Genomic DNA, 144,179 nt, shown 5'->3' with positions numbered 1-144,179 from the left:
AAATGAGTGCCAGAAGATTTGCTGTAATTTAAAACAGCCGTTTCATCATTTAAAGTTCTGGAAATTCCCCTCAAAAATTTATCCTAATTCTGCCCAATTTTGAAACAAATCCTTTGATATTAAGCCTGCTTTCAAGCTGAGTCAAGTTGCACACTCAATATATCTTAGCCAGTCCTTTTAACCAGTTCTACCAACAGGTGGAAGTAGATGGAACACTTTAGTTATGGGAGTGATTTTAACAATATCACTGTTTCGTTGGGTTGTCAATGTTTTAATACGATTGCCCACTCAGGATTAAAATTGGGGGGAAAGAGAAATAGCAATATAGAATAAAAGCCTTTCTAAAGTTTAGCACTGAAGCTGAGGAGGATATGATCGTCCTTTTTAAATACCTGAATATTGTATGAGACCAAGACATGTTCCCAAGCATTCTAGATGATAGGGCAGAAAATCAGATTTAAATTACAGGAAGGAGATGCCAAGAGATTATTAGCCAAGCCTCTGTAATATAAGAGCAACTGAAAAGGTGGACCCAGAGAGATTGCATGTGTTCAAAAGGATGTTAGCTGGAATCCAGCACTAAGTTCAAGATTTTCAACAAGACTCAATGGTGTAAAACAGTGGTTCTCAACCTTGGCAACTTTAAGATGTATGGACTGATTCTCAAGGTTCTATACATTTTAAAGTTGCTTATGTTGAGAAATGCTGGTCTAAACAACTCCCCTTCTAGCTCTATGGGGCTATAATTCTGTAGACAATTTCTGTCTACAACTGCGAAGACTGAAGTCAAGGATTTTTTAATAAGATTCACCCTTTGAGTCCATCCCATTCCAAAATACCATCATTGGTTGGGCCAGTATATGAATTCAATTTCATTTACCCTTAAAATTAAATACTGTATACTGTATTTGATAGTTTCCTCTCAAGTGATTAATTGTGTGCCTTTTTTGTCACATGGCAGTTTGATAAGGGCTTCTAGAGATCTGTGGGAGCTACATAGATAGATGTGGTTTAGAAGAAAGACAGAAGGAAAACTTCTAACCATTTCCCCCTGTGTTTTATGCGAGGGCACAATCCACAACACAGCACACATTTTATGAAATCCTAAGTTCATAGGTAAACCACTGGCAGCCTGACTCATCAGCTAAAGGAAATATTGCTAATCACATCTTCATGCAGGAACAACCCACAGTCCTTATACAACAGTCACAGTACACATTTTGGAAAGTCATAAGGATTACGTTGCATTAATGTTACAGCCACAAAATATTTGAAAATATTTGTTTGTTTGTTTTTCTATGCTGCCCAACTCCCTAGGGACTCAGGGCGGCTAGAAATATGATTAACATTTTGTGCTGTCTGAATTGTTTCAATCAGACAAGTTTCAAATGCACACTACAGTTTGCATTGGCCTCCCAAAATTCAAAATCTAGGAACAATACAAAATTAGAATAGTTACAATTTCGTCCCTTTATAGTTCTTATTATATTTCTATTTTTGAAAAGTGAATGGCTACCATCTGCATCCCTAGGTGATTTAATAATGTAAGGGGAAAATGCTTTTTTTAGAAATACAGAAGCTTATAAATAAGAGGGAAATCAAGTGAGAATTGATTAAAACAGAAAGCCAAGACTTCTCTCCTTCAAACTGACCTTTCACTAATCTCTTCCCATCCTTTTCTACTTGGTCTTAGCTTGTATTCTATAAGATTTAGCATTGATTTAAATTGGAATTCCCCAGAGTGGCCAATATCAACAACTGTGGGATTGATAAATGGCTGGAAGTGTCAAGCAGAGTCAGTAATTGTATGATAATTAGTAGCAACAAACTGAATCTAAAGTACAAGAGCATGATGACTACTAAAATACACCAATCTCCATCCCTATGTTAGTACCCTTATTGATGCTCATCAGATGCATCCCACCTAATTATATTAACAACCTCAGTAAAAATTGAATTTTAAATTTAATACTTTCATAAATATTGCCTATTTTTATGGTCATTATTACTGTTTTACAAAAAATACTTAAAGTTGTACTGTGGTACCTTTACTTACAAACTTAATTCGTTCCATGCCCAGGTTCTTAAGTAGAAAAGTTTGTAAGAAGAAGCAATTTTTCCTATAGGAATTCAATGTAAAAGCAAATATGTGTGTGATTGGGGAAACCACAGGGAGGATGGAGGCCCTGTTTCCTCCCAGGAGATACCTAGAGAGGGTCCATGGAGGCTTCTCCCTGCCCTTTCCGGCCCTTTTTCCTCCCAGGAGATACCTAGAGAGGTCCCACGGAGGCTTCTCTCTGCCTTTTCCAGTTACAGTTTCGGAGGCTCGGGTTTGTAAGTGGAAAATGGTACTTTAGAAGAGGCAAAAAATCTTGAACACCCGGTTCTTATCAAGAAAAGTTCGTAAGTAGATGTGTTTTTAGGTAGAGGTACCACTGTATTCATTAAATTATTTTCATATACATTTTCATGGTCATCACATCCCCTATAATAAATATTCAGGAATTGGTGAGCAATCTGGAACTTCATAAAAGGGGTTCATGAGTTGAAGAGTTTGGGGATTCCTGATTTAAAGGGTTAATAATTTAGCATAATAAATTCTGCTTCAGAAATCTCTCCTATTGGAAGTAGAATTTGCTCTGTGCTTTAGGACAAGAATCTTTTTTAGTTTACATGCCAAAAGGATGTGTGTGGGTGTGCTAGCATGTGTGCATGTGCCCACACCCCTTTCCCCTGCATACGCACTCCCCTGTGCTGCCCTCCCACATGCTCACAATCCCCTCCATCCCCGTGCATGCACATAAGCCTCACTAAAGCCTGGGACATGAAAAAAATGGCCAAACAGCCAAACAGGAAGTTTGGAAAAACGTACTTTTGGTTTGCCCATTGTGCTGTTTTTTGTACTTGTGCACTTCAGAAGCTTCCCTGAACTCTCTGGAATGCAAAAAACAGCACAACGGGCAAACCATAATTGTGTTTTCCAAACTCCCAGTTTATCCATTTGGCTATTTTTTACACTCCGGGGCTTCAGGAAGATTCCCTGAATGGAGAGTGCAAAACAACCACACAATGAGCAAACCGGAAGTGTATTTTCCAAACTTCCGCTTTGTCCATTGGGTAGTTTTGTTGCACTCCAGGGCTTCCCTGAAGAATCCAGAGGGTGAAACAGCCTTTCTCAAGGCCATCAGCTGGTCACCCCGCGGATGCACATTGGAGCTGACATAGGACAATGTCTCACATGCCATCCGCATGGCATAGGTTTGCCATCATGGCTCTACTGTTTCATGCTCAAAGTAAAACTTTAAAATAATCATACATGAATTTCCTCTGTAGCTGCTTTTCTGCTCACAGCTGTCAGTTCTGTTATTCATCTCGAAAGCCCCAAAGTGACCAAACTGCTACTGTATATGGCTTTGCCTAGTAATGCTGTGAGAGCAGAACTCTTTGAGGCAGGCTCTTATAGCACTCACTGTCACATCCTTCTAACTCTGGCGCAAGGACATCCTACTAACCACTGTCAGAGAATGTGTCCTTGAGATATTGACTTTATCTTTTTCCCAACCACCGCAGAGTCGAGCTTGCATCGGGCTATGATTGTAGTTTCTCAACAGCATTTGATCTCCTTGACAATTAATCCACAACGCTTTGCCCACAATGTGATCAATCATTTTGCAAAGACTGGGATCACATGCCAAATTGGTCATTTTAAGCTGCCCGCCACCTCCTCTCTGATGGTTTAGTATTGTTCTACATGGCCTTTTGGGGTTGGACTTCAGCAGATTGGATATCTGCTTCCAGAGAGGCGTTGGCCTACTTATACATGTGACCAGGACCTTCCAAAGCAATTATCCAGTCTTATTTGGGTTTCCAATTTTAAAGAAATAGAATTAGTGCACACTTGATCTATCACTAGGCTCTTGGATTTAGGATGAGAACAGGGCTACTGTAGTCATGTGGGACTCACAACAACTCTGCCAATGCTGACATGGATTTCAATGAAATACACTAAATCCTGTTTGCCTAATTTATTTATTTATTATTTATTTATTATTTATTACTTAGATTTGTATGCCGCCCCTCTCCGAAGACTCGGGGCGGCTCACAACATGTAAAAAACAAATCATAAGCAATTAGACAAATTTAAAATATTTAAATATTTAAAAAACCCCATATGCTAACAGTCACACACACAGACATACCATGCATAAATTAAACGTGCCCAGGGGGAGATGTTTCAGTTCCCCCATGCCTGACGGCAAAGGTGGGTTTTAAGGAGTTTGCGGAAGGCAGGAAGAGTAGGGGCAGTTCTAATCTCCGGGGGGAGTTGGTTCCAGAGAGTCGGTGCCGCCACAGAGAAGGCTCTTCCCCTGGGGCCCGCCAACCGACATTGTTTAGTTGACGGGACCCGGAGAAGGCCCACTCTGTGGGACCTAATCGGTCGCTGGGATTCGTGCGGCAGAAGGCGGTCTCGGAGATATTCTGGTCCGATGCCATGAAGGGCTTTAAAGGTCATAACCAACACTTTGAATTGTGACCGGAAATTGGTCGGCAACCAATGCAGACTGCGGAGTGATGGTGAAACATGGGCATACCTAGGTAGGCCCATGACTGCTCTCGCAGCTGCATTTTGCACGATCTGAAGTTTCCGAACACTTTTCAAAGGTAGCCCCATGTAGAGAGCATTACAGTAGTCGAACCTCGAGGTGATGAGGGCATGAGTGACTGTGAGCAATGAGTCCCGGTCCAGATAGGGCCGCAACTGGTGCACCAGGCGAACCTGGGCAAACGCCCCCCTCGCCACAGCTGAGAGATGTTGTTCTAATGTGAGCTGTGGATCGAGGAGGACACCCAAGTTGCGGACCCTCTCTGAGGGGGTCAATAATTACCCCCCCAGGGTGATGGACGGACAGATGGGATTGTCCTTGGGAGGCAGAACCCACAGCCACTCCGTCTTATCCGGGTTGAGCTTGAGTCTGTTGACACCCATCCAGGCCCCAACAGCCTCCAGGCACCGGCACATCACTTCCACCGCTTCGTTGACTGGGCATGGGGTGGAGATGTAAAGCTGGGTATCATCCGCATATTGATGATACCTCACCCCATGTCCTTGGATGATCTCGCCCAGCGGTTTCATGTAGATGTTGAATAGTAGGGGGGAGAGGACCGACCCCTGAGGCACCCCACAAGGGAGAAACCTAGGAGTCGACCTCTGACCCCCCACTAACACCGACTGCGACCGGCCAGAGAGGTAGGAGGAGAACCACTGAAGGACAGTGCCTCCCACTCCCAACCCCTCCAGCCGGTGCAGAAGGATACCATGGTCGATGGTATCGAAAGCCGCTGAGAGGTCAAGGAGCACCAGGACAGAGGATAAACCCCTGTCCCGGGCCCGCCAGAGATCATCCATCAACGCGACCAAAGCGGTTTCCGTGCTGTAACCGGCCCTGAAACCCGACTGCTGGGGACCTAGATAATCGGCTTCTTCCAAGGACCGCTGGAGCTGGAGTGCCACCACCTTCTCGACAACCTTCCCCATAAAGGGAAGGTTGGAGACTGGACGATAGTTGTTAAGTACGGCTGGGTCCAGGGAGGGCTTCTTGAGGAGGGGGCGCACAAGTGCTTCTTTATAGAGTGATGGAAAAACTCCCCTCCCCAAGGAAGCGTTGGTAATCTCCTGGGCCCAGCTCCGTGTCACCTCCCTGCTGGCCGAAACCAACCAGGAGGGACACGGATCCAGTAAACAGGTGGCGGAACTCACAGCTCCGATGGCCTTGTCCACTTCATTGCTTCAGTGTTCCTTCAGGGTCACCTTAGAATTAGCTGATCAATTTTTTAAGTCTCTAAGAGTTTCTTCAGACAGTCACTATTGATCTGCAGTTGATTGCATGGATCCAAGCTTTGCCTGGAAATAGTATTTATATACCATATTTTTCAGAGTAAAAGACACACCTTTTTCTTCCCTAAAAGAGGCTGAAAATTTGGGTGCATCTTATACTCCGAATGTAGCTTTTTTTGAAGCTTTTTATTCCAGCCCTAACTATGTGCTAACAATCTTTCCAGCTTCCTACTCCCTCCAAAGAAGGTTTTTTCCCCCAGCCCTAAATCTTTGCAGGCTTGTTTTCATTCTTACTCCCTCTGAAAAAGGCTTTTTCATCCCTAACCAGAGAATAAAATAAGGTGCTGAAGCTGAACGGACTAAGAGATATTGTAAGGGACACTAGCCAGATGGATACGTGTTAGGTAGATTTTTTCCCCTACTTCCCTCCCCCCAAAGTAAGGTGCGTCTTATACTCTGGTGCCTCTTATACTTTAAAAAATACGATATTTCCCCTGCTTCTTTGTTGTTCACCTGAAAATCCCCATTTCCTTCTAATTTGGATCACACAATTTATTCAATGAGGCAGTCAGCAGTCCTGGAGAAAAGCCAAGTAGTGTAGGTGACTTTAAACTGAGAGACTGATTAATGGCAAAACATTCAACTCCTTTCTTCAAACAGCATGTTACCAGTCTTCCTGCTGGAAACCTTTTCAAATGAAGGCATCACCTGGCAAATGTGACTTCAGTAACCGAGTTGTCGAAGCGTGGAACTCATTACCGGACTCCATAGTGCCATCCCCAAACCCCCAACACTTTACCCTTAGATTATCCACGGTTGACCTATCCAGATTCCTAAGAGGTCAGTAAGGGGCGAGTACAAGTGCACTAGACTGCCTTCCGTCCCCTGTCCTATTGCTCTCCTATATCTCCTATACCTTTCTTCTATTCCTATATCTCTTCTTCTATTCTTTCATTGATACGTTCTATTACTATACCTTCTTTTCTATTATTTCTTAGATATATTTTACTATGAATATCTCCTCTATAACCTTCATCATGTATTTTACTATGTGTATATAGATATATACCCACTAAACACCTCATTGTGTATTGGACAAAATAATAAATAAATAAATAAATACATAAATACATAAATAAATAAATAAATAAAAATAGAATGTAAACTTAGGTTCCATTTTTGCAAAGCTGGGATGATCACATCTCCATTGTACATATGCGCATGATGATTAAGCGAAAGTAAGACACTAGCTTGCCTCAGTAATAAATAAATTCAGATAAATGGCTTTGTTGCTTAAGATAGTTAACCCAGGAGTGCACAACTTTTTTAAAAAAGCAGAAGATATGATAGGATTGGTGAGTATATGCCAAAAAGTAGCAAAAATACCAGGACACCTATTGCATTTAAAGTTAATTAAATGAAATAATTACTAGGCTTGTCAAATAATTTAGCTATCCAGGTGAAAGTGCCTTCTGAGCATGCAGGTGCCTTACCTGGGTGATTTCAGCAGGTCTGAAAGGCACCATGCAGAGCTTTCATCGGTCACTAAAATAAGCTGATACAGAAGAGGTAGTCAAATGATTTGCACAGTGAATAAGATCCCCTTGCCATGTATGAAATCATTTCCCCTTGTCAGATTGAAAATTGACATTTCACAACAAATGTGGGGGGGACCGACTTCAGGGACAGTGCTCAAGGGTTTAGCCACAGCTTATGGTCCCCTATATAAATTGTATCTAAGCAATTTATCGTTAATAAAGTGTGAAAAGAAATCACAAGAACAGCTTTACTGTGTTTATATTTTGTATCTAGTGCCAAATGTCATCATGTATCCCTTTCAATATCTCTTAAACTCATAGATTACCAGGGTAAAACAAATCATAAGACACCATTTGTAATTTCTAAGTTAATCTCTGGTTGTCTTGTAACAGCTAAGAAGCAAAATATGCACCAACTTATTATGACTAAGCACAGAGAACACTGTACATTCTGCATTTAGCTGCAGTACCTGTATTATCTAGTCACTGGATACATCACCCTTATAAGGTATATACTATTAAGTGACACAAAACCTTGTGATTTTCATGCTCACAAGTGCTAGATGCATTACGTAATAAAGCTGATTACACAAATACTAACATGACCTATCCCATTACTGAGCACAAATTCCAAGCATATCTCAGATTCTTTTTTTTTATCCTATACATTTTTTATGATGTATATCTATGTATATTCATGCCCAGGCATATAAAATGCTGAAATGTAAATGTGACAAATTTATAACAAGGAAGAAATGCATGCAAAATTTAAAATGGACCACTCCAAATAATAAAACAATTGATTGCTAGTTCTGACCTAGTGTTTTTTTTAAAAATACGCTCTGATATCTTCCTTACAAATCTTAAAACAAAGTAGGATTTGGAAGAAAGTTCTAAAACCTAAAGTATATTGTTTTTAATACCTTATATTAAAATTTAAAAAATTAAAATAAATTAAACATTAATAAATTAAACCTATTAATTACTACATTAAAAAATTTAACAGCTTTGCTATTGCTCATGAAGAAACTATGTCATATGGTCATTGATTCTTAATGTACTATCAACAGCATCCTATTCTTCCATTCTCCATAAATAAGAGTCACTGGATTCATTGAAGCATAATCCCTAGCAGATTAGTAGTTATATAAAATTAAAATTAGTAGCTGTAATCTAAGTGAGGCCTATCACGTAAGAATAATTATTAAACACACTCCCCACACATTGCATTCCATAAAAACTATTCAAGTTGTATTGTTCTTCAACATATTTTTGTTAAACTTCACAAGAGTAATACCTGCTGTTTTAAATTGCATTTGCCTCAAGTTATATCCCAAACAGGTATCGATAACTGTAACATCTCTCCATCTTTGACAAGATTGATCTTGAAGGGACTTCATTAAGTGGCAAACACTGTAACTTTAATAGATGCTAGTTTGTTTGGGATCGTTCACTTCCTGTCGCAACTTTCTCTTCTGCAGATAGAGCTCTGGACTCAAACAAATGTCTTGGAGGCAGAGTCTTAAAGAATTCTTCCATGTTACAATTCTTAGACTATGCAGTATGCAGTTAACATTTCAATTCCCTCAACTTTTTGCAACTGCATCCTGATACACTAGAGCAAAGTGCTGAACTTTATTTTAAAAAGGTTCTTGAGTATGTGCAAGCCTGTATTTCGTTTTAATCCAAGATTAATTAATCCATTTAATCATTTAATCCAAGGTCTAACACATGGTAACTCCAAATCTCAACTAGCAAATGCTCTGTTCTGCACATCGGCAAAAAGAAGCAGAACTCTAAATACAAACTGAATAATCAAATTATCACAGATAACCCCCACTCAGTTAAGGACATCGGAATACTAATTTCAAAAGATCTAAATGCCAAAGTCCACTGCAACAACATTGCCAAGGAGGCTTCAAGGGTTGTTAATCTAATCCTGCATAGCTTCTGCTCTGGCAATCTCACACTATTTATCAGAGTTTACAAAACTTTCGCCAGACCCATCCTAGAATACAGCTCATCTGTTTAGAACCCATGCCGCATCTCAGACATTAACACCCTCAAAAATGTCCAGAGATACTTCACCAGAAGAGCCCTGCATTCCTCCTCCCGTAACAGAATACTGTACGAAACTAGATTTACAATCCTGGGGCTAGAAAGTTTAGAACTATGCCACCTTACACATGATCTACGTATTGTCTACAAGATCATATGCTGCAACATCCTGCCTGTCAACAACTACTTCAGCTTCAACCACAACAACACAAGAGCACATAACAGATTCAATCTCAAAATTAACTTCTCCAAACTTGACTGTAAAAAATACGACTTTAGGTATAGTGTTGTTGAAGAGTGGAACTCATTACCGGACTCTGTAGTATCATCCCCTAACCCCCAACATTTTACTCTTAGACTATCCATGGTTGACCTCTCCAGATTCCTAAGAGGTCAGTAAGGGGCATGCATAAGTGCACCAGTGTGCCTTCCGACCCTTATCCTATTGTCTCTCCTATATCCCATATATCTTCTCTTCTATCCCTTTATCTTTCTTCTATTCTCTCATTGATTTATTTTATCCTATACTCTCTCTTCTATTCCTTCTCTAATTTTATTTCCTTGAAGGTGTCCTCTACTACCCTCATTGAGTATTATTGTGTATTGGACAAAATAAAATAAATAAATAAAATCAAGCATAATATCAATACAGCTTCTGTTGCCCTAATTCTAAAAACATTTATTTGGGAACCTAGCATTGTTTTGTTGTAGAAAGGAATAAACCCACCCTTAAGGCAAAAACAAAATTAGTATCTGTAACCGTATGTCTGACTGATGACCTAGGTAGAGTCTCAGCCATCCAGGTCATAGTTACCCCAAAGGTGCTTTTTCAAGAAGCAACTGGACTTTCTGGTTTTCGTTTGAAGACGTTTTGCTTCACATCTAAGAAGCTAAAAAAAGCCGAAGAAGTTTCTAGGATGAAAAGTGAAACATCTTCAAACAAAAACAAGAAAGTCCAACTGCCTCTTGAAAAGGCACTTTTGGGTCTGCCTGGCTAGTTGTCCCTTTGCTATCAAGTGGTTTTAAAAATGAGAAGTTAAAAATTATGCTGCCTTGAAGAATTTCATCACCAGGGTGAAAATGTCAGCGTGTCTGTGCCAATCCAGATGACCATACTGGATGGTTTTGTCTCTGAGCAATCACGTGCTATACTATAATTATCCAGGCCAGTGGGGCTCTGGGTCTGAGGTTCTGTCCTAACAGCATTAGAAGTCACACATTTCAGCATCTAGCCTCGCTTATCTCACACAATAGATACTCTCTATTGGAATACTCATCCTTATTCATCTGTGCTTGCCGAACTTCTAAATTTACTTCCTTCTCTTTTTACATGTTCATATCACATTTTTTTCCCCACTGAGTTGAGAGATCTCCTTTGGATCCCTTTATATGCCCTCACCTCCCACCCAAGACCCAGCCCTGTATCTCTTCTCAATACCCTTCTTGCCATTGAAAACATAGAAACATAGAAGATTGACGGCAGAAAAAGACCTCATGGTCCATCTAGTCTGCCCTTATACTGTACTATTTAATGTATTTTATCTTAGGATGGATATATGTTTATCCCAGGCATGTTTAAATTCAGTTACTGTGGATTTACCAACCACATCTGCTGGAAGTTTGTTCCAAGGATCTACTACTCTTTCAGTAAAATAATATTTTCTCATGTTGCTTTTGATCTTTCCCCCAACCAACTATTAACCGGGGATCATTATTTAATTTAACATTGAAGGTGATCTTGGATTATAGTATTCTGGTCTGGCATCTTTGAATGAGTACTTATGAGATATTTTCCAAACCTCCAGAACTAATCAAACTAATCAAGGAGAGAAGCAACTTAAAACTAAGAAGAAAATTCCTGACAGTTAGAACAATTAATCAGTGGAACAACCTGCCTGTAGAAGTTGTGAATGCTCCAACACTGGAAGTTTTAAAAAAGATGTTGGATACCCATTTGTCTGAAGTGGTGTAGGGTCTCCTGCCCAAGCAGGGGGTTGGACTAGAAGACCTCCAATGTCCCTTCTAACTCTGTTGTTATTTTTAGAAAAAGCAAACCAGAAACGTATTAACTGGGGACTATGGGAGAATGAATCTGACACATCTGGTGGGGGACCAGAGGAACTTCCCCTTAACTATTTAGCTCCTGACAATAAAGGAACAAAGTTCATTTTGAATCAGTTTGAGAAAAGGCAGAAATCTTCTCCTAAAACACCCACAGCCCCCGTCCTGGAAATCAAGCAAACACTTACCGAGAAGAGAGCAATTGACTTCCCGCCGGGTCGCTGTCCAGCCAAGACTACGCCGCCTCGTGCAAAAAGCACCTGTCAAGCCTGGGAGTTTCCCCGCGGCGAGTGTTAATCCCCGCCCCTGGCCCCGCCTGCGCGAAGCTCATTGGCTGCTTCGTTTGCCAATTTTTTTTAAAAAAAAAGTGCGTCAGGGATGAGCGATGCTCTGGTACGTATGTGGGGAGGTGATGAGTCTTCATCTTGTGAAGGGAGAGCGGGCGGGTCAAAACTGCCTGGATAAACGGCGGCGGTGCCCGGATCGCTGCCGCGCGGCAAATACCCGAACTCCCCCGTGTTTGGTGATCCGGGGAATTCTAGGCAGGCTCCGCTGAGGCGACATTCGCAGCAAAGGCGTGAACTGAACCCTGGGTTTCAGCATCAGGGCAACCGGGCTACTTCTGTTCCTCTCATCCATCCATCCATCCATCCATCCATCCATCCATCCATCCATCCATCCATCCATCCATCCACTCAGTTTCGCTTTCCAAAAGCTGGACAAAATTACTGCCGGTTATCCGCAGAGAATATATAGAATAGAATAGAATAGAATTCTATAAGGGGTGTGCATAAATGCACCAGTGTGCCTACCGTCCCTGTCCTAATGTTTCCCTCTTATTAGTACCAATATGTATATAAACAATGTTATATCTTTGTATACTACCAATACGTCCTTGACAAATAAAATAAATAAATAAAAATAAATAGAATTCTTTATTGGCCACGTGTGATTGGACACACAAGGAATTTGTCTTTGGTACACATGCTCTCAGTGTACATAAAAGAAAAAGATACATTTGTCAAGAATCATAAGGTACAACACTTAATGATTGTCATAGGGGTCAAATAAGCAATGAGGAAACAATCAATATTAATAAAAATCATAAGGATACAAGCAACAAGTTAACAGTCATACAGTCATAACTGGGAGGAGATGGGTGACAGGAATGATGAGAAAAAACTAGGAAAGATAGACACAAAATGTGTAAAGACTACTTCAATTTGGGTTGGGTTGTTGTTGTTTTTTAAATTTGTGCAGCAAAAAACTCCCTGGGGGACAAAAGTTCATTTTATGGAGTGATTCCATTCTGGAAGACTCCTTGGGCTGGGTAGATGCTCAAGGTGCTTGGAAACAAAGTCTGAATATAAAAGAAAGGTGGGAGAAAGGAGTATTGTGCAGTTTTATAAGAATAGGCACACTGGACATGTATCTCAATCCATTGTTCTTGTTGCAATAATATTTATTAATTTATTAATCACATTTATATGACCACCTATCTCACACAATAACACTGTCAATTATCGAAAAAGTCACAATCAACATTTTTTTGGGAACTTAAGAAGAACTATTTAAAAATCAGAACTGCACATACTAGTTTCTGTTTTGATTTTCCATTTCTCCCTGTTGTTATATTTCCTATAATTGTTAACAATTTAAATGTAGATCACAAGATGAATATATGTGGGAAAGAATTTTTATTAATACATGAGACTACTTATATTTGTTAATAGGTACATGGTTATTTTTCTTCCCTTTTTTTGCCTCTTCTTTGCATCTTTATAACACTTTATATAAATAGTGTGAACTGGAATCAGGTCATCATAAATAGGTATAAACACATTTTAAAAAACATTTAAAATATTTTTTTTTCATTTAATAAGAAGGAACAACTAATATAAATATATGTACAGTATATATGTATGTATTTATGTATGTATGTACACACCCACAAACACACACATATACTTTTATATATAATTCATATACTTTTATATATAATTTCAGATGCTTCTAACCTCAAGATAATGTGCAGTTATTCTATGTTTAGGCCCAGGAGTAATAAAGGTGACAGAGAATGTTGTATATACTACTTGTAAAATTCGACAAAAGAAGTTGAATGAAGTCAGCTAAATTAAAGCTGTTTTTCCTCAAATTCCATAAACAAAACATAATATTTTCTAAAAAATAGATGATATTAGGATCCTAGGCAAGGTTACATTTTGCTTTTCCCGCATTGTACATCCTTATTTCCTAACATATATTGAATAGTACCATAATAGCTCATGTAATGATCAAAAATTGATTGCCATAATTTTTTTTCTACTTTTGATAAGGAGAGTTACATTTTTCCACTGAATAATTATGTGTTAACCTTTTAAAACAGGTGACAAACTCGATTTCATTGAGGACTGCATCAGAGTTGTGTTTGACCTTGGGGACCAGGCTGGGCATGGCCAGCTCAATATCACTTGTGTTGGCGATTCCTGTGGTAGGGTGAGCACTCTGCCAGCGAAAATGGGCTCCTGAGCTCCGTTTTCGGCTGCGGTGGCCTCCTGCAACCCACTGCCACAACCCTCCCGAGCTCCATTTTTGCTGGCAGAAGCACTTCGAGCTAGACCTTCGCTGTTTCCAGGCCATTCCCCTTGGGTCAGATCTAATGATAATCCCATGGGTCAGATCCAGCCCCTGGGCCTTGATTTTGACACCCCTGTTTTAAAATATTCCCAGATGAGTTACTGTATGTATGCTTATGCAATTGGGCGGCCTAGTTATTTGGTCTAGTTATTTCCCAATCAATTTACATTTCTATGTCCATTTATTTAGAGATCATTTTCATTTACAAAGTGTAAGATTTCTGAGTAAATATACCAAGACTTCTTGTGCACATGAAGGGCTCAAGAGTATCAATTTTAGAATCATCATAAACTTGTTTTATTCCATTAAAGGGGTTAGCTAGGGGATCTTTCCAGTTATCATTTTCTTGCTCATATTTAAGAGTCTGTGGATTTTATTTTTACACAGTAGTTAACATATATATTGGCAGTTCTAGGAAATGCAAGGGTTTTTTTTCATTCGGTGGTGGCAAAATTATTCATTTCCTGCAAATGGTATAATGACTGGTGTTTGCTACTCCTTTCACTTTGGCCTTGAACGGACTTCCCTTTTTCTGTGATCTTGCAAACTTTGAAAAACCAGCACAAGCTACCCTTTACAGTTTATAGATTGAAAACTTTGGTTATGTTGGGTTTCCCCTCTGCAAACTTTTATCCTTCTACTGAGTTTACATAATTCTTCTTTGAAATGTCCAGATGGCAGAAAAAATATAACAAATAGATTCCAGGCTTTCATCAGAAACTCAAAAAACTCCCATAGTCCTAATTTAGAAAAAATTAGCTTTGCATATAGGATGAAAACACACAAAAGAAAGCATAGTTAGGAACTGGTCTTAAAAGGACAAATGCTATCTTACAACAAAAGAATGCAGAAATTAAAAATAGGGCTGTGAAAAGAAATATATAAGTGGCAGAGCAGTTCCTTCTGTGAAAGAAGGGCATAAATGGAAACTTGGTAAATGTCCAAGCAGGAATAATGAGGGTTTGACAGGATCAAGTAATCATGGCTTGCTGCTGATTAAGGAATTAATATAAAATAAGTGAGACTGCAGGCTCAAGTTTGATACTTGATCTTACAAAGTTTATCATGCTAAGCCATGAATTCCATAATAACTAGTTAACTGTATTCAATGTTCTAATCATAAACCAGGTTTTCAGACAGCTGTGGCTAGACTGATATGACATGCTAATCGAGATTTGGAGTCTGGCTTCCAGGCTGCTTCTTAGGAAAAACAGGTTTTAAGACCTCAGGGAAAGAAAAATTGATAAATAGTGTGTGGAATAAGACTGTGGAACAGGAGACAGGATGATGAATGTCAGACTTAGCCAAAGCAGACACAAACTAGGCTTTAACTCCACAGAGACTTGGATGAATGCAACAAGAAACTATACCTTAATTGTCATTCTGAACAGCAGCTACAACAGAAAATTGTCTCCATTAACCAGGCAGGAAATGGTACTGACTTGTACTTCAAAGCCTGTATGGTCCGGTGCTTCTCTCTTCTGCTGCAGAGAAAACTTCTAGAAATAAATAAATAAGCTTTTAAATAAAATAAATATAAATAAGAGAAGACGTATCCTAATGGAAGGGTAGGCTAAGGAAAACAGCCCATATATTTCATCTGTTGAAGATAAAATGTTACATTCTCTATATTTTTTATCTATTTGCCAACAATTCGCTTCTGTTATATCAGATTCTCCTACCCTGATAATGGGTTCCAGAAAATAGGTCCCTGAAAAGCAGAGGAGATACACCTTGCCAGATAAGAAAATAAGAATATCTGTTATAACTGGCACTCATTTCAATGAGGAGCCAAATAAATATGTGTTAATTGGAGCCATCATTTATGAAGTGTGTTGTATGTCAGGAGCAAGGATCATGGATGTCACCAGTGAAGGTCTACCAAAATTTTTACTACCACACTGTGGGCGTGGCTTCTGCAGGACCCCCTGCATTTTCTTTCAATATCTTTCAATGCAAATTGGGTGCTCTGGGGTGGAGTTCCATTTTCGCTATCCCACTGCATTTTCACCCCTGGATGTCACCTAAGTATCCAAATGTTGATCACGTGACCAAGGGGATGTTGCAGTCATCATAGGTGTGAAAAACAGCCATAAGTCCCTTTTTCCCAGTGATGTTATAACTTTGAACAGTCACTAAATGAACTTTTGTAAGTAGAGAACTACCTGTGACTTTGTAATTAGATCCACATGATAATACTGCTTTGGTCATATCGTAATCCTATAATCTGCTGCTACACTAATCACCAGCAGTTCATCTCAAGAACTGCAGTTGGCTACACCTGGGGATGAGGATGCTCAACCACAAGTACATGGATAAAAAAATGCCAGAGGCATTGTGGGTTTTGCTTGTGCAGGTTTTGCTATGACAGGTATATATAGTTCTGGCATTATGTAAGAGGCTCTTGTGGGAGAGGTTGAAAAGCTTAACTTTGTTTTCAGAAGTAATTCCCAACAGATAGACCTTGAGTTATGACCACAATTGAACCCCAAATTTATGTTCCTAAGTGGAAAACTTTGCCCCATTTTACAACTTTTCTTGCCACCAGTTGTTAAGTGAATCATTGCATTTTAAGCAAACAAACCCAATCCTCTTATAGCCATGTTGGCAAGAAAAGGGGTCATTTCTAATCCTTTATTCAAATACACATCTCCTTAACTTGCAAATTTAAAAAAAAAATTCCTGCCATTTGTGTGTACTTCATCCCTGCCAATATTTCTTTTTTAGTCCAGGATCCATGAAATAACCCAGATTTAACTGCATCCAATTATCCTGCCTCCATGTATTGTTTATACATTTTAATTTTATGTATCCTTTTGAGTCAGTCTTGATTCTGGGCCTGTACTCAGTCAGTCAATGTTTTGATTTTTTATATATTATGCTATATTGTACTATATTATGATATGATATTAGTATAATATAGTATAGTGTTATATTATGTTAAGTTAGTATTGTATAGTATAAGTATAGTATAGTATAAGCATAGTACAGAATTAGCATAGCATAGCATAAGTATTAGTATAAGTATATTAGTATAGTATAGTGTTATATTATGTTATACTAGTATAGTATAATATAGTATAGTACAGTACAGTAATAGTATAGTATAGTATAGTACACTACACTACAGTACAGAACAGTACAGTACACTATTATAGCATAGCATAGTATAGTATATTATTGTATTGTTATAGGAAAGAATAGAATATTGATTATATTTTTATTTTTTATTTATTTTATATTATATTTTATATTTTATTACAATAACAGAAGCAACAACAACAGCAGCAGCAGCACTGGAAGGGATCTTGGAGGTCTTCTAGTCCAACCCCCTGTTTAGGCAGGAAGCCCTCAGGAATCTGAGCTTCAGGGGGTAATTTGCATACTCCTGGTGCATGCTGGGAAGAAGCTAAAAGCTCACCGTGAGGCAAAAGAACACCGGGTTTGCTGACCAGGGAAGCAGAGGAAATCACCAACCCAGCAACAAGAGCAGACATGTCACCTCTGCACTCTCCCGCACCCACCCTGCAACCTACCACACACATAAAGAACAACACAGAGAGTGAGAGAGAAGATACACCAACCATGCACAGAGAAGTCACTCCCCGAACAAGCATAGATGAAGACGGAACTGAATCCATGGTGTGCTGCAGTTTGTGCTCCATGTACTCACTCCTCCCCTCGAACCTCCAAAACTTTACCTGCAACAAATGCAAACTCATCCAGCTACTTGAGGAAAAAATCGAAAACCTAGAGAAAAACCTAACAACCCTGAAGCACCAACATCACAACGAGAAAATCCATCAGACTCCTAACAAAACCAACACCCCAGAGGAGCTAAGCCGAATCCACGCCCCAGAAGCAGTAAATAGCTGGACACACATCACCCTAAGACGAAAAAACAAGCCTCCACCAACTCCAACCCTCCTCCTCCCAACCCCACTGCCTACAAACAACAAATATTCAGTACTCTCGGAACAAGAAAACCTGCAAACATCTGACAAAGAACCACCAAGAACCAAGCACAACACAACTCCACCAAAAGCCTCAACAACAGAAGCTAACCTCCCTCACCCCAAGCCAGACAAAAAGAAAAGGAGAGTACTGGTAATTGGAGACTCAATCCTCAGGGGAACTGAGCCTCCCATCTGCAGACCAGACAACCAATCTAGAGAGGTGTGCTGCCTCCCTGGAGCTAAAATCTCTGACATAACTGAAAACCTCACCAAAATACTCAAACCCACGAACTACTACCCACTATTGGTGATTCATGCGGGAATCAACAACACAGGGAAAGACATGAACCAAATTATGAAAGACTATGACCACTTGGGCAACACAATCAGAAAAACAGGTGCTCAGGTTGTTTTTTCCTCCATCCTCCCCACTAGAGGACGACACCCCGCCAGAGAACGCAAAATCCCGCAGATAAATCACTGGCTTAAAGGATGGTATCGCCATAAGAACTTCAGCTTCCTCGACCATGGCCTGCACTATCTCCAAGAAGGGCTTCTAGCAAGCGACGGGCTACACCTCACTAGAGCAGGGAAGAACCTCCTAGGCAACCGACTAGCCCAACTCATCAGGAGGGCTTTAAACTAGCTCTGAGAGGGGAGGGTGACCAAACTATACGACAAAACACTGAACAAAACAAGGAAGGGGAACAGGACAAGCCTACAAACAAATCTGAGAATAAAAAATTTCTACCTGCAAACAAACACAAACATCTAAAATGCCTGTACACGAACGCACAAAGCTTGGGAAACAAACAGGACGAACTGGAATTATTAATACACAAGGGCCAATATGATCTAATTGGAATCACAGAAACCTGGTGGGACGAAACACACGCCTGGAACACACAGATAATGGGTTACAACCTCTTCAAGAAGAACAGGTCAAACAAGAAAGGAGGAGGTGTTGCACTATACATCAAAGACCACTACACTGCCACAGAACTACATCCAACCAAAGATGATAACCCCCTAGAAATCATATGGGTCAACATAAAAGAAAAAAAGAGCAACACCACAATTGGAGTATACTACAGACCACCCAATCAAACAGACACAATGGACGACCTCTTCACATGCCAACTAACAGACATATGCAACAAACACAGCACGACAATAATGGGGGACTTCAACTACCCAGACATCAACTGGAAAACTAACTCAGCACCAAGCGGAAAGTCTGCCAAATTTCTTTCCAGTCTAGCTGACAACTTTCTAACCCAAAAAGTTGAAACAGGAACCAGAGGGAATGCTATATTAGACCTAATACTAACAAACAGGGAAGAAACAATAGAGGGAACAGAAGAAGAAGGGAAACTGGGAGAGAGCGACCACGTCATCCTCAAATTCAACATAGTGCAATCACTAGCTACTATACCCAACACCACTACAGTCCCAGACTTTAGAAAAGCGGACTTTAACAAGCTCAGAGCGAACCTTGAACAATGCCCCTGGAACGAACTCTTAGAAGGAAAAACCACTCAGGAAGCCTGGGTGATCCTAAAAAACAGCATCATAGACGCCCAAAACAACGCAATCCCCATGAAAAGGAAAAACAGGAAAACCAAAACTAAACCTGCATGGCTAAACAAAGCCCTCGCAGATGACATAAAAGGAAAAAAAGCTAAGTACAAACAATGGAAAGAAGGACTCATAACCAAAGCGGAATATCAGCAAACAGCCAGTTCCTGCAAACAAAAAATAAAAACAGCAAAGGCACAATATGAACAACACCTTGCAGCGGAAGTCAAAGACAACAAAAAAAGATTCTTCCAACACATCAACAATAAGAAGAAAATCAAAAAAACAATTGTCACACTAAAAAACGAAGAGGGTAGAGAAATCACAGACAGCAATAACCAAGCACAGCTACTCAACGCCTACTTTGCAACAGTCTTCACACAAAAGGGAACCTCCCTCCAACCAATCTGCAATTTAACTGCAACAAACTGCCCCAGAACCGAACTCAACATAGACAAAAGCACAGTGAGGGACTACCTGAGGGAACTCAACGAATACAAATCACCAGGGCCAGACGGACTTCACCCCAAAGTCCTAAAAGAATTGGCAGACACCATAGCGGAACCACTCCTCCTCATCTACCAAATATCCTGGATCACTGGAGACCTACCGGAAGACTGGAAGCGAGCTGACGTAGTCCCCATCCACAAAAAAGGCAAAAAGACCGACCCAGGTAACTACAGACCAATCAGTCTGACCTCTATACCTGGAAAAATACTGGAGAAAATAATCAAAAAACAACTTACCCACTTCCTAGAAACAAACAAGATCATATCCAATAGCCAGCACGGATTCATCAGAAACAAATCATGCCAAACCAATCTCATATCATTTTTCAACACCATAACTAAGTCAGTTGACCAACGCAACTCAGTGGACCTCATATACTTGGACTTCAGTAAGGCTTTCGATAAATTCGACCACAATCTCCTAATCCACAAACTAGAAAAAAATGGAGTAGATTACTACACATGTAGATGGATAAACAGTTGGCTGACCAACCGCACCCAACGAGTTGTCCTCAACGGCACCAAATCCACATGGAAAAAAATAGACAGTGGAGTACCACAGGGCTCTGTCCTGGGTCCTGTACTCTTTAACATCTTCATCAACGACCTGGACGAGGGAATAAAAGGGGAACTAATAAAATTTGCAGTTGACACCAAGCTGGCGGGGGTAGCCAACACCCTTGAGGACAGGCTCAGAGTACAAGAAGACCTAGACAGACTATCACAGTGGGCCCATACCAACAAAATGAGGTTCAACACCGACAAATGCAGAGTCCTCCACCTCGGCAAAAAGAACCCTAGACATACATACAGCCTGGGAGATACCCCACTCAGTCAGCAGTAGTGACTGCGAAAGAGATCTTGGAGTCTTGGTGGACAATCAACTAAACATGAGTCAGCAATGTGCAGCAGCAGCCAAAAAAGCCAACTCAATCCGAAGCTGCATCAACAGAGGAATACGCTCCAAGACCAGGGAAGTACTAATACCACTCTACTATGCCCTGGTCAGACCCCACCTGGAGTACTGCATCCAATTCTGGTCACCTCACTACAAAAAAGACATCGAAACTCTGGAGAAGGTGCAAAAAAGAGCAACCAAAATGATTAGGGGACTCGAAACCAAGACTTACGAAGAGAGATTGAGAGAACTGGGCATGGACAGCCTAGAAAAAAGAAGGTCTAGAGGGGACATGATAGCAGTTTACAGATACTTGAGGGGTTGCCACGGTGAGGAGGGGGTCTCTTTATTCCCCAGGGCACCAGAGGGCCGGACGAGGAACAATGGTTGGAAGCTGACCAAGGAGAGATTCAACCTGGAAATAAGGAAGAACTTCCTGACAGTCAGAGCGATCAACCAATGGAACTGCCTGCCAGGGGAGGTGGTGAACTCCCCAACTCTGGACACCTTCAAGAGGAGATTGGACTTCCATTTGGCTGGGGTGCTGTAGGGTTTCCTGCTCAGGCAGGGGGTTGGACTCGATGACCTAACGGTCCCTTTCAACTCTATTAATAAATAAATTTTTTTAAAAATCACTTCATACAAATGGTTATCCAACATCTTCTTAAAAACTTTCAGTGTTGGAGCATTCACAACTTCTGGAATTTGTTAAGTTTGTTAATTTGTTAAATTAATCTAAATTAATCACTTGTTAAGTGAATCTGGATTCCCCGTTGACTTTGCTCGTCCGAAGTTTGCAAAAGCTGATCACATGACCCCAGGACATTGTAGCCATCCTAAATATGAACCAGTTTGCCAAGCATCTGAATTTTGATCAAGTGACCATAGGAATGCTGCAATGGTCTTAAGTGTGAAAAACTGCCATAAGTCACTTTATTCAGAACCGTTATACTTTAAAAGGTCACTAAATGAACTGTTGTAAGTTGAGGACTACCTGCACAGATGATTCCTGTTTAATGACCACTCATTCAGTGACTGTTCAAAGTTACAATGGCACTAAACAGGTGGGAATTCTGACTAGTCCTCAATAATTTTAGCTGTCACCGAGCCCTTGTGGTCATATGATTGTAATCCAGGTATCAGGAAGCCCACATTTCCAACCATCACATCATCCCAGTCATGTGATTATGATTTCCAGCCTTTCCTGCTGACATCTGACAAGCAAAATCAATCGGGAAACCAGCAGGAACCTAGAAGTTGCAGTCACGTGAGATCCTCACTTAGTGACCTCCATGGTCTCACTTAAAAAGAGCAATTGCAGCTACTTGAATTGCTGTCTCTAGGTTTTTGTAGTTTGCTTATGTAGTTTTGATTATGACTATGTAGTTTTTCAATTTGAGATCTCATTGCTTAATGACAGTTTTCTGTCCAAATTAGTATTGTTAAGCAATGAATACCTGTCACGATCAGAAGATATTTCAAGACTTCAGAAAAGACACTGCATATCTGAATTTTAAAAAACTTTCATTAAGGAATGATGATGAGCTCATGCTGGGTGGAGCTGTCCACTTCTGTTGAAAAGAAGACATCTGCCTTATTTTATGCCCACCTAGAACCTGTAAATACATGCTGTTTTGCTTGGCCTAATTGGATCAGAACAAAGGGAAACCACTGCCTGAGATTTCAAATCAGGATTTATACAAGCAAGTTCAGGCTTTTTAGTCCATGTTGACATCTTTCCTGGTTAAATTGGCTTAGAGATAAAGACTGAGAATCAAAGCCAATTAACATTCCTCAGTCAGATAATTGTTTTCTTCAGTCACACATGCACATTCATGGATCTCCATGGTTTCCTCATACAGATGTATCTGGGCTTGATGAATTTAGAATAAGAGCAGTTTGCCAGTAAAGCATTTCTGGAACCTCAAATCCAGGACTTCCACCATTACAAATGTTGGAACTCCACACCTTTTTACCCATGATTCCTCACTTATATACTGTCTGGGTGTGGTCAACTGTTTCCTAGAACTATAACTGTCTAGACTTTCTTTCATAGACTCACCTTCTGAACCTTTTCACATAAAGATATTCCTGTCCACTTCGTGACCTTCTGATCCTCGCATCTAATAGGGGCTCCTGATCTCCCATGTCTCCCTCCTCCTCTGACTCAGACATTACCATCATTGGGGTTTCTACAGTCTCTGGAGGTTCCTCAGGTTCCAATTCTCCCTCACTCTCACTCTTTGACTTAGTTGTCAAAAACACTGGCTTTGGGTATCAAGACAGACCCAGTTTATCCTCCTCAGAATCTGTGACTAACTGAACTGGTCATGGACCACTTGCAATACATGTCACACTGTGTTAAGATCACCCTTCTGTCCAGCAATGAAAACAGCTTAATGTTTCTTGGAATTCCATCCTGTTCTCCAAATGAAGGGCCTTTATTTTCTCTTCAAGTTGCTACTCCGATTTTCACCCAACAGCAGGACTGACCCATATGTGAAAAATTATTCAAAAGAAATGCCTTTGACATTCTGAGTGCACCAACATTTTTCTCAGTATGGATAATAAGATCCAACATCTTTCTTTGAATTGCTAGGAGAAGCTGGCAAAAATAAAAATTGCAGCTGGCAAATAGTCATTAAATTTACTGTGGTTGTTAAAACAGCCACACCTTATTTTAGGCAGGTGTGAAAGTGCCGAAAAATGAGGGTATTTTAATAATTAGTGGGAGTGTACTGTGCTTTTCAGAAACTTAGGAAGCTTTGGTTAGCTAGGTCATTGTTCTCTGGGTCAATAAAGACACTGTTTACTCAGGCCTCACACATAGTGGGGAATCTATTTATACTTAAATGAAGCCCTATTTTTCCTTCAAAATATGCTGACAAGATTTATTTAAGTTATTCCCACACACATTCCCAATAACTGAATCAATAATTTAGTGGACAAAACACAATGAAGGGGAAAAAATTAAGTCATGTATGATCCAGCAAGGCCAATGTGTTCAAAGGAATATTTTGTGCTTCTGTCCTGCAATCAGAGACTAAAAGGCCTTGGATTCATCAGATCCAAAGGAGAAGCAACCTATTTGGGCAGGAATAATGTGGAGTTCTTTTCATTACATTCCTAATGTAATTCTAGGAAATGGTACAGAGGAGAGGTGGATTCCTCCCGCTTCAGACCAGCTCTCCCGAACCGATAGCAACCTGCTCGTGACATTATGATGACGTCAAGGGACTGTTCAATCGGTGCCAGTCGGTGGATACAGCCATCTTTTTTTTAAAAATTAGGAATTTTTTTTGGGGGGGGGTTGAATATTTTTTCCTTGTACATTTTCTACGCATGCATTTTTGGCACTGCGTATGCATCACCCTCTTGTTTTTGGCTTTTTTAAAAAATGATTTTTATTTTTTGGGGCACTGCGCATGCACAGCCAAAGGTGCAGGAGGAAGCGAACTGGCAATGAAGTAAGTTAGACCCCACCCCTGGTACAGAGTAAGGTATTATTTTAAAATTCTACATCAGGATAAATTGGGAGCTTCCTGTCTATGCTTTTAAGAACAGCAGTGATGTCGAAAAATACTATCTATAATTAACTCCAAGTTAAGTTGCATCTTGTACATATTCTCACAAGCAGATGTTCATGTTCCTACAGGGGAATGTCATAGTAGGGAAATCACTTCCAGCCACTAAAGGCTGTGGTTACTAGATTTCATATTCTTCTTTTATGGTTAATATATTATTATACTATTATACACCCACATGTGCAGCTACACATACATGTACAAATGCCTGCTCATCCATCATATGTGTTTAAGATTTTATTTCATCTGTTGGGATGAAAGACTTAGAAAATGTGGTGGGGGTTACACATATGCACACAAGTTTTTATAAATGAAAGTGAGAGGAACATCCCTTCCCTGCCAAGGAAATATAAACAGGGAAGAATATAAAGAAGAAAAATCACACCATAGTAAGGGTTATCCGAGTCTGCGGAGAGGGGCAGCATACAAATCTAATAAATTATTATTAATTATTATTATTATTATTATTATTATTATTATTATTATTATTATTATCCTCCCATAGAAATTGTGGATTTTTTTTCCTGGAGGTTCTGCCTTTTGTGACTGAGACCACAGCCAAATGTGGTTGCCCACTAAGGCTCCTCCTTGTGATTGTTTCAACTGGGATCCAGTCATTCATCTGTCTTTCTGTATTGGTTATACTGTAATACCATTGTTTAAGCATTCCAGGGATGCATAGACAGCAGGATTACTCACTCTAGGAAGAAATGTTTGTTATCACTTCGTGAGTCATCATTTACCTTTACCTAGCCGCCCTGAGTCTTCGGAGAGGGGCGGCATACAAATCTAATAAATTATTATTAAATTATTATTATTACCTCCTAATCATGAAACAACCAGCCCATTGGATTAGATAATGCTCTCATAGACCATGGCGATATGACCTGGTTGGATTCAAAGCAATTCTCTAGGCCAGTGTTTCTTTGCTTAGGCTGCTCTAAGATGAATTCAATTCCTTAGCTGGCATGGGGAATTCTGGGAGTTGGTCCATCTATCTTAAAACAGCCAAGGGGAAGTAATTCTGCCCTAGGTTCTTTCATTCCACTTGCTTCCTGGTCTCTTTATCAACGGACAGGGGGATTAAATCAGGAGTTTTCGGACAGAGATAGAGGCACTCTGCTAGCAGGGAATTGCGTTTTCGTCTTGTAAAATAAACTCATGCAATAGTTGGAATCAATTTTTTCTTATCCCCAAAATATTAGTGCTTTACAGTTGTAAGGGTAAAGTGTGCATGAGACAACAGAAGTGGAGAAATTCTGACTTGGAATCAGGTCAACTAAGGGGGAAAAAAACCCCAGAATGTGATCATGTGAATTCTGACTTGGAATCTTGTCAACTAAGGAAAGAAGGAAACAAACCAGAATGTAGTAAAGAGGCCAGAGGCAAAAAGAAAAAAGAAAAAGAAGCCACCCACATATCCTGCCACCTTATTTATATTTGTACAGTCCTTAAAAACGAGAACTTGATTTTGGGTTTGCTGCTATTCTGCAGCAAAAATAGATTGCCTCTATTTCTCAGGAAGGATCTGATTATAGGAACTGTGTCTTTTTGTTGTCCTTTTAATTAATCTTCTTCCCTGGATGAATTGCCGGTACTTCTCCTTTTGAAGTTCAACCGAACTAGATTTGAGCCATTTCCCACCCATGCAGGGAAGTTAGCATTTGGTAACTGTATAAACACTAGCTTCCATATAGAGTAAGAATTATTTTTACTTACTAATAATGCTTATTGAGATGTAACAATAAGTTTGTGCGAATAATATGACCCACTAATTCAGAAAGTACAGTATGCTCATATTAGCCACCCTGAGTCCTGCGGGAGTGGGTGGCATATAAGTCTAAATAAATAAGTAAGTAAGTAAGTAAGTAAGTGGGTGGGTAGGTAGGTAGGTAGGTAGGTAGGTAGATAGATAGATAGATAGATAGATAGATAGATAGATAGATAGATACATACATACATACATACATACATAGATACATAGATACATAGATAGATACATAGACAGACAGACAGATAGATAATTTAATTGTGAATTCAAAATATTCACATGGATCTGCACCTATTAAAATGAATAAAGAAACCAGTACTAGAATAGTTTAGTTTAGTATTACCGGTAGTAATAGTGTTCCCTCCCAATTTTCATTTACTTTGGATGATCAATACAGCTTTTTTTGTTTTTTTAACAAAATATTTTGATTTGTACAGAAGGTCTAGAATAAAAAACATACTGTGGTTAAATTGTATACAAATGAGTTGGTCATACAAATAGATCCTTGACATTTCCTGTCTAAACCAGGCATTGTTATCATAAACATGATCACTAAACAGTTGCAGTCCAATATGCACTTCATTTTTTAATCATTTGTCTTCTCTTCCTCACCTGCTGTCATACTATTCTATTTTTTAAAAATGAAACAACTACAAAGGTATTACCAGAATTAGAGACTTTTAAGACCCAATTTTCAATTAAATACCATAGTGCTTCAGTCCAAAAGACAATTGGTATTTTCCCGCAATAATCAGTATTTGTCCCAAACTCCAGAAACAACCTATATATAATAAGAATTCTTGCAGTACCTGCAGGCCTAACAAAACAAGTATTTTTTTTTTGCCCTGGTTAAAACAAAGTTATTCAGTGAAAAAAAGGAATATAACAAAACAGGAGTACATTTTCTGTCATTTGGCCAAGCTCTGGATTTTGAAATGAATGTTATAAGCACTCAAACAATTAGAATTATTTCTCAAGTTAAACTGTCCCTGATTAAACAGAAATAATCCATACAGTTTTCAGAGCTTCTAGAGTCCAATTACTAAATCCTTCATTGAGATTGTAAATAGGTGCGGCAGATTGAAGAATCTTTTCTCACCATCTTCCATTATGAAGTAACATTGAAGAATGTATTAATATTGAAACTGTTGTGGTAAAATATTTTGAGTAAGAACAAGATATTTTTAAAGGGTGTACAGTATATTGTAATTCAATATACTAGAATTAAAACAATAAAAACACTTTAAAACAGTAAAAAGCTATTTAAAAACCCCAACCAAAATAAATATAACATTAGTTGAAAGAGGCCCATTTGTAGTGTAGAATCTATAAAACACAGTTCTGATAGATCTTTTCTGATTCTCAAGGTACAGAAACCATGCACACATGTATTACTGTAACTTCTGTGCAAAGTAGGAAAGTATGACATCCAGTGGCTATTCTTTTTAACTACAGAGACAGACATGCTTGTAATCCAAGCAACATTTTAAAACTTTTAAAAAATATAGTAGTTGTTAAGCGTATGAAGGAAATGAGAATAGTTATCTGTTGCCATCGTTTGTTCTGATGAAAGTTTTGTAAAGTTTTGTTTTGTGGGTCAGGTCCTGTTCTCAAAACACAAGGGGACACAATCTGAGGTTAGTTGGGGGAAAGGTCAGAAGCAACCTGAGAAAATTTTATTTTATTGAAAGAGTAGTAGATGCTTGGAACAAACTTCCAGCAGACCTGGTTGGTAAATCCACAGTAACTGAATTTAAACATGCCTGGGATAAACATATCTATCCTAAGATAAAATACAATAGTATAAGGGCAGACTAGATGGACCATGAGGTCTTTTTCTGCCGTCAATCTCCTATGCTTCTAAAAGAATAGAAAGTACAGTGGTACCTCTACCTAAGAATCTTAATCTAGAAATAATATTAAGAGGTTTTAACTTCCCATAAAGGAAGTTATCTGGAACAATAAGCAAAATTAAAATTAAGGGGCATGCATAAGTGCACCTTTATCTCTACTTTATACTTATATTATGTTAAACATACTACAATACTATATTTGTATGACAAAATAAATAAATAAAATTCCCGTCAGCTAGAAAGTAATTTTAAAAATCCCAGAGGATGGCACAACTAGATCATTTTGTAGCGCTGCCGAGAAAACTACTAACAGTAGATGCTATATAGGCGGATCTCCTGCTTCAGCAGGGGGTTGGACTAGATGACCCACAAGGTCCCTTCCAACTCTGCTATTATATTCGCCGTCGTCTTCAACGTCACATGAGAATTCCTCTCCAAAGACTCCAACCCCCAAGATGCACTTCGACTGTGTTTTTTTTAAACTGAAAAAAAAAGTGTTAAAATTAAAAAGGAAACCAGCCCTTCCATTCGTTTAAAAAAGAAGGCGGGAACAACCGTTACTGGGCTTCTTAGGCTCTAAAGTCCCGCCCCTTCCCACCTGACGAAATTTACAGATCGTAACCATCGAAGGGATGACTAGAAGGGAACATTGGCCGCAAGGCGACCTTGCGGATGGTAAAAAGCCGGAAGCGGAAGTGGCGTTGCCAGGCCGCCTTTTTTTTTTTCCTCCTACCATTCGGTACCATTTTGCCGAGGACCGTTGGCGCGCGCCGGATCCTGTTTTCGAAGTTGGCGTCCTGCTAACCTCCCCGGCGCACTATGACGGACCGTTACACGATCCACAGCCAGTTGGAGCACCTGCAGTCCAAATACATCGGGACCGGCCACGCCGACACCACCAAATGGGAGTGGCTGGTGAACCAGCACCGGGACTCCTACTGCTCCTACATGGGCCATTTCGACCTGCTCAACTACTTCGCCATCGCCGAGGACGAAAGCAAAGCGCGCGTCCGCTTCAACCTCATGGAGAAGATGCTGCAGCCCTGCGGGCCGCCCGCCGACAAGCCGGACGAGTCTTAAAGCTTCGCAGTCGTGCAGTCCACCCCGAGCGAGGAAGGAAGAATGAATGAATGAATGAAAGGAAGGATGAGGATGCTGTGGCGACCCTGAGGAATTCCTGCCCCCCGGGAAACCATTTGCATTCTGCCACCGCCTCTTTCCACCCACCCGGGACTGCTTGTGTGGACTTACGCGGTTAAATTGATCCCGACGTGTTTTCGTACATTCTCCATGGCGGAGAGGGCATTTTTCTGAACTTTTGCCCTCTGTAGCCTTGTGGGGACTTGGGACGGAGCAAGAACGGGGCCCGATGGTTTTACTCAGACAGGCACTCGGGTGGTTTGCTTTGAAGACTTGCAAATGCATCTCCCCTCCCCCCCCCTCACTATGGAGTGTTTGGGGGGCATTTTTCACAATTCGATTTAATAAAAAATTATGCTTTTTAAAAAATAAATAAATGTGTGCGTTAATCAATTGAAATAGCAAACTAATGAGCCCCTGACAGATGGGCTAGTGCAGTGATGGTGAACTTATAGCACGGGTGCCACAGATGGCACACAGAGCCATATCTGCTGGCACATGAGTCCACTGCATTTGTGTGCCAGCCAGTGGATTTTTGGCTCACACAGAGGGTCTGGGTGGGCGTTTTTGGCTTCTAGAGAGCCTCTGGGGGGATGAGGGAAGGGGTTTTATCCTCCCCCCGGCTGCAGGAAAGCCTTTGGAGCCTACTGAGCCCACCAGAAGTTGGGAAACAGGACATTTCCGGCCTCCAGAGGGCTTCTGGCCTCCAGAGGGGGTTGGGGGAAGCTGTCCCCCCCCCCGCATTGAATCATGTGTGCGGGCACTCAATCATGCACGACAGCACACATGCATGCCTTTTTGGCACACGAGGAAAAAATGGTTCACCATCACTGGGCTAATGCAGGGGTAGGCAAAGTTGGCTGTTCTATGATGTGGACTTCAACTCTCAGAATTTATTTACTGGATTTGTATGCCGCCCCTCTCCGAGGACTCAGGGAATTCCTGGAGAACAATTGGCTCTGGAATTCTGGGAGTTGAAGTTCACAAGTCAGATGAGCCAACTTTGCCTACCTCGGGCCTAGTGTTAATGCATTTCCAAAATCATCTCAAATTTGTACCTTGTGACTATGCAACCCTTGAAGCCATCTCTGGTTTAAAAAAATGTTATTGGCCATTTGTGTGATGGTTTCTGTACAAAAATCCCTACGCTTGGTCATCCTGCTTTAAATTAGTTTTAATGACAAAGCCAAATGTTTATATTTGTTAACCAGTGTATTGATTAATAGACTAATGGAGAACTGTTATGCACAATGTATTTTTTGATACCTAACTGGGTGGTGTTGTCCCAGATAAAGCCAGTACAAAATTAGTTTTAATGACAAAGCCAAAGGTTTATATTTGTTAACCAGTGTATCGATTAATAGACTAATGGAGAACTGTTATTCATAATGTATTTTGTGATATCTAACTGGGTGGTGCCTCAGATAAAACCAGTACAAAATTAGAAGGGGGGGACCTCCTAGATTCTGGGCTCATGGTAACTGTGGTCATGAGGACTTTTGAACAGGTCTATTTGATGTGTGAATTATGTCCTTTGCTGATGAGCAGGCCATTCACACAGTTAATCATCCATTAGATATTTTCCATTTGTGCTATTGTAATATTCTCTACAAGACCCAGTTTACTGTTGTTGTTAAAGCAACAGGCAACTGGAGGACTAGGGAGTTCTAGTTTTAAGCTTAAAGGTAGCAGGGTGACTTTGGGTGAGTCAATCCCAGAGCATAGAAGAAAGCAATGGAAAACCTCTTTGGAAAATTTTTGCAAAAGAAATTGCAGGAACCAGTCTCCACAACCACCAGAAATTATGACTGATTCAAAGGCAGCACACCAAAATGTTCTACATGAGGTTACTCTTGAAGATTTCTCTTAACAGCCAAAGTGCAGAGTGAATATACAAAACTGCTGCTCTGTTAAAGGCACTGGCTAGCCCAGTGGGCTTCTGGTTGCAATTCATGGGTGTTAGCAGTTTATGTTTGTTACTTATGAAGCTCTTGTCAGCTCAGTTCTTAGTTAGCTACAGGAATGTTTTTTTTCCTGTGGATATTGCATAAGATGTTGAAAGAATTGACAACTTTTTGTTCCCAGCTATAAAACACCTTGTGATACCCAGAAGACATTTCTTGGGAGCTGTCCTGTCCATTGTCCATGAATTCTTTGTGGCCCAATACTTTGAGGCTTCCATAAAAACCTGGCTCTTGCAGGAGGATAGACTGGTCTGTAACATGAAAAAATATATTTGTGGTATTATTCTTCCCAGTAAATCCTATGTATAGTATTTGATGATACCAGTTCATTGTTTTTAATTGTTATTTACTGGACATTTCAGTGCTGCTGTGCAAAATCTCTAGAGTCACTTTGATTAAGCAGGTAGGAATTGACCAAAGGAAAAATAGAAATCATAGTCCATAAAGCTGGAAACATTCTTACTTACATAAAATTATCATCTGTAAAAACGAATATGACCGTGCTAGTTTTATTATCACTTCATCATACAAGTTTTAGGAGAGATGGGAAGTTAAATGTATGTAAACTGGTTTGCTGAGCTCTTCTAATTCAGATGCTGTAAAAAGTAAAGACTGCTATTCAGAAATTTGGTGGCCATGTTCTCCTCATCTTCTTCCCTGAGTTGAAGTCCTAAGAGCAGGCAAGCATTAATTTAAGTAGTCTGAAATAAAGCAGATGATAACACAACAGCCTGATGCACTGGTCAATTTGAGAAAGTGCAGTATGGTTTCACAGATCCTTAGTATGGTTTCACAGTTTATTACTTGAATGTATTGCAGTCCTTTGGAAGATAGAAAAGCAAGTAGCACAAGAGAAAAAGGAAAAAGAACAAAAGTTGGTTTAAGAGGCTGAGGGAAATAAATTAGTTAAGTATGTACAGGGTGTAAAGTGTGGGAAAAACTTGGAAATAATGTGCTAATTCCAGTTTGATGTAGTGGTGAAAATGCTGGTCTATAAACCAGGAGACTTGAATCCTAGTCCTGTCTTGAGCATGAAAGCTGGCTGAGAGAACAAGCCAGTCATTCTCTCAGCCCAACACTCTCAAAGGGTTATTGTGTGGAGGAAGTATCAGGCATGTTTACCACCTTGAGTTATTTTCTTTTTTTAAAAAAAGGTGGAGTATAAATAAACTGACCAGGGAAACTTTAAGAATTCATAGGAAGTATCAGAATTTTGGAACAATTTTACATGTTTATTTTTACGTGAAAGGACTGCCCTTTGCTTGCAGCGCCACTGTGGCGTCCTTTTTCGTAAAAATATAACAATGCTTATTTTTACGTGAAGACCTCCCTTTGAAGGAGCTGGGGAATCCCTCCCACAAAGATATTCCGGGGGCGGAGCCTTGACATCACCGGCAGGTTGCTAAGGACGCCACGGTGATCAATTCCTGGATTCCATGGAATCCAGGAAGTGAATCACCTTGGCGTCCTTAACAACCTGCCGGTATACGTGATGTCAAAGTTCTGCCCCCGGAATCTCTTGGTGGGATTCCCCGTTCGGGTTCGGCCAAATTTTGCCTAAAGTTCGTCCGAACTTGCCGAACCCGAACACCGTTGGGTTCGCCCATCACTATTTATGACCTTTTTTTTGCCATGTTTGTTAAACGGAGTTATTAAGTGAATCATGCCGTAGTTAAACAAATCTGGCTTCCTCCATTGATTTTGTTGGAAAAGTCACAAGTGACCCAAGGATGCTGCAACTATCATAAATATGTATTGGTTGCCAAATGCCTGAATTTTGATTACATGACTGGAGATGCTATGATGGTTGTAAATGCAAGGGCCAGTTGTAAAACAATTTTTTCAGTGTTGTGTGACTTCAAGTAGTCGCTAAATTAATGTTTCTAAATCAAGGATTACCTCTACTCCATTTGTCTAGGAAATGCCCTAATATGACCAGGGCAGAATCATGGGCCCAGCTCCTTTCATATCAATATGATGGGTTAGATTATAGCCTGTTAATCTGCACAATGTATCTTACCCAGATTCTGTTGCCGAAGAAATAGGGGATATTTTTTTGTATACTGCTCCAGTTGAAATTTCAATACTGTGTCCTTTAAAACAACAATATATCTGTTGGTCTGAAAAATATGTCCTGAGAATGATCAGCAAATTCAAGCAATTTAAAGCAGTGTTGACTCAAATTATAGACCTGGAGTATTAATTCACCCATTTTACATTAAATACCGTGGAATTTAACTGTAGTTCAGTAGTTGTTCATCCTAAATCCTCTTTTGGAATTTTACTCAAAATAATTCATGCTGTTTGTATGATTTCACTTCAAAGTTAAGTCAGACTAAGATAAATCAGCAAAAAGATCTTGAGCATCAATTTTAGCTCACCCAAATGCTATATGCTAATACGAATGTCAGTGTAACTGGGAAAGTAAACAATGAAAACAGTTATATCTCCAATTTATATTACTGTACATGCTTTTGCTAGATTGTCCTAAAATTATTTATTCTTTCTTTTAAGCATCTTAATGTGAATAAAAGTTATAAATCAATCTTTTTTTTGTAAAATAATACTATAGAATAGCAAAAAACCTGAAAACTATACATTAGACTAGATTATGTATTATTCCATTGTATATCAAATTAATATCACAATTATAAATGACTGCAGTTGACGTATAATTAACTAAACTTGGTTTTATAGTATAAGATTACTATAACAATCTTCTAGAGAAGTTTTTTTTAAAGTAGAATTTCTGATAAATTCTGTATAATTCTGACGTAAAATTCTACAGCAGAAGGTTCCAATCTTGGCAACTTTTAAGACCCGTGGACTTCAACTCCCAGAATTCCACAGGTTGAAGTCCACAGGTCTTAGATACTTCTGATATATGGTATTTATGAATATGGCATTACTGGTAAAATATACCAGTAACTGTTGCTGTTCTGATGGGGATGGCTTTAAGCAGTCAATATTTCTAAAGATAATTTCAGATAAGTTGCCTCCTACCTGTTGGAGATGGGCCGGTATTTGCCCCTTGTAATCTATTCTGAAGTAATGTCCCCACAGCATTTGTTAAAGTGGGGTCTTTTTTGGAGACTCCTTGTTTCCCCTAGAAAACAGACTGTAAATAACTAAACAGCATCACTACAGAGTGATTGAGAATGTAATATAATCATTTTTATATTTAAAAACATTTTCAAAGGAGCAAGAATAAAAGAAGATAAGACAGATATCAATTATTTTTACATATTCCCAGTAAACTTCACTTGGGAGGGAAAGTCCTATCTAAATGGTTTTCCTCATTCGCTACTGTCTACCACATAACTGATTCTCATTTATTTACTTATTTATTTATTTTTACTTTGTCAAGTACGTACTGGTAAGCATACAAAGGTATGATAATAGTAAGAGAAACATCAGGGCGGGATGGAAGACACGCTGGTGCACTTATGCACTAGTCTTAAAATGGTCAAGTCTGAAGACTCCTGGGTTAGGGGTTGGGGTGCAAGGGTATTCAAACTTGGCAAGCTTGTGGAATTTTGGGAATTGGTTCACAAGATTTAAGATTTAATTGGATTTGTATGCCATCCCTCTCCGAGGACTCGGGGTGGCTCACAGCATATACAGAAAACAGTAATAAACAATCCAATTATTTGTCTTAAAGTCAAAAGTATTCTGCTTCTGGTACACTGGTATTTTAGTAAATGATATAGTACTACACCATTGGTTCAGAATACCTTTTCCTTGTTTTCCACCTCTAAAATCTAGGTACGTCTTATACAGTGATCCTTCATTTTTCACGGGAGATGTGTTCCAAGACCACCCATGAAAAACGAATTTCCGTGAAGTAGAGGAAAGATTTTTTTTTTAATGTATTTAACGAGTATTTGGACTTTAAAAACCCACCCTTTGCATTAAACAGTCATTCTATAATGTTTCTCAGCTGGAACTACATTTGATATCCTATCAGTTTCTTTAATAGAGTACAGTAGTACTGTAGAAGAATTTTATGAATTTTTAATGAATTTAAATTTTTTAATGGATTTAAGCCCCCTTTGAAAACCCATGAAGTAGCAAATCCGCGAAAGATGAACCGTGAAGTAGAGAGGGATTACTGTACTCCACAAATCTTATACAGTAATACCCCGCTCGTTGCGAGGGTTCCGTTCCAGGACCCCCCGCAACGAGCGGGTTTTCGCAAAGTAGCGCTGCGGAAGTAAAAACACCATCTGCGCATGCGCAGATGGTGTTTTTACTTCCCAGCAGCGAGGAGCCGAAGATTGGGGTTTCCCCGCCGCCCACGCGAACTCCTCGCTGCTGCCGCGCCCACCGCTCGCCCGCCCTGAAAGGGAAAGCCCCCCCAGGCCGGCTCCGATCCCCCAGGCCGTGTCTCCTTCTCCCTCCTCCTCCTCTTCTTCCCCGCTCTTCCATCCTTTGCCGCCGAGGTCGCCAGGAAGGGAGAAGAAGAGTCAATGAACGGCGCCAGCCGCCGCCTCGCCCAACGCAAAGCGCAAGAGCCCAGACCCGGAGGCAACCCGCTCGCTGTCGAGTTTCTCCTCCCGGAGGCGCGCTCGGCGCTCGCTGCAGCGGGGGAAGACCCAGGGAAGGTTCCTTCGTCCGCTGCCCACGGAAAGGGGAAACCCGGATCTTCGGCTGCAGCGAGCGCCGAGCGCGCCTCCAGGAGGAGAAACTCGAAGCACCGCGGACAGCGAGCGGGTTGCCTCCGGGTCCTCGCGCTTTGCGTTGGGCGAGGCGGCGGCTGGCGCCGTTCATTGACTCTTCTCCCTTCCTGGCGACCTTGGCGGCGAAGGATGGAAGAGCGGGGAAGAAGAGGAGGAGGAGGGAGAAGGAGACACGGCCTGGGGGATCGGAGCCGGCCTGGGGGGGCTTTCCAGCAACCCACGAGCCCTGGGTCTTCCCCTGCTGCAGCGAGCGCCGAGCGCGCCTCCGGGAGGAGAAACTCGAAGCGGGTAAGTTTGACAGCATGAACAGCTGCGAGATCTGGAGGCCGATTTTACGTTTTCTCCTCCGGGACTCCAACCTTGGCAACTTTAAGACTTGTGGACTTCAACTCCCAGAATTCCTCAGCTAGCAAAGCATGTAAGGAAACCTTGAGAGTTGAAGTCCACAAGTCTTAAAAGTTTCCAAGGTTGCATACTCCTGTTGGGGAAGAGCAGAGATTGGCAGCCATCAATCTGCGGGGGAGGACGAAGCTTCTGGCTTGCAGTCAAGCGAGAGTGAACGTCGCCTCGCCTCCCTCCCAGCTTCCCGAATAACATGTGTTGCCCGGAGGCAACCCGCTCGCTGTCCCCGGCGCTTCGAGTTTCTCCCGGAGGCGCGCTCGGCGCTCGCTGCAGCAGGGGAAGACCCAGGGCTCGTGGGTTGCTGGAAAGCCCCCCCAGGCCGGCTCCGATCCCCCAGGCCGTGTCTCCTTCTCCCTCCTCCTCCTCTTCTTCCCCGCTCTTCCATCCTTCGCCGCCGAGGTCGCCAGGAAGGGAGAAGAAGAGTCAATGAACGGCGCCAGCCGCCGCCTCGCCCAACGCAAAGCGCGAGAGCCCAGACCCGGAGGCAACCCGCTCGCTGTCCGCGGCGCTTCGAGTTTCTCCTCCCGGAGGCGCGCTCGGCGCTCGCTGCAGCCGAAGATCCGGGTTTCCCCTTTCCGTGGGCAGCGGACGAAGGAACCTTCCCTGGGTCTTCCCCTGCTGCAGCGAGCGCCGAGCGCGCCTCCGGGAGGAGAAACTCGAAGCGCCGCAGACAGCGAGCGGGTTGCCTCCGGGTCCTCGCGCTTTGCGTTGGGCGAGGCGGCGGCTGGCGCCGTTCATTGACTCTTCTCCCTTCCTGGCGACCTCGGCGGCGAAGGATGGAAGAGCGGGGAAGAAGAGGAGGAGGAGGGAGAAGGAGACACGGCCTGGGGGATCGGAGCCGGCCTGGGGGGGCTTTCCAGCAACCCACGAGCCCGGGTTGGGGGCTCGTGGGTTGCTGGAAAGCCCCCCCAGGCCGGCTCCGATCTTTTAAAACAGGCGCGCCGCTTCTCCGCTGACTCCTGGCGAACTTCCCTGCTTTAGGAGTCAGGAGAAGACCCAGGGAAGCCGCCCAGCAGCTGATTTGCCCGACCCATCTACGCATGCGTGCCCATAGAAAAAAAGGGCACACATGCGCAGATGGTGTTTTGACTTCCGGGTTCAAAAATCGCAAATTACCCTGTTCGCAATGGTCGGGGACGCAATAACCGGGGGATCACTGTACTCCAAAAAATACTGTACTTACTGAACCTGATTTGCCTGCCTTCTGGCTTGGGGCAAAGGGTCGTCTGGCAGCTTGTTCTTTGCAAAAGTTGATGTGCCTTTCTGCTGCAGTCTGATTAAACCTTCTCATACAGTAAGGACACTGAATATAATCTGAATACAATAAAGCACCATGATTAACTCAAATGATACTTGGAGGATGAGTGTATGGATGGCAACTTTGTAGAAATGGAGCAAATGAATGAATGAATGATATTTCCATAGTTCTACTCTTATTAAGAATTCTATAGAAAGCTGTTGTTCCTCAAGTCCTAGGCAAGAAGAGAGAAAAGTCCTGCTCACAATAAATGTTTAGTAATTGTCGGAATTATACCAGCTTTTGACTCAGAAAATTTCTACTTTCAGAGAAGACAGATTGAATCGACAAATATATTTGATCATTTTAATCATGTACTCTTGAGTATCTATAACAGCGGTCCCCAAACTACGGCCCGCGGGCCGGATGCGGCCCAACGAGGTCTTTTAACCGGCCCGTGGCAAGCTCACGAGATTTTACTGGTCGATAAAATAAGCTCCCGAATCTCCTGTCAACTCACCGCGGTCGGCTGCTCAGCGAGGAGAAGGTGGAGAGGCAAGGGGGCGGGGAGGAAAGCGGGCCTGCAATTGGCCCCTTCCTTTGTCGCCTTTAGGGAGAGAAACTGTTGCTGCCCTATGGCAGAGCAGCAACAGTTCCTCTCCCTAAAGGCGAGAAAGAAATTGGCCAATTGCAGGGCCGCTTTCCTCCCCGCCCCCTTGCCTCTCCACCTCCTCCTCCCCTCCTCCTCCGCGGTGAGTGAAAAACTGTCCACTGAAAGTCACAGCTAAGTGCACCATGGCTAAGTTTGTGTGTGGGGGGGAGGCGGCTGCTTGAAAACCCCTGACCTCCATCGCCTCCCCCCCACGGCACAAGGCGAGCACACCTCGCCGCTGACACAGGCGGCGGGGACTGCCCTGTCCCCCTGTCCCCCCTGCGCAAAACTACGCAGCCCCAGATCGCTCGCTTCTCCAGCCAGCAAAGCCGATTGCCCGGCTTTGCTGGCTGATGCAGGAAAGGAAAGCCTCACATTTAAAAAGCACGCCACTTTCTGGGACTTCAAGCGCGGCCCTTCGCGGCGCCCCCCACCCGTTCCTGCAGGAAGAGATCGGGCACTTTACCGGGAGGTGGAGGCGGCGTGGGGCCGGACGCTGGGTGCCGGGGAGGGCGAAGGAGTGGACGCGCCTCTCAGCTGCAGAGCGGAACGGGGATGGAGATCCGCGGCGGAGTCCGGCGTTGGGAGCCTGGGGCCATGCGGGACCGCTCATCCAGGCTTGCCGGTCCACGCGCGCCTGGATGAGCGGTCCCGCATGGCCCCAGCGCCGGACTCCGCCGCGGATCTCCATCCCCGTTCCGCTCTGCAGCTGAGAGGCGCGTCCACGCCTTCGCCCTCCCCGGCACCCAGCGTCCGGCCCCACGCCGCCTCCACCTCCCGGTAAAGTGCCCGATCTCTTCCTGCAGGAACGGGTGGGGGGCGCCGCGAAGGGCCGCGCTTGAAGGCCACCACGGCGCCGCAGTCCCAGAAAGTGGCGTGCTTTTTAAATGTGAGGCTTTCCTTTCCTGCATCAGCCAGCAAAGCCGGGCAGTCGGCTTTGCTGGCTGGAGAAGCGAGCGATCTGGGGCTGCGTAGTTTTGCGCAAGGGGGACGGGGACAGGGCAGTCCCCGCCGCCTGTGTCAGTGGCGAGGTGTGCTCGCCTTGTGCCGTGGGGGGGAGGCGATGGAGGTCAGGGGTTTTCAAGCAGCCGCCTCCCCCCCACACACAGAGATAAGAGAGAGAAAGAAAGAGAGGGACAGAGAGAAAGAAAGAGAGGGACAGAGAGAAAGAAAGAGAGGGACAGAGAGAAAGAAAGAGGGACAGAGAGTAAGAAAGAGAGGGACAGAGAGTAAGAAAGAGAGGGACAGAGAGAAAGAAAGAGGGACAGAGAGAAAGAAAGAGACAGAGAGAAAGAAAGAGGGACAGAGAGTAAGAAAGAGAGGGACAGAGAGAAAGAGAGAGGGACAGAGAGAAAGATAGAGAGGGACAGAGAGAAAGAAAGAGAGGGACAGAGAAAAAGAAAGAGGGACAGAGAAAAAGAAAGAGAGGGACAGAGAGAAAGAAAGAGGGACAGAGAAAGGGAGAGAGAGAAAGAGAAAGAAAGGTAGAGAGAAAGAGTGAGAGAAAGAGAAGAGAGAGAGAAAGAAAGAGGGGGGAGAGAAAGAGGGAAAGATAGAGAGGGAGAGAGAAAGGAAGAGGAGAGATAGAAAGGGAGAGAGAGAGAAAGGGAGAGAGAGAGGGGGAGAGAGAAAGAGGGAGAGATATAAAGAGTGAGTGAGAGAAAGAGAGAAGAGAGAGAAAGAAAGAGAGAGAGGACAGAGAGAAAGAGAGAGAACTAGAAAGACAGAAGGACAGAGAGAAAGGGAGAGAGAGAGAAAGGAAGAATAAATATTAAATATTGTATTTGTTCCCATTTTGTTTTTTACTTTAAATAATGTATGTGCAGTGTGCATAGGGATTTGTTCACACGTTTTTTTAATAGTCCGGCCCTCCAACAGTCTGAGGGACAGTGAACTGGCCCCCTGTGTAAAAAGTTTGGGGACCCCTGATCTATAACCTTGATCATTTTAATCATGTACTCTTGAGTATAACCTTTTCTTCTTTTTTAAATTACTTTTGATGGGAAACTAACTGAAAGAATATTTAATGGACCACAGAGATGACCTTGGAGAAAAGGAGAAATGGTTGTCAAAACAAAGGCATACATTGTCCAAGAAATAAAGATGATTAGGGGACTGGAGGTTAAATGTGAAAATCGGTTGCAGCAGGAACTAAATATGTCTAGTTTAATGAAAAGAAGGACTAGGGGAGATATGATAGCAGTTTTCCAATATCTCAGGAGCTACCAGAAAGAAGAGGGAGTCAAATTATTCTTCAAACCACCTGAAGGTAGAACAAGAAGCAATGGATAGAAACTAATCAAGGAGAGAAGCAACTTAGAAGTAAGGAGAAATTTCCTGACAGAACAATCGGTGGGACAGCTTGCCTCCAGAAGTTGTGAATGCTCCAACACTGAAAGTTTTTAAGATGTTAGTTAACCATTTGTCTAAAGTAGTGTAGGGCCTCCTGCCCAAGCAGGGGGTTGGACTAGAAGACCTTCAAGGTCCCTTACAACTCTGTTATTATTATTAGAAAAAAATAGAAACTTGTTAACTGGGGATTATGGGAGAATGAATCTGACACATCTGGTGGGGGACCAGATGAGCTTCCGCTTAATCATTTAGCTCCATACAGAAAAAGAACAAAGTTCATTTTGAATCAGTTTAGGAAAAGGCGGAAAAGTTTTAAAAATGATGTTGGATAACCATTTGTCTGAAGTGGTATAGGGTTTCCTGCCTAAGCAGGAAGACCACAGAGGTCCCTTCCAACTCTGTTATTCTATTCTACTCTATTCTACTCTACTGCAATGTATCCTCTAATTTTTTTTTGGTGTGGGCGGAAAAGTATAGTGTCTGAGCGACAGTCCCTTTGGGACTGGGCGGCATAGAAGAATGAATGAATGAATGAATAAATAAATAAATAAATAAATAAATAAATAAATAAATAAATAAAAAATCCCTTCTTTTTTATTAAAAGAAATTAATAATTTAAAAAAACCAAAATCCATTACTATTAAAACTAAATCAACCAGCAAAACCAAAAACATAACTATTAATAAAAACAGGTGAGGGCTGGGTTTTTTTTCTGTTATTATTTAAGTGCTTTTACCATATGCTTTAAATCAAGAGTCACTTCTCTCTCTGTTTTTCTCTTTCCTGTCATTCTCTGCCTCAATCATTTTCTCATTTCTCTTTTCTCCCCTTTTTTCTATCATTTCTCTCTATCTCTTCCTTCCACTCCTCTCTCTCTCTTCCTTCCTCTCATCTCTCTCTTGCTTTCTCTCTCTCTCTTTCCCTCTCTCCCCCCCTCTTTCTCTCTCTTTTTCTCACTTTCCCTCTCGTTTTCTTTCTCTCTCACTCACTCTTTCTCTCTTGTTTTCTTACACTCTTTCTCTCTCTTGTTCTCTCTCTCTTGCTATCTCTTTCTCTCCCCCCTTTCTCTCTCTCTTTCTCACTTTCTATCTTGCTGTCTGTTGCTCTCATTGTCTCTCATTTTCTCTCCGTTCTTCTCAGCGGAGGCCGGCGAAGGTGATATTCAATGTCAGGGGGGGCGCGGGCGTTTGCGCGCGCTCCAAATCCCCCTGCTAGCCCCCCGGAACATTCAAAATAAGAAAAGCCTTCGCCGGCGAAGGCTTTTCTTATTTTGAATATTCTGAGCGGGCTAGCAGGGAGATAGGGAGCGCGCGCAACCGCTCGCGCCCCCCCGACATTGAATATCACCTTTGCCAGCCTCCGCTGAGAGAATGCCTGCTCCGCCTCTCCTGCAATCCCCTTGCCGAGAGCCCGGGACGAAAGTGTCCTCGGCAAAGGTGAGACGGGCAGGGTGTGTGTTCCGGGTGCGGGAGGAGCCGCGCCGAAAGGCAGGAGGCGGCGGAGGAGCAGAGGGGGCGGGCGGGGGGCAGCGCCGAAAGGCCGAGGGGCCGGAGGAACTGTGGGGAGGCAGGGGCGGCCACGGCTCCCTTCCCTTCTGCTGCCGGCGCCTCCCCGCCCCCCGCCCCCCCGCGGCTGGCATGGGGATGGGGAGCGCGCGGCCGTGAAAAAGGCTGCGCGGGGGTATATTTTGGGGCGCGTGTGTGCGCGTGTGCACAGCTTTCGGGGAACAGTGCTCTACTCTATTCTATTCTAAACAGAAAGTGTGAGAAAAAGATTCAGACAGACTGAATTCTAATTCATTGGGGTGTGAAAAAAAGGGAAAGGCAAACACACTCCAGCTTTCAAAATTTTAATTATAACTATATCAATAAAGGCAAAGTTTCCTGCCCTGCCTCAAACATTGACTGCTGGTTACCTAATATCATAAATTACAGAAACCTTCCAGTTTTGTGATTAGATAGAAACTACAGTATTTGAAAATATGAGGGCCACCACACATTCACTGAAAGAATCGCCATCTGCAGCCATGATATAGTAGGGGGAAAAATTAGGCTGAGAAACCTTTAGAGACTAGTGCTCTCTGCAACCATGAGCAAGGGATCTGCTTTGGTTCTTCCAACAAACTTTTCTGTTTTTAAGCCAACATATAGTTTCAGCACAAGTAAATCACCTGGGTTAATGGACGGAGGGGGTGGCGGTGGAAGAGGACGGCCTTCTTTCATGGCTAGAGTTGCAAGTTTAGCTGCTCTGATGGTCGAAATAAAATCTTCATGCTGCTGTCTCCAATTCGATTTTTTCTCCCGTTCGTTCTGCAAAGGAATTAGATTTTCCTTTCGTCAATCAGAGCAAAAATTAATTTTTTTGAGAGAGTAGGACAAATGGAAGGGAAGGTGAGAAGTAGCCCATTACATCCCACCTTTTCTACAGGAACATAAATCAACATAACTAACACTCCCTCCAATTTTTCCCTTCCACCACAAGCCTGAGATATATTTGGCTGAGGCAGAATGACTGGTCCAAACCCAAATTCATTCATCCAGGTGGAAGAACATGGTTGGATCCTGATAGCAGCTATATGGATGAGGCAAAAATGATGGACAGTTAAAGTTTACATTTTTAGCCTTGAAATACAAATGTCGCCTCTTTGCTAATAAGGAATGGGCCCCTAATGCTGTTAACAACATTTATTTCAAATGAATGTTGGCAGGGCAGCAGAAGACTAATGTTCCCTCCATTTTATATCAGATAACGAAAGGTTGGTATTCCAGGCATTAGCTAAATGTTGTCGATCAAATAATAAATGTTATGGGACCTTCCAAACCTCTATATTAGGACAGCCCCAGCCTAGATAAAGAATCCAGACACCCCCTTCTCCGGCTCTATTGTTGCAAATCATCTCAATGGCAAAACTTTGGTGCTCCTTACAACATATTGATAAAAATATGGTAATGGTATTGACAGGTCTACCTTCACAGGTGGCTTCTTTTTCACCGTTGGGATGTCAGTTCCTTGTATTCGTTGTTTCAAGGAATTGAACGGCTTCCGCTTCTTGTTGAAAATCTTTTTGCATATCGGATTGTGCCTTGCCTAAGGGAAAGGAAAAGTCATATACAATAGTCACATTTCTAAACTAGCACAGTGATATATTATTTTTGATTATACTTCAAACTCTCCCCCCCCCCCCAGGGTTTGAAGAGTTTGAAATTATGATCATTTCAACCTTTTAGTATATTACAGTTATCTTTATGCTTAACTGGGAATAATAATGTGCTTGTGTTTCATAAAAAATTGCAGGTTATTTCTGTCTGTCCCATGTAATCACTGTTTTTGGTAGGCTAATTGGCCAATCTGTTGTGAGTCCAGTTTAACAGTTAGGCAGGATTGTGTATCACAGAGAAAAACTGAGCCACTGGATATTTTTAATTTGTATGTATCAGATTTATATCCTCCTTCATTTATCACTTAATTATAGGTGCCATATGTGGTTAGTGACTCCAAATGTTCTGTTTAATTTTCTCTGAATTGTGATCCTGGTAAGTTTTATAATCCATGACTTAGAACCCCCTCAATTAAACTAGTAAGTAGTGATGGGCGAACCCAACGGTGTTCGGGTTCGGCACGTTCGGACGAACTTTACACAAAATTCAGCCGAACCCGAACCGAACTTGGACCCGAACGGGGAATCCCTCCCGTGAAGAGATTCTGGGGGCAGGGCTTTGAGGTCACCGGCAGGTTGCTAAGGACGCCAAGGTGATCACTTCCTGGATTCCATGGAATCCAGGAAGTGATAACCTTGGCGTCCTTAGCAATCTGCCAGTGACGTCAAAGCTCCGAACGCTGAACACAACCCCGAACTTTGCCCGAAGTTTGAAAAAAAATTGTGTTTGTGTTCGGCATACCGAACACCACAAAATTCGGTACGGACCCGAATTGTGCGGGTTCAGTTCACCCATCACTAATAGTAAGGCTTTGGGTTTTCCCTTCCGTAATAGTTATAGGTAGTCCTTAACTTACAACCACAATTGGGATCAGAATTCCTGTAGCTAAGCAAAACAGTCATTGAGTGAGCCGTGATGGCTTTTATGAGTTTTTTTTTTTAGCCATGATTGTTAAGTGAATCACTGCAGCTGTTAAGTGAATCATAAGATTTTGAATCCTGATTTTGAATCAATAAACATGAATTTTCAGAGTTGGGATATATCACCACTTTCCCATTTAGTAAAGTTATACACTCTTATGAAGAACCCTGTGCTTTACAAAGGCTTTTGTTTTGCTTGCATAAATACAATTATAATCAGTCTTCCTATTAAACACCTTCCCATTTTTACTTCACTTGTTTCTAAGAAGATGTTCACTGAGTGAGTTTGAACAAAACAGGTACTGTTTCTTTTTTATTATCACTGAAATACATTCAGTACAAAATGCTCTTATTTTACCAGTGCTTCCGGTGCAAAATTCCTTCCACAAGTGTTGCATTGAAGCAAATTTGGTGCGCCAGCCTCTGTGTGGAACAGGAAAAATTACTATCTCTAAAGTATAAGCAGTTTTCAAACATCTCTGTAAATATAGTCTTAAGCATCCTTCCCAAGTCTAAAGGAAATAGATCAATATCAGGGGTGAAATCCAGCAGGTTCTTTCAGGTTCTGGATAATCTGTAAGAAACCTAGCAGAAATTTTGAGTAGTTCAGAGGACCGGTAGCAGAAATTCTGAGTAGTCTGGAGAACTGGCAAATACCACCTTGGCTGACCCCAGATTGGGGTGGGAATGGAGTTTTAGCAATATCCTTCTCCCAGGAGTGGGGAGGGAATGGGGATTTTGCAATACCTTTCCCCCGCCACACCCACCAAGCCATACCATGCCCAAGCCACGCCCACAGAACCAGTAGTTTAAAAAATTGGATTTCCCCACTGATTAATATGTAATATCCAGAACTTATTTTATCTTCTATGAAGGAGTAACTAAACCCTATACCTTAGCTGAGTTTAATAAAACCTAATTCTAAATCAGTACACACAGGATTTCCCATTCAGACTGAATATGACGTAATACTATTATGAATTGCAATACAAAAATAGTCCATTTTATATTTCTTAGGTCGTGTCATACAGCTTTAAAAGTGACAGATGTCTTGAACTTTCTGCCTCCAGTGAATTTCTTAATATAACTTTGAGGCAGAGGAGCCAGTTTTAATGAAAATCCTCAGAAGCTTAAGATAAAATCTGACAAAATCAATGGCATCATTTTTCATGGGCTATTTCAGGAATTTTCTTTCAACATACAGATTTAATTGAACACCTTAAAAAATAAAATATTGCAGCAAGTCATTTACATATGTATTGCCTTTAGGATTCTAAAGAAGCCTAACAATGTTGCTTGACATAGCTTGTTAGGGATAGAAGTCTACATGCTGAGTAGATATTTCTTTAAATTACACTACATAAATATTTTGATAGTCGTTCATTTAAAATATTTTAATCTCAGATTTTAATCCAATAGTCTCAAGGTACAACGGTTTACAAAATGGTTTACAAAACCATTGTGGGGCTATCAAAAAAAAAAAGGAATCCATCTAAAATTATCAAAGTATGACAGAGCACATGAAAATGTAAGAGCTTATTTGGCTTTGGCACTGTGGCTTACTCAAAAATTATCAGTTTCTTTAGCATCATTTACAAACCTTGCTAGTCAGGGCATTTATATTAGAGAATCATGGCTACCCAGTCCTATTAAGTGTGGCTAATCATCATAGTTCTGATCAAATAGGTCATAGTACAGGAGTAAATTAAATTCTTGATTGTGCACTTATATTTTAATTCTTTACAATTTTCACATTATGCTGGACTTAAACATATTTGAGGTGTCCTGGTGCCCCTTCAGCTTGGTTGTTTGTTTGCAGGCATTTCATAACCCAAATTAGTGTTATCACTACCAGTGGGATTTGTTTTCAATTCTGCAAGTAAACCACTAAGCTCAGAGAGCACCACCCCGCATTTCAACCCTGAGCTACAGTACATTCTCTTCTATCCTTATTCTATTGCGTTGGTATCCATAAGCAAGAGTGTTAGACAGAGTTAGGCTTGTCCCTCTCCTAAGGAACCATCTGGGGGTGGAAAAGTCATGCCAACAATGGCTATCGATAGTTTTTTTTTAACAGTTACATTACTGCATGGAATTTATCATAAGATAGTAATTGAATAAAAGCTACGGATACTTCTAACACATCATGCAGATACCAGTTTGAAATACTTTTATATCAAAACACTTGACAAATTGTTTCACTGTGAGTTAACCAACATTCAAAATAGCTATGTTGTTGAGTACTTCATACCTGTGGCACCTGCTTTCTTTTCAGAATCCACACTCATTTCATAGCGCAGTGCTTTCAGGTTTTCTTTTAATATTATTTTTTTCAGGGATATAGATGTACCCAATAGCTGACTTTCTGTTGTCTAGTTCTCCTGCTTGCAGGAATCCTAGTGAAATATCATTGGCTGACCAATTAAACAATTATGACACAGTTCACCCATCATGTAATGATGCACAGTGTTATGTATTTTTGCTGCCTTACGTGCAAAATAATAAAGGGAGGATAGAAATTTAATTATAAATATGGAACCTTCAGCCAGTTTCAAAGCTGTTTTTAAAGGCAGCTTTTTTAAAGAGCGGTACCAAAATAGCTCCCATTAATTTACAGATTCCTGTAAAATCTTAAACTTAACTGCTCTAAAGCCCAATACTTTTCCTGGAATTTCTCTCCTGCATACAGCAACCAAGAAATATAAAAATAAATTCATCCTCCAAGCGTTATTCCCAAAGGGGCAGGGTCTGCTTTTTGAATTGATGAATGCCATCTTGTATACCAATTATAGCATCCGGGTCCAACTGGGTAATTTTTATATCTGCATTTCTTGTGTATTGCCATCTTTGCTTCAGTTTCCATTGGATGCTTGCCACCTGTGTTAAAATTAATACAGGCAAAGGTGTGTGGGGCTCCTTATAGGACATGGCCCTACAACTGTAGGTGTTTCTCCTGCATTTTCTCAGGTATTGGCACAATGGCCATTTGCTCCCGTACTATGTCATTGCTGACATGATCAAAAAGAGAAACAGCTAAAGACCAATAAAGCATATGTGCATCTCCACAGAGTGTAAAGAGCACTCAATGAATTTGGTGACTGGCCAGCATTCAGTGCCATAAAAAGCTACCGGAAGTACCATTCTTTTAAAACATAAAAGTGAATTATTTTTATTATAATGAAAGGTGACAGATGAATTTAAAAAGGGGTTTTATTGTTCCTGCAAAAATAGAAATACATTACCCTAATTTTATTGTTGCGGTAACCAAGAACTGTTTACATGTAAGTATAAACACTGGTGGTTAGACATGTTTAAACAACACATTGTCGTTATTTTGTGGTGTGTTAAATCAAAAGTATCTTTTCCAGTTAGAAATCAGAAGGAAATGGCCATCGTCCTTAACAAGAAGCAGTTCTTCCATTATGACAGCTTGAGTCCTTGAAGATTCTGTTTCACATTAAGCAGTTCTTTCTCTTGCCTTGTCTTCTCTTGTTTGAAGGCCAACTTGTTTGCTTTCTTTTCTAACCTGCGTTCCTAATGGGGAAATAATTTACAATATTAGTGTATCATTTCATGAAAGTGTTCTCAAAGCAATCAGCATTGCAGATACAATTTCAGCAATATCTGTCTCAGAACTCTTGACAGAAGAGGCTTAATGCACTGAAAGGATACCTAATTTTTCAGATGTTAACAATTCCCTTCATACTTTTGAAAATAGAGCGCATATCTTCAGTTTTTCTTTTCATTGCAATAACAGTAAAACAAACAAACCGGAATCCCCCCCCCCCCTGCATAGTGTGTGCCATTTAGTGATTATCTAATCAAATCATAAACACCTTTCCAAATCATTCTACTCATATTTGGACTAAGAGGGCAATCCACCAGTGTTAGCATTTTATGTCTCCCTGCTTCTTCCTAAAGAAACATTTTCCACAAGAGACTAAGAGACAAAAATTCTGTCAGCAACCACAAGCCATCCAGGAGGGGTAATCACGAAGTCGACATGCATCGCCAAGTCGACATGCAGCCCTGGATACTGATGGATGATGTCAGCCAAGGCAGCAGCCATTTATCAGCTGGGAATCGGAGACAGATCATGATTGCTAGTGCAGATGGGAGAGTAATTACACTGGGCATTGGCTACAAAAACAAACTGCTACTTTGGATTGGAGGAGGGTTGAACAAATGGGTATTCAATTTTGTATGTTAAATAGGTGCATTTCATATTAATACAATAGAACTTCTTAATCATTATTTTACAAATGTACTTATCTTTATTTAAAAAATTCATATTAGTGGCCTGCGGGACTTAAAATTATGAATTAGGATCTGTGAGATTTAAAATTATGATCTTGATAGTTTTTGAGGTCCAAAGGATAGGGGGTCCCTGCACTAAGCAACAGTACAGTTTTCAGTTAATCTCCTTGATCCAGTCAATTAAAGATTAATAAAGTTAATTAAATATACTTATTTTAAAAAATTCAAATAAAACTTACTTTTCGCTCTTCTTTGATAGCTTGTTTTCTAGCTTTCCGATCCTCCTTACTCTCATCCTTAGATCGTGGCTGTGTGGATATTCTTGGCAAATCAGAGTCATTAATCCTTTGCATCTGTTCAGTCTGTTTAGCTGTAGGTCCTTTCTGAGGCAAAACATCTAGTGGGATTCCTGTCTTCTTAGACACTTTAATTGCTTTCAGCTATAAAAAATACATGGAACTAATGAATTTTTTAGAACAATGGGTTAACAGGGTCAATTAAATGTGGAGAAGCCAAAATATTAAGCCTGGTAATAAACCAAACAAAATGTTTAGGTGCCCCTGGGGTGGGGTGAGGAGAGGGAATGGTACCTATGTTAATTTATGTTTGATATGTGAATTCCTTAACATACAGTATATATTTATTTATTCACTCATTCATTCATGTCCAGCACTAGCTGGATCCAAGTTGGATCCTTCCTTCCTTCCTTCCTTCCTTCCTTCCTTCCTTCCTTCCTTCCTTCCTGAGGTGAGGACTACTAGGAAAGGGCTAACTTTCCAGGACAAGATCACAAACTCTACATTATTTCTACAGTATGTTATTCTTCCTCCCTCCTTGTCTCTGTCTGTCTGTCTGTCTGTCTGTCTGTCTGTCTGTCTGTCTGTCTGTCTCTCTCTCTCTCACACACACACACAGATGCTCAACTCACACAAAATAACTTTGGATGGTGTACAACAATTGAATAAAACAGCAAATGGATAAAAACAATCATTATAAAAGGATAAAAAGAAATAATTACAATAATATTATCAAAATATTTTAAAATCTACAAACCCCATGGAGATAGCAAGAATATCAATCACAACGGAGCCAACTAAAATTGTCTCCAGTTCCCCCAAACCCTGATGACATAACTAGGTCTTGAAAGATTTTCTAAACAAACAGCAGGCAAGGAATAAGCCTAACTTGAGGGTGAGGGTAGGGGCTGGAGAGAAAGGAATGTTCTACAAGGAGAATATCCTGGCAGAAAAAGCCTCTCTCCTGGGATCCATCTAATGCAAATCCCTGGCTGATGGAAATCATAACACATCATTCCTGTTAGATCTAAAGGATAGTCAATTTGTGACACTTTTTTTGCCAATTTCTAGCAAAGTTTTGGGGACAAGGGATTCCCTTAACTGTCATGAAAAAGTTTGTATCTTTGACTCCAGTCACATGATATTCCAGTATACCAATGACTTACAACCATAATTCTGGGCTCAAATATGGTGGTAAGCCTGGACTACCTGTATTTGAAATTAAAAATCCTCGTAGTCAAATTTTTGAATATAGTGTGAATAGTTTTTGGATCCCATTCATTGAAATAATAAGCCTTTAAAGTGTAATGGAAACTTCCACTCACCCTTTTTGGCACCTCAATAAGTTTGGGATGATTGTATAAGTTTGAATAAGTACCTTAAAGGGAAGACATAATATGAAAGGTTAGCTTATTAAGAAACTATTTTTCTCCTGAACTTTTGATTTGAAATGTTATTAATAAAAAAATGTAAACCTCAAAATATCTATGGAGGTCCTTGAGAGTAATGAATGTGTGTGATAATTAAATATGTTGGAAAAAGTAAAAGATGCTTAAACGAAATAAGTAAATTTGACTCTTAGCAAAAGCAGCATTATTCCTATTAAAATATTCATAATTCTGCATGAGGGGTCTTTGGTACTCTTAAGAGCTTGGTTGTTTTCTTGTAAATGTTTCAGTACTCAATACCAACAGCATATTGCTGTTGGTATTAAATGACAGATTAATAAAGCCTTCTTTTATATTTGACCTGATGTGGATTGTTGAGATGTGACTGGGTCTAGAAATTTATCTTGGAAATGTGAGTTCTGGGTGGAGCAATTGTTATATGGGAGACTCTGATGGCATTCAAAGGCACAGCTCTATAAGTTACCGGATGTGAGATTCTGTTCATTAATTTTGGCTCTAAGGATCAGTTGAAATCTCTGCATCCTGCTGCAAAGCACCATTCCTGCCTGAGCTCCTTGACTCCATCTCAGGGCTGACAGTGGAAATCTCCAGGCCTGGGGAATTTCAATCTGCATTGCTTGGGAATGGGCTACGGGGTCCCTTAGGAGTTCATGACCTATCACAGATCATCTAGGGCAGTGGTCATACACTTGACCTGTTGTTTTACTGTTATTGTGGCAGTAGTGGTATAGTGATCTGGAACTGGAAGGCCTCTTTATGGCTCTTCTGTCATGGTAACTTTGAAATTCTCTGGTACTGCTCTCCACCAAAGGAAGGTGTTTGATCACTTTGTCTATGTCACCTGATGGGCTTTGAAGGGTTCCAGAGGGAGATAGGGGTTGTTCTTAAGGGTTTGCAGCATGCTATGGTTTGCCCTGTGACTTGGAATAAGAGGCAAGGTTTCAGACCAGATCATGGCCATGTAACCTCTCCCGGTTCATGGATCCTGTCACTTTCCAGTTTCAAGGAAGAGCTAAGGGAGATGAAATGAGAGATATCTGGAATATTTCTGGAGATCAGCGAGGCATGAACGTGACCTAACATAGATTTTTAATGGTTTTTATACAGTATATTTTTATTACTATGTATATGCCATCTAGAGTCACTATATGAAAAAAGCAGCTAATACAAATATGAATAAATAAATACTTACTTAAAATGGATTCACAATCCCATTTTTCTTGTGGTTTTTCAATTATTAAAGTTATCATTTCTTCACTCTCATCTTCTTCCTCATTCAAGGGCAACTCTGCTTCTTTCTTGGTTTCAATATCTTCAAGTTTCACACAACTTTTAAAGAAAGATACGAAAGGCAAATAAATTAAATTTAAATCTTTTAAAATACTGTGATTTTTAAAAACTTGTCAGCTTTTCTTACTTAAATAAGTATTATTTAGACTAGCTCTTTACCTGACAGTTCTTATCATTAAGTAGATCATCATGGGACTTATTCAATTTTATGACATTTTTAGTGGTGAGTTATTAAGTGGTTATTAAGTTTTGCCAGAAACCGGAAATAAATGCTGTGTTTTGGCAAAAGACATTGTAAATTGCAGTCATGTGACCATGAGACATTGCAAATGACTGTAAATGCAGGGTGGGTTGCTGAGGTCCTAAAATGCATTCATAGTTTGAAACCGTGTCATAAGTATCTTTTGAAAAGGATATTATAATTTAGACTTGTTTCTAAACAAGTGGTTCATAGACCTGTTAACATTGTAATCAGTAATCAATCCACATATAACCTAAGTTTTAACTGGGTTCTTTCTCCAAAATGTACCACAGCCATATGAACTGTTAAAGAAATATGTTTTATCACCAGATGTTTTACTGAACTCATTAGAGATCAATATAAAAAGATTCCCTCCTCTTAGCATTAACAGAAAAGATGAAGCTCATGCCATCTACAATGTTCATTGCTCAACCTCTACAGAGAGAAGAAAGGCTTGGAAGAAGCCTACACTGCTGTTTAGGCATGAAACTATACAGTATTTCCTAGTTAGACATTTTAAGGACTGAGGGTAATTATGCTTTAAACCAATGGTTTGACATTAGTAATATTACTGTTCATTCTATAAACTGTTCATGGTTGAACAGATACGCAGAAATTTTCTAAGAAGCATACTACCCAATAAGAACACTTTACATACTCCTTTGCTTTCTCTCTGAAGTAGTCATTCAAAACTTCCTGTAATCGAGCACTGTCACTTTGGATGAAACCTTCTAATTCAGCATTATCCAGTGGTCCAATTTCATCATCGTCAAATTGTTCAAAAAACTAAATGTGAAAAAAAGTTACATCAATTCCATATGCTTTCAATAACAAATTTAAATCACAACCCTCAAACAAATATAAAATATATTTGAGGACAATTATTTTACATTCCCTCCCCTTTATATAACCAACATTAAAAAACTCATGAAACAAAAGTTACTGTTATCCCAATATAAATTACAGTATCTTTCTCATTTATATAGTCACCTATCTCATAAACAGTGATTCTGAATGGCATACAACAAAACTAAAACAATAAATACTTAAAATCATAATCACTGGCAAATATTAAAGTGTTAAAAACTAACTTCTGTTAGACAAAAAATAAGGTCCAAATCAAGGTAAGTCATAGCTTTAAATGCAGTATTATAAAGCTCCTTAAAATTCTTAAGGAAAAGCACAATAACAGAGCAATAGTTTTACATACAAGGGGTGTTAAAGAGATCAGAATTAAAACTAAGTAATATTTTCCAAATATATGCCAATAATTGCAATAACTGTTGTAAGTTTATTTCACCTTCTCAAATCTTTCATCCAGAAGTGTCAGTTGTTCATTCCTTTTCATGACAGAAGAGCTCATGGAATACTCTGTGAAACGGCTCTTGGTCTCTTCTTCCATAAAGAGAAATTCTTTCATCTTCCCTTTAAAATCACTGTCATCTGACAAAGGACCCTCAGAATCATATTCTTCATCACTTTGAAAATCTTCTCCATCCTCTTCCTCCTCCATATCTTCCCATTCATCTTCATCTTCAGATAAGCTGATAATAGGATATGTGTTAATTGGCTTCCTTACATTTACACTTCATTTTACTAGTATCCTGACTAATAGTTCATGATTTTTCATGTACTATTGTACAGTATACCTAAGAATGAAATTGTAATCAATACCCGATATAGGTATAAAGAGTTGAATAATTTTGATACACCGAGTACTGGGATTATCTCTCCAGTAGAAAACTGAGTAAGGTAATAAAAATATAGTAGTATGTTTTTCATTCCATTACCAAGACAGTTCCTTCTTCTGTTCTAGGCCTCCAGGTTTATTAGCTGTTAAGATGAAATCATCTTCAAGAAGATTATCTGGATTGTCAAAATCAAAGTCATCATCTAGTGCTGCAATAATGTCGGGATCAAGATCCGGTCTAGGCCCTATTGTTAGATAAAAGATCACGTTAAAAAAGCAGTTTTGACAAGATTAAATGATTTCTCAGAACTTTCCGCTTCCCTCAATAAAATCTATTTACAAAACAGAAAAAAATAATTCACTACAACAGCAATTAGTTAGAAAATTACTTATTATCCTCAGACCAAACCTGAGAATTTTTCAGAATTTTTTCAGACTGAAAAAACTGAATGGAAGAGTGAAAAGTGTTGTTTTCTTGCCTTGATGAAAATAATATATGTTGCCTCAGTGGCACAAGGTATACATTCAGGCAAACAACAGTTACCTTACGATTTATCTCTTTTTACAGATTAGGACAGTACAGTGTTCCCTCGATTTTCGCGGGGGATGTGTTCCGAGACCGCCCGCGAAAGTCGAATTTCCGCGAAGTAGAGATGCGGAAGTAAATACACTATTTTTGGCTATGAACAGTATCACAAGCCACCCCTTAACACTTTAAAACCCTAAATTGCAATTTCCCATTCCCTTAGCAACCATTTAGATTATTACTCACCAGGGTTATTTATTAAAGTTTATTAAAAAATATATTTATTAAAGGCGGACAAAAGTTTGGTGATGACATATGATGTCATCGGGGCGGGAAAAACTGTGGTATAGGGGAAAAACACGAAGTATTTTTTAATTAATATTTTTGAAAAACCGTGGTATAGACTTTTTGCGAAGTTCGAACCCGCGAAAATCGAGGGAACACTGTAACAGAATTCCTCAATCACTAATAATGTGAAGGATGGATTAAAAAAAAAATCAGGGAAAAGTTTCACTTTACACATCAAAATATATGTTCACATAAAAAAACGTAGTGTTAAGGAAGTACCTGGAACAGGAGCAGCTTTGTTTAATAGTCCCACATCTTCTTCAAACTCTGATGCAAATACTGAGGAGGGCAGATTAAGGGTGGGAGCCTAAAGAACAAAGAATATGTGTAGTTTGTAGTTGAGTTTCTAGCATATACAGTACTTTTCATTTGACACAATGCATAAACCTGCTCATGTCCCATAATAAACATTTTTGGAATGCTATCAATAATTTATTTATTTGTTTGTTTGTTTGTTTGTTTGTTTGTTTGATTTTTATGCCGCCCTTCTCCTTAGACTCAGAGCAGCTTACAACATGTTAGCAATAGCCCTTTTTAACAGAGCCAGCATATTGCCCCCACAATCCGGGTCCTCATTTTACCCACCTCGGCAGGATGGAAGGCTGAGTCAACCTTGAGCCGGTGATAAGATCTGAACCACTGACATACAGATCTGCAGTCAGCTTCAGTGGCCTGCAGTACAGCACTCTACCTGCTACACTACCCTGGGCTCTCAATTAGCAGCACAAACAAATCAAAATGAGGTCGTTGGGGGAAAGATCAAAAGCAACATGAGAAAATATTATTTTACTGAAAGAGTAGTAGATCCTTGGAACAAACTTCCAGCAGACGTGGTAGATAAATCCACAGTAACTGAATTTAAACATGCCTGGGATAAACATATATCCATCCTAAGATAAAATACAGAAAATAGTATAAGGGCAGACTAGATGGACCAGGAGGTCTTTTTATGCCGTCAGACTTCTATGTTTCTATGTTTAGATCTATCATAAAAGAATTCAATGGGTGGATTGAAAAAGGTATGCGAAAATCCAAAACATTGTTTAAAAATTTAAACTTTAAATTGAAGAACTACTACTAGTTTGATTTGAACATACATAATGGTAATAATAAGAAATACCACCACAGCAGCCAAGAACATTTTTACTTACCGGAATATGTTGAATTTCATCTTCTACATCCCCTTCTGTAGACACTACAATTCTGCCTTGATTTGGGAAGCTTGATGGAACAAGTTCAGAAGGTCCCGAAGCTTCTTTCAAATGTTGCAAGTAATTATAATCATCATCAAAGAACACTCCATATTTCCGCTGTTCTTCTCTTCTTTTTTCATCATTTCTCTAAAGGCATTGAAGAAGGACATTAATGAATTTATCTAATGTTGCTGTCAAACGAAAGGAAAAATTAAAAGCATAATGGTTCCAATTCCTTTCTACACATCTTTGTAACAATGTTGATACGCAGAGAATTCAGAATTCCTCTATTAGAAAGAACATATGGAGAGTCTTGACATTTTTTCTGCAGCATCAGTTCCCCACAATGGTCAACTCAAGTGTCTCCTGAAAGTCCATCCACAGGCAGAATAGCCTTTCCCCATCCTTCCATCTAAAGCAGTGTTTCCCAACCTTGGCAACTTGAAGATATTTGGACTTCAAGTTGCCAAGGTTGAGAAACACTGATCTAAAGTAAGCATTAGCCTGCATTTCTTCAGCTTTGTCATTTCTTATTACCTTTAATGTAGGCAACAGGACTCTCTGAGGTGCACTATCATCCGCCGTCAAAGGGTCCTTCTGACTTCTGTGCACTACGTGAAAAGTTACAGCCTTTTTCTTTTCTATGAAAGGTTTTTTCCGTCTGTGAGGCTACAAAACAAGAGAGACTTCTCTGAAAATGGAACAAAACTGATAAGGGTTTCATTGCTTACCTACCTAAATGGGTTATTCAAATCCTCCCTAGGAATATAATTGTAAAAAAATAAAGATTTTTAATGCACAATAACATTACTCTGATCAGGGAAACCACACAGACCAAATACTGTATTTTGGGGAGTATAAGACACACCTTAGTTTTGGGGGAGGAAAACAAGGAAAAAAGGCCTCTGCCTCCCAGCAATTTGTCAAACAGCAAACAGCACAGATGATATAACTATTTCCTGGGTATTTTTGTGCATGTGAGCCTGACCCGTAGAAATAACAAAGAATTGGAGAAATGTACATTATGGCAGTATATTAATGCCAGAAAGTTTTTAAAAATGTAATCACAATAATATCTCCCAATTATTTAAACATATCTACTCCAAACATGACTAAGTCAGAATTTAAATCAGCTGCTTTATCTTAATACTAAACAGATCACTATTACATTTCAGACTATTCTTGTACAGAGCTGTTTATTTATTTTATTTATTTATTAATTGGATTTGTATACCGCCCCTCCGAGGACTGTTAAAATTAGCTTTCTGGAAGTATACAATACATTATTCTCTGCTTTTTGAAAGAAGATACAATAGCACTGGGCCTATTCATATTAAGCATTTATTTTAAAAAACCTCTTCATTTGTTAAATGAAGTTAAATGAAGAACTTAAATAGAAGTCTAATAAATAAATAAATAGTCTAGACTGAACAATAATAAAGCAGTCTTTAAAAAACAAGTCTAATAATTTAAACATTCTACAGACATTTATAGTTATTGACTTACCCCCTTACATACAGATTCAGCAACTGATTAGCATAAGAAAATAAAATTCTGCCTCTGCCTCTCCTGCCCAATTTGCCTCCTTGCAGCTTTATTTTCACTTTCATTTTAGCACTTGGCTTTCCTGCAGCCTCAAATCAGCTGAGGGCCAGGAAACTGATAATAATTTGCTAGATTTAACAGGCTCTTCCCTGTTTGCAAGGAGGTAAATTCTGGGAGATGGAGGGCAAAAGGTGGGGGTGGCTGGGGTTACATTTGGTGTATAAGATGCACTGAAGTTTTCACCATCATTTTTTTGGGGGAAAGGTGTGTCTTATACTCCAAAAAATACGGTAAATAAACACATCTGTTTCATCTTTATTTAGTCAACTGATTTCAAATTCTTTTAGCTTTTTAAAATGTGTTAAATATAACCAGGATAGATTGACTTGAGTTTTGTTGGGACGGCTTGTCTTCTTCCAGAGTTTCCAAAAAACAGAATAGCTTGTAGTCCTCTTGACATCTTCTGGAACACATACGTTTGGATCATTCCATTGCAGAGAATTTCCATACTTAATGTTTTCCCCATTGATACGGTAAGTTTTATTCTTATATCCTTCAGGAGATCTAGATCAGGGGTCTCCAACCGCCGGTCCGCGGACCGGGACCGGGCCGTTGGGGGTTTTCAGCCGGTCCGCGGCACCAGGGCCCCCTCGGCCTTTCCGCGCTGCCCACCGCCCGCCCGATTTGCCCCCTCTGCTCCTCTGCCACCTCCTACCTTTCACCGCAGCTCCTCCCGCACCCGGAACGCACGCCCTGCCCGCCTCACATTTGCCGAGAGGACTTTCGCCCCGGGCTCTCAGCAAGGGGGCTGCATGAGAGGCGGGGCCGGCGGAAGGTGATATTCAATGTCGGGGGCGCACGGGCGGTTTTGCGCGCGCTCCCTATCTCCCTGCTAGCCCACTCGGAATACTGTATTCAAAATAAGAAAAGCCTTTGCCGGCAAAAGGGGAGAGAGAGAAAGAGAGGGAGAAAGAGAGGGAAAGGGGGGAGAGATAGCAAGAGAGGGAGAGAGAAAGAGAGAGGGAAAGGGGGAGAGAGGGGGGAGAGAAAGAGGAGATAAAGGAAGAGGAGAGAGAGAAAGGAAGAGAAAGAAAGAAAGAGGGATAGAAAGAGAGAGAGTGAGAGATGCTCAGTGAGCCTTTCTTTGAAGTTGCCTTTCTTTCTTTCTTTCTCTTTCTTTCTTTCTTGCTCTTTTTCTTTCTCTCTTTTACCTTTCCTTCCTCTATTTCTTTTCTTTCTCCTTCCTACCTTCTTCCCTCCCTCCCTCCAGTCCTTCCTCTCTTACTCTCCCCTTTCATAAGTTTCCTTGCTTCCTTCCTCTGTTCCTGTCCCTTCCCTCTTTCCTTCTTTCTTCCTTCCTTCCTTCCTTCCTTCCTTTCCTCCCTTCCTTTCCTCCCTCCATTTCTTGCTTTCCTTTTCCTTCCTCCCTTCTTTCCTCCCTCATTCCCTTCTTTCACTCCTTCCTCTCTTACTCTCCCCTTTCACACCTTTCTTTGCTTCTTTGCACCCTTCTTCTGTTCCTGTACCTTCCCTTTTTCCTTCCTTCCCACCCTCCGTCCATTCATTCACCCATTCCTCTCTTGATCGCCCCTTTTACGGCGCCGCTGACAGCTAGCTCCCCCCCCCCACCGGGCCATGGAAAACTGGTGTAGCTGAAAGCCGGTCCCTGGTGCAAAAAAGGTTGGGGACCTCTGATCTAGATGATTCTCAAGTTACTTGACTTTATATACTGCATACTACCAAAATATCTTTTCAGTGTATAATAAAAAGCATAAAACCAAATCAAAGCCCCAGATAGCAAAAATGACAATAATTAAAATAAAAAGGATGTTTCCCTAAAAGTTGTGTTGTAAGGCCTTCCTAAAATATAGACAATGAAATTAAGGTTCCACGGTTCCCCTAAGCTTGATATAGAGAAGACTAAATTTCAGGTGGCCAAGAGGCAACCTTTATAGCAGGTAAATCATCTCAAATAATCCCAGCATATAGAGAGGGGGAACAATAGAAATTTATAAAGAAGACATTTGCTCAGTTAATCCTAACACAAACCATTTTGAAAAGTACTAAATAATTTATATCTCATCAGGAAAAAACCCAGCAATCAACACAATGTCTTCAGTATAAGAATCTGACCACCCTAACAGCACCTAGGAAAGTAATGTGAACAAATACGTCAAAGTATCACTGTTACTCGGAGAGGGGCGGCATACAAATCTAATTAATAATAATAATAATAATAATAATAATAATAATAATAATAATAATAATAATAATATCTTCATGAAAGAAGATAGGAGAGGGGTGGCATACAAATCTAATAAACTATAAACTATAACTATAACTATAAATGATAAGTCATGATTTTCCTGGTTAAGTCCCGTATCTCATGCAATTTATGTACCTCATGCAGATATCCAAGTGGTGACAGATTGTGGAAGCTACACATATTTAATGGCTTCATATAATTTGGAAAAAAATTACCTATTCATAGGAAATTATATCCTGCAAACCTAAAAATAGTTAAGATTTTCAGTGTTGCTATGTGAGGCAATAAAATATGTGTGGCATCCAGGTTCTGTCACCACTTGGATTTCTGTGGGAGTCTTTCTACTGGCAAAATCCTAATTGATCTGGTCTTATAGCCATTTTTTTACTGTGAGTTTTCAAATGGCAAGTTGTTCTTGATATCATGCCATTTTCATTAACTGTCCATTCAGCACAGCTGCATATTTCTTTTTAAAAATATAATTTTAATTAGAATATAAATTTTAAAGAGTATAAACAGAAAAAAATACAAACATTATAAACAAAATACCCCAAAAGACACAAACAAAACATATACTGTATACATACATTAATATATTTTATGATACATTCATCGACTCTTATTCTATGATTATTTACTATTCTATTTCTACTCTCATTATAGATTTTATATTACTAAGGAACTTAATTATAACACCAATTATTAATACATATATTTTTAAATATTCATATAATACAGTTTTGCTTTCATTTGTACTTACTATCGTAGTATTAGTATTCATGCTGTTTAACATATTATCTTATTTCCTTCTTTCAAGCCATTTGTACAACAAATTCCATGTTTTATAGTATTCAAAATCCTCTTTTTCTTATAATTCAATAGTCAATTTGTCTAGTTCTGCACAATCCAAAATCTTTTTTATAATAACGTTTTCGGTAGGTACCCCTCCTGACTCACAGCTGCATATTCCAATTAGCTGAGTTTCGTACAAATGCAGTCCTCAGATTCAATGCCTGCATGGAATCTACAGGACATCGTGTGCAGGTGTCTGAACGTGCTGGTGCCTCTATTTGGGTTTCATCCATCCTGAAATGTCTCCCCCCCTTGAAAGTCAGGGAAAGTTCATAAATGCTCTGCCACTTGTCAGATTTATTTTATGTATTAGATTTATTTATTAGAGTTGGAAGGGACCTTGTAAGGCCATCTATTCCAACCCCGCATCCCCCCTTCCCGGCCAGGCAGAAGATTCTACCATTTTGATCAATGTCAATGGGAAGAATGCCTTAACATTTCCCTCCATTTAATTTATTAATTTATTTTATTAAATTAAATTTATTTTAAATTTATTTTATTAAATTTATAAGCCACATTATCCATCTTCCTCCATAAAGGGTGGGAGAATTGACAATAGCAGCCCAAGCCAAAACTTCACGCGCCGCTCACCATTGTGCGACCCTCCGACGCCAATGACCGTCAAACGCCGAACGACCCACTGAAGTCGCGAGCCACGTTCCCAAACGGACAACTCCGCACCTAACGAGCTTTACTACTCGCCGTTTGGGATGGGTTTTCCGAAGTTGCCGCTCTTCGTTTCCGATCTCGTTGATTCACTTCTCGCCATCTTGGAATATACCAATTATTGTTGAGCTAGGGTGGCAAGCAAATAAATCGGCTGCTTCGTATCCAGCAGCGCTAAAAAAAAATCGTCAACAGAGAATGGAGCGTACAGTTTTCTTTCCCATGCAATAATAACGTGTTCGTGCCGAGAATGAGCCCAATAAAACCATAAGCCTCAACAATGCGCTCTTCCTTTTCCTGCGGAAGTATTGGTTAGGAAAGAAAAACGCTTAGAAAGGGCTAGAGCGGCATAGTTGATGTCACAGAGTGATGTCTCTTTATAGAGAAAAACCCTGTTATACCGGAAGTGCCCATAAAGAGCCGCCCTGAGTCCCTAGGGAGTTGGATGGAATATACACTGCTCAAAAAAAATAAAGGGAACACTTAAACCACACAATATAGCTCCAAGTAAATCAAACCTCTGTGATATCAAACTGTCCACTTAGGAACCAACACTGATTGACAATCAATTTCACATGCCGTTGTGCACATTCAACTTTATTTATTTATTTATTTATTTATTTATTTTATTTATTCCAATACAAAATGAAGGTTGGAGATATAAAATATATAGAAGAGACAATTGGACAGTATTCAATGAGAATCTTTCATTCATTCAGATCTAGGATATGTTATTTGAGTGTTCCCTTTATTTTGGGGAGGCAGTGTATATAACTATAAATGTTTAAATAAGAGATGTGTTGTTTGCTTCACGTGCTCTTTTGTTGATTACAGCTTGCCTGCTCTGAGTGATGTTCCTCGCTATGTGAAAGAGTATTAAAGCACTATAAATCATGGTTTGTAATCAGTAATGGGCAGCCAAAATTTTTACTGTCACTGTGGGTGTGGCTTATTTTGTGGGTGTGGCTTAATGGTCACGTGACCAGGTGGGAGTGGCTTGCTGGCCATGCGACCAGGTGGGAGTGGCTTGAACGATCATCGTTCACGTGAACTGTTAAGTCATCGACTTACAACCTTATCAGTGTTGCTCGCTGGGGTGACAATTTGCTTCGCATTTCCCGCACTCTCCTTCCTGGATTGTCCCCCCCGACCAAAGGATGGGTAGCTAGGTGAACGGGCGCTGCCAGAAGCATAAATGCTGCCAGCACCACTTCCACCCACACCTGCTTGCACCTCAGGCGGGAGGGGGCCGCGTGAGGCTGGAGGGGAGCCGGGCAGGAGAGAGGGAAGCTCGTGCAAGGTCAGGAAGGAGGAAAGAGGAAAAAAGCAAGGAGCGCAGATGCAGCCTCAGCAGCAGGGGGAAAAAGTAGAGCCAAGCCAAGACCACTAATCCAGGAAGTGACAGCCACCAATCAGCTGGAGCTACGCACACATCTTCATTTCCACGGTGGAACTGCATTCCACCCTGTCCTGCCTGCTGGCCACCCCTGTTTGTAACACTGAATTACAGAATAACAGGGTTGCAAGGAACCTTATTCTAGTCCAACCCCTTGGTGAAGCAGGAGAGACTTCTCATCCAAGAAGCTTCTTCAGCTCTGGATGGATGGCAGGCAATGGAATGGAATTCAGTCAGAGCTGAAGAAGCTTCTTGGATGGCGAGTCTCTGGAGAGGGGCGGCATACAAATCTAATAAATTAATTATTATTACGAGAAGTGAAACATCTTCAAAGAAAACCCAGAAAGTCCAGTTGCCTCTTGAAAAAAACACCTTTGGGATACCTGTGATCTAGATCAGTGTTTCCCAACCTTTTTTGAGCCGCGGCACATTATTCATATTTTCAAAATCCTGGGGAACACTGAAAGGGGGGGGCGGGGGGGGCGGGGGGCGGGGGGGGCGGGCTAAATAAAAGTTTGGACAAAAAACCCCTCTCTCTTCCTCCCTTTCGCTCTATTTCTCCCTCTTTCTCTCTTTTCCTTCCTTCCCTTCTTTCTCTCTCTCCATCCCTCTTTCTTTCTTTCTTCCTCTCTTTTTTGCTCTTTCTCTCTCCCTCCTTCCCTTCCTCTGTCTTTCTCTCTCCCTGGCTCTCTCTCTCTCTCTCTGTCTCTCTTGCTATCTCTTTCTTGCTTTTTTATCTCTCTCTTGCTCTCTCTCTCTCTCTCTCTTTCACTGTCTTGCTATATGTCTCTTTCTTTCTCTTTGCCTCTCTTGCTATCTCTCTTTCTTTTTCTCTCTTTCTCTCTCTCTGTCTCTCTTGCTATGTCTCTCTTTCTTTCTCTTTCTCTCTCCCTCTGTGCCTCTCTTGCTATGTCTCTCTTTCTCTCTCTCTCTGCCTCTCTTATATGTCTCTCTTTCTTTCTCTCTCTCTCTCAGCTGACTGCAAGCGGGAGCCCTGACGGTGGCAGCTGGACACCATATATGCCAGGCCCGCAGCGCCAGCATGTACGACGTCCAGCAGCACGTCCAACCGCCACCGTCAGGGCTCCCGCTTGCAGTCAGCTGAGAGAGAGAGAGCGCTCCCTCTCGCCGCCGCCATCTCCCCGCGACTGCCTGCGGCCGCTGCGGCCACCCCCCCGCTCCCATCGCCAGTGCCCTCCCGCCGGGCCACAAAGGACACTTGCCGTCGACGCCAGAGAAGCTCCAGCTGGGCGGGGCGCTGCTGGTACTTCTGTCCTGGGGCTCCCGCTCGCAGCTGTCAACTGGCTCCTGCTCGATGCCGCGGTTTTCGGCGCTCTCCTGCTGGGCCCCAAAGAAGGAAGGCGGGGAAAAGGCGCGAAGAATGGAGCTCTCCTTCTTCCTGCCTTCCTTCTTTGGGGCCCAGCAGGAGAGCGCCGAAAACCGCGGCATCGAGCAGGAGCCGGTTGACAGCTGTGAGCGGGAGCCCCAGGACGGAAGTACCGGCAGCGCCCCACCCAGCTGGAGCTTGGCGGCACACCTGGCCATGTCTCGCGGCACACTAGTGTGCCGCGGCACACCGGTTGGGAAACGCTGATCTAGATGACTGAGAATCTGCATAGACAATCCAAGCAAATGGCTATTTAATGTTTTCTTGAAAAACCTCCAGTTATGGAGCACCCAATATTTCTGAAGCCAAGCCATTTTACTGATTGTTCTCATTGACAGGAAATTTCTACTTTTAATTCTAGATTTGGATCTCTCTTTGTAAAGCTTCCCCATCTGTTACTTCTTGTCCTTTTAGGTGCTTTGAATGATAGGTCAACCCCTTTGTCTCTGTGACAGCCTCTCAAATTTTGGAACATTGCTATTTGGTCACAGAGTCCTTTTCTTTTTTAGGCTAATCATACCCAGTTCCTTCAATTCTTCAACCAATAACTTAGCCTCCTGTCTTCTATGTTTTTCTTTGTTGCTCTACTCTGTGCTCAGTTTCTGAGTCTCAACATATTTCTTTGTGTTGTGACCAAAACTGGATACAGTATTCCAAGTGTGCATCAGTGCAGCATAAAATGGTACTAATCCTTCACTTGCCCCTGATCTGGCAGAGGTTCCTACTTACCGCCGCTACCAGAATGATGTGTGCATAGCTCTGTGTCACCAGCATACATGTATGCGTGCCCCAGTGACCTTTTGCTTCTGCACATCTGCCTCAAGCAAAATCTTGCAAGAGGACACACATGTGCACGAGATTTCGGCGACTTGCTTTGCTTCCACGCATGCGAAGAAGCAAAAAGAATCACCAAAATATCTCTCTTGGGCATCCTCTTGCAAGATTTTTCTTCCTGTGTGTGTGTAAAAGCAAAATCTCGCTGGGTCGCGCACGCACACTGGCAATGCGGACCTGCATGCGCCACTCCATTTTCACTATCACTACGGAGTGTGACCCGTACCGGCTAGCAACCCATTATTGATCCTGATGCTGTCCTTCAGGGAGTGCAGCGTAGGACTACATTGGTTTTTTGGGCAGCTGCATCACACTGATAGATTAAATGATTGTTCACTAGGACTCTTTATGGTTACTGCTGTTAAGCCAGGTATCACTTTGGCTTTTCTTGCCTAAGTATACAATCTTATTTTTCTCATCACTGAATTGTGTTGGCTAGGACCCGTTGTTCAAATCTTGTCAAGATCCTTCTGGATCTTGACCCTATCTTCTAAAGCAGTGGTTCTCAACCTGGGGGTCGAGACCCCTTTGGGGGTCAAACGACCGTTTCATAGGGGTCGCCTAAAACCATGGGAAAAGACAAATTTCCCATGGTGTTAGGAATTAAAGCTTCTATTCTGGCGCCTTGGAACATATTTTTTACAATCCAACCAATCAGGCATTTACAGTTGGGATGTCCCTCTGACTTTCCTGCCAATCAGCTTAAAACTCTGTTGGGAAAATTGATGGTAGACTTATGGTTGGGGGTCACCACAACAAGAAGAATTGTATTAAGGGGCCATGGCATTAGAAAGGTTGAGAACCACTGTTATAAAGTGTTTGATATTTCCTCCAGATTGGTGTTGTCTGCAAATTTGATGAATTCCCTTTCTATCCCTTCATTTAAATCATTTATGAAGATGTTGAAAACTTACTGGGCCTAAGACAGAGCCTTGTGGTATTCCACTGCATGCTTTCCTCCATGTAGATTTAATTCCAATGAGGAGCACGCATTGTGTGTGGTTGTTCAGCCTGTTATGACTCCAACTGGCCATGATTCTGTTTATTCCATATGTCCCTATCTCACCAAGAAATAAGCTGTAGTCTACCTTATAAAATGCCTCATTGAAACTAAATATATAGTACATCCACAAATTTTCCTGGCCCACTATAATTTAGTTACCTTGTCAAATACAGTAATGCAAAAAGTTATGTGTCATGATCTGTTTGTTTTTGAGTTTGACAGCACTAAAATGATATTTATTATTTATTTTATTTTATTTAGTAATTTATTTAATTTATTTAGTAAATTTACATGTCACTCATCTTGCCTAGAGGTGACTTACATGGTAGATATATGGGCTGTGTAAAGAACTTCTAAAAAAAGTAACTTTAAAAGTTAAATTATGAGATTGAAATTTTACATGAGTTCTCTTTACAATATTAACATCAATCTAGGTTGCTTTTAGACTAGAGAGGATCTGAGATTGTATCTGCCTTCAAACATCACAATGTAAAAAGATTAAATAAAAGCAATAAAAAAGAAAGAGGGAAGGCACAAATTCTTAATTATTTATCTTATATCACAACCATTTTTTTTAAAAAAAAATGTATATTACAATTCAAAGAGGTTTTAAAAGTCCTTAAAATAATTGCACAATAGTCTAAGTTAAAATATAAGGTTAGTCTTTGGATGGGGCTGTAGAGCTATATTTTTGTAACTTGTAAAAAAAGAAAAGAAAATGGAGAATAACTCATTTGATTCCAATAGAAGACACTATATGTACTTCTGGGTTGAACTGTAAAGTCCTCAGTGCTCTCTGATCTTGGAAAAAGGAACAACTAGAGAGGACACATTGATACTATCAACAATATTTTCAATATAGTCGGCTAATGAAATATCTGGAAGCAAAGGACGGAATCTTTTCATTTCCTGGAACTATTAAAGGTACCATATCTGAAACCATCTATAAAATCTGCAAACATTTGGATAATCACTAGATGACATCAGAAAGGCAAGAAAGATTTATGGTACCAGTGTTTATCTGGTTTTTTCTGCCCAAATAAAGTAGCCTTAGCTTAGACTATGTGGGCACATTCATGGTTTTCTTGGCAACAGTGCAGAAAAAATATGTTCTTCAATATTGTTTTGCTTCTAATCTACAGCCTTGAAATTATCTGGAAGTTTTCATCCACATAATAATCTATCTTGATCCTGCTCAACGTCTACTCTCAAAAGAAAATCTGCCACATTGACCATCCTCAAAGCTAACACGGATCATCTGGAGGCCCCTCTACTAATAATTTTTTAAAATCTTTTTATTTATTATTATTATTTATTAGATTTGTATACCGCCCCTCTCCGTAGACTCGGGGCGGCTTACAGCAATGATAAAAACAATATATAACAATATATTGTTATAAATATATAACAAAATGTTCTTAAGCCTATTACAAATTTTAAGTTTTTTGTTACAAATAGTCCTGTTTGACCAGTCTTTGTTGTGTTAAATTAGTCACACTGTTTTTTTAAAAAAATAGGGCATAATGCTGTATACATTTACATAGGCATATGGCTAGGCTGTTAATTCAGTAGGTTTTATTTTTAAGTACACACATCTAAAGTTAGTCTGATAAATTGTTAATTTCTCAATTAAAGAAAGGAATAAAAGTTCTGACATAAAAAAATCATGACATAGATCATTTATTGCTAAAAAAAATACATATCTTTTATCATTAGGAACTAAAGAGAACACATGGACAAAAATAATTGGTAGTATGTACAGACTTTAAAAAGGATAAATAATATACATATATTGTAATACTGCAGTACATGCCCTTGTGTATTTCAGGTCCTTAAGCTTTACTGTGTACATTAAAAGGATAAATAAGTGCTAATATAAGACAATTTTTAGTGTAAACAATGTCATTGGCTTATAATAAGCCACCATATTTAGAACCAACATAATAAAGCACTCCACCGTTTACTGTTATACTAGCTGGCTATTCACAAATACAAGATAATATAAAAGTGGACCGACCGTTTGCTCCACATAACCACACACACAACAAGGCTGTAGGTTTAAAGCCCCTTTTGGTAGTTTTCTCATGGTCTTAAAGGAGGATTTAATAGATGTCTACAGCAGCAAGTCCTTTTCCCATTATCAAATTGCTAAGGCAAAGGACAAAACCCGAATCATTCCAAATGCTGCTAAACTACAGCACAGAATACTTTTTTAAAGTCAACATCAAGAAATATTTCAAATTCTAGGTTAATAAGAGTTGGTATGTGTTCCCCGACTCTATGATGAGGGATCTTTCTGTCATATTGTGTTCCGCTGTGTCTCTTTGCTTCCTTAGCATGGACATGTTCAGTGCCGAGGTTCTTTGGGGAACAGAAAAATTATTCCTTTTGAACATCCCCATTGTCCCTCTTCTCCACAGTGGTAGGATAGATTGAACAAAAATAAATGTGGGCAAGGTTCCCATTCCCCAAAACTGACTGGTGTCAAAGAAGCAAAGGAAAGAGAAACAAAACACCATTATGGTGGGAATCCATCCATGTGTGTTCAAGCAGGGGGGACTTGTGTCTGTAAAGAGTTTTATTTGCAAACGGATATGGTTCCGATTCAACTAAAAACCCACTTGCCATTTTACATATATATATTGACATTTTTTACTTGTGCATAAACTCCCATGTGCCTTTGAACAGCCACTTCAGTGTAAAGGACACCCTTTTCTATCCCATTAGTTTGTTACAGCGAAGAAGATTTACTGTAGTTCCAAACATAATAATACAATACAAATTTATTCTATGTGATTTGCCAACCCCCTTCCAACCCCTCCCCCTGTCATGATTTTCCTATTCTGGTAGAAATAAATCCTGATTTCAACATAAATCATCCTCTTAATCTTACATTACTCTTACTGATTTAAGGATCAATTAAATACAGCTCAGTTATCAAAACGGACGGAAAGTGTGTATGTGTATTTCATCTTTGTTGACTTTTGTATTTGGCTTAAAAATCTACCGGTAATTATCACTATTGTCTGATCAAGCAAGATTAATCAGTTCTTTTCACAGCATTCTTATTGTCTCACATTTTTTTAAATTTTCTAAATATATTTTTCAATTGATTCATGATTACAGAACCTCTTGGTGCTTCTGTTAAATTTATCAGATTAAAAAAAAGGAATTTGTGTTGCAATCCTAAATAATAAAGATACACTTAGTAGTTTTAATGTTGTACAACTCATATAATCTAGTTGTACTGAAACCTGCAACCCCCAATGGACATTTTAGAGCTCATAATCATACAATAATAAACACAACTGTGAATTGTACTAATTACTGCCAAATTCACATATTACATCAAATTCCTGTACTATTTATGAAACGTAGAATTGGCAATTCTCCCAAAAAGACATTCTGGAAGACAGAAAGAGAATTGTTCACATTCCTGGTCTTTCATGTTGCTGTAGTTATCCAGTCTCTTAATATAATATAAACTTACTTCCATAAAGATTTTTTAAATTCTAAGTATATCAGTTGGCCCACAAATAATAGTTCAGCTATATCTGTTCCCATTCTATTTGAAAATGGATTGTGCTTTTTCATTTTCTATTCATCCCAGTTAACTGTTGGTAAGGAAAAAAACAATAAGATTTTCTATTCAAAACAGAATAGTAAACATTCATATTACATGGCCATTTTTATATTCTTTTCTGTATCTCTTCTAACTGTCTCTTTTTGTTAAATGAGGACCCACAACATAGAGTAACTTCAGGTTTTAAGGTGCTGCAGACATTTCAGTTGTAATGTACTCTGGGCTTCAGGATGGAGGACTTTCCTCAGGAAAGATAGTTGTGCTCAACAGCAGAGTATTTTCAACACTTAAGGACGATGAAACCTGAAGGTCAAAAGTAAAATATTTTGATTTTTTTTCATCATCATTCTCAAGGTACAAGAAAGATCAGAACAATTATAAAGTTCAATATTCAAATTCTAAATGCTAAAACATCCACATAATACTCATACCAATCATACCATTTTCTTTATAGAATTGATAGAATCCATATTTCAAAAGCACATTCAAATCTGACTAATGCTGCTGTTAAATTTTTAAGTATTAATGAATACTGTACATTTATTTGCTTTTTGGCTCACTATGGACTATGCTATCAGGAATAATATTTTAACAACCACACAGATTAAAATGAGTTATCTTGAAAGGTTTAGAATAGGGGTCCCCAAACTTTTTACACAGGGGGCTAGTTCACTGTCTCTCGGACTGTTGGAGGGCCGGACTATAAAAAAAACCTATGAACAAATCCCTATGCACACTGCACATACCTTATTTTAAAGTAAAAAACAAAATGGGAATGTACTATTTAGAGGGGGGGGGAAGAAGTCTGAAATTCATATATGTTTATGTTTTGTTTTAAATTTTCTTTTGTTAAAATCTGATTGGCTATACAAGGTTTTCTTGGCTTATAGAAAAATCTATAAAAAAAGAAGGAAGCACTTTGGCATAATGGTTAATAAGTTAGAAATATAATTGGTGTTGTACTTTTTTGAGGAGGGAATTTAATTAAAAGAAAATGAATGTAACTGGATGACAAAATTAGAAAAAAAAACTTTTGCAACTTTTTTGATAATTGATATTAGTTACTAACAAAATACCGCATTTTATTCATGGAAAATTAGATGTGCGCCTGTCACTCACCCGCGGGCCGGGTAAATGGCCTCAGCGGGCCGCATGTGGCCCGCGGGCCATAGTTTGGGGACCGCTGGTTTAGAAAGACAAAATGCTTCCAAATTAGCAATGAACTGAGATTCCATGATCGTCGCCCTATTGTTATTATTTCATTTGCTTCAGAGATAGGAGAACAAATAGAACAAAAGTCTTGCATCATTGGATGCATGTAGAGGAACAAAGAGTTTAGAAACTTTTGATCATGTCTGAGGCCATTCAAAGAAACAGATCGTTTGTGCCTCTATAAATTTCAAATTTATGGGTCATCATTATAAATTATTCTTGTCTGTTTCCTGTTATTATGTTTGCAATAATTTGAAACTGTAACACATATATGACAAGTATAAGTAAAGCAAAGTTGATTACTTTAGCCAGAAGCTTAGAACATCTGAGTCAATAAAGTTGTAATCTGAAAACTATTTGTGGATAACAAAAAAAACAACAACTAAATAATCTGAATAAAATACAATGCCTGCTCTATCAAGGCAATGTCAGAAATTGAGTCCCAATATTGATTGTAAAAAAAAAAGGTTGTATCCCAGGCTGATACAACTATATTATATGCCACCATCACAAGTTCTAGCAATGTGCAAAAGTATTTATTTGATGCAAAAGTGGAAAAGAAGAGAGACATACCATACAACTGGTCCAGAGCAATCACTGCATTGCTATCTACTGAGAAAACACCAAAATGGCAATGCAGCTGACAAGCAATATAGCAACTCAATGTTATCCACTTGCCTTCTTGCATTGAATATTGTTGGTACCATATACCAATACATTCTTTATAGCTCTGAAGATTCCATGCAATGCTTAATGTGCAGTCCATATATGCACATACACACTGACATGTACATACCCAAACCCCACTCCTAAACTGTGCTGAGGAAGATTAATGTTTGAAAGTTTTTCCCCCCAGCACATTCTTTTTCCTGCCAGTCTACCAATCAACCAAATGATGGACCACAAGTATAAATGCACTAAAAAAAGAAAGCAGAAGAGAATAGTCATTTCTGTGATAGGAAGAACAGTAGTAGTGTGAATGTAAGGGGATAGGTGATGAATTTGTGGGAAACAATTGTGGGATTATAGAATGAGGATTGCATTATATTGCTAAAATGCTGAATTTATAGGAACAAAAGGCTTAACATTTTGCTGCAGCTAAATATTTCTGGAGAGTTGTTTTCCCCTAAAGACCACAAATCAATATAAATACTTAAGGAATTTTTGATAAATTCCTAAGTTAATGTTTTTAAAATCTTGCTTTCATAAGTCACAAATAAAATGGCAAACAAATTTGTTAGAATACTGTTTATTTAAAAAAAATTAAAACCCTCCCCTACCTTTCTTAACAAAATTAGTTTTCTTGATCAATCAAATAGTTTGCTCGGTGTTTATATTGCCAGACAAAAGGCAAAACTAAAATGTATTTTTAGCTATATCACTGCCAATTTTAAGACATCAGCCTTAAGACTTATCAGACATAAGATCTGTATTGTAAGTGAAGGATAGATGATATGCAGAAGTATATATTGCTCATATATTTTCTAGCCACCATTGGCAGCTCAGTTGGGGCTTATGAAGTCTCCACATTTTGTCAACTGCTAAAACTTCAGAGAAAGAAAATTATTCCGTGTCTGGCAAGCTAGTAGTCATGGTGTTAAAAGACTTAGGGAGGGGCGGTAGAGCTTGTGTATTAAGCAGAAAATAAACTACTATTTAAAGTTTAAGAAGCAATCTATCATAAATTAGAGTGTTTTTATTGATTCTCATCTTCAATAAATGGTAAGTTAATAATTCAATGTTTTTTCCTTAATGTACAGAGAAAAATAGTTTCAGTTCAATAAACAATAAATAATCTGAAGAGTTCAGGAGCAACTTGTTTTAAAAGAGTTTGCCTTCTTTCTTACCTTGTAAACTGTTTACTTTCTTCATGTACTTCCATTTCTGTGCTTTTGAATTCATTCAATTCTTTCCGTATTGCTGCCTGATGAAAGAAAAGGCAAATGTAAACTCAGATTTTCTCAAATGGAAATATATAAATGCCGACAATGTAATGAAGTGGTCAATCTGAAAAACGTGGCAAAATACATTTTTTTAGCCAGATTTCATAATCTCTAACCCTGTGATGGCAAACCTATAGCACAAGTGCATAGGTAGTACGTGGCGCCATATCTGAGGGCATGCAAGGCATTGTCGTATGGCCAGCTGATTTTCAGCCTTCTTCGACCTCTCCAGTCTTCAGGTTTCTGAACTTCCGGTTGGCCTATTTTCATTGTCTCCAGGTTTCAGAAGTGCAGAGGCTCCAATGAGGCTTGTCCGCATGCTTGGGGGGCAGTGCATGGGGGAGATTGTGAGCATGTGCGTGGGGATTGCTTGGTTGTGGGTGCATGCACATCCTTATGGGACACAAGCCAAAAAGGTTTGTCATCACTGCCCTAACCATTGGTTAAATTTCTAAGGGTTTGTGGGAGCTACTCAAAAGCTCTGAAGGATAATAGTTTGCATCCCTTTTTAATATTCTTGTTACCTAATTTGTTTCTCTTCTTATTTCATGAAGTTTTATTTTTTGTTCAATTTATATATGTGGTTGTATATTTACTTTATACAGAATATTTTACTATGTGAAATTGGACAGTGTAGTGTTTCAAGCTTAATTAAAAAGCACCACTCAAACTTATCCATAAAGTATATTAAGAGAAACCTACTACTCAAAACAGAGAGAGGTCCCCAAAGTTACTTTGAGTTTCAATTCTATCAAACCATTGCCAAGGAATATTTATTTATTTATTTATTAGATTTGTATGCCTCTCCGTAGACTCGGGGCTAACAACAATAATAAAAACAGCATATAACAAATCTAATATTTAAAATAACTAAAAACCCTTATTAAAAACCAAACATACACACAAATATACCATGCATAAATTGTATAGGCCTAGGGGAAAGGAATATCTCAATTCCCCTATGCCTGACGACAGAGGTGGGTTTTAAGGAGTTTACGAAAGGCGAGGAGGGTGGGGGCAATTCTGATCTCTAAGGGGAGCTGGTTCCAGAGGGCCAGGGCCGCCACAGAGAAGGCTCTTCCCTTGGGTCCCACCAAACGACATTGTTTAGTTGACGGGACCCGGAGAAGGCCCACTCTGTGGGACCTAACTGGTTGCTGGGATTCGTGCAGCAGAAGTTATAATTCAGAGTTGTTTCATATATCATTCTGCTAGAATTTCTTTTAAAATTATCATAGGCCTAAAATATTTGTCTTCATATCTCAAAAGAACAAACTGCTCCTAGAACTTCAGCATCTTCTACTCTAGAAAAAGATATAAAATAGAAGACTGGAAACAAACAAACCCAAGGTACATTGAAGCAAAATGTTATTGGCATAAACCCAACAAGTAGTGGTTACATTAGTTAGAGATACCGGAAGTCATAGGAATGGGCAATTTTCCAGGCACCTGAATTTTAACCATGTGACTGTGGAGTGCAGTAGTGATACAACAGTTGCAACTTTGAGCCCAAGTTGTAAGTCTCTTTATTCAACACCACTGTAATTCTGAACTATCACTGAATCCACATCAAACAAAACTCTACCTATATCCCAACATTCTGTAAATGTTATGATATAAAAAACAATTACTCAGAGGCAAGGGAGCCAGATTTAGTGTGCACTGTTCCTTCTGAACAGAACTGTACAATTTGTTTTTAAATAATTCTAGAACAATCATATTAAAAGAAATAATGTCTGGAGGTGCATAAAATCTTAATTAATGGAGAATTATTTTGAGATACAGAAAGACAATGTATTTAAAATTTCAGCTCTTCAGCCATTCATTCACTCACTCACTCACTCACTCACTCACTCATTTACCGGTATATTCAATTCATGCAAGATTTATGCAATTTACCTTGTCTGCAGGTGTTAATCTTGCCCAGGGTTTATCGGCACGTCGATCATAATCTGGTGAATCTGTTACTTCCACATATTCATTAAATCGTAAGATTCTTCGTGCCTGAAGTTCAGCCACCGTTGGTCTCAAACTAAGCTGCAAAGAAGCAAATGTAATCAACCCTCTCCCAAAGAATCTGGAGGTTAGGATTAATGTACTACAAATACCATTAAAAACAGACAGGGCATAGAATTTTAAAAAATAAACACAAAGGTAAAATCATGTTGATGAAGGAAATTTACTGATAAAGTATCATAGCTTCCACTTGATTTCAGGACAATCTTGCATTTTAAGAAATCCCTAGAATTAAGGGATTTTCAAAAGTCAAATCAATGGATTCAGACAACCACACCTTCTTGCGCAAAGAATTCTATACACTGATTTCATTTTATACTTAATTGTCTTATTCATCTGGATGTTGATCAACTTCATCACGTACTTACATTCCCTTTGGCCTTCTGCAATGATGCTCCAGTTGGGACTCAGGATTTTCTTAAGCGATCTCCCCCATTTTGTAGGAGATAATCTGAGTTGATATGTATAACTATAACACTACAGCCAAATCTCTTTTTATGTCCACTCACTGTCATACCAACATACCCTGACTGTTTATATTTTCACCGTAATGTCATTTGCAATGTCACTTGTGAAATTCAATGTTGTTGAAATTCCTAAGTATTAATTTGATCTCTGAGCAAGATCTTTAACTATGGAGCTGCACTTCCTCTTTGAACTCATTCTCACTGTTTACGTAACAACTATTCTAACGTTTGAAAAGAGTTCCATCATCATTCCCTCTCCCCACTAAAATGTCTCACCCAACAAATTCAATCTTTCCTCCGGGAACAAAATTTCCAGGGCCTTCTCCAACATTTATCACTTGGTAATGCAAAGGATATGTATGTGAACATGTACAGAGGAAGACCTCATACTTGCAAAAGAAAATACTGTGAACGTGGCCTGATACCGGATGACGGTAATTAAAGTTTAATCCTATTTACAGGCAGTCCTCAATTTACAACCACAACTGAGCCCAAAATTTATGCTGCTAAATGAGAAATTTGTTAAGTGAATTTTGCCCCATATTATGACTTTTCCCGCCACATTTGTTAAAATGAATCACTGTCGTTGTTAAAGTAGGGACACAATTGTTAAGTGAATCTGGCTTCCCCATTGACTTTGCTTGTCAGAAGGTCGCAAAAGGGGAACGCATGACCCTAGGACACTGCAAGTGTCATAGAGGTGAGTCAGTTGTCAAGCATCTGAATAAGAAGCACATGACCTGCAACAGTCATAAGTCACTTTTTCAGTGTTGTTGTAACTTCAAACAGTCACTAAATGAGTCATAAGTTGAGAAATACCTGTACTTTACATTTTTTTTACACATGCTATATTTTTATTAGCTATTTTATACCCATTTTATTTGCTCCGTGTTGAATGTTATACATCTATACTTTGTAGGTGTTTCTAACACGAATAAAGAAAGAATGCAAAGGATGTTCTGTTGAACAAAACACTTAATTTACCTTTCGGCTGAGGCTGCGCTTCAATTCTCTTTTAGCTTCTTGTTCTTCTTCTTCATTCTTTTCTAATTACAAATGAAAGAAGAAAATAGGCATAGTTACGGCATGATAAATAGGGGACAGACTATTTAGAGCAGGGGTCTCAAACCCGGGCCACTTTAAGACTTGTGGACTTCAACTCCCAGAATTCCTCAGCCAGCAAAGCTCAACACCTCACCTCAGTAAACCTGGCTGAGGAATTCTGGGGGTTGAAGTCCACAAGTCTTAAAGTGGCCCGGGTTTGAGACCACTGATTTAGAGTCTATTTATAAGGAGCCTTGGTGGCGCAGTGGTTAGAGTGCAGTACTGCAAGCTTCTTCTGCTGATCACCAGCTGCCAGCAGTTTGGCAGATCAAATCTCAGCAGGCTCAAGATTGACTCAGCCTTCCATCCTCCCAAGGTCAGTAAAATGAGGACCCAGATTGTTGGGGGCAATATGCTTACTCTCTGCTAAACTGCTTAGAGAGGGCTGTAAAGCACTGTGAAGCGGTATATAAGTCTAAATACTACTGCTATTGCTGTGTATTTATATAATTCCAGCAACCTGTACTATTCAGAGAATCATAATGCACAGGCTTAGTGAAGATGCCCAATCTTCCTCATTGATTGCTCTTAAGGATAGTCAATCTCTTTCTATTCATCTAGAAAGCTGCCACCAGAGACAAGGTGGAGAATTTATGACACGTTCAGATATCTTAAACTGTGCCTGCGCATCTCAAGATTAATGAACTAAATAATTAGGCTCTCTCACTACATGTTAGAGTTGAGCCGAACATCTCTCAATACTGGCCCATCACTATATTTTGGTACATAATTTTTATCTATTTTTAAGCATTATTTGTATAGCTATTTTGGAACTTTGATATTAATTTTGGCTGGATGAATTAAATGTTAGATCTGCAAATTGTGCAGTAGATGTGCCAAATACTCAGTTTCAGTAAATCACTAGTTCTAGGCTATCAACATGACATGCTGATAATATAGTAATGAAGCTGTTTGGACTGGATTACACTAAAATAACTTATTCACCCACTGTTGCCACTCACCAACTCATTTTATATTGGCCACACCATTTATCACATCATGAAAAATGCTGAAAGCAGATTGACCGAAGATGTGGTTAATACAGATCATGTTATGAAAATATGCTTGCAATTTCAGAGCCATCTTTTGTGAGAAGAGGAAATGATGGCATTTTATGCCAGGTGTCTGTCTGATCTACTTGGAAGGATCTCCATCAGCCTACATCTGCTTTTGACATTCAGGAAATTCAACCTGAAAATTCCATCATATCCTGTGGGGATTTATATATCTGGGTAATAATGCATGTTTGCTAAGGAAAGAAAAAAACCTAAAATAAACAAAGCTATACTCTACTGGAATGCCACAGAAATTATTCTACCTGACAGTTGTTGAAACAATAATAATCCTTAATCTCATGTGGCACAAAGAGCTACATTATGTCTCTAGAAAGCCAATGTTGGCAAGATGTTTCTATGTTTCTAAGATAGCAAACATACTGCCCTAAGACTCTATACTTGCAATTTGCTAAATAAACAATGTCTATACACTGCAAAAGGTTAAACATATTTACATATTTAAAGTTGTTATAGTTAAACACATTTAACATATTTACTATGTAATGCATGATCAGGATTGTCAGTTCAAACCACTGGGCATGACAGATAAATTGATTCATAATTTAGCACTAGAAACTAAGATTTTTAGATCTAATGCTTCTGTTAGGATTTATATTTCTCAAATGTTATTGTGCCCCTGCTTACTGTCTGAGGGCCACTCCAAATGGTAGGACTTCTACATCGTCACCTAAAACACGATCTAAGTATTGCCCACAAGATCATATGCTGCAACGTTCTACCTGTCAATGACTATTTCAGCTTCAATCGCAACAACACAAGAGCACGCAACAGATTCAAACTTAATATTAACCGCTCCAAACTTGACTGTAAAAAATATGACTTCAGCAACCGAGTTGTCGAAGTGTGGAACTCATTACCTGACTCAGTAGTGTCAACCCCTAACCCCAAACATTTTTCCCTTACACTATCCACGATTGACCTCTCCAGGTTCCTTAGAGGTCAGTAAGGGGCATGCATAAGTGCACCAGTGTGCCTTCCGTCCCCTTGTCTAATTGTCTCTCCTTATTTCATTTATCTTTTCTTCCTTTCAAATATGTTCACTTATACTTTTATATCTTTTCTTCTATTCTTTTCTTTTCTTATATTATTATATATCTTTCTTTTCAATGTGTATTATGTATTGGAATAAATAAATAAATAAATAAATAAATAAATAAATAAAGTCTTTATGTTTCTACGAATTCAGCTGCAAATTGTACATTCAGGCTCTTCTAATGTATATGGTTTAACATTCTGGCTATATTTAGCAAAGATGTTGCAGAATTATTCACATACATAAAACCAGGAAGTGTGATCACTGTCAAAATATAACATTATTGGCATTGCAGAATGAGATTACGCTTACGTTTCAGGATGTTTCTTTGTTCTAGTTCTTCGGAGGTGGGCCTTTGACTAAGCCTTCTGCAAAAAGGAAGACACACACATTTTTTCCTAGTTACAACAGCTTGTCATGAAGGCATAAGCTTAGAAAGAATCACTGCCGAAAAAATTTCTCAAATTACCAAATACAGTGACTTTACATGTTACTTTTAATACTGAACATGAGTAATTTGGATTTGCAAATAGATGCAACGTTACCATTTAGTGTTACTGAACTAGATGCGTGTATAGAAATCACATAAATTAAGCATATCATGAATTTTATAACTGTACTTGCTTATGAATATATACCAGTGATGGCAAACCTTTTTTGGTTTGCAGGTTAAAAGGGTGTGTGTGCATGTGCTAGCACCCGTGCACGTGTCCATACCTGTTCCCTCCCCCCCACATATGTACACCCCCCCCCCACGCTGCCCCAGCGCATACACACAATTCCACCCCCACCACCATCCTTGCACAGGCGCAAAGCCCTCACTGAAGCCTGGGATGGTGAAAAATCAGGCAAATGGGCAAACAAGAAGATTGGAAAAACAGACATGGTTTTCCCATTGTGCTGTTTTTCGCCCTCTGGAGCCTTCAGGTAAGCTTCCTGAAACCCTGGAGTGTGAGAAACAGCACAACAGGCAAACCGGAAGTCTGTTTTCTGAACTTCCGGTTTACCCCTTGGATGGTTTTTTGTACTCTGGGGCTTCAGGGCTCTAGAGGGCGGAAGGGCCTTCCCTGAGGCTGAAAATCAATGGCGAATGCACACATGTCCACTGGAGCTGACATAAGGCAATGCCTCATGTGCCTTCTGATATGGCTCCATGTGCCACCTGTGGCATGTGTGTCATAGGTTCGCCATCACCAAGATCTATACCATGGTACTGTCTTCAAAATGTGACTTGCATTTTTTGGAACTATCTACTTGAAATAAAAGAATAATCAAAATCTCAGTTCAGAAGATGTTACCAGGGGGTGAGGGGGAGTATATTGCACATCAGCTTAAAAAAAATCTGTTCTTTCAAGACAAAATTATCTTGGATTCATGGCATGTAGCATAACTGTTGTATCAAAAGAACCTGTGAATTGTATAATTGAGCAAAACATGCCTGTAATCATCTTTTTTTTTTTTTGCAAAGGGGATTGGGGGGCTTAGGTATTCAGCCTAGCTTGAATAGAACAAGTGTGAAGACCTGAGATTGAACTGCAGGATTGTAAATTAATTACCATAGCGGTCATTTATTTATTTCACATCACCTATTCAAAAAGCTGAGAAACCGTTTTTCCTATGCCTGAAGCGTCTTTATTAGCCTCCCTTTTTTCTCCCAGTCAATACCTCACTAGTTTTGTGCCGATCTGATGTCTGAGTTCCTGTCTCTCCTCTTCAGATGTTCTTGGTAAAATGTTTTTATCTTCCAGTTCTTTTTTGGATGGCCTGTTGCCAAGTTTGATTGCGAGAGTATCCCTACGATGGATTTTACTTGCTAAAGAGCCTGGATAGAGAATGATTTTTTTAAACATTAATTAATGCTCACACTTAAGCATATCAAGACAATCTGTACATGCATTTGAAAAAAACTGTTTCTAGCTTTTTGTCCCTTTTTGTAGGGCAATTTTAATTCATATCAAAATCATTTTTCCTTTATAAATATGTTAATGTCATTGCTTATTTAACCCCTATGACAATCATTAAGTGTTGTACCACATGATTCTTGACAAATGTATCTTTTTTCTTTTATATACGCTGAGAGCATATGCACCAAGACAAATTCCTTGTGTGTCCAATCACACTTGACCAATAAAATTCTATTCTATTCTATTCTATTCTATTCTATGTCTTAGAACTCATCTTCCAACTAAGGTAGAATTAGAACATTCGATCTCTCCCCCCACCCCCAAAAATGCTTATGAAATAATTTGATAGGAATATTCTAGTTAGCAATCTGGCGGATAACAGTATGGAGAGGGTGTCCTTGAGTCAATGTTGACTCCTGGAAACTACCTGGATAAGGCCCTTAAGTTTTCTTGAAAACATTTCAGAAGTGGTTTGCTATTAGCTGCTTCCTAGGACTGAGAGGAAGTGACTGGCCCAAGGTCACCCAGCTGATTTTTGTGCCTAAGACAGGACATGAACTCATGGCTTTCCATTTTCTAGGCTGAATTTTCTGCAGTTAGAAGCAGATGTGAGTCTCGCTAGCTACATCAGAATCTGCCCTCCCGGCTGTGTCCCATTTTGGCCAGCAGTGAACTGCAGGAGGCCATCCAAGCTGAAAACGAGCACAGACCTTCATGCTCCATTTTGGCCAGCAGTGTGCTGTAGGGAGCATCCATCCCTTCTCCCCTCCCTCCAGCCAGCACGCAGAAGAGAACTACAATGTTGATCTCTCAAAGAAATCCAGTTTTACACCCCTAGCTAGATTATAAGGAGAAAGTGGCAGCTTTATCTTTCAGCTCAACATAAGTTCCTATTTCCTTTAATACATAAATATTAAAGTTTAAAATTAAGATACTAGTATACATTTCCTTTTTGTCTTTGCTCTCATATAAATAAGCTGCTGTGATTAATGTGGCTAGGAGTGTAAGAATGTCCTTCGAATAAGAGAGATTCTTACATTCCTAGCTACGTTAATCACAGCAGCCAAAGGTGGTGGCTTTATTAGCCCTACATGGAGACGCGACTCATTAAATTAAAATCTTTTATGTGCACATCTACAATAAGAAAATGCAGCATTTGTGGGATAATCAGTGTGAATGAAACCAATGTTCCATTTGACGCTACGTGATTCCATCTTCATGGGTGGAGATTCCAAAGGAGGGAAGCGGAATATATATAAAACACATGTCAAATAATAAGGCTCGCAAATATGCATTGTGCCCCAAGAAATACATCCAATATATGAACTGGTGAGTTCACATACGTATTTCCCAATTTGCTTATTCAGGACAATATCAAGAACTTGGATCAAGCTCTCCAATAGGGACATTTAAATCCTACAACAAGTATGTAGCGTCTGTTGCCAATGCAATGAGAAATCATTTTCTAATGAAGGCAACAAGTCGATCGGCAACCTCCATTGTTCAGAAGTAAAACAAATTGCCCAGCATAAATTATTTCTTCGTGTAAAATGACAAATAGTTGCTTATCTAGTCCTCTTACTTTCACCGCTTGCATCTTCATCATCATCTTCATCATCATCTGTATAAAGTATAGGCCCATCTGAATCTGAGTCACTGGTATGATTATTTTTGTTGTTTCCAATTTCTGGATTTTCTTCAGAAGTTTCAGAATGTTCATCTGTCAGAAGAGGACTAGTTTGCTCAGGGATATCTTTTTCTTGCTCTTCTTTGATAGCAGAACTATTAGAAAAACAAATACAGAAGACCAATCAGACCTGAAATACAACCATCCAGGAAAAATATGTAAGATGATAATTTGTAAATAAACATCAATCAAGGTATAAGGCCTAAAACTATGCTCCCCACAGACTCAACGCATTTCAATTTTTCCCATACTCTGGCATATCAATATGATTGCTATTAGTTTTAGGAATTTTTCTTTAAATCCAAATTAAAAGCTTAAAATTTTAAAAATCAATCTTCCACTTATGAACAGAAGGTAAATTTCTAATGCTCGCAATGATACAGATGAATTTAAAAATAAAAATAAGTTCCTAAATCAGTCCTATATAATATTAAGTACATGTCTGACCAGCTTTAAGCTCATATAAAGCAACCTTCCTCCATCTGGTGGTTTTCAGGTAGACCATTTCATTCTTGATGCTAGTCAGAATGGCCTTTGACCATGTTTGCTAAGACTCTTGGGAGTTGTAGTATAATACATCTGGAGAATACTTGATTAGGAAAGGCTGATGAAAATCATTCCTGAAATTTTAAAGTAATTTATAATCAGAAGTACTGCCAAGAGCAGATAGGCTACAGAAAAATTAATTCCAACTGCTGCCACTTTATAGTGCTGCTGTAATTTTCATAATTTTTTTTCACTGTGGCTCCTTACCAATAGTAACTATAGTACTTAGATTTGTGTATCACTTCATAGTGCTTTACAGCACTCTCTAAGTGGTTTACGGAGTCTGCATATTGCCCCCTTCAATCTGGGTCCTCATTTTACCAACCTAAGAAGGATGGAAGGCTGAATCAACTTTGATCTGGTCAGGATGTTCAATGTTGAATTGTTCAGTGGCCTATATAATTTTATTACCTTCCATCAATTCCTAAGACTGCTAAAGTGCTCATTTGAAATATTCAGGAATATATAGATACCCATACTGTAAACAGTGTTTTTTTAAAGATGACAATCTTTTCCCAATTTATGTTGTCAGCCAACACAATCCCTTTTCTCTGTTTTACATCCAACTCACTACAACTTTCCTTCTTCAAAATCTTTATTCACTCTCCCTTAGGTAATCATTTCTCCTCATATGGAACATCCTTGATACTGGTCTTAGATGGATAATTATTGAGATACAAACATACGAAGCATACAAATAAATGAAGAAAAGTTGCTTTTAATATGCATAATAAACCTGCCACTGGAACAGAAATGGCACTTTCTCAACTGGTTCTGTAAATGACCAGGGAAAGACTGAATTTTCTCAACTGGTTCTGTAAATGATTAGGGAGGGGCTGAACTCATTTTAATTCCTCCTTTGATGCCTCACAAATGGGCTTGTTATTTATTTCCATTAGGTTTCTTTTCAACCTGCTACCTTATTTTCAATAAACGGAGTGCTAAACTGGATTCCACTTAGTACCTTCCTTCTTAATAATTGCTCAGGGTGCCATTTCAGCAGAGATTTTGAGAGCTATCCTGTCAAGATTTCCAAGCATCTCCAAAAGAGCTGTAACTTTGAAAACAAATTTGACCTTTAAATGGAATTAAATCAGTCCAACCAAGCCATCTTAATTTTCTTTTCCTTGTCTGCTTCGAAGTATGAAAATAGAAATTCAAAGTAGCAATTGAATTGCATTTACTCGTCTCTTCCTGTTTTGATACAAGTTCAAATTGAAAGCCAAGGTGTATAAAAGCCTACCTGAGTTGCTTCTCCATCTTCCCAAATGCATGAATACCCCAGAATTACAGAACTAGCTGAAAACATGTAGTCTTACCATTCTGTGTCTTCTCCCCCAATCTCCGGGCTATGGTCTAAGACAGCACTGCTTGAAGAGCTTTCACTGTCTGCTTCAGTTTTTATATGAAGATCGTTTAAATGTGTGCCAGGAACAGATGGGCCTGCTTCAATACTAACTGGCACGTGTTCTGTGCCTGAGAAGCCAGCGGGCTCACAGCCTGGAGACAAAGTTGGGATGGATGGAGGAAGAGGAGCTGGAACAGCAGGAGGAGGGGGAGGAACAATCATAGTGCTATTCTGGGTTGTGTCTTCAGCTTCAGGGACAAGATGGAGAGATTCTTCTGATTTAAAGAGTTCCACTTTGGTCTTTGAGGGCTCTACTGTTGTGCTGGAGGCAGAAGTAATGTCCCCATCAGATGGTGTTCGTGCCGTCACCTGTTTCCCAGGTTTCTTCTTATCCCTGGGAGTCCCTGTGCTGCTTTTGCTTGTTGTTGGTTCTCTAGACGTTTTAGGGCGAGATGATGTGGAAGAAGGAGATGATGTTTTGGAAGCATGTCCTTTCTTTAAATTAGAGGAAATAGCTGAAACGAGAGGGCAAAGGTTTTTTGTTGTAACAGAAGGTTTGTCTTAATCTACCTTATATTGCTAGACTTTCATCCTTAATATAGTGGTACCTTGGTACTCATCCTTAATTGGTTCTGGGAAGTGTTATGACTACCAAAACAAATTTTTCCCCATAAAGAATAATGTAGTGAATCACAATGGCTAGTTCTAGTTTACTTATTGAGTACCAAACAAACGATGAGTACTGGGACAAAACTTTCACATAAAAATAAGTTGAGTACCAAATTTGATAAGTTTCAAAGCAATTGAGTACCAAGGTACCACTGTAATGAAAAACCAGAAGGTAAATAAATGGTACTTACACCACTAATGTAGAAGTATGTAAATAATTACATATTAGCCTATGTAAGTAATATAATGTTCTTCCACTCTATTTACTCTGGAATATGATTTGACTAAAGCATAGATGTTGAGCTTTAGGCACTGCTGGGCTCTCAATACCAATCAGGATTTTAAATTACTTTGTGTTAAAATAACTTTTAAATTATAAACATGAAGAAATTAATATAATAAGGGCACGATTTCCCAACAAACTTTTTTTTGGGGGGGGGGAGTTGTGAAGCTTTGGTGTACATGTGCATAGTTATGACCCTGTGACATTAAAATTCAAGATACATTTTAAAATGTAAAGAGTCTATTGATCTGAGTTGTCGCTTGAATACAGTAAAAGGACCCAGCATTTTTTAAAAAAAAAAAATAACCTGCAACAATAACCTCTATGCGCAAGCAAAAAAAAAAACCATCAGCAAAGAACAACATGGTTGTTTTTGCTGAGCTTGCATTTGGCAAGCATGCTGGAAAAATAAAGCATGCCAAAGTTGTTGTTTGTTCTTGCTAAATAAGTGGAATGTCAATGACTACAGAAGAATTGGCAGAGTTGTTTTTTTTTAAAAAATATCTGAACAATAAAGTAATCTATTAGGCAATATGTGCTAATTCAAAGGAATGTGAAAGAGATATGTTTATGCTCTTTAATACAGTAGAAAGATCTCTGTTTCTTGGTTGGTTGATGGACTGGAGATAATTTTTTGATTACAGATCAATTTAAACTGATTTTTCAGATGTGAAAGCAGAGCTGAGTTTTTGAAATACGTATTAGCATATGTAAATAATGTACCGTAAGTAATATAATAGCAATGCTCTTTCCCTCTGCTACTAGAGCGATCAACCATTGGAACAGCTTGCCTGTGGAGGTTAAGAGTACTTCAACACTTGAGACTTTCAAAGGGGGACTGGACGGCCATTAGTCCTAAATAGTGTAGGGACTGCCATTTGAGTGGGGGATTGGACTAGATCAGTGTTTCCCAACCTTGGCCACTTGAAGATATCTGGACTTCAACTCCCAGAATTCCCTAGCCAGCATTCGCTGGCTGGGGAATTCTGGGAGTTGAAGTCCAAATATCTTCAAGTGGCCAAGGTTGGGAAACACTGGACTAGATGACCAAAAGATCCCTTCCAACTCTAATAAAAATCTAATCTAATTTATTTACTCTAGAATATGATTTGACTAAAGCATAGATGATGAGCTCTAGGCACTGCTGGGCAGTCAGGAACAATCAGGATTCTTAATTACTTAATGTTACAATAAATTTTAAACTATAAACATGAAGAAATTAATAGAGCAATGGCATGTTCGAAAGCATCTCATTTTCTGCCCTTTTGATACATCCCATTTATGGATTTGGGATAAAAAACAAGGGAGCAGCAACCAGTCTCGCATTCAAATTGTTTCTTTTAGTGAGTACAGTACAACTGAAACTTTTTGTTCTGTTGGGACATAACTAACTTAAAACGCTTTGTGGAATCTTTTTCTAGGATAAGCTTAAAAACAAAATATGTTTCCCACTGTGTGTGTGTATAAATTTATATACACGCATACACTAATTATGAGCTTCTTATTGAAATCTGGGATTTTTAAACATCAAACTGAGAGTTTTCTCAACCTGATTATTCCTAAGGCATTTTTGAAAGTCAGATTAATAAATATTTGTGATAGAATCAAAAGTACAGAAACAATAAAAAGAACCATATCATCTTTTAAATTATCTTTTAACTATTTTCAAGTTCATTTATAAAATTCATTTAAGTCTAAACTGTATTTGATAGAAATAATTATAGTTTGGACATACAGAATGTAAAAGAGGAACAAATTGCAAACCAAATACGTGAAGGATGAGTTGATATATTGAGTGGAAAGATAAAGCAGAGAAAACCATGGATGTGTAGAGTTTCACTCAGGAAGAGTGAAATGAAGATTATAAATCAATGTATAGACATGATAGAAGCAAGGATGGTTTGCAAAAAGACATGAATAATAAATAATAAATCAGCTTACTGTTTTATAGTGTTTCTGTACCTGCCAAAATCCCAGGTTTGAGACCTGAGCATTGCCTGATGGGTTGAGCTCCCCGTCCTTACCCTAGTTCCTGCCAACCCAGCGGCTCAAAAGCATGCAAATGTGAGCAAATAAATACTGTATTTTTTGGAGTATAAGATGCACCAGAGTATTAGATGCACCTTTGTATTTGGGTAGGAAAATAGGGGGGGGGGGAATCTGATACCAGGTATTCATCTGGCTAACGTCCTGGTCAGCTTCAGCACATTATTTTATTTAATTTATAAATTATTTATATTATTTTTAGGGCTTTAAAAAATTTTATTTGGAGCAAGTAGCAATGAAAAAAATCCTGCAAAGATTTAGATCTGCAAAACAACGATCCCTTCTTCAGAGAGAGTAGCAATAAAAGCCTGTAAGATTGTTAGCTCCTCATTAGGGCTGCAAAAAACATTCTTCGGAGCAAGTAGCAATGAAAAAAAGCCTGCAAACCAGGAAGATCGTTAGTGCCCCATTAGGGCTGGGGGAAAAAAGCTTTTAAAAGCTACATTATTTTATTTATTTATTGGATTTATATGCCGCCCCTCTCCGTAGACTCGGGGCGGCTAACAACAGTAATAAAAACAGCATATAAACAATCCAATATTAGAACAGTTAAAAACCCTTATTATAACACCAAACATACATACAGACATACCATGCATAAAATTGTAAAGGCCTAGGGGGAAAGAGTATCTCAGTTCCCCCATGCCTGGCGGCAGAGGTGGGTTTTAAGAGGCTTAAGAAAGGCAAGGAGGGTGGGGGCAATTTTAATCTCTGGGGGGAGTTGGTTCCAGAGGGCCAGGGCCACCACAGAGAAGGCTCTTTCCCTGGGTCCCACCATGTGACATTGTTTAGTTGACGGGACCCGGAGAAGACCCATTCTGTGAGACCTAACTGATTGCTGGGATTCGTGTGGCAGAAGGCGGTCCCTGAGATAATCTGGTCTGGTGCCATGAAGGGCTTTATAGGTCATAACCAACACTTTGAATTGTGACTGGAAACTGATCGGCAACCAATGCAGACTGCGGAGTGTTGGTGTAACATGGGCATATTTGGGAAATCCCATGATTGCTCTCACAGCTGCATTCTGCACGACCTGAAGTTTCTGAACACTTTTCAAAGGTAGCCCCAAGTAGAGAGCATTACAGTAGTCGAGCCTCGAGGTGATGAGGGCATGAGCGACTGTGAGCAGTGACTCCTGGTCCAAAAAGGGCTGCAACTGGTGCACCAGGCAAACCTGGGCAAACGCCCCCCTCGCCACAGCCGAAAGATGTTTCTCTAATGTGAGCTGTGGATCGAGGAGGACACCCAAGTTGCAGACCCTCTCTGAGGGGGTCAATAATTCCCCTCCCAGGGTAATGGACGGACGGATGGGATTGTCCTTGGGAGGCAAAACCCACAGCCACTCCGTCTTATCAGGGTTGAGTTTGAGTCTGTTGACACCCATCCAGACCCCAACAGCCTCCAGACACCGGCACATCACTTCCACTGCTTCATTGACTGGACATTATAAGACTCAACCAAATTTTCAGCCTCTTTTAGGGGGGAAAAGTGTGTCTTATACTCCAAAAAATATGGTAGGTACTATTTCAATGGGAAGGTAACAGTACTCCATGACGTCATGTTGGCCATATGAACGTGGAAACGACTTTGGACAGTGTTAGCTCAAAGGCCCCTGAAAAGGAGATGAGCATCTCCCCCCCAATATTTGGCAACATTTGGCGGAGTACAATTCACAGGGACTCCTCCCCTATACAGAACTGGCTTTCTACTCTGCTATTGTATTTTCAGATGAGCTATTGCTGATTGAGAGGGGTAGAAATAAATAGTATTCTTACAAGCATTTTTAGGTTAAAAGAACTTAATACAGAAACCACCAAATAAGCTCTTGCATCTGGCTGCTGTACAGGAAGCCCCAAGTTATCCACCCACACATTATGGAGACAGTGGATAAGACAACAAGATTTAATAATACTCATTCACAGCCAACTAATGTTATATGCTTGTGCGGGTTTTTTTTCATTTTTATGCAGCTGTAGCTTTTGTTCAGCTTTGCACAAATTATCTGGGAAATATCATTTCCTATTAGACTTGAAGGCTCAACACTATTTTGTGAGCCAAGGTGAGCTGAAAAACACAGACAAGGGCAATTATGAGGGTCGCCCAGAAAATAATGCACCATGGTTTTTTTCTTAGCCTACAGTAATGGTGCAAATGCGAAAATTTAGATATACATTATTTGAATTGTCAGGAGTGCATGTGTAAATTTTGCATTTCTTCAGACAGATAGCGTAGCTGCAGGCAGTGTTTCATAATGGCATCTGCAAGTGATATACGTTACAAGCAGTGTGTCGTCATTTAATTTCTCACTGCGGAGAAAGAAACTTTTGGGAATATTCACAAACGTTTGTATAGAGTTTATGGAGAATCTGCAGTCGATAGAAGTATGGTTAGTCGCTGGGAATAGAGGGTGAAGCAATTAAAAGATGGTTCGGCAGAGCTCCAAGGCTTCGTGACCAGGAGTGGTACCAACAGGGCATACACGCCCTTGTGCCTTGCGGGAGGAAGGCCATAGAACATGATGGAGATTATGTGGAAAAATAGGGTGTGTAGAAGAAACATCATTCTTTCTTGTGTGTAAGTTTCACTGTGTTCAATAAATAATTGTTGAAGAAAAAAAATGTGGTGCATTACTTTCTGGGCGACCCTCGTAATATGTTAGATCAGCGTTTCCCAACCGGTGTGCCGCGGCACAGTAGTGTGCCGCGAGACACTGGCAGGTGTGCCGCAGAGCTACGGAAGCTCCAGCTGGGCAGGGCGCTGCCGGTGCCGACCTGGAGCGCCCGCTCGCAGCTGTCCCCCGGCTCCTGCCCGATGCCGCGGTTTCCGGCGCTCTCCTGCTGAGCCCCAAAGAAGGAAGGCAGGAAGAAGAAGGAGAGCTTCGTTCTTCGTGCCTTTTTCCCACCTTCCTTCTTTGGGGCCTAGCAGGAGAGCGCCGGAAACCACGACATCGGGCAGGAGAGGACAGGAGAGAGCGCGGGCCGGGCCGGGGCGCAGAGGCGGGCCGGGGCTGGGGAGCGCGCGGGGGTTGCCCTTTTGGTTTGGAGCTGCAAGCGCGGCTCCCCGAGGCAGGCGGGCAGGCAGCTTCCCTCCCTGCGCCTTTCCCTTTCCCAGCTGCAGCCGCACCCCCCCGGTCCCCCCGCCAGTGCCCTCCCGCCGGGCCCTGGCGTCGGCGGCAAGTGTCCTTTGGGGCCCGGCGGGAGGGCACTGGCGGGGGGAGTGGGGGGGTGGCTGCAGCGGCCGCAGGCAGTCGCGGGGAGATGGCGGCGGCGAGAGGGAGCTCCAGGCGGCGGGAGCTCTCTCTCTCTCAGCTGACTGCAAGTGGGAGCTCTGACGGTGGCGATTGGACGTGCTGCTGGACGCCGTACTGCTGGCGCTGCGGGCTTGGCATATATGGCGTCCAACAGCACGTCCAGCTGCCGTCAGGGCTCCCGCTTGCAGTCAGCTGAGAGAGAGAGAGAGAAAGAAAGAAAGAGAGACATATAAGAGAGGCAGAGAGAGAGACAGCAAGAGAGGCAGAGAAAGAGACAGAGAGAGAAAGAGAGGCAGCAAGAGAGGCAGAGAAAGAGAGACATAGCAAGAGAGGCATAGAGAGAGAGAAAGAAAGAGAGACATAGCAAGAGAGAAAGAGAGACATAGCAAGAGAGGCAGAGAGAGAAAGAGAAAGAAAGAGAGACATAGCAAGAGAGAAAGAGAGACATAGCAAGAGAGGCAGAGAGAGAGAAAGAAAGAAAGAGAGACATAGCAAGAGAGACAGAGAGATAGCAAGAGAGGCAAAGAAAGAGACATATAGCAAGAGACAGTGAAAGAGAGAGAGAGAGCAAGAAAGAGAGAAAAAAGCAAGAAAGAGATAGCAAGAGAGAAAGACAGAGGAAGGGAAGGAGGGAGAGAGAAAGAGCAAAAAAGAGAGGAAGAAAGAGGGATGGAGAGAGAGAAAGAAGGGAAGGAAGGAAAAGAGAGAAAGAGGGAGAAATAGAGCGAAAGGGAGGAAGAGAGAGGGTTTTTTTGTCCAAACTTTTCTTTAGCCCACCCCCCACCCCCCACCCCCCCTTTCAATGTTCCCCAGGATTTTGAAAATATGAATAATGTGCCGCGGCTCAAAAAAGGTTGGGAAACACTGTGTTAGATAACATAAACTCCACAGAGAGAATGTGAACACTGCAACATTTAAAGCAAGCAATAAAGCAACACGGATTCAGAGCCACGTGTGATACTTACCAGCTTCTCGAGTCCCACTGCGGCTTGTTGGCTTGGCAGGTGGGGCAGAGGTCTGCTTGGAAGGTGACTTGCCCTTTCTTTTAGCATGTGGCACTTCATTAGTTTTATGGCTAGTTGTAGCAGCAGCAGTGGTTTTTGGAGGAATGGCTGCCTTTTTAGCTTTAGGCTTAGGTTTAGGAGGAGGTGGTGGCAGAGGAGAAGGAAGAGGAGAAACAGACACGGCCGGTGTTTCAAGACCTTTAGGAAGAGGCTTATCTACAAATAAGAAAGTGAACACAAGCAACTGACATACGGACAACAGGGATAAACTAGACCAGGGGTCTCCAATCTTAGCAACTTTAAGACGTGTGGACTTCAACTCCCAGAATTCTCCGGTCAGCACCTTCCTCCAATGAAGGGAGATCAAATTTTTATTTATTTATTTATTTATTTATTTATTTATTTATTTATTCATTCATTCATCCATTCATCCATTCATTCATTTGTCCAATACACAATACATATGGAAGAGAATAGACATGAAGTAATATATATATAAAGATAATATGTAAAAATAGAGGAGAAGATATATGAAAGGAAGAAAATATATATGATATATGAGATAAAGGAAAGACAATTGGACAGGGGACGAAAGGCACATTAGTGCACTTATGTACGCCCCTTACTGACCTCTTAGGAACCTGGAGAGGTCAATCGTGGATAGTCTAAGGGAGAAATGTTGGGGGTTAGGGGTTAACACTATTGAGTCCGGTAGTGAGTTCCACGCTTCGACAACTCGATTGTTAAAGTCATATTTTTTACAGTCAAGTTTGGAGCGGTTAATATTAAGTTTGAATCTGTTGCGTGCTCTTGTGTTGTTGTGGTTGAAGCTACTAACAGTTTAGTTGGCTGGAGCTGGCTGGAGAATTCTGGGAGTTGAAGTTCACACATCTTACATTTGCTAAGTTTGAAGTCCTCTGAACTAAACAAAGAAACAGATTTCTTCCTGCTGCTCTGCTTTCTTAAGAATAAGGAATGCTTTTGTTTTAAAAAATTGAAGGGGCACCAAACTACACTTTACCATCTAGTGCAGATTTCAATAGAGTGTTCAGAATGGCTCTCAAAATGCAATCCTTCCTTCAATGAAGGGAGATCAAATCTACTAACAGCTTGGGGCAGAAGCCACTATTTTAAAATATGTCTTCTAAGCTATCCTAACTCAATTTCCCAACTTTTGGTCACCAACCTGAGAAAGATGAGCAGCATTCTCATTAAGAAAAGTTAGTAGATGAAGGCAAGCATATACAGTGTGGTTAAGTAAAACACCCATTTTGCCCTAATGGCTTTAAGCAAAACAGTTCCATTTTTTGGAAGGGAAAGATTTTATTTATTTATTTATTATTTATTTGTTTGTCAAACGTGTATAAGATAGCAGGTATAGGTATAAACATAAACATGAGCAAAGTAAGCACAGATAAATGAGGACAATAGGACAGTAAGACAGGGACTGTAGACACAATGGTGCGCTTATGCACGCCCCTTATAGACCTCTTAGGAATAGGGTGAGGTCGATTGTAGACAGTTTAAGGTTAAAGATTTGGGGTTTGGGGAAGAAACCACATAATCAGGTAATGTATTCCAGGCATTGATCACTCTGTTGCTGAAGTCGTATTTTCTGCAATTGAATTCATTTACAAGAAGTTCTCGACTTAAAACAGTTCACTTAAGTGGCTGTTCGAAGTTAACATTGGCATTGAAAATAAATGACTTATGACTGTTTTTCACACTTATGACTGCTGTAACAGCCCCATGGTCATGTGATCAAAATTCAGATGCTTGAGAACTGACCCACATTTATGACAGCTGCCGGATCATGAAGTCATGTGATCACATCTTGCAGCTTTCTGACAAGCAAAGCCAATGGGGAAGCCGGATTCACTTAACAATTAGCGTTACAGCTGCAATGATTCAATGAACAAATGTGGCAAGAAAAGGGAAAAACTTACTTAGCAAATTTCTCACTTAGCAACATAAAGTTTGAGCTCAATTGTGGTCATACATTGAGGACTATTTTTATAATATAAGTTTTTGTAAGAAGTTCCGAGCCAAGAAAAGGTAAAGACAATGATCATTATGATAGCTTTCATTTATATTTACAATATTGTTTTGATTCTACTATGGATAATATTTGTGTGTGTGTGTGTGTACACACACACACACACACACACACACACAAATATTAAGAAAAGCTGATCAGATTTATAAATAAAAAATCAAGGACAAACTTCTTAATTGAGTATGTTATCAATAAACATTTACCTAAAATAACCAGCAAATGAATTTTTTATTTCTGGTTCAAGAAAATAGCTTCCTTTTCTTTTTGTTGATTGTCATGAAGACTACTACTCAAACACAGAAAGCATTCCTAAGCATTTATTGTATAAGCTTCAGAAGGATGGTTTCTAGAGCTGTTTAGATGTAAAAGCTTTCCTTTGAAGTCTTTTTTCCTGTACCAGCCTATTAAGCTTGAATCACCTATGCTCTTAATATAATTAGAACTACTAATGGGGGGGAGGGGTGGTACTCAATGAATCACAGAGCAATGGCACTGAAGAAATTCATGTCATCTGCTTGACATCAAGCAAATGTACGAAATTATAACATGATATCATTATGAAAAATGAAGTAAATTGCAGCAAAAATATGCAAAATTGCATTGAGGTGAAAGAAATGAGGATTTACAGTAGCTGCATTTGTTCTGTTCTTTGCCTTTTTCAATGCATAATCTGGCATTTTGTTATGTATAAAGCTGTCCTGATATCAGTACAGAACAGGGCTATCAAACTCCTGGCTTATAGGTCAGAAGTGTCATGTGCTGGCCACGCCCACACCTGGTTTAGCAAAAGGGAAAGAAGTTCTGATATGTCATGTGACAACGACGTTTTACACTCCTGGTATAGATAATAATAATAATACATTATTAGATTTGTATGCTGCCCCTCTCCAAGGATGTACGTCCATGAACAGAATTGCAGCCATGTTTTAACGTCTAACTTTGTTCGAGAGAAAACATTAGAAGTACACACTTTAAAAAATTAAAATGAGCAAAGCAGCACATTAACCTGCATGAATATTGGCTAAAATAGGAAAGATTTTCTTTTCTTTTTATGGGTATAAATCATCTCGTAACAGATCACCTAACTCTACAGCAGCTAACAGCAAGTCCCATAGGAAATATGTGTGCTTTTATGTACAAAGGTATTTTGACATTGCCTAAGAAAAACTAGGATAAAACTAGCAGATTATTTTATTCTATGTTAACTCCCCAAATATACATCTTAAGATTCTGAGCTTTGCCTTCCTTCATTTGAGTTCTGCCTTCAAATCAATCACAATGACATGGATAAGAAGTCATGATAACTCATAAATGGCACGTTAGTGAGAACATGCGTTAATCAACTAATGCAAGAATGGAAAAAGAGTAGATATTCCTGAAATACATCAAGTCTCCTTATCCCCACCCCACCCCACTCTCCATCTACTGTTTTCAAAAAAATAGCATGACAGCTTTTTTAAAAACAGTATTATTGATATCCAGCTTTCTTATTTTTATCCTCCTATTTTATCCCAAATAATTTTGGGTGAAACTGTATGCTAACCTGATAGATAGAAACTGCTCACCCCTGAACTTCACTGCTGAATAAGACTTCAAACCTGGGGAAGGGGGACATGGCCAATTGCGGCGACATGGAATCTCCGCACTCTCCTTGGATTGAGATGGATAATAAAATTAAAACTGAAATGTAATTTAGGTTATTATTCTATTGTCTTTAAGCGATAAGATATGTATATTGATTTCTATTGAAGGTATAGGTGATGTATGTTGTTTGTTTGGAGAAATAAAAAATAAACTTTACTATGAAGACTTCAAACCTGGTTTGAACTACATCCCATAGATGCTTGTTATGTAACACTCAAAGTTCCATGTAGTATTTAGGATGGAGTTCCCAAACCTTTCCAGCTTCACGGATCGGTGGAGGGGGTGGGAGAGCGGATGGTTCTGTGCGTGTGACTGGTAAGAGTACATGCAGCTCCATTTACACGCACCTGCCACTCATGCAAATTGAGCACATGGGCACGTACTGCTGGCACAAGTGGGGACGCATGTGACCAGGTATGCACTCGCCCACTGTTTCTGCAGTCCAATTACTGTTTCTTCATGGCCAGTGATGGGCTCCTACAGGTACGGTCAGGTAGACAGAACCAGTAGAAAAAATTTGGTCAGGTACGCAGAACCGGTAGAAAATTTTTTCTTTTTTTTCTTTTTTTACCTTTCTGGGCTCTGGGTATGTTTTCCCTATCACACTAAATGAAGTTGAATGTGTATAATTTTAGAAAAGCTGTGTGTGCATGTGTGTGTGTACATACACATACAGTTTATATAGTAGATAATGTATATTTCTGTGTGCCTGTGTGTAATATGTATGTACACAAATGGCATATATACATAGAATTAAGTAGTATATTTGGATGTTAATTAATAGTAAACAGGGAAATTTTATCTCTGAGTTGAGGTGAGACCAAGCACCCTAACCCAAACCCTTGACGTGAGTGATGTCAAGTTGTCCACCTTTAAGCCAGTCACATGACCTTTAAGCTATCCTCCAGTCACATGATAATCAAGCCACTACCATCTGGTCACATGGCTGGCAAGCCACACCCACAAAATAAGCCACGCACACTGGGTGGTAGTATAATTTTTTGTAGCCTTCACTCCTTATAGCTGTGGCCCGTATGTTGGGGACCCCCTGCTGTAGGATAATCAGAAATCTGCTCTTTGTCTAAGACAGTGATGGCGAACCTATGACACGCGTGTCAGCACTGACACACGTAGCCATTTTCGGTGACACGTGGCCGCCGGAGAAACAGGGAGCTTTAGGGAGTGCAATTGCAACCGCAATTATTATTATTATTTTTCCTCTCCCCTTAATTAAGAGGCCGGGCGATTTTCGGCCGGCCGATATTTGTGATGGCTGGGAGGGGCGAAAACACCGCCTCCCAGCCTGGCGCGCCTGCGCAGAGCGCAGGCTCACCCACACGCTGCCTTTGGCAGCACAAGCATGCATGTCCAGCCGGGGGAAGAATCGCCCCAGCCGGACATCAGTTTCAGCTTGGGGGGGGGGGCGCCGCCTCCCAGCTGATTGGCACGGTGCCAAGCGTCGGAGCCCACCACAAACGGTGGTTGGCTCGCAGGGGCCGCTGGGAGTGAGGGGAGGGGTTGCAGCCCTATTTCAGGGTCTGCACCCCTCGCCCTCGCCCCTCTGCTCCCTGCTCGCCTTCCAGAACGGTGTTATAAAGGGAGAGAGGGAGAAAGAGAGGGAGGGGAAGAGTGGAAGGAAGGAAAAGAGAGAGAAAGAGAAAAAAGTGGAAGGAAGAGAAAGAAAGGAAGGGAGAGAGAGAAAGAGAAAAAAGTGGAAGGAAGAGAGAAGGAAAGAAAGGAAGGGGGAGAGAGAGAAAGAGTGAGAGAGAGAAGATAGGAAGAGAGAGAGAGAGAGAGAAATGATAGAATAAGAGGGAGAAAAAAAGAGAAATGAGAAAATGATTGAGACAGAGAATGACAGGAAAGAGAGAGAAAGAGAGAGAGAAGTGACTCTTGATTTAAAGCATATGGTGAAAGCACTTAAATAATAACAGAGAAAAAAAACCCAACCCTCACCTGTTTTTATTAATAATTATGTTTTTGAATTTGCTGGTTGTTTTAGTTTTAATAGTAATAGAGTTTGGTTTTGTTTTATTATTAATTTCTTTTAATAAAAAAGAAGGGATTTATTATTTATTTATATTTATATTTATTTATTTGTTTGTTTATCTACCTATCTACAAAATACCAACCTTCAATTGAAGATTTAGCCAATGAAATTCAGCAACAAAAAAGTCACTAAATCAGTGATGGCAAACCTGTGGCAGTCCAGCTGGACTGCCACAGGTTCGCCATCACTGGAAGAATTCCCCCTCCCCCTCACTTATCTTAGTTCATGGCACCCCACACAAGTTAAATAACAGCAAGACCAACAAAAGAAACCAACTGACAGATTAACAACGAAGTCACTAAGTAGGTACCGTATTTTTCGCTCTATAAGACGCACCTGCTGATAAGACGCACCTAGTTTTTAGAGGAGGAAAATAGAAAAAAAATATTTTGAGCCAAAAAGTAGGCTAAAATATTTATTACAATAACACTGCCCTAGGGGAATTGGGAAAATATACAAACAAGCCCCCCTCTCTCTTTCTTTCTTTCTTTCTTTCTATCTCTCCCTCTTTCTCTCTACCTTTCTTTCTCTTTCTCTCTCTCCCTTTCTCTGTCTCTCTCTTTCTTTCTCTCTGTCCCTCTCTTTCTTTCTCTCTGTCCCTCTTTCTTTCTCTCTGTCCCTCTTTCTTTCTCTCTGTCCCTCTCTTTCTTTCTCTCTGTCCCTCTCTTTCTTTCTCTCTGTCCCTCTTTCTTTCTCTCTGTCCCTCTCTTTCTTTCTCTCTGTCACTCTCTTTCTTTCTCTCTGTCCCTTTCTTTCTCTCTGTCCCTCTTTCTTTCTCTCTCTTATCTCTATTTCTCTCACTCACTCTCTTTGTATCTCTCTCTTTCTCTCTCTCCCTCTTTCTCTCTCCCCCTTTCTATCTCTCCTCTCCCTTTCTCTGTCCCTCTATTTCTTTCTCTCTGTCCCTCTATTTCTTTCTCTCTGTCCCTCTTTCTTTCTCTCTGTCCCTCTCTTTCTTTCTCTCTGTCCCTCTCTTTCTTTCTCTCTGTCCCTCTCTTTCTTTCTCTCTGTCCCTCTTTCTTTCTCTCTCTTATCTCTCCTTCTCTCACTCACTCTCTTTGTATCTCTCTCTTTCTCTCCTTTTCTATCTCTCCCTCTTTCTCTCTCCCCCTTTCTATCTCTCCTCTTCCTTTCTCTCTCTTCCTTTCTCCCTTATTTTTTCTGTTTTTCTGCTGTGGGCGGTTTAGGGCCCCTCAAACCCCGACGACCTCGCCCCTGGATCCTGGCCGGGACAGGGCAGCTTCCTCTGACAGGCGCCGCGCGGGGCCGAGGGGGCTCAGCAGGAGGCGCAGCGGCGGGCGGAGAGAGGGAAGCGGGGACAGCGGCGTCCCTCCTGGCCTTGGCGGGCCGCCCGACCCTCCCCACCTCCTGCAAACGCGGCGGGCGGCGGGGGGAGAGCGAAGAGCCGGCTCCGGCGGGCGCGGGGCTTGGCTGGCTGGCGGGGGGAGCGCCGCTGGTGGTGCGAAGGGAGACCCTCCTCCGGGAGGGAGGGGGCCAGGCAGCAGCTAGCCAGCCGAGTTCGCAGCCAAACTTTGCACAGGCGGCGGCCAGCTGCGAGCGACTGGCTGGGTTTTGGGTCTTCGAGACCTCCCCGCCTCCTGAAGCGATTCCCGTAGCCTTCCCAAAGGCTCGGAACCGCCAACGCTCCTCCGGTGCCGCTCCGCCTCCTAAACCTGCGGGGTGGAGGCGTCCCCCAGCCCAGCACTTCCGGAGGCCGAAAGGCGCGGCTCTCTTCGGGGTTAGGAAGAGGAGAGGCGGCGACAGAGGCGGCGGTCTCCAGATGAGTATATCGCCCCCCCCCTCCCTGCCTGCATCTTCGCTCCATAAGACGTGGCTGATTTTTCATCCTACTTTGGGAGGAAAAAAACTGCGTCTTATGGAGCGAAAAATACGGTAAGTTAAATAATTATGCATATTTGTTATTTAAACTATAAATATCACAAAATTATGTTTTTTTTCTCAAGGTGACACACCACCCGAGTTATGCTCAGTTTTTTGGCGAATTTTGACACACCAAGCTCAAAAGGTTGCCCATCACTGGTCTAAGACCTAGCACTTTTCCTCCCATTCCAATAGTGAACTCAAGTTTTTAGTTTATGTGTTATTAAAAATATCTGCTTCTGAACAGATATGAACTTTTCTGACTGCTGTCTCTTCTCCATTGAATTACACATTATCATTCGTAGTTATAAACAGGCCTGTTTTCATTTTTCATAATATACACTGAGTGATTGCATTTTGAAATGGGCATATACATTCTGATACATCGCATTTAAAATACCTTTTTTATCCTCCTTTTTCTCTTCAGAAACAGCTGCCTTTGCTGATAATGAGCCATTGTCTTCTACTGTTTTTACATTTTCTTCCTGTATGGCTTCTTCTGTAATTACTATCGTGTGACCATTAGAGATTTCATAATTCACTGTGGCATCCACATCTAAAAACAAAAACAAGAATATTGGCTAGTTCTGAATGAATTACCTTCATTATATTCAATTAAGTTGTGTTTATTTTCATAATGGTGCTATTATCTGGGATAGTATTGTTCAGTGCATAGCATCCTGATTAAAGCTAGTTTTGCCATACTAAATATCTTCTTGCATTGTTAAGGTGTGCTGTGGTACCAGAACAGAAGACTCATCTCTTCATTGGGACAGGGGTTCGCTTGCGCCTATTGGTCATTGGAGAGCTGGTTGTGAAGGGAGTGCGAGGCTCTGCCTACCCACCCAGATACCACCATTTGGGTTCTTTTACCCCACGCGCATGTGAAAAGTATTTGTGCATGTGCAGAGGGTAAAAGAACCCAAATGGTGGCATCTGGGCAGGTGGGTGGAGCCTCACACTCCCTTCACCACTGGGGCACTGACGACCGATAGACACAAGCGAACCGGGAGCATTTCAGCTCTGCATTGGGGAGAATTTTAAAAACCCTTTCACAAAGTATCATTCCTCCTCCGTCTTCGATATTTTTATTTGGCGCAGCAGGTAGAGTGCTGTACTGCAGGCCACTGAAGCTGACTTGTAGATCTGAAGGTCAGCGGTTCAAATCTCATCACCGGCTCAAGATTGACTCAGCCTTTCATCCTACCGAGGTGGGTAAAATGAGGACCCGGATTGTTGGGGGCAATAGCCTAGCTCTGTTAAAAAAGTGCTATTGCTAACATGTTGTAAGCCGCCCTGAGTCGAAGGGCGGCATAAAAATCGAATAAATAAATAAATATTTTAAAACAGCTCTGGGTAATCAGTGACTATTCACAAATGTCTCCCACGATCATAGAAAGACTAACTGATAGGGATAGGAAGATTAAAAACCTGACCGAGAGTCTGAATATAAGTTAGAAGTGCGAGTTCAGGGTCAGAAACCCAATCTATTCCTTTATAATCCCTTAAACAGTTCTCTCTTGTATGGAATCAGCTCACCAATTCTTTCCCTTCATTTTCTACCAGCCAAAATTTACTCACCCAAGCCAAACACTCATTCTTTTTGCTTTCCTCTGTTCCATATGAAATCCCATTGTTAGGTTAGGTTGTTTTCTGTTGGTGCCCAGCATCCCTAATTTATCATGAAGCAGATTTCTCTCTTTCACCCTTCCTTTGTCTTTCAGAGTCTCTACTTTACTAGCTGTGCAAGACAATCTGAGCATTTCTGAGGGGAAAATAAAAGAGGCGGCCAAAGCTCCTGGAGTTAAACTCACTGTTTTTTCAGTATTATTTTTCAACCTAACCCTATATGAGATATGTGACAGTCTTATTGTCAGTCTTAACTACAAACTTTGCTAACGAACTATATACATTGTAAAGCAATGGGAATAACATTTGTCATCATTCAGATTAAATATAAGGTCTATTAATCAACATTAATTGTGGTCACCTTGCTCATTGATTTCCTTTAGGACACCTCTTCTTAATAGCTCCTCTCTGCTCTGCCTTGTTGATATCTTTCTTTCCAGCACTTAAAAAAAAGAGAGAGAAATTAAGACATTATTCAGTAAAAAATAAACTAAGGCAACCAAAACAATTAAGTGAAGTTAATTTTGTCTTCCATGTTTATTATTTAGCATTATTAGAATGAGGATGTAATTGCAAGCAAGTGTTTGAAAGAAGAGTGGATGGGTCAAAAGGAAGGAGATAACAGGAAGCAGTTGGTGAATTGCTAAAAAAGAGAAACTGAGGAGTTGAAATAATAGAGCAGTACACGAAAACTATGGATATGTTTGTAATTACCTAAGGTATATTGGTCAGAAGATAGTACTATAGAAAGGTAGTAAGCAAATGTATATGACTAGATTATACATTTTCTGTTCAACTCCAGAAGTTGCACTAATTATATTTTCATCTGTGCTGAATGCAAATATTTCTGCCTTAAAATAGAAGTTAAATAAACATTTAAAAACAATATAATTCTGAAAACTAAATAATCATTTATAGCCTCAAGGTTCAGGAAATTTACATCACTTACAGCCTCATGGTTCAGGAAATTCCCTTGTACAGATCCTCTTAGCTAGTCTATTCTATATCACTAGCATATGTCATAACAAATAGATAACATGATGTTGGCTCAGAGTCATGATTCATAGTTTAGCTTCAGCCAATTTTTGTATCGGGAAACTTTCCTAAACATTTCTTAGGCTTTGATGGACTAAATCTGGCCCCCAACCCTCAGTCTATGGACCAGTACAAACCCGTGCACTTTTGGATACTGGGCCATACAAGTGGCAGGCAAGCGCATAAAGGATTAGATTGCATGCGCAAAACCATCCTTTCTATTCCCCCCCTCCACTGTGGCTGTTGGTCCATGGAGCCAGAAAGGTTGGGGACCCCTGCATTAAATTATAAACAATGGAATCTCTGCTTCCAATAGCTATATTTTATGGTGATATATATACTGCAAATTATGATGCAAACATCGTATATAAATAAAACATAGCAATGTCTAATTCCTCTCTTTTAATCCTTTAACATTTTGCCTGAAATGAATTTAAACTTTTGCTATTATCACTGATTTCTCAGATACTGCTTATGCAAAGCCTTCTAAATCTGTCTCTCTAAGAAAATAGAAAACTTTAAGAAGATTAAGTAGTATGAGGTATAAAGAAACAAATAATAAATAAATAAAATTCTAAGCCAATCATGAAATGCTCTCTTTCTAAAATCCTAACTGCATTCCACTTCTGTACTTCAAAAAGCTTTGCAATTATTAATTCTCCTTTCTGTGTTTTGTTTTGTTTTACTTCAGAAAGAGGCAACTAACTTGAGATGTTTCTCATATTATCCAAACATGCTTTTGTACATCCCTTATGTAGGAAAAAGTATCTAAGTAAAAGGGGTCAAAACATTTTTTAAAACCCAGAGCAGTGAGATAAAATTCAGAAGAAGCTCAGGAAGATGTTCCCCTGATTCACTGGGATATAAAAAAGGGAAGGAACTACACAACAGTCAGACTTGCAAGATTCTATTATTTTGGCCAATCTCAATAAAGAGATAAAGCTAATGTTCCTGGGTTCCTGAGTTGATTTCTTGCTCTGTTCTATCTAGCGGGATTGACATGCTATAATTATAACTCCAAGATAATTTCTCCAAACTCATCCAAGGTTTGGTGATATGTATACCACATTTTAGCAATCTTGTTTTATGATAATCTATATCCGTGAAGGTGAATCTATGGCATGTCCATAGGCGTGCAAACTCAGATCCGGTCTGCCAGCTGATTTTCAGCTCTTCTGGGCCCATTGGCAGGCAAGAAACAGCCTGTTTTCAGCCTTTGTAGGGGGGTGGGAAAGGCCATTCTCGCTCTCCTCAGACTCCTAGAAAAGCTCTGGAGCTTGGGGAGAGCAAAAAAATGGGACTTCTGGTTTAACCGGAACTTGGCAAATGGGCCATTTTCTGCCTCTGGAGGGCTTCTGGGGGGTGGGAGATGGGGAAGGCCATTTTCACCCTCCCCAAGCTCCCAGAAAGGCTCTGAAGCCTGGGGAGAGGGGAAAACGGGGAGTTATGCGTGCATGCGCAGTGCGGTGTATGGAATTATCAGTGTGGACATGCACATACGTGATCCTCCCTCATCCCCCTTTATGGCATGCAAACCAAAAAAAGTTCACCATCATTGAGTTATATGATGTAGTGTGATATATCAGGAACCTGTATACCAAATATGATTTTGCTCTATTGGGCTAAACCAGTGATGGCGAACCTATGGCACGGGTGCCGCAGGTGGCACGCGGAGCCATATCTGCTGGCACGTGAGCTGTTGCCCCAGCTAAGCTCCAATGTGCATGTGTGTGCCCACCAGCTGATTTTTGGCTCACCCAGAGGCTCTGGGAGGGTATTTTTTGCTTCCAGAGAGCCTCCAGGGGGATGGGGGAGGGCATTTTTACCCTCCCCCAGCTCCAGGGAAGCCTTTGGAGCCTGGAGAGGGCGAAACACAAACCTACTGGGCCCACAGAAGTTGGTAAACAGGACATTTCTGGCCTCCAGAGGGCCTCTGGGGGGGGAAAGCGATCCCCCCCCCCAGGCATTGAATTATGGATGTGGGCACTCGCCCATTTCAGCACTCGAGGAAGAAAAGGTTTGCCATCACTGGTCTAAACATTAGAGAAGGTAGGTGTGGTATGATGTTTGAAATTTATATGAAAACAATATGTTTATGCACAGAGCATAAATATTTATCTTAAGTTAATACATCTTCATTTAAATTGTTGAGACACAATTATATTTTAATGACACACACACAAATGGAAGAACATTTTTCTAAAAAACACCAATTTATTCATCTGCTATTAAACTTACCTAAATAAAAATAAAATCAAAAGAGATTATGAGACAGTTCACTATAAATGCATGTTTGGAATATGCTATTCTGTTTCATTTTAATTACATTAAAATAATTAGGTTCTAAAAGACTTAGCATGTGAGCTTTAATCTATGGAGAACAATTTCCACCCAAATGTTTGATCTTTAAGGATCTTATAGCTCATTAACTTTCTCATTAAAAGGAAAGCTGAAGTGTGGGTGGCATTCAATGGATTAAGACACAGTATTAAAGCAATAAATCAGGAGTCAGGGGTTCAGGGTAAGAACCATATTTTTTTAAAAGTATTTTGGCACAACTACAAAGTTCATCCATGGGAGGCAAATGTGCAGGAGTACAGAAATGTTGAAGGATAGAAATACAAGAAAATAGGTAACACCAGGCAAGTTTTGAAGAACTGGCAAAAATCATCACGAGAAGTAGGGAACAACATTGAAAGCGCTCAAATCTAAAAATTAATATGGTAGAACTAATTGCACAGTTCTTTGCAACTCTAGCAATTACAGATTGTCCTCAATTTATGAACAAAATTTATGTTGCTAAGTGAGACATGTTGTGAGTTTTGCTCCACTGTACGACTTTCCTTACCCACCGTTGTTAAATGAATCACTACATCTATTAAGTTAGTAATACAGTTGTTAAGTGAACCTAGCTTCCCCACAGATTTTGCTTTCCAGAAAGTTGCAGAAGGGGATTACATGACCTCAAGACACTGTAACCGTCATAAATATGAATCACTTTCCAGATGTCTGAATTTAGACCACGACCATGGGGAGGCTCAAATGGATGTTAAATGTGAAATATGGTCATAAGTCACTTTGAATGGTCACTAAATGAAATGTTGTAATTTGAGGACTACCTGTATAATATTTTCAAGTTTCATAAAGTGCTTGTCAGTATCAACAATCATACCTGCTGAGGTTTCTATAAATTTTTCACTTGTTTTCTTCTTTCGCCATTTCCACGGTTTGAAGATTTTACCAATTGTTGAAAGTTTGCCCTTCCTCTTAAAAGGAGGCGTTTGAGATCCTGGATTCGTCCCATCTGAGTTGGCAACTGATACTTTGTCAATCCCATCAACTGTATAAACAAAAAACAAAAAATACCATATTTTTTGGAGTATAAAACGCACCTTAATTTTGGGAGAGGAAAAAAAAAATCTGTCTACAAGGTATTCATCTGGCTAATTTTTAGTCTGGTCAGCTTCATTCAGCACTTTAGTCTGCTGGTTTTGAGCCCAGTGCTTGCTTTTTATCCCCTGGTTGGGGATAAAAAACAGTTTCTAAAACACTTCACTTTCTCTCTTCAGAGAGAAGCAATTGGAAAATCAGGCAAAGGGACAATCACTTCACTAGCAATGCACAGAAGATCGCTTCACTTGTTAGGGCTGAAAAAAGGCTCAGCTGGTTGTCGGAGGGAGCACCAATGAAAGAAGCAGGCAAAGGGAAGATCGCTTAGCTAATAAAGCACAAAAGATCATGTTAGCTCCTCATCAAGACTAAGAAAAAAGCTTAGTAAAAGCTACATTCCGAGTATAAGACAAACCCTAATTTTCAGCCTCTTTTAAGAGGGAAAGGTGCGTCTTATGCTCTGAAAAATATCTTTAGTATTTTAACATATGACATATACAAAATACAGTGGTACCTCAAGATACGAACCCCTCGTCTTACGAACAACTCGTGATACGAACCCGGGGTTCAGAAAAATTTTGCCTCTTCTTACGAACTTTTTTCGAGTTACGAACCGGTGTTCGGAGACTGCTGGGAAGCCGCGCGGCTGTTTTAAAAGGTGACAGCTGGGCGGCGGGGCTTCCCAGAAGCCTCCCGAACGCCGGTTCGTAACTCGAACAAAGTTTGTAAGAAGAGGCAAAAAATTTTCTGAACCCCGGGTTGGGTTCGGGAGGTTGCTGGGAAGCCCCCCAGCCCGGCTGTCACCTTTTAAAACAGCCGCGCGGCTTCCCAGCTGTCTCCCGAAGCCGAACGCGGAAGTTCGACTTTGGCGTTCGGCTTCAGGAGACAGCTGGGAAGCCGCGCGGCTGTTTTAAAAGGTCGCAGCCGGGCAGCGGGGCTTCCCAGAAGCCTCCCGAACGCCGGTTCGTAACTCGAACAAAGTTCATAAGAAGAGGCAAAATTTTTCTGAATCCCGGGTTCGGTTCGGGAGGTTGCTGGGAAGCCCCCCAGCCCGGCTGTCACCTTTTAAAACAGCCGCGCGGCTTCCCAGCTGTCTCCCGAAGCCGAACGCGGAAATTTGGCTTTGGCGTTCGGCTTCAAGAGACAGCTGGGAAGCCGCGCGGCTGTTTTAAAAGGTCGCAGCCGGCCTGGGGGGCTTCCCAGCACCCCCGAACCCGGGTTCGTGGTTTGGGGGGTGCTGGGAAGCCCCCCAGGCCGGCTGCGACCTTTTAAAACAGCCGCGCGGCTTCCCAGCTGTCTCCCGAAGCCGAATGCGGAAGTTCGGCTTTGGCGTTCGGCTTCAGGAGACAGCTGGGAAGCCGCGTGGCTGCTTTAAAAGGTGACAGCCAGACTGGGGGGCTTCCCAGCAGCCCCCCGAACCCGGGTTCGGGGTTCGGGGGGGTACTGGGAAGCCCCCCAGCCCGGCTGCGACCTTTTAAAACAACCGCGCGGCTTCCCAGCTGTCTCCCGAAGCCGAACGCGGAAGTTCGGCTTTGGCGTTCGGCTTCAGGAGACAGCTGGGAAGCCGCGCGGCTGTTTTAAAAGGTCGCAGCCGGGCGGCGGGGCTTCCCAGAAGCCTCCCGAATGCCGGTTCGTAACTCGAACAAAGTTCGTAAGAAGAGGCAAAATTTTTCTGAACCCCGGGTTCGGTTCGGGAGGTTGCTGGGAAGCCCCCCAGCCCGGCTGTCACTTTTTAAAACAGCCGCGCGGCTTCCCAGCTGTCTCCCGAAGCCGAATGCGGAAGTTCGGCTTTGGAGTTCGGCTTCAAGAGACAGCACCCTCCAAACCCGGGTTCGGGGTTCGGGGGGGTGCTGGGAAGCCCCCCAGCCCGGATGCGACCTTTTAAAACAGCCGCACGGCTTCCCAGCTGTCTCCCGAAGCCGAACGCGGAAGTTCAGCTTTGGCGTTCGGCTTCAGGAGACAGCTGGGAAGCCACGCGGCTGTTTTAAAAGGTCGCAGATGGCCTGGGGGGCTTCCCAGCACCCCCCGAACCCGGGGGTTCGGGGGGGTGCTGGGAAGTTCCCCAGGCCGTCTGTCACCTTTTAAAACAGCCGCGCGGCTTCCCAGCAGTCGCCGAAAGCCGTTTTTTTGCAGGGTTTTTTTTGGTTGCACGGATTAATTGACTTTACATTGTTTCCTATGGGAAACAATGTTTCGTCTTACGAACCTTTCGTCTTACGAACCTCCTCATTGCACCAATTAAGTTCGTATCATGAGGTATTACTGTATATGTAATACTGTATTTGAAAACCATCCACGTTTCATTAATTTATAAGGGAAATAAGACACTCCTGTCTTCTGAAATGAAACTAACTCCTGCTTGTGTTTACTTGAAGAAATAATCTGCTAATGGTATTGTAAATTAATCTGTTATGTTTATTAAAAAGTTATTGAATTCAGCTGAATCAGTCATCTGTGTGTGCTTCGAGTTTTGATTTTTGCAACAGTTTGTTTGTTTGTTTGTTCGTTCAATTCATTCATTCATTCATTCATTCATTCATTCATTCATTCATTCATTCATTCATTCTATGCCGTTTAACTCCGTAGGGACTCAGGGCGGATCACAACAAAAATGAACAAGAATCAGTATAAAAACATTTCAATTTAAAATAATTGCAGCCATCCATATGTTCATGAGCCAACCTCGCTAGTCATCCCCCAGAGGTCAATGGCCCCAGGCCAGTCAGAAAAGCCAGGTCTTTATGGCTTTCTGGAAGGCCAATAAGGTGTGGGTAGTGCAGATCTCAGGAGGTATCTGGTTCCAGGGAGTCGGAGCAAGCACAGAGAAGGCTCTCCCATGCAGACCCGCCAGCCGAAACTGTTTAGCTGATGGGACCCAAAGAAGACCAACCCTGTGGGATCTCACTGGGAAGTATGTGGTAGAAGGTGGTCTCAAAGATACTCTGGCCCTGTGCCATGTAGGGCTTTAAAGATAATAACCAACACCTTGAATTGTGACTGGAGACTGATAGGAAGCCAGTGCAGCTTGCGAAGAATTGATGTAGTGTGGGTATCTGTATCTGGCCATACCCACAACAGCTCGCGCAGCTGCATTCTGGACCAACTGTAGTCTCCGAACACTCTTCAGGGGTAGCCCCATGTAGAGCACATTGCAATAATCCAGCCGTGAGGTCATAAGAGCATGAGAAGAGCCTCTTGATCCAAGTAGGGTCGCAATTGGTTCCCCTAGCTACAGCAGTCAGGTGTTGTTCTAATTTTAACTGTGAGTCAAAGAGGACATCCAAATTGTGAACCCATTCTGAGGGGGTTAAGGACAATCGACATAATCCTTTGGAGGCAGTATCCACAGCTACTAAGTCTTGTCAGGATTATCTTTGAGTCTGCCTGTTGACTCCCATCCAAACCCTCACCTCTTCCACGCACCAGCACATCACATCCACTGCTTCACTGAACTGACATGAGGTGGAGATATATAACTTGGTGTCATCAGCACATTACTGAAACCTCGCCCCATGTTGTTGGACTTTAATATGTTTGTCTTCTAGACCAGGGTTCCCTAACCCCAAGCCCTGGGCCAAGGACCAATACTGATCCATGGCCTGTTAGGAACTGGGTCGTACATCTGGCGATGAGTGGAGGTGAGCAGTGAAGTTTCATCTGTATTTGCCATTGTACCCCAGTTCTAGCATAACCACCTCAGCTTTACTTTACATCATCAGGCATTACATTCTCATAGGAACATGAACCCTACTGTAAACTCTGCATGCAAAGGATCTACACTGCTCAAAAAATAAAGGGAACACTCTCAAATAACACATCTTAGATCTGAATGAATGAAATATTCTCATTGAATACTTTGTTCTGTACAAAGTTGAAAGTGCTGACAACAAAATGAAATTGATTGTCAATCAGTGTTGCTTCCTAAGTGGACAGTTTGATTTTACAGAAGTTTGATTTACTTGGAGTTATATTCTGTTGTTTAAGTGTCCCCCCCATTTTTTTTGAGAAGTATATATTGCACACTTCTCCTTCCCTCCCATTACAGAAATAATGGTCTTCCTTGAAACCAATCCCTGGTGCCAAAATGGTTGGGACCACCATTTTAGACCTCATCATTTAAACTCCCTCCATTCCTTTTAGTATGATGTGCTTCTCTATTTTATAATCTTCAAAAAATGATTCAGCTCCTCCATTTTAAAAAAATTACTGATTATAGAGGATATTTTGTAAGTAAAAGGAATTAATCGTGTGTATTTTTATTGTATTTGTTTCTACCTACATATAACATTTCCTCAATGTTATATTTCTTCAGCTATTAGAGAAACACCATTTTTAATTCTCTCCCACCTATTCATTTTGTTGGTTATGCTTTGATTTCATGTGTATTTATTTATTTATTTATTTGTTTGTTTGTTTGTTTGTTTATTTGTATGCCGTCCCTCTCCGTAGACACGGGGCGGCTAACAACGGTAATAAAAACAGCATATAAACAATCCAATATTAAAACAGTTAAAAATCCTTATTATAAAACCAAACATACATACAGACATACCATGCATAAAATTGTAAAGGCCTAGGGGAAAGAGTATCTCAGTTCCCCCATGCCTGGCGGAAGAGGTGGGTTTTAAGAAGCTTACGAAAGGCAAGGAGGGTGGGGGCAATTCTAATCTCTGGGGGGAGTTGGTTCCAGAGGGCTGGGGCCGCCACAGAGAAGGCTCTTCCCCTGTGTCCCGCCAAGCAACATTGTTTAGTTCATTGTAAGTTCATTAGGAAATAGAAAATTCAGTACATTCTATTTAAAAGACTGGTTCAGATGTCATCCTCCTCCTAAATCAGTCCATTGCAAGATGAAGGCTATGAAATCAGGCAGCTATGGTAGAAGTAGGATGTTCTGGGTTCTGTTTTTTTAACTTCCCAGATTCAATTGCAGAACCTCACTGGGTGGCTTTAGGCTAATCTTTCTCTCTGACTTATCTACCTTGTTGTGGGGAAATGAAGAGCCATAATGCTGTACAGTGGTCCCCCGATTATCGCGAGGGTTCCATTCCAGGACCCCTCGCGATGATCGGTTTTTCACGAAGTAGCAGTGCGGAAGTAAAAACACCATCTGCGCATGTGCAGATGGTGTTTTTACTTCCGCCGCAGCAGCGAGGAGCCGAAGATTGGGGTTTCCCCGCCGCCCACGCAAACTCCTCGCTGCTGCCGCGCCCGCCGCTTGTCCGTCCGCCGCTTGTCCGCCCGCCGCTTGTCCGCCGCCTGCCTGCCCGCGTGCCGCCCTTCGCCCGCCCACGCCGTTTGCTCGTGCCGCTTCCCAGCTGAGTCCTGAAGCGAACTTCCGCGTTTGGCTTCAGGACTCAGCTGGGAAGCAGCGCTGGGGTTTCCCCGCTGCCCACGCAAACTCCTCGCTGATGCCTGCCGCTTGCCCTCCCGCCAGCAAGAGGGGGAAGACCCAGGGAAGCCGCCCAGCAGCTGATCTGCCCAGCGCCATCTACGCATGCGTGGCCATAGAAAAAAGGGCGCGCATGCGCAGATGGTGTTTTTACTTCCGGGTTGAAAAATCGCGATATAGCGTTTCGCAATGATCGAGATCGCGAAACTCGGGGGACCACTGTATAGGCCACCCTGAACTCTTAGCAAAAGGGCAGGATATATACCTAATAAATCTCTTTCATTTGTCTTCAATTGTCATTAGAAGTGATCCGCATGCGCGTGGGTGTGCACCACACATTCACACACAAAATCTCTAGTTAATAAAAGTGTCAAGGAGAAAAAAAATGTTATACTCTAAGTATAGATCAGCACAAGCTTCCATGCAGTTTTCAACATGTCGCTATACAACTGTTAACTTCAGGAAGTTCTTTCATGAGCTAAGCGTTCTGACAGCATTTTAATTAAAGGAAAGGGGGAAAAGCTTGGGTATTAATGTGGGTGGCTGAATAGTAATTTCCAGATGGGGCTGCCAATGCTAGAAAATGTTAATTAAGCCTCCTGCTAGAGAAGAGATTAAAAGTGTAGGTAGTTGGGCTTGCAAGCGATTCCTGACTTTTGCCTTAATATTGGGAGCGTGGGTAGAGAAATGTAATCATAGAGGTAAGCTACCATATATTCACTACTTTTGACCTCGAAATATGCGAGGTTGCCCAAGATTTTTCCAGAGTTCAAAAATGATTTCACCATGTTATTTTAACCAGCTTTTAAATTTTTAGTTGTACTTATTCTGCCCATAATGATTAATTTCTGAGTAATCCTGTGGAAGGTTTCTGTGGTTAATTTCCATACACGGCCATCCCTATCTATACAAACTTTGAAAACGAAATCCGGGAAATATGTGTGTTTGCCTAGACAGAATTTCTATATAGAGTACTTCTTGATTGTTTTGCGAATGCAATTACATCAATAATTGAGATGTTCTCTGGAATGCAGCTTCATCTTGATTCTCAGAAAGGAGCAAGGTTGTCTGTTAAAGGAAGAAGGCTTGGAGATTTTAAGTTAAAACAATGTGTAACAGCGGAATTGCATTTGCATAGTGTTCACACTTATATACTTGTCAACTTTTCATAATCGAAAAAGGGAAATATTTACTATATGTCTCAATTTATTTTACCTCAGCAGGTGGCAGCACCTTTCTGACCTTGACTAATTTCACAACATCAGAGCACAGATAAAACGTGCTATTTTAATGGGACACTGCTAGGGGGGGAAAGGTATATACTGTATATTAACTGAGGAGTCAAAAGAAAGCAAGGGCGAACCACTTCTGAAATGTTCCTGAGAATTTATTTATTTATTGGATTTGTATGCCGCCCCTCTCCACAGACTCGGGGTGGCTAACAACAATGGTAAAAACAACATGTAACAATCCAATTTAATAAAACAACTAAAAAACCCTAATTATAAAAACCAAACATATGCACAAACATACCATGCATAACTTGTAATGGCCTAGGGGAAGAAATATCTTAACTCCCCTATGCCTGGCGACAAAGGTGGGTCTTGAGTAGTTTGCGAAAGACAAGGAGGGTGGGGGCCGTCCTAATCTCTGGGGGGAGTTGATTCCAGAGGGCCGGGGCTGCCACAGAGAAGGCTCTTCCCCTGGGGCCCGCCAAATGACATTGTTTGGTCGACGGGACCCGGAGAAGGCCAACTCTGTGGGACCTTATCGGCCGCTGGGATTCGTGCGGTAGAAGGTGGTTCCGGATGTATTCTGGCCCAATACCATGTAGGGCTTTAAAGGTCATTACCAACACTTTGAATTGTGACCGGAAACCGATCGGCAGCCAGTGTAGGCCGCGGAGTGTTGCAGAAACGTGGGCGAATCTAGGAAGCCCCACGATGGCTCTCGCGGCCGCATTCTGCACGATCTGAAGTTTCCGAACACTTTTCAAAGGTAGCCCCATGTAGAGAGCGTTGCAGTAATCGAACCTCGAGGTGATGAGGGCATGAGCGACTGTGAGCAATGACTCCCTGTCCAGATAGGGCCGCAACTGGTGCACCAGGCGAACCTGGGCAAACGCCCCCCTCGCCACAGTCGAAAGATGATGTTCCAATGTCAGCTGAGGATCGAGGAGGATGCCCAAGTTGCGGGCCCTCTCTGAGGGTCGGACAGATGGAATTGTCCTTGGGAGGCAAGACCCACAGCCACTCCGTCTTGTCTGGGTTGAGTTTGAGTTTGTTGACACCCATCCAGGCCCCAAGAGCCTCCAGGCACCGGTACATCACTTCCACTGCTTCGTTGACTGGACATGGGGTGGAGATGTATAACTGGATATCATCGGCGTATTGATGATACCTCACCCCATGCCCTTGGATGAATCTTATTCCATGGATGTGTTCTTGAAGTCCAATATGTCAGAGGCTGACCTGAGGGCTGAACAGGTAAAGGTGATGTGACATATGTTCTGTGTCTCAAATCTTTAATGGGTATTAAAGGTGGAACCATTAGATTCCAATGTTTTATAGTCTCTTCATTTGTTTACAGTAAGGGTAAAGTATCTTTTATTGTCAAAATTATAAAAGGCATACAGTGTTCCCTCGATTTTCGCGGGGGATGCGTTCCGAGACTGCCCGCGAAAGTCGAATTTCCGCGAAGTAGAGATGCGGAAGTAAATACACTATTTTTGGCTATGAACAGTGTCACAAGCCTTCCCTTAACACTTCAAACCCCTAAATTACAATTTCCCATTCCCTTAGCAACCATTTAAATTATTATTCATCATGTTTATTTATTAAAGTTTATTTTTTTAAAAAATTATTAAAGGCGGACGAAAGTTTGGCGATGACATATGACGTCATCAGGGAGGAAAAACCGTGGTATAGGGGGAAAAACCGCAAAGTATTTTTTAATTAATATTTTTGAAAAACCGTGGTATAGGCTTTTCGCGAAGTTCGAACCCGCGAAAATCGAGGGAACACTGTATTCCCATTTTAAAGGGATCAAAAACTTAATTAAAAGTTCCAAAGTGAACTATTGTCTGGGCTTGCTTATTAAGAATTATCATACAAGTTCCTTGAATCTCTATAGCTTACATATGGCTTATGCCTGTGGGAATTATTACAGAGAACTACACAGTATAGACCCACACGTGCCTACTCAGTCACGATTCAGCTTGTATCAGTTAATACATTCCCAGAGACATGAAGAGATAGAGTTACCATTCCTAAATTTTGTTGCAGCTTCTGATGAAACACAAAGTTTTTCATTTCTACCACCAACCCCTCATCTAGAGGAGCTTATTTGCAACCTAAACTTCACTTTGCATCCAATAGCATTCTTCCAAAGATGCTCATCAATTTCTCTATCTAATAGTTAGTTCTAAACTGCAGATATGGAAGCAAATGTAAATATAGTCCTTGATTTATGACCCAGTTGTTTAGTGATCATTTCAAATTATGATGGAGCTTCCCTGAGGTTAGTTATGACTTGAACTAAAAGTTACAATGTTTGTGTCCCTTGTGATGACATGATTGAACTTCAGGGTGTTGGCAACATGGGCACATTTACAGCCCTTTGTCCCATCCTGAGCTAAATAGACTGTGTTTTACAATGATTTTGCCAAAATCAGCACCTCTGATTTTTGGCAAAACCACGCCTGTAGAGAACCACTGATTTGCTTAACAACTGTGTTCACTTAATAACTGCCACAATTTTTTTTGTTTGTGCAAAAAAATTAAATGTATGATGTGAAGAGAACCATCATTCATTAAAGTCTTTCTTTTGGATAAATATAACAAATCCTGTGTCAATAAAATTGAGATTAAGTGACCAAGTCCAGAAAAGGTATCGTGGAGAGGGGATAAATAAAACAGAATCTGGGTGGGATGTCATGTTCAAAATAAGTTTGCTGATTTCAAATATTTGAGATCTAGGATTTATGTAGGACAAGGTTTTATTGCAAGACCATACTTTGAGAAACATGGTGGTTCTGGGAAATTTGTGACAGTTGGTATGTAAGCACATAATGTTCTTCACACATTTGTATGCCTAGTTATTGCTAGGATGCATCTTGTGAGAGAAGATTTTAGATTTGTGAAGTGGCACTGTGCCCAAATTCTTTAAGAATCTTTTTTTTTTACAAGTTGTCTTTAAACTCACATCCTTCACTGAGCATTTGCATAAGGCTGAAAAGTGTGCTAAATAAAAGATAAGGGGCTGTTCAACTATAAACTACTATACTTTTCACAAAATGCCTTGCCAAATTTAAGCTTCCCTTCATCTCATTTGGGAATGAGATTGTCTTTCCCCATCAACTGAACTCTTTGGACCCCGAAGCACTTTGTTCATGGACTATAAAGAACCGTATAGCTTGCCACTAAAATAGCAACAAATAGACCTCTCTTCTGAAAGTAGGAAATCTTCCCAATCAGACAGTCCTTAACTTACAAACACAATTGGAACCCGAATATTCCTTAAGCAATGTGGCTGTTAAGCGATTTGCATCCAAATGTATGACTTTTGGTGTGGTTGTTAAGGGAATTTGGCCCATTGACTTTGCTTGTTCAAAGGTAGCTGGGAAGCTCAGGTTGGTGTGACCCTCGGACCCTGTAACCCAAGACTCCATAACTATCACAAATACAGTAGATGCCAATTGCCAATTGCCCAAATTTTAATCATATAACCATGGGGATGCTGCAAGTGCAAGGACTGGTCTTAAGTCACTTTTTCAGTGCCATTTTAATGGTCATTAAATGAATGGCTGTAAGTCAAGGTCTATCTTTAATAAGTACAAAGATTTGTATATGAGTTGGGTTCAAGAGCCTCTGGAAGAGTTGGATATACCCTGGGTCATCTGCAGGGGAAGTGTCAAAAAGTCAATCATGGGCCCACAAGAGCTATCTTGATTTTTATGATTACTACCCCACCACAATTGTCCAAGCAAGGCTTTTTTTGTTACAGGCAACTTTTGGCTCTTCTTGGACATACCAATATGACATTAGGTATTTTAATACTTCTGTGAGTTAAGAGTCTGACTCTGAAGTCTTTTGCCATTCCAGAACTTTAAAGGTGAGCTGAACAAGGTACCAGGATGTTCCCATATGACAAACAGTCTAAAACTAATCATTGATAGGAAGGACTATAGTATTGTATTTAAGAAAGTTTTAAGTATGATATAGATTTGGAGGAGATCTCACTGTATAAACATCTGCTTTCCAGGTATTACTAGAGTTCAGATTTACTGGAAGCAGAGACTTTTCTCATTCATTTCCTGCAACTTGACATCAATTTGTCACATTATAAATACTTAAAATCTCATTCGCAGAATCCATCAGTGCCAAGAAATAGCTCTGCTGCAGTCTATGACAGCTAGACCATTGATTAACTCAAACCTGGCTTACAAATGCCATATGCAGCAGTGTCTCATACGGTCAAATACTAATCTTAAGTAGTGAAGCCTACAGACATTGCAAATACCTCCACATTAAATGAAGCAATGAAGAGTTCACAAGCATTAATTTCAATGAACCTGTAAGGGCACCCATGCCCAGCCCTTTTCAAGCCAATGACACCCAAACTTAATACAACCAGGACAAGCAAGGTAATGAGGCTTAGATTAAGTTGAAATTAAGTTTAATTAATTTAATGAAATGCAATTCATCAGGTTACTCACTATGTACCTAATATTTTTCTCCTGACATACTAAAATCACAGTTCAGTGACACTTACTGAGTGAGGCCAACTGGCTTCATAAAGCTCTGGTCTACATCTATGAACGGCAATTAAGCAGAGCCATCATAGTCTCAGACAGTAAGTCTCTGAATAAACCAAGTCACCGCATTTGGAGACAAATGAGTGCAGGAACATCAGCTGCTGGAAGCAGAAGGAAGGAGAACCTGCTGCCATCACGTCTCCATTTATGTGCTCACCAAAGGCATTTAGCCAGCTGCTGCGGGCGGCAGGCTACTAGAGTATATGGCTTTGTTAGTCTAATACAATAGAGCTCTTCTTAATCCACAACAAATTGTGTTTGTATTATTTGATATACGTACATGCTCCCAAGGCACAGTTACACATATCCTGAGGCACACCAAGCAACTTAATAAGACAGAGAATTGTTGGTAATTTGTTTATTTGGGAGTTCTGCCACATTCTCCCTTGGCTATTCCCAGTTTGCCAAATAAAGAACTAGTCTCTGCGGTGCTCTTGGAAATGGGTTGCCATTTCTTCTTTATATTATAAAGGAAATAATATAAATAAAAAGTATATTATTTTATAATATAAAAGAAATAATAAAAATAAAAAGTAATAAAATAATAAAATAATAATCCACACCCACCCCGGTGACAACACATATTTATTATTATTATTATTATTATTATTATTATTATTATTATTATTATTATTATCATTATTATTATCATTATTATTATCATTATTATTATCATTATTATCATCATTATTATCATCATTATTATTATTATTAATATTATTATTAATTAGATTTGTATGCCGCCCCTCTCTGCAGACTCGGGGCGGCTCACAGCAGTGACAAAAACAATATACATTGACAAATCTAATAATTCAAAATCTAAAATAACACTTGTACATTTAAAAATCTAAAAGCAAAGAACCTCAATATAAAAAACATACATATAGTCATATCATGCACTAAAACTACATAGGCAGGGGGAGATGTCTCAGTTCCCCCACGCTTGACGACAGAGGTGGGTTTTAAGGAGTTTACGAAAGGCAAGGAGGGTAGGGGCAGTTCTAATCTCTGGAGGGAGCTGGTTATTATTATTATTATTATTTATTAGATTTGTATTTATTAGATTTGTATGCCGCCCCTCTCCGAAGACTCGGGGCGGCTCACAACAGTAATAAAAACAATATAGTAGTGGAACAAATCTAATATTAAAAAACATATAAAACCCTATCATTATTTAAAAAACCAAACAGCACATTCATACCAAACATAAAACAAAGTATAAAAAAGCCTGGGGGAAAGGTGTCTCAACTCCCCCATGCCTGGCGGTATAAGTGAGTCTTGAGTAGTTTACGAAAGACAAGGAGGGTGGGCGCAGTTCTAATCTCATACTGGTTTTTTAATCCAGGATGGGCTCCATCCTGCTCTGGGCTTTCCAAACCTGCTGGCAAAACATCTTCAGGGCCTTCCAAAAGAGTGGGGCCAGTCCAATTTCTGATATTCCAGCAGGAGGGAGCCCTCACGAAGAAGGCCCTTCTTCTGAGTCCTGCCAGATGTACCTCCTTAGGGGACTGGACTCGCAACATTCCTTGCCTCTCTGCTCTAGTGGGTCAGGTAGATATGACCAGCAAAAGATGGTCCCTCAGATAACCTGGCCCCAAGTCATAAAAGGGCTTTAAAGGTGACAACCAGCACCTCAAATTGTACCTGGAAGCAAATTGACCACCAATGCAGCTCCGGCAGGAGAGTGATATATGTACACACTGAAATTGGCACAAAATTGTGTAGGCTGCTCCATTTTGTACCAACTGGAACTTCCAGATGCTTTTTAGGGGCAGTCCCATGCAGAATGGTTGCAAAACATATGCAAATACAGCATTAACTGCCTCACATATTCTTCCTTTTCATAAATATTGCTATACCAGCCAAAATAAAGTTAAGAAATTGCCTATATGTAAAATACTTCTGCATTAGAAGGGAGGAACTGTATGCACATATAGTAAGTGTTGTGGATGAAGAAAAACTCTACACCATTTTAAAGTAATAATATTGTCTGTTTGGTTTTAGTTTAGCATGTTATGTGAATCCACCCACTGTAGTTTATAAACCAGGATTTATTTACTATAGTATACACACCCAACCAATTGTAGTTTACTATATAAATCCTGTATAGTGATAGACACCAGTATTAAAACCCTAAGAAGGGGACAAACCTCAACTTCAACATAGTTGAAGTTAATGCATCGGCTAATAATACTTCATTTTAGGTATTTCGGCTTTACTGGTTTTAGATCAGATGTACATAATAATACAATAAAATATATCATCCATTTCTGTGGTAGCCTAATGTTGACCAAGTACATTTTTCTGTGAAATGGCAAGCAACTTTCCCTCTCAATTATTAGCACAAACTAGTCCATATGCTTATTGAACCATTTTGTAATTGTATATGAAGCCTGACTGATTTCTTACTGATTCTGCCCACTCAACAGTATGATGCTCTTTAGGGCCAAAATTTGATTTAATGTGTAAATCCAACAGCAAACAGAGGAAGTAAAGTATAATAACCATCTGCCCCAAATTTAAATTTGCCAATTTGAATTTTAAAATGATAAATTAAAATAGATAAGGTTATGGTACAATTTCAAAATCAAAAATGCTTTTTGACTACAAAGAAGAAGGATCTCACCAAAGATGAGAATTGATGAACAATCCTTTGCTGACAAGCACTCCCACTAGAAAGCCACTGGTGTTAAACTAAAGATAATTTTTATTATATATCACATTTCAACTTCTGGCAAACAGCTGTTTCATCAAATGCTTCAAGTGTAGAACTAACAATGGGGAATTATGAAATAAAAGAAGGCTGCAGAATACTCCACACAAGCCTTCTCAGTTATATACTTTATCCAATGTGTTTATAAAAAATAATCACAATGAAAAGTAAACACTGGAAACTATAAAGAAGTTCAGCTATATTTTAAAAGCTTGAAAAGTCAGAAAGATTACGTTCTTGACCAGTCTGAATAATGACCCTCATGTGCTGACATTATAAACTATAATTGCATGTATCAGATAACAAGAAAGACTTACTGATAATTTATTGAGTTTTAAAGTCATAATTTTATATGATTTAGATTATAATCACTCATGGACTGCAGCCAAGGAACTCTGTAAATGGCCTTTCCCCCCTCCCATTCCTCTCCCTATCATCCAGTCATCACAACCTGTCAGAAGGAATAGCAATTCATGAAGTGTCAAGTACACAATTTTTAGCTCAAATGTACCACTTCTCTGTTTAAACAGTGAAAATATACCACTGACATTGCCACCACCTATCTAGAATACACAGATAATAAAGCACACCATCATTTCTTAGCAGTCTCTATAAATAAGAACAAATTCATACAATAAATGCTTAGGTAGCAAGAAAGAATTATATGACATATGTAGCAGAAAACCCCATTTATTTACTGTAATTAAGCCTTGTCTACAGTCTACCAGAACAAAGAATTAACTTTGTATACTAATATTAGGAAAGTTAATCTGGGTTAAGCACTCTTAATTGTGTCAGCATATATCTCCTAGTTAGGATATAGGTAAGCTTATATTATTTACACAGAAAAATATGTGCATAATTGGAATAAAGCTGTACTCTAATTTCACTTGCGGCACCCTTTCTAAAATGTGCTGATTGTTCCTCAGCTAACCAACAAGAAGGAACTCTTTCTTGACACTATGAAATATTTGGGATTATTTAAACTGAAAAATCTTTAATCCTGGCAGAACCTAGTAAGCATAGCTCCCCTTCTAATAAGAAACACAGCCCTGAACATTTCTTCCCTAATTTTCAGGCCACTGTTAATTTCAGGACTGATTTTATTCATGAAAATATATACGTATAATGTTTTGATTTCAATCCTCAAACTCCAGAATGACTTTGGGTGGCTCATGATATAAAACAGAACATAAATAATATAAATAAGGAAATAGCAGTGGCAGTCTAGACACATCAAGAGAGAGAGAGACAGGCAGACAGGCAGACAAAGACAGAGAGAAAGACAGAATTAGAGAGAGACTGACAGAGAGACACAGAGAGAATGAAACAGAGACAGACAGACACAGAAAGACAGCGAGAGAGAGACACACACACAGACAGAGAGAAAGAGAGAGAAACAGAGAGAGAGAGAGAAAGACAGACAGACAGAGAGAGACACAGAGAAAGGGAGAGGGAGAGACAGAGACAGAGAGAGACACAGAGAGAGACAAAGAGATCTCTCTAATAGGGGAGGTTGCGTCCACCCTATGAAAAATTTGGAACAACAGCCAGCTCTCTTAAGGTTTTCTGAATATCATCAGACTGGGAGCTGTCCGGTTTTGGGGGAGGAAGGGAAGGAGAGAAAATCTAATTCCAGAGGTTAGGGACCATGGCCAAGAAGGACCATTTTATAAATTCCAAAAGATAACCTGGTTTAATATGATTAAGTTACTTAGTTTGGTAATGAAACATCTACAAGAAAAAAACCAAAATGACCAAGGCCCCCACTGTTTAATCAAGGGAACCTGGAGTAGGCGCATTCTGTCAGCTCTGTTTAGCCACGTAGAAAGGTCAGGATATCGGTGGCTCTTCAACTATTTGGCCCCAAGACCATTTTTCAACTCCTCTTTCACAATAGCAACAGCACTTAGACTTATATACCACTTTATAGTGCTTTGCAGCCCTCTCCAAGAAAATAATTTCTGTTATAAGCTTTAGGAATGCAATTTTGTTCATGATAAGCTCTAATATAGAACAATTAAAACTATGGTTGATTTATTTTGCAGATTAATCCTTTGTAGGATTGGTTTATTTCATTGAGAGCCACTTTTGATCATTGTAGGCTGAGACAGACAGTCCTAAGTCAATGTTGATACAGTACTTTTGCATTTGACTGTAATAAGAAATGAAAGAGAAAAAAACATTGAATTAAAATATCAAAACGAAATCCTGTTTTAATGTGCAATATAAATTCATCCAGCAGAATGGTTCTTTGCAAGCCATCTGAGAACTATAGAAAACTAAGATGTGGAAGGAATATTAAGTAGATTTGCTACTTAAATGCAGTGGTGGGCTACGAGCTGGAATGCTAAATTGTGCTCGCCGCCACGGCTCTTAAGTTCTTGCGGGACCAGCGCAATTTTGCTGTTGCATCTGTGGAGGTAATAAAATCGCGCACGGAGTCGCAGGTAAAACCTTGCTGAAACATGGGCGCAATTTTGCTACCTCCACAGGTGCAGTAGCAAAATCACGCTGGTCCCGCAAGAACTTACGAACCACGGCAGTGAGCGCAATTTAGTGTTCCGGCTTGTAGCCCACCGTTGTATAAATGTAATAAAGGTGGGGTAAACATCTATAAATAAATAAATGTCCTGCTACACAAACTTGGTTTACTCCTCTCTGGGTTATTCTGATAGGATTATAGTCCACAATGATGAAGTGACTGAACCCTACTTTCAACTCCAGAAACCTCTACTGAACTTCATAAGCTGAAGTTATGACTATTGCCTGAAAGACATGGAGAGAAAAAAAGAATACTTGAATAAAACATGCAAAGATCACTCTCTACTGTATTTGCTTTCCAGAGCTCTTTAGGAGGCCAATTTCTCTTTGAAATTCCTCCCTATTATCTTTGAACATGCAGTATATTGTTTAATATGATTTACAATATAAAATTAAAATAACAAACTCTCAAATTACAGCCATGTGTTCTCTTTCACCGAAGCGTGTATTATTAAAGAAACAAATGGTGCAAGAAATGGTTATTTTTATACAACCCAGGTTTAAGTTCCTTCCATTAAAATGAATGCCTTTCTAAAGCATTTAAAAGGAGTGGTTGGTGACATTTTTTAACTTGTAAAGGCCTAACAAAAGCTTAGTCACCAGTATTTTGCACAATGCAATTTCTCAAATTCTGTTCCTGTTCCTGCCCACAATCAACCATTTCTGCATTTAAGCTTCTAATTTTGTTTTCTTTTATTACATTATGGGGGTGATTGCTAGTACATACTTTCTCATTTAGAACATGAAAAATATTGAAAACAAAGATTTGAACAAAAGAAGGCCTTTTTCATTTATTTTTAGAAATGTAATCATAAAGCCATCTTTTATACTTGAAGAGTTTTTAAACCAAAGTACTTTATATTCCTTCTTTGAAAATCCATAGTTTAATGGATGATTTAAACATAATATTTTAACATCAGCAAATGCACATAATGGCTAAAAGGCAGGTGGAATGATTTGGTTAGCTAGGAATAAGATAATGGCAGTAGGCACTAGAGGGGAAGGGAGAGGAGGAGAGGGGACAGGAGGGGAGGAGAGGAGACACCAGAAAGCCATATCATTTATGAGGCTTCTTCCTCCTCTAGGGCAGTGTTTCCGAACCTTGGGCACTTGAAGATATCTGGACTTCAACTCCCAGAATTCCCCAGCCAGCATTCGCTGGCTGGGGAATTCTGGGAGTTGAAGTCCAGATATCTTCAAGTGCCCAAGGTTGGGAAACACTGCTCTAGGGCATTGATGGCTAACCTTTTTCTCATTACATGTCAAAAGTGTGCATGCCAGACCCATAATACAATGTGCATGTGACACTCCCTTGTGTGTCCTGCCCCCGTGCATGTGCATGCTCCCCTCCCTCATGCTCCCCCGCACATGCGCACATGACCCCACCCCATTTTGGGCCTAGCAGGCCTTCTTGCAGCCTCGTGGGACAAAAAGTGGGCCTTGGGGGGGCACAACCCCCACACTCCCTGTGTCCCCAGGCCATGCATGCATATCTCCTGCATGTGCCCCGCCCTCTGCGCATGCGAGGCAGATACCCAAAAATCAGCTGGTCGGCGGGAGGTGCACACCCCATGCGCAGTGCAGCTGAGCTGAGCGACAGGTCACATGCCCACAGAGGGAATTGCATTCCACCGTTGGCACATGTGTCATCACGGTCACAGTGTATGTGTGTGCCTTCAAGTCAAATTTGGTTCCTGGCAATTCCCTGTAGCTTTTTTCATAAGAGCTTGGAAATGGTTTCCCATTACCTGGTTCCTAGAGCTGAGAGAGAATGACTGGCTCACCCAGAGGGCTTCACGCCCAAAGTGGGACTAGGACTCACATTCTCCTGGTTTGTATCCTGGTACCTTAACCACTATAACTAATCAGTTCTCTGTCCTTTCTGTTCTGTCGGGTTCTCTGGTAGACTTCTCCCAAAAATTCACAGGTACAAATTTCAGACACACACGTTTGAAAATTCAAAACAATGTTCTTTATAATGAAAAGTCACTTAAACCAAGCCCTCTTTTGGTATAGCAAAGAGCACTCATGTCCAAAAAAAACCTGGTAATTTGTACAAGTCCCTTATCAGTTCTGTGATACTTAGCTTGCAGCTGTGAGGCAATTCACAGTCCTTCTTCTTTCACAAAGTGAAACACACTTTGCTCTGGTTTAGTTTCAAAGCGGGGAAAATCAGCACACAAAAGGTCAAAGTCAGTAAAGCAGTCAGGAAACGCAACTATCAGATAATCCTCCATGCTAATCCTCACTAATTACCACAGCCCCACCCAACCACAGGTGGCCTCATTTTCTTTGATAATAATCTCTCAGTTGTTGTTGCCTATGCATCGCTCTCCACATGCGTGGTTGTATCATTAACTCTTGTTCTGAATCCAAGGAGGAGCTAGATAATTGATCTCCTTCTGAGCTGTCTGCCACACTCTCCTCCTCCCTGTCGCTCATGTCTTCTTGGTCAGAGGAGCCTTCATCAGCAGATTCCACCGGGGGGGGGGGGAAACAGGCCTGCAGCATGTGGATGTCTCCCCCACATCCACAGTCCTTGGGGCAGGAGCTGGGCCAGAGCTAACCACAACACCTTTCTATGTCAACCAGGATAATGTCTACCTCCATTATTTACCTGTCTCAGCTTTACAGGTACGCAGATCAAATTTTCAAACAAAGCATTAAAATGCAGCTTTAAAAAATTTTTTAAGAATGTCTCCTGATCCCAAAGCATTGGCATTAAACCTTAAGCTGAAGACTTATACTTAAAAAGTGGGTCTTAATTTTGCATAACCTTAAAAAAATGAACACTTAGGTAGCTCAGGAAGCCAAGTGGATATCCAGGAAATTGCCTGCATCTATGGTATATTGATTTTCCTTAATGTCAGATAGCTCACTGTTGGGGGAAAGGAGATTGAAGAAATTCATTTGTACTACAAAAAACAGAATGCCCACAGAACATCTTATTGTGTACTGGAGATAACATATAACAAGAAAAATCAAGTAGTAGTACAAAAAAATCTTTAAGCTTTCCAATGGAAGCACTGCTAGAGACCACTTATTAAAGACTGTCCTACTGCTAAGGTCCATAAGCCATATGGAGTTTGCCAAGCAATTCATAGCAACAAAGTCATGTCATATAGCAATAGCATTTAGACTTATATACCGCTTCAGAGTGCCTTACAACCCTCTCTAAGGGGTTTATAGAGTCAGCATACTGCCCCCAACAATCTGGATCCTCATTTTACTGACCTTCGAAAGATAGAAGGCTGAGTCAACCATGAGCTTATGAGAATTGAACTGCTGGCAGTTGGCAGTCAGCAGAAGCAGCCTGCAGTACTGCATTGTAACCACTGCACCACCATGGCTCTTATATCTTTTGGGCAGACAGGAGAGGGTAGGAAAGGTGCTAGTCTAGCTTCAAACACCCTACTTTCATGCTGTGGTGGCATGAAGAAAGCAATATGGTACATATCAGCAGCAGTAGCCGCCAGAATTAGACAACTCTGTGACTGACAGCGTTGTGTCATGACAACATTGTCTGACCACTCTCCCATAACTCTGGGCATTTCGTGTTGTAAATAGTCCCACATAAATCCCCTGGAATTAGGAATGAGAGAATATCCCAAAACTTCCAATCCAGGATTCCCAGTATCTCAGTAAGCCATGACTGTTCTCCAATATTATCATTACAATAATTACATTCATATCCTGGCTTCCTCCTGGGAACTTAATGAGTTGGAATGAGAGACAGTTATATTCACACAACTGCTTAACCAAGTTAGTTGACGATCACTACTAGCAATAGAGATACTTCCTCAAGCTGAAGATCTTGTGCCTGCCTTTGAGGAACATAGAAAGTTTCTTTCATTTTAATGTGGTACGCATCTTTGTATATGTGACCATGGACACATATTCACTCATAGGGAGTGGTCTGTTGTGACAACTCTATCCATTTGGATATTTTATGAGTCAATGTATTAAGAAAAAAAACCCCAAGTTGAATCAGAAAGCAACTTAGCAGCAACAGAGAAGAATGTACACAATTGAAAAAAACCACATGGCTGTATAGTATTGACAGCATGGATTTTTCCTTCCCATGGTGTTAACATTCTGGAAAGCCCATGCAACACAGGTCTTGAGAAGGCAATCTACACAGATGACACTCCCTACATGGCATCAGACCAGATTACTTACGGGACCGCCTTCTGCCACATGAGTACTAGTGATCGTTCAGGTCCCACAGAGTCGGCCTTTTCCAGGTCCCGTCTAGACAATGTCGCCAAGTGGGGCCTAGGGGAAGAGCCTTTTCTGTGGGGGCCCCAGCCCTCTTGAACCAGCTTCCCTCAAAAATTTGTATTGTCCCCACCCTCCCTGCCTTACACTAGAGCCTAAAGCCTCATCTGTGCCAACAGACATGGGGCCATTAGACATTAGCCCCGGGCAATGAATGGAATGTACGGCTGACTGTCTGAAATGAGAGTGATTGGTTTTTAAGGATTTGGGGTTTTAGATTAGTTAGATTAAACTTCTGATATAGTTCTACAGAGGAATCATTGAGTCTGTCATCTGTACCTCTATAACTGTCCTGTTTGGTTCTGCAACCCAACAAGACCGACACAGACTTCAGAGGATAATCAGAACTACAGAAAAAACAATTGCTACCAATCTGCTTTCCATTGAGGACCTATATACTGCACGAGTCAAAAAAAGGGGTGTAAAAAATATTTATTGATCTCTCACATCTTGGACATAAATGGTTTCAACTCCTACACTCAAAGTGTCACTACGGAGCACTGCACACCAAGACAACTAGACACAAGAACAGTTTCCCCCCCCCGAACGCCATCACTCTGCTAAACAAATTATTCCCTCAACACTGTCAAGCTATTTACTAAGTCTGCACTACTATTACTACTAGTTTTTTCTCATCATTCCTATCACCCATTTCCTCCAACTTACGACTGTACGACTGTAACTTGTTGCTTGTATCCCTAAGATTTTTTATCAATATTGTTTCCTCATTGCTTATTTTACCCCTATGACAATCATTGTACCTCATAATTCTTGACAAATATATCTTTTTATTTTATGTACACTGAGAGCATATGCACCAAAGACAAATTCCTTGTGTGTGTAGTCACACTTGGCCAATAAAGAATTCTACTGTATTCTATTTTAAATTTGGACTTAGGACGTTTTCTATTGTTCTTTTATATGTTGTAAGCTGCCCCAAGTCTTCAGAGAGAGGCGGCATATAAATCCAAATAATAAATAAATAAATAAATAAATAAATAAATAAATAAATAAATTACAAAAGAGAAAATTCTCTTTTGGCAGTCAGAGGTATGTAAGATCAGAGGACTCAAGCAGTTCTCTGTATAGGGTTGAGAAATAGGACAAGCAAAGATAAAAAATGGAAAAAAATGCCTTCCTTTTTTCTTTTGCCAGAAACAGTCATGTTACCAGCAAAAGCAAAACAAATGATTTTCCTCTGTTTCCTGCTTCAGTGAAATCCACTGCTTCATTCTTCTTCCCTTATTAGCCTCTTTGCCAGAAAAAAAAAATATTTTCTGAACTTGCGATCTGATAGCACAAAAAGGTTCACAATCTATCTTATACCCTTCCCCCCTAATATTTAATAAACTATGAAGTCTATAGGATGATTTATTGTTGAAGAAATATTTTAAACCTAATCCAAAAAGAATGTTAATGCTTTTTAATAGATTTAGTTTAAAATCTTTCTTAAGAATAGTATCAACGTGAATAATGGCTGCAGAACAGATACTTCTTGTGGTCTTTATTTTAATTCACTGCATCACATCTCCCAATAGAACATTAATAGAAAAGACAATACAAAAAAAGAAAAACTAAGTTGCTGCTATTCTAAAATATTTTCAAAATTCCTATTGATGAATAATTAAATCTATTGTTAACTTTCCAGGCTGCTGGAATGGATCATTTGGCAAAAATTAGGCACTTCTGCTTGCTTTCCCCCTCCTCATAATTCTATTTTCTTTCTTAAAATAAAGTATATATGTTAATAGAATTCTGGATTCTGAGGTTGCTGCAGAAGACTATTGTATTGTACGCTATTTTGAATGCTTTTAAAATAGATTGCACTGTATACTTAAGTATAAAAATATTCTTGCAGTGCGTATACTGTACTGAATTCCAAAACTAATACATTTAAACTAAACAATGCTATTGATGCTGCCTCTAAAAATATTCTGAGCTTCTGAATCAAACACAGAAGGAGTCAGTCAGCAGACCTTTGAGACTGAGCCTTGGATTTCAGCTGCTGGATACTGAAAGCCAGGTCAGCCTGTAACAAGATTATTATTCATCTTGTGACTTGATGGTGGATGAGAGGGTCAACCTTGGATGTATTCCAAAATCTTGGGAGTGGGGTGTTCCACTTTCAGAGTTTTGATGCAGCATCAGCTGCCACTTTTGTATGTTATGCATACGACATAAAAAAACTTATATAATTTCAGTTTAAAGATGATGCTATGTATTTCCTATAGACAGCCCTGATATCTTCATTTCCTGTTTCTTCCCTGCTAAAACCCAGCGGTCTAGAGGTCTGAAACTTTAGATTACAACATACTTCAGCAGAGGTCTATGCAAGTGATGGTGAACCTTTTTTTCCTTGGGTTCCAAAAGAGCATACACGCGTGCCATCGAGCTTGCGCAAGTGCCCATACCCATAATTCAAAGCCTGGAGAGGGCGAAAACAGTTTCCCCCACCATCCGTAGCCCTCTGAAGGCTGGAAATGGCCTGTTTCCCAACTTCTGGTGGGCCCAGTAGGCTTGTTTTTCACCCTCCCCAGGCTCCAAAGGCTTCCCTGGAGCTGGGGGAAGGTATAAATGCCCTCCCCCATCCCCCTGGAGGCTCTCTGGAAGCCAAAAACGCCCTTCCAGAGCCTCTGTGCAAGCCAAAAATCAGTTGGCCAGCAAACACATGCACGTTGGAGCTGAGCTAGGGCAACGGCTTACGTGTCAGCAGATATGGCTCTGCATGCCACCTGTGGCACCCGTGCCATAGGTTCACCATCACTATCCTATAGAGCTCTGGTGGCGCAGTGATTAGAATGCAGTACTGCAGGCTATTTCTGCTGACTGTTGGCTACCTACAATTTGGCAGTTCGAATCTCACCATTGGCATCCTTCAATCTCAAATAACTATGGTATCATGCTCTGGAAAGAGTTCCTTAAACGCTGTATACAAAGCTGGAATATGCTCTCCAGAGCACGAGGCCTGGGTAGCTTAGCATGGAGGATAGAATGTTACTCAAGCAGCAAATTCCCTCCTCTCCACATCTCTGAAATAATCCAATGGAATGGCAAAGCCAACATGATTGATTCCAGCTGCGTCGCAGGAGTTATCAGAACATGGCTGTACACAGTCACAAACTGCTTCCAGGTCTCCGGCTCCAGATTTTGCCCCAAGGTTTACTCCTGAAGCCTTTTCCAACAATGGATATAACCACAAGGCAGTGGAGGTTTTCAGTCAGAGTTTCCCTTCTCCTAGAAGATGTTTTTGCTGCTTTATCTAACGTTGGTGCTTAGAGCCCTCTTCTGTCTTCAAAACCATTGACCATCTTTTCCTGTAACCCTGGAAAGGGGCGCTTACGAGGTGCTACTAGCCCAGCCAGCTGGACCAAGGTTTTCTAATGAAGTTATTACTCCTTCAACACAATGCTGTAATGGACGATGATTTTCCAAGTATCCATGTAAATTTGGACACCTTCTCCTCTAACAATCAGGAATGGGGATGTGTGGGGGAGGAAAGCAGTCTGCCTGCCTGTTGGTGGCAAAAGGCAAGATCAGGAATTTGGGTGGTGGTAGAGGAAAGCAGCCAACTTAACAAGAACAGTGAGGCCTGTTGCATAGCTGTCACCAACTCATGTGGTTATGTGATGTCCCCTTGCACAACTGCATGACTTAGCAATGGAAATTCTAGCCCCAATTACTATTATTAACTGACGATTATTACCGATCCTTGATGTAGAAAATATGTAACTAAACATGAATGGGTGACAAATGCTCTAATTCAATCCTTTTTGCACCCACTCTCTTTTGCGTCACCCCTCAACTAGCTGCAAATTTGATGCAATAAACTTCCACTGGGGAACCCAAATGCTTTTAAAAATAACCTACAGACTCTGTTCCTGGGTCTTAGCTGCTTCCTTTTTCCCCCCTGCAAGTCACTGCATGGTGACAGTCGTTTCACTGTCAAAAACCAACAGTTGGGATTCCTGTCTGCCAACTAGTGCACAGTTGCATCATTTTTTCTGCCTTCAGTATTAGAAAGACCGAACATAGTAGTAGTACAGAGCATTGCTTAAGGAAAACGTCAGGGGCCTCTCATATCCCCAGCCCATGCTATGTGCATTTCTTTATGAAAAAAGCAATGAAAATACTTCTATCGCAAATTTCTTTCGCAAATTACTCAAGATCCACCTTTATCGCCAGGCATGGGGGAACTGAGACATCCTCCCCCAGGCTTTTATAGTTTATGTTTGGTATGTATGTGTTGTATGGTTTTAATTGCTGGGGTTTTATATATGTTTTATTTTTAATATTAGATTTGTTTCACTGTTATATTGTTTCTATTATTGTTGTGAGCCGCCCCGAGTCCTCGGAGAGGGGCGGCATACAAATCTAATAAATAATAATAATAATAATAATAATAATAATAATAATAATAATTCTCTGCTAAAAGCAGAACAAACCAGAAGTTGGTTATAGGAGATTATGTTTTTAAATTTTTTAAACTCCTATGAGTCTTTGGGAAAAGCTCACGTTTCAAAAAAACGTGCCTCTCTTAAACATCAGGTACAATAACACTACAAATTTAAACACAAACGCAAGCCAAAACTCAAGAGAAAAGCAGAAATATTGTATAAAACGATGTTTGTAAATATTCATTGTACAGTAATACCTCGTCTTACGAACTTAATTGGTTCCAGAAGTAGGTTCGTAAGGCGAAACGATCGTAAGACGAAACATTGTTTCCCATAGGAAACAATGTAAAAGCAATTAATGCGTGCAAAGGGGAAAAAATCGCAAAATGGCGCTCCGCTGGGCGCCGCCGCCCGGCTGTCACCTTCTAAAACAGCCGGGGGGCTTCTCGGCATTCTCCCGAACGCCGAACCCGGACGTTCAGGTTCGGGTTCGGGTTCCGGAGGCCACTGAGAAGCGCCCAGCTGTTTCAGAAGGTTACAGCCGAGCGGTGCCGCCCGGCGGAGCACCGTTTTTGCAATCGGCAGTGGCATTTTCGGCCGATCTGGAGGCTGGAAAGGAGGTGGGGAATCCCAATAGGGAATTCCATGGGTGGAGCTTTGACGTCACTAAGACATCCTTCCTGGAGGCCATTTTGCGATCTGCGGTGGGTTCGTAAGCCGAAAAAAGTTTGTAAGAAGAGGCAAACAATTTCCGAACCCCGGGTTCGTATCACAAGGGGTTTGTATCACGAGGTACCACTGTACTGGTAGTCAATGTCTTGCAACCGTTCAAAGCTACATCAGCACTGGGAAACAAAAGTGATTTGCAACCAGTCTTCTTCACACTTACAACCGTCGCGGCATTCCCCACAGTCACGTGATCAAAATTCTGGCATTTGGCAACTGGTGTGTATTTTGTGAAGATTGCAGCGTCAGGTGGGTCATGGGGTCACCAACTGCGAGTTCCTCAGTTGGCTTCCAACAAGCAGAGTCAATGAGAGAAGCTGGATTTACTTAATGACCATGTGATTTTTTAAAAAAACACAGTGATTTGCCTACTCACTTAACAACCAACATGCATATCCAGACAAATTCTGGTCCCCTATTGTAAATCGAGGACTACCTGCATCACTGTGCACTCACCAGGTTTATACACGTAGTCTTTGACTTACAACCACAATGTTGTTAAGTGAGAAATTTTTTAAGTGAGCTTTGTCCCACTTTACAACCTTTCTTGCCAGTTAAGTGATTCACCATAGTGGAGAAGTTACTGAATCCAGCTTCCCCACTGATTTTGCTAATTGAAAGGTTGCAAAAGTTGATCAGATGTCTTTGGGACACAGCCACGGTCGTAGGTATGAGTCAGCTGCCAAACATCTGAATTTTGTTCACATGATCATGGGGATGCTACAAAGGTCGTAAGTGTGAAAAACAGTCATAAATCACTTTGTAACTTTGAGCAGTCACTAAATGAACTGTTATAAGTCGAGGATTACCTCTATACCAGTGATGGCGAACCTTTTTTAGTTCGGGTGCCAAAAGGGTATGCAAACGTGTGATATCATGCGCACACATACCCACACTCATAATGCAATACCCTCCTCCCTACCCATGAGCAGGGGGGAGCAACTCCCGTGCTCCCCCCTGCTCATGCGTACAATCAGCTCCCCAATGCTTCTCCCTCCCACACATGTGCAAGAGAGACTTACTAAAGTCTCTGGACTTCCAGTAGGCCTGGTGAGCTGTTTTTCACTCTCCCCAGGGTTCAGGAATTCTCCTAAGGCCTGCGGACAGTGAAAAATGGCTCAATGGGCCAACCCGAAGTTTGGAAATCAATTTCTGGTTGGGCTGTTTTTCGCCATTCCCCAGGGTTTAAGAAAGGCTCCTGAAACCTGGGGGTAGCAAGAACTGTCCAATGGGCCAATCAGAAGCTCGGAAACAAACTTCCAGTTGGCCAGTTGGGCTGTTTTTTGCCATTCCTATGCTTCAGGAGCCTTTCCCTAAACCTTGGGGAGAGTGAAAACAGCTGAAAAGGAGACTGAAAATCAGCTGGCATAGGGCAATGCCTGATGTGCCCTCAGATATGGCTCTGCATGCCACCTCTGGCACACATACCATAGGTTCACCAGCACTGCTCTATACTATTATCAGAATACTAAAACAAAATAATTATATTAATAATTATTCTCAGCAGACATGCTTTGCATATAGTAAGAGTACTTTGAATATAAAAGTACAGTGATACCTCGTCTTACAAACACCTCGCCATACAAACTTTTCGAGATACAAACCCAGGGTTTAAGATTTTTTTTGCCTCTTCTTACAAACTATTTTCACCTTACAAACCCACCGCTGCCACTGGGATGCCCCGCCTCCAGACTTCTGTTGCCAGTGAAGTGCCCATTTTTGCGCTGCTGGGATTCTCCTGAGGCTCCCCTCCATGGGAAACCCCACCTCCGGACTTCCGTGTTTTTGTGATGCTGCAGGGAAATCCCAGCAGGGGAATCCCAGCAGCACAAAAATGGGCGCTTCGCTGGCAACGGAAGTCCGGAGGTGGGGTTTCCCAGTGAGGGGAGCCTCAGTGAAATCGCAGCCTTGCAAAAACACAGAGGTCCGGAGGTGGGGTTTCGAGGACTTTGGTGTTTTTGCGATGCTGCTGATGCTCCCTTCGCTGGGAAACCGGCTGGCAAAAGGGGTGAATTTTGGGCTTGCACGCATTAATCGCTTTTCCATTGATTCCTATGGGAAACATTGTTTTGTCTTACAAACTTTTCACTTTCAGAACCTCGTCCCGGAATTAAGTTTGTAAGACAAGGTATCACTGTATATAGGATGGTACATTCTGTGGATTTAATTGGATAGTTCTCCCTTTCTTTCTAATTTTAAAACACTTTTTAAAAAGTACAAGTATCTTTGGAAAAGTACTGATTTCCCCCAAAATATCCACTCTTTCATAAAACAGATATCTTCACTTTAGCGCAACAGATGCCTACATTATCTAAAAAAAGAAGGGCAAAAAAATGGCATCGTATGCTGCCTAGTTATGCGCAGAAATTGCTACCAAGGTGGATCCAATTCAGAACATTTCCAAAAGAGATTCAATAAATTTATACATTTATTAAAGTTTGCATGCTTTTAAATGCTACTGATAATACAAAAATACCACCTGCTCTCATGACATGTTTCTATCATACCATTCTACTGCCACTCTGAAACAGAACAATGGACTAGAAAACATTAGCAATCATCTATCAGGATTTTTAATGTGTCCTTCACAGCTAAATCCTGATCAATATTAGGCAAGTTACTGTAGTGGTATCATTACTGAACTAGAATAAGTACTAAGTGGGTCTTGTTTAATATAAACATGAATTACTTAAGAGTATTTTCATAAACTCACAACGCAGTAATGTGAGGGATCAATTTCATTACCTCACACAATCATTTACTTAATAGGTCTTCAAACTTGGCAACTTTAATATTTGTGGACTTCAACTCCCAGAATTCTCCAGCTAGCTGGCTGAAGAATTCCGGGAGTTGAAGTCTACAAGTCTTAAAGTTGCCAAGTTTGAAACCTCTAATTTATCTTATCTAAAATGTTCTGTTTATATTTTAAATTTACATTCACTCAACTGAAACCTACCCACTTAATCTGACAATATTTTGTCAACAGTCATCTTGAATATCTGAAAACTACCATAATTTCCTGGCTGCATTTAGGAAATGCACAGAATTTCATACAAATGAACTTTTAAAGTCAGGTACATAGTGAATGTGAAATATATATATAAATCATACTAACGCTAAATAATAATGCATATATTTTATTTATATCAAAGCACTATGATTTTTCAGTAATCTTGATTTTAATTATAAAACAACATATTTAGAAATGTCCTTTATATTTATTATTTTAATGAACATTTTAATGTATTATTATATTTTGCTTATGTTGGTTACTGTTATTGTCATATGTGATTGTTGAGTTTTTTAACATTGCACCATGATATTTTAACTATAATTTATTCGGTCTAAGTCAGCAAAGTGCCTGTTTTGAATTATAACAGGGTTGAAGTATATTTAAATTGGCTCACTCAGTTGGAAAATTTTGGTTTTCCCAGAAATTTTCAGGGTCTGAACAGATACACATATACAGAGTGGCAGGTATTTTGAAGGCCTTTTTTTTAAAAAAAAATCACTGAGGAGATCCTGAAAATGAACTTAAACCCAATAAATACTGCATAGCAAAGCTCTGGCACAAAAAATGCCACTGAGTATTTACGCTCCCTCAAGTATTTATATTCTGCACTGACTAGAATGGCTGGATTTTTGCAAAAGGAGCATTGTGTACCGTGCATCAAAGAGGAGGAGTTTCACAGCCTGGTTATCTGGAGACTATTTCTGTCTCAAGAGGCCAATTAAAGGTGCTCCGAGTCAGATGGACAATATGTGTAGCCAACCATTAAGTGCCTTATAGTGGTTGGAAAGATGAAAACCACTTCTGAAGAGGGTGAACATAACATAGTTAAACTACCTATCACAGAACTTATCTGTTTCGGCTAAGTTTCACCTTATTGTTTTTTAGTTATTACTATAGGTCAGTGATGCCTAACCTTTTTCTTGTTGTGTGCTAAAAGCGGCACCCATAATGCAATGTAGGTGCTCCCTGCACATGCATGTGTGATCCCTGTGCTCCCCCCGCGCCCCACAGATGTGTGATCCCTGTGCTCCCCCCGCGCCCCACAGATGTGTGCCTGACCCTTCCCCTCCCCTCTCCAGACGGTCTCCAGAGCCCAGGGAAGGCCCTTTTTGTCCTCCTGGATGCTCAAGGAAAACCTCTGGAGCCTACAGATGTGCCCCACCCTCCACGCATGAGTGGCAGATACCTGAAAATCAGCTGGCTGGCAGAAAATGCACAGGCATGTGTGGTCAAGCTGAACTGGGCAACGGCTCATGTGCCACAGAAAGGGCTCTGCGCGCCACCATCACAGCTATAGGTAGTCCTCAACTTAAAACAGTTCATTTAATGACCATGCAAAGGCACTGAAAAAAGTGACTTATGACCATTTTTCACACATATGACCATTGCAGCATCCCCATGATCAACATTCAGATGCTTGGTCACCTGATCAAAAATTGGCCATTTGGCAACTGAGATGTATTTAGGACATTTGGGACTGTTTTGGAGTCATGTGGTCATCACCTGCAACTTTCCCAGACAGCTTCTGACAAGTGAAGTCAATGCGGGAAAACAGATTTACTTAATAACTGCATGATTCATTTAACAAGAATAGTGATTTGCTTAAAAACTATAGCAAAAAAGATGAGGTGCAACTCAGTTAACAAGTGCCTTGCTCAGTAAAGGAAAAATTGGGCACAATTGTGATCATATGTTGAGGACTACCTGTTGATGACCAGCACTTCCTTCAGACAGTCAATAGAGGAAGCAGAAAATAGAAGCTAAGCAGACCTTAGCCCAGTGATGGCGTTCCTTTTTTGGTTTGTGTGCCAAAAAGGGTATGCGTGGGTGTGCTAGCATCTGTGAATGTGCCACACCCCTTCCCTCCCCCTACCACGCATGTGCACCCTCCCCTTGCGCATGCACACAGGCCTCACTGAAGCCTGGTACATGAAAAAATGCCCAAACAGGCAAACCGGAATTCAGGAAGCTTCCCTGAACCCTCCAAAGTGCAAAAAACCCAGCACAATGGCAAACCGGAAGTGTGTTTTTCCAAAGTTCCGGTTTGTCCATTGAGCATTTTTTTTGCCTCCGGGGCTTCAGAGAAGCTTTCCTGAAGAGTCCAGATGAAACAGCCTTTCCCAAGGCTGAAAATCAGCTGATCAGCACACACATTCGTGCTGGAGCTAACACAGGGCAAATTCTCGCATGCCCTCTGATATGGATCCATGTGCCACCTGGAGTTGCCATTATGGAGTTAGCCTATTGTCTTTCTTCACTGATTGTTTGATTTTCATGGGGTATATTGGCCAAACTCTTACCAATTTCACACCTGTTCCCTGTTTGGGCAACTAAGAAGATACAAAACCATCAAGCCAGCATTTCTTCTACAAGACCTAAAGCAAAGCCAAATCAGCAGAGAAAGATTGAAGTTCTTTCCATGGAGCAGGGAAATCACCGTACCCCCAAAAAGCAATCAATCACAAAATTACTATCATATTGCAGATGAGCAGGATACAAGAGTTCTCCAACTCTGCTGACACTGTGGAAATACAGAGATATGCAGCTGTTTTCAAACTGATGCAGAATCCTCATGGAGGAGCACTCCGAGGCCCCAAGGAAACCAGTAGGGGATAGCCACCTCATGATTCTTTATCAGAATGTTTCCATTCAAAAAGAAAATTGAGTTTCAACAATGCAGAGAAAGAGAAATGTGTATCCTTTTTCACACACGTTCCTTTTCATGCAAGGAGTTCCCCTATGCATGAGAACAACTGTTGCATAGAAATTCAGATTTGATTTCAGTCAGTCTGAATTATCATCAGGGGGCGATTTCTCATTAGCACTTTTGTAGCTTTTTAATATGATTTCAAAAATTGTTTCTTGAAACAGAAAAAAAATAGTTTTGCAGCATATGTACATGTAATAACTGGTGACTGCATAAGATCAACTTGGTCAGTGTAAGATCAATTTCCTCTGTAACCACATAGGAAAATTGCTCTTCCTACATTCATAAACAGGAAGTCCCTAAACCCAGGAGACTGAAGAGCAAACTAGCTCAAACAGACATTAATGTTTGACCTAAGATAATGCCTTCGTTGACTGCCAAACGCAACAATCAGCAGGATTCTATGGAGTAAAACTTTTTGGCCACAGGACAGAGAAAACAAAGTGTAGATCGGGCAAATCTTCCCAACATAAGAAGACACTCTGACAAATAAAACACTTTGCTTATAAATTGGCCAATAATAGAGAAGCTGACAATTATTTGGCTAGATTTTTTTCCTGGGTGACAGAAGAGGTGCTTTGGGCGTAAGTAAAATGTAAATGCTGTTATTTTAAAACAGAATTTACATTTTACTTATACTCAAACCAAAACTCTCTTTTTTTAACTGATAAATAGCATTAGAATATCCAGATATACTATCAAATGTTAGCTTTAAGGGGGAAGTTCTGGTTTGCTTTCAACAACCCAAAGAATCCTTGAAATATATAGGAAGGGCACTTACTTAATAGATATGGAATTTTTCAATGAAAGCTCTGGTTCTTCTCCAATCAGTCACCAATAGCTAATAGTAATAGCAGTCAGAATTGTTAGAACTTTAGAAACAAATGGATGGAAGACTCAATGGTCCATTAGTGTTGTGTTGTATCAGTTCAAGAATACAAAATATGTCAGATGTAATATGGCATTATTATCATGTGTCTTTCTGTCTTGATACAGGGTACCCCTTCCAACCTCTAAACTTTAACTTTACAATCAAACTTCATAATCAATCCCCAGAAAGTTATGATTATAAAGGAGTCACATATTATTATCTAATCCCAGCTATTTAAAAACCATACACATCAATTAGCTAATTTGAAAACTCTCTTAAACAGCCTTTTCAAGAAACAAATTCAAATAAGGTCTCTGTTTCTCTGAAAAGACAATTTTAGAGTCAGGCAGTCAATGCCAAAAAACACCTTATTTTTGAATACAGCCATCTGCTTGGCTTCAGAACAGAAGAATACACTACACAATTCTACTCTGATACTGTATTTGCAAAGGAAAGACAAGCATAGATAGAGAAAAGCATCTTAAAAGCATGCAAACTATCCATTGATCAATGGAAAAACAACCATGCAGATAAATAAGCAACTAAAACAGAAAATTATAGGAACCCAACAGCTTACTGTATATTGTTGCCTTGGTGGAACTTACATTCACTTTTAAAAAACATGTTCTTTAAAGTAGCTCCTAATCTACCCTACTTTTTTGGGAAGTGTGCTACTGAATATATAACCTTTAATAAAATGTTACTAAAACAGTTCTAAACTTGTATGACTGATTATTCTTGTGACTCTCCAGCCAAACACAGATATTTTTTAATAAAAGGATTGTGCTGCAATTACTGACATCTACAGAAAAAGAACAGACACTAAGCAAATTGTGGATCTCTTCCTATAGCAGAAACTGCTTGATTGTTTTCAAATATCTGAATGCTCTATACGTTTAATAATGCACAGATTTCTATGTAACAAATAAAGGTTTTCTTCAGCCATTTTGACTCTAGCAATTCTCAGAAATATTAATAATGTTTGACTAAATGCATTATCACATTAAAATTAGGTTTTGGAACATCTTCCCATCAAGCATTCTACATGAATAACAGATCCTTGTTTGTTGTAAATTTGTTTGTTAGTATATGTCTAGAAGATCAATGTTACCCTTTCTTCCATATTCTCCACTTTGTGAAGTAAGCTGAGCTGAGAGACAGTGCCTGGTTCAACATCATCCTATAGGCTTCTGTAACTGAGGGTGGGATTGAACCAGGATCCTACAACATATTAGCCATTACACAACACCCACTGCTGCTAGAATGATCAAGTAACTGTTCAGGCTGGAGAAAGCAAATCTAAGCTAAAGGCAGACCTCTCCAGCTGTTCAAATACCCAAAATTTTACTTTAAAAGAAAATGAGTTAATTCAAGATGATCCACATTGAGCTTTGTGTGTCCTAACATTCAACACTTGACACTATTTCTTGAAAGCATTTTTAACATGTTTAAATTCTTACAGGAGGGACTATCACAGAAAAGAGTGGGTTAATTTATTCTCCAAAGCATCTGAGGATAAGACAAGAAATAATGGATAGAAACCTATCAAGGAGAGATCCAATCTAAAACAAAGGAGATTTTTTTAAGAGTGAGAACAATTAGTTAGTGGAACAGCTTGCCTTTAGAAATTGTGGGTCCTCAATATATTGTAAAAAAAATAGAGATAGAAGATTATTTATATGATTTAGGATTTTTATTGTCAACAAAACTGGTGTATATGACCTATCGAATACAAGTTGTAATGGAATGTTAACATAGTTAGAACCGCTATTAGGATTAGCCACTTTCGTCCAACTTTCTTTTCTTTTTAAAATGTTTTGTGTTGTTTTGTGTATTGTGTTGATCTAGGTATTTCAATAAAAGTTAAAATTTAAAAGAAAGAAAGAAATTGTAGGTGCTCCATCACTGGAGATTTTTTTTAAAAAGATTGGACAGTAGTTTGTCCAATGATAGTCTCCTGCTTGAGCAGGGTAATTGAACTTGGTTATTTTGAATCACTTGCAACTTAGTTATTCCAACTTGGTTATTTTGAATCACTTGCATATCATACAATTCTTTACCAATATGGATAAAGGTAGATTACTGGTTTGCACAATTCCAGGAAGGCAGCAGATTTTTAGTTGAAATTGGTCATCATGCAAATGGAAGTTTAACGAATTCCATGTGTTATAGAAAAATACTGCACCACAATATCACCACTAACAGAAAACATGTTTGTCTTGTGCTTTCTTAGCACCTAAGTACATAACAGATGTTCCTTTTCAGGTTTTCAACTGCCATTGAGTAATTCTTATAAATGGCAGCTACTTGTTCCCTAAAGCTTTCCAGGTGGGTACTTTTGTCAAAGATTTGCTACGCAACTCAAGAAATTTACTGCTTTAAGGAGAACAATTAAGATTTACACTAGTTGATCTTAACACCTTGCTGAGCCAGTGATTGAAGAGGAACAGGAAGGAATGAGTTATACTTCCTATTCTACTGCATCTGTTGAATATCTGAAATACACTCAACAGAGGAATAATTTGTGAAACAACCGTAAAGCCCTAAAACACTAAGCTGCTAAACCCTTTGAATACAACAAAGCCCTATGAATGTACACATTTTATGTGTCTTTTGAAGGAAAAAACAGCCTCTAATTGTAAAGTATTCAATTGCTCTGACTCATAATTACTAGGAGTGTCACTGCATTTGCATTCTACAAAAAATGAAGAAATGGATTAATAAATAGACCACAGCAAAACAACTGCACACTTTTTCTTAAACAATGTTCTGTATGTGAACTATGGATTTTCATGGATTCATTTACATTATGGACAGCTTTCTGAACAGAACAGGCATTTACATTGTCTGATGGAACATACAGTATGTCTTTAACCTGAGATTTCAAAATATACGATATTAATCAGCAATTGGAATCATACTATTGGGTAAAATATTCCCAAAAAATGGTAACATGTTTTATGTAGTATTTAAGGAACCCTTAACATATATCTTATATAAAAATTCTACACAGCTCTTTGGCTTTTACAATTCCCATCTTAAAAGATCCAAAAAGTGTTACATTAAAATGTTTTATGTATTGCCACTGGGCTATGTCATCTATCTAATCACCAATCCATTTGTTTTTAATAAAACACATTAGGAAGCAAACAAAGCGTTGAACAATTGGAGCGCACCTAAACATTTACGCGGCTCCAAAGCGAAAGACGAACTGTGTATCAAGAGAGGATTAGAACTAAATAAACTTAACACAAACAAATACAAAGACGCGATCGGAAACCGCAGCCGTAGTAACAAAAATAAGAATGTGTAAAAGGAGAAGCTGGGCGTGGACTCTTAAGGATTTACGTGCTACAAATCTCGGCAATAAAAATATTTTGGGTTTGTTGGATTTTTTTTTTGTCCCTCGCAGTTCCGATTCGAAAAAATACAACCCGAAAGAGGGCCTTTTTCCTATTAAGTTACACATAAACTTCGTGGGGCGCGGAGGCACAAACAATCCAAAGTCACTATTTTCGAGGAGAACTTGGTGGAAAGAAAGGGCTGTTCCTTTAAGAGAAACTCTTCTCGAGATCTTTCAAGGGGCAGCCTACTCTTTACTAAGAACCCAGCGTGTAATGAGGGTCCTAGCCACAAAAGCTCCCGCTTGTGTGTGTGTGGGGGGAATTCGCCTTCTCCTCCCGATTTCCAGCCCCACTTACCACTAGGCTCCGCCGAAAGAGTGGAGACTGAAGTCTGGCCCATCTTTGCGTCTTGGAGGAGGGCCGGGATCCAGCAATCAGGCGGCTCTCTTGGTCCTCCGGCCGGGTTTCCTCTCGCCCGGAAACTTCGGAGAAGTCATGTCAAGCTTCTTCTCCCAGCGCTGGCACTTCAAAACTGAGCAGCTTCCCTCCGTGCAAGTAACTTCTGCCTCCTCTCGCCGAGCTAGTTGTAAATCCTCCTCCTGCTGCTGCTGCTGCTTGCCGCAGCCCGACTCAAACTGTTCCTCTTCGAGTCAAATGCTTGTCATTCCTCTACGCAGATTACGGGGAGGGGGTGGGGGTGGGGAGCAAAGGTCGTGGGGAGGGAGTCCCTAATGTGGGGCAGCCACGCCGTGCCGACTGGCGGGAAGCGCCCCCCCGCACAAGCAAGCGATCCGCCTCAATCTGTAACTCCTCACCACAAAGGAGGCAACTTCAGACTTAACGCTGAAGGGGGAAATAGCAGGAAAGAGAAAAGGACGACAGCAGCAAGGTGGATGCACTCAATTACAACGGCGATGGGTGCACCATTGGAAGACTTGAAATTTCTAGGTTAGGAGCAGTGATTTTTATTTTATTTCATTTTATTTTTTTATTTTTTTTAATTTCATTTTATTTATTTGTCAAACCATTATAGCAGTGGTTCTCAATCTGGGGGCCGAACTACCATTTCACGGGGGTTGCCTAAGACTACGAGAAAAGACAAATTTCCCACAGTGTTAGGAACTAAAGCTTCTATTCTGGCACCTTGGAACATATTTTTACAATCCCAACCAATCAGGCATTTACAGTGGGGGTGTCCCTCTGACCTTCCTGCCAATCACCTTAAAGATCTTTTGGGAGAATTGGTGCTAGACTTATGGTTGGGTGTCACCACAACACGAGGAACTGTATTAAGGGGTCATGGCATTAGAAAGGTTGAGAACTACTGCATTATAGGGTGGTAATTTGTACAAATAAAACATTAAATAAGTAATGATAAAAAGTAGCGATAGAAGACAAGAGGACGGGGCGGTAGGCACAATGGTGCACTTATGCACACCCCTTACAGACCTCTTAGAAAGGGGGAAAGGTCGATTGTAGATAGTCTAAGGTTAAAGGTTTTGGGGTTAGGAGTAGAAACCACAGAGTCAGGTAGTGCATTCCAGGCATTGATTGCTTCTATTGCTGAAGTCGTATTTTTGGCAGTCTAGTTTGGAGCGGTTGACATTTAGTTTAAATCAATTTCGTGCTCGTGTGTTGTTGCGGTTGAAGGGGAAGTAGTCATTAACAGGTAGAACATGTTGGCATATGATTTTATGAACTATAGTTAAGTCGGAACGGAGACGACGGAGTTGTAAGTTGTCTAATTGAAGAATTTCAAGTCTGGCAGAGTAGGGTATTTTGTTGTGAGAAGAGGAGTGAAGGACTCTTCTTGTGAAATATTTCTGGACTTTCTCAATTGTGTTGATGTCAGATATGCAATGTGGGCTCCAGACAGGTGAGCTGTATTCTAGGATTGGCCTGACAAATGTTTTGTAAGCTCTTGTTAGCAGTACAATATTACCAGAGAAGAAGCTGTGAAAGATTAGGTTAACAACAATTGGGGGGGGGGGCAGTGGGGATAGTATGTTTATGGGCTATTTATTGAATAATTAATAGTTTATTTATTGCCCTTCCTTCTCTAATATCTTAGTATGATCCTTAATTACTTTTAAAATAGGGAATAATTAAATAGTAAGTTTTTACCCATAAACGCATTAAATCATTTTAATCATTATCTAAAACTAGGCAAAGTTGACTCTTCTATGACATATGGACTTCAACTCCCAGAATTCCTGAGCCAACCATGCTAGGAGTTGAAGTCCACAAGTCATAGAAGAGCCAACTGATCTAGAACATTATTATTGCTATTATTTATAGCAATTAAAGAAAATTGAGCTACTTGCCTAATCTGTTATCATACTGAACCTTGTGGGTTCAGTACAAAACCTTCAAATCTTACTGTGCTCCTCCACAAATAATGTTGTCTATCATTTGTCCTTTTTGTGGCTATTCAAAGAATGTAATTTAATCAACTGAAAAAGAGTCCAAGCACCTATTTGAAAACTTATCTTGGTCAGCAAGCCACTCCCACCCAGTCACATGACCTTTAAGCAACCCGATCACATGATTATCAAGCCACTCCCACCTGCTCATCTGGCCGGCAAGCCACACCTACCTGGTCACATGACCATCAAGCCAATAAGCGATGCTCACAGTGTAGTAGTAAAATTTTTTGCAGCCCTTCACTGGTTAGGAGTAAGAAAGTGTGAATGAAATTCTTTGTCATTATGTTTCTTGAAGTGAGTCCCTTAAAAAGTTATTTGAAAAGTACTTGCTCCCACTTCCTTTCCCATGTTTAAGTTTTGGTGTTGTTGTGGGTTTTGTTTTTTGTGTTTTGATGGGCAGGTAAATTAGAAGGTGGTTCTTAGGTCCCTCTTTCTTTCTTCCTCTTGTGACTCCCTATTTACTGAAGCAACGCTCCCCTCTCCCTATTTTGTAGATTTGTTTTGTGTACTTATAGCTATGTTACAGCCCATACACACATACAGTACTTATTTATTTATTATTTATTAATTTATTTATTCAATTTTTAATGCCGTCCTTCTCCTTAGACTCAGGGCGGCTTACAACATGTTAGCAATAGCACTTTTTAACAGAGCCAGCATATTGCCCCCACAATCCAGGTCCTCATTTTACCCACCTCGGAAGGATGGAAGGCTGAGTCAACCTTGAGCCAGTGATGAGATTTGAACCGCTGACCTATACAGATCTACAGTGAGCTTCAGTGGCCTTCAGTACACCACTCTACCTGCTGGGCCACCCCAGCTCTTGTGAGTCAAAAGAACAGCATTTAACATTGGTTGTGTTGGACAACATTTCCTGGAAGAGTTAAATCTCTACGTCAGGTTTCCCAAAGAAGTCGGTATTCTACCTCAGTGATTAAACTATCCAAGCAGTCAATTATTATTTATATTATTTATTGCATGTGTTGGTTATCACCTATAAAGCTCTACATGCCTTAGAACCAGATTATCTTTGGGACTGCCTCCTGCCACACAGCTCCCAGCGCCCGCTAAGGGTCCTCAGGGTTGCCTTCTCTGTGTCCCGTCAGTCAGACAGTGTCAAT

General features: G+C 40.5%; 5 protein-coding genes across 7 annotated transcripts in view; 1 reads left to right on the top strand and 4 right to left on the bottom strand.

Moving 5' to 3' along the window:
• The window catches only part of STX11 (syntaxin 11), a 17,715-nt gene extending 5,949 nt beyond the window's left edge, over positions 1-11,766 (bottom strand). The window contains exons 1-2 of one of the 2 annotated variants that reach the window (XM_070739978.1): positions 11,682-11,766; positions 7,330-7,391 (exon numbers count right to left, since the gene is read on the bottom strand). The gene's annotated coding sequence lies outside the window, so the exon portion shown is untranslated. The remainder of the gene's footprint in view (positions 1-7,329; positions 7,392-11,681) is intronic. The other variant, XM_070739994.1, reaches the window with a different exon arrangement.
• Positions 11,767-28,907: 17,141 nt separating this feature from the next.
• Positions 28,908-29,796, top strand: SF3B5 (splicing factor 3b subunit 5). Its single transcript, XM_070733660.1, has one exon. It carries the CDS (start codon positions 29,099-29,101, stop codon positions 29,357-29,359), a length of 261 nt encoding a protein of 86 aa, XP_070589761.1. The 5' UTR covers positions 28,908-29,098; the 3' UTR covers positions 29,360-29,796.
• A 2,257-nt stretch (positions 29,797-32,053) lies between these two features.
• On the bottom strand, positions 32,054-47,836 carry ZC2HC1B (zinc finger C2HC-type containing 1B). Its single transcript, XM_070733659.1, has 8 exons — positions 47,035-47,836; positions 45,142-45,206; positions 43,673-43,792; positions 42,876-43,014; positions 37,648-37,778; positions 34,387-34,489; positions 33,404-33,476; positions 32,054-32,084 (listed from the first exon to the last, which is right to left on the bottom strand). The coding sequence occupies exons 1-8, from the start codon at positions 47,069-47,071 to the stop codon at positions 32,054-32,056; spliced, it is 699 nt and encodes a 232-aa protein (XP_070589760.1). The 5' UTR covers positions 47,072-47,836.
• A 90-nt stretch (positions 47,837-47,926) lies between these two features.
• LTV1 (LTV1 ribosome biogenesis factor) lies at positions 47,927-61,687 on the bottom strand. The gene is made up of 11 exons (XM_070733658.1): positions 61,288-61,687; positions 56,571-56,702; positions 55,992-56,180; positions 55,060-55,147; positions 54,067-54,211; positions 53,577-53,820; positions 52,935-53,062; positions 51,938-52,074; positions 50,662-50,714; positions 49,280-49,480; positions 47,927-48,317 (listed from the first exon to the last, which is right to left on the bottom strand). The coding sequence occupies exons 1-11, from the start codon at positions 61,288-61,290 to the stop codon at positions 48,204-48,206; spliced, it is 1,434 nt and encodes a 477-aa protein (XP_070589759.1). The 5' UTR covers positions 61,291-61,687; the 3' UTR covers positions 47,927-48,203.
• A 5,959-nt stretch (positions 61,688-67,646) lies between these two features.
• Positions 67,647-141,456, bottom strand: PHACTR2 (phosphatase and actin regulator 2). 2 transcript variants are annotated; one of them, XM_070733656.1, is made up of 13 exons: positions 140,990-141,450; positions 104,621-104,788; positions 100,775-100,855; positions 99,185-99,340; positions 91,115-91,369; positions 83,873-84,416; positions 81,903-82,102; positions 80,082-80,238; positions 78,729-78,784; positions 76,188-76,249; positions 74,620-74,757; positions 72,625-72,701; positions 67,647-69,868 (listed from the first exon to the last, which is right to left on the bottom strand). In XM_070733656.1, exons 1-13 carry the CDS (start codon positions 141,030-141,032, stop codon positions 69,853-69,855), a joined length of 1,953 nt encoding a protein of 650 aa, XP_070589757.1. In that variant the 5' UTR covers positions 141,033-141,450; the 3' UTR covers positions 67,647-69,852. The 2 variants fall into 2 exon arrangements, with proteins under 2 accessions (XP_070589757.1, XP_070589758.1); XM_070733657.1 differs by lacking the exon at positions 91,115-91,369 and having other exon boundaries at positions 140,990-141,456.
• Positions 141,457-144,179: the final 2,723 nt, after the last annotated feature.

The sequence above is a fragment of the Erythrolamprus reginae genome, chromosome 1 (assembly GCF_031021105.1).
Source record: "Erythrolamprus reginae isolate rEryReg1 chromosome 1, rEryReg1.hap1, whole genome shotgun sequence".
In the NCBI taxonomy this organism is placed as follows: domain Eukaryota; kingdom Metazoa; phylum Chordata; class Lepidosauria; order Squamata; family Dipsadidae; genus Erythrolamprus; species Erythrolamprus reginae.
This window is presented reverse-complemented; position numbering and strand designations above follow the sequence as displayed.

Excerpts from the sequence above, each read along its gene's own strand:
- SF3B5 (XM_070733660.1), top strand. The coding sequence starts at position 29,099 with ATGACGGACCGTTACACGATCCACAGCCAGTTGGAGCACCTGCAGTCC.
- ZC2HC1B (XM_070733659.1), bottom strand. The coding sequence starts at position 47,071 with ATGAGTGTGGATTCTGAAAAGAAAGCAGGTGCCACAG. Across the intron at positions 43,015-43,672 it reads AAAAGAAGCCACCTGTGAAG|AACGAACGGGAGAAAAAATC; the intron begins GTAGACCTGTCA and ends ATTCCTTTGCAG. Across the intron at positions 33,477-34,386 it reads TACCGGCCCATCTCCAACAG|GACACAGTATTGAAATTTCA; the intron begins GTAGGAGGCAAC and ends GTTGTTTTAAAG.
- LTV1 (XM_070733658.1), bottom strand. Across the intron at positions 54,212-55,059 it reads CAAAGCTGCTCCTGTTCCAG|GGCCTAGACCGGATCTTGAT; the intron begins GTACTTCCTTAA and ends ATCTAACAATAG. Across the intron at positions 48,318-49,279 it reads CTATCAAAGAAGAGCGAAAA|GAACGCAGGTTAGAAAAGAA; the intron begins GTAAGTTTTATT and ends TTTCCCCATTAG.
- PHACTR2 (XM_070733656.1), bottom strand. The coding sequence starts at position 141,032 with ATGGGCCAGACTTCAGTCTCCACTCTTTCGGCGGAGCCTAGTG. Across the intron at positions 78,785-80,081 it reads ATCGGCACAAAACTAGTGAG|AAGGCTTAGTCAAAGGCCCA; the intron begins GTATTGACTGGG and ends TCCTTTTTGCAG. Across the intron at positions 72,702-74,619 it reads GATTAACACCTGCAGACAAG|GCAGCAATACGGAAAGAATT; the intron begins GTAAATTGCATA and ends TTCTTTCATCAG.